This window comes from Solanum lycopersicum, chromosome 10 (assembly GCF_036512215.1).
Source record: "Solanum lycopersicum chromosome 10, SLM_r2.1".
In the NCBI taxonomy this organism is placed as follows: Eukaryota; Viridiplantae; Streptophyta; class Magnoliopsida; order Solanales; family Solanaceae; genus Solanum; species Solanum lycopersicum.
Window position 1 is genome coordinate 39015689 of NC_090809.1, and position 144179 is coordinate 39159867.

General features: G+C 35.5%; 7 protein-coding genes and 1 long non-coding RNA gene across 8 annotated transcripts; 2 read left to right on the top strand and 6 right to left on the bottom strand.

The window, feature by feature from the left end:
• Window positions 1-49431: 49431 nt before the first annotated feature.
• Window positions 49432-51175, bottom strand: LOC138338827 (uncharacterized). Its single transcript, XM_069289911.1, has 4 exons — window positions 50780-51175; window positions 50142-50333; window positions 49925-50030; window positions 49432-49775 (listed from the first exon to the last, which is right to left on the bottom strand). Exons 1-4 carry the CDS (start codon window positions 51173-51175, stop codon window positions 49432-49434), a joined length of 1038 nt encoding a protein of 345 aa, XP_069146012.1.
• A 7117-nt stretch (window positions 51176-58292) lies between these two features.
• On the bottom strand, window positions 58293-62458 carry LOC101243750 (NRC2). Its single transcript, XM_004248750.5, has 3 exons — window positions 61744-62458; window positions 59043-61285; window positions 58293-58512 (listed from the first exon to the last, which is right to left on the bottom strand). Exons 1-2 carry the CDS (start codon window positions 62179-62181, stop codon window positions 59066-59068), a joined length of 2658 nt encoding a protein of 885 aa, XP_004248798.1. The 5' UTR covers window positions 62182-62458; the 3' UTR covers window positions 58293-58512; window positions 59043-59065.
• A 15501-nt stretch (window positions 62459-77959) lies between these two features.
• On the top strand, window positions 77960-82111 carry LOC101268726 (uncharacterized). Its single transcript, XM_004248749.5, has 4 exons — window positions 77960-78638; window positions 78717-78809; window positions 78892-78959; window positions 79033-82111. The coding sequence occupies exons 1-4, from the start codon at window positions 78015-78017 to the stop codon at window positions 79145-79147; spliced, it is 900 nt and encodes a 299-aa protein (XP_004248797.1). The 5' UTR covers window positions 77960-78014; the 3' UTR covers window positions 79148-82111.
• Window positions 79430-82094, bottom strand: LOC104649682 (lysine-specific histone demethylase 1 homolog 1). Its single transcript, XM_010329192.4, has one exon. The coding sequence runs from the start codon at window positions 82092-82094 to the stop codon at window positions 79656-79658; it is 2439 nt and encodes an 812-aa protein (XP_010327494.1). The 3' UTR covers window positions 79430-79655.
• A 1031-nt stretch (window positions 82112-83142) lies between the features above and the next one.
• LOC112940196 (uncharacterized) lies at window positions 83143-83908 on the bottom strand. The gene is made up of 2 exons (XR_003244149.2): window positions 83560-83908; window positions 83143-83485 (listed from the first exon to the last, which is right to left on the bottom strand). It is a non-coding gene; the product is annotated as an uncharacterized lncRNA (long non-coding RNA).
• A 6630-nt stretch (window positions 83909-90538) lies between these two features.
• LOC138338828 (uncharacterized) lies at window positions 90539-97154 on the top strand. The gene is made up of 11 exons (XM_069289912.1): window positions 90539-91086; window positions 91182-91488; window positions 92150-92343; window positions 92448-92523; window positions 93647-94024; window positions 94223-94314; window positions 94720-94726; window positions 95756-96064; window positions 96134-96378; window positions 96482-96564; window positions 96673-97154. Exons 1-11 carry the CDS (start codon window positions 90539-90541, stop codon window positions 97152-97154), a joined length of 2721 nt encoding a protein of 906 aa, XP_069146013.1.
• Window positions 97155-115183: 18029 nt separating this feature from the next.
• On the bottom strand, window positions 115184-120129 carry LOC101268437 (polyadenylate-binding protein 2). Its single transcript, XM_004248748.5, has 6 exons — window positions 119767-120129; window positions 119547-119649; window positions 119071-119141; window positions 115876-116067; window positions 115629-115759; window positions 115184-115503 (listed from the first exon to the last, which is right to left on the bottom strand). Exons 1-6 carry the CDS (start codon window positions 119809-119811, stop codon window positions 115455-115457), a joined length of 591 nt encoding a protein of 196 aa, XP_004248796.1. The 5' UTR covers window positions 119812-120129; the 3' UTR covers window positions 115184-115454.
• Window positions 120130-128971: 8842 nt separating this feature from the next.
• LOC101268150 (pentatricopeptide repeat-containing protein At5g09450, mitochondrial) lies at window positions 128972-136089 on the bottom strand. Its single transcript, XM_004248747.4, has 4 exons — window positions 135960-136089; window positions 133616-133734; window positions 133246-133513; window positions 128972-130373 (listed from the first exon to the last, which is right to left on the bottom strand). Exons 1-4 carry the CDS (start codon window positions 135987-135989, stop codon window positions 129477-129479), a joined length of 1314 nt encoding a protein of 437 aa, XP_004248795.1. The 5' UTR covers window positions 135990-136089; the 3' UTR covers window positions 128972-129476.
• Window positions 136090-144179: the final 8090 nt, after the last annotated feature.

Genomic DNA, 144179 nt, shown 5'->3' on the forward strand with positions numbered 1-144179 from the left:
TATACTTATAGAGGAAATACATTTTTGACCCAACAAAAACAAAAAAGTATATTTTTGGACCAAACTATTGACATATATGACATATTTAGACCAAACTATTATATTAACTGTTAACAAATTTGTTGAATTTCACATGTACATTTTTTCCCCTTTTTTCGAGTCCCCTCCTATGAACTTTGTTGAGAGTGGTTAGACAGTTAGTAATAACTGTTAGTTTGTTAGAGAAGTTAGTTACGTAGTTGATCAGTTAGGTAACAGGTTATACCTAAATTAAAGTCTAAACTAGTTATGTATGTATATAAACACTATTGTACGATCAAGATTATATAAGATGAGAATATCTTCTTCTCAATAACTTTGATTCTTCCTTTCCTCTGGTCATTAATTCTACAAACTTGCTATGTCTCAATAGTTAATTTAGTAGATTTGTGTGGTTGTCATGTATTTTTTTTTGTTACTGTCTGGTAACAGTGTTATTTGGTCATGTAATTCAAAAGGGCATGAGATAGCTTCCAAAAATAACCAGAAGAGTCATAGTTTCTACCAGATTGAAGAAACATGATGTACCTTGCAGCAGTCACAAGCAATATGTCCAAAGAATGCTTGTAATGTCATTCGATACTCACGAATTATGCGCTGGTCAAGAGTTCGATTTGTATCCTTCACGGAAGCACAACCTTGTAGTGTCATCCAAGAATGAAGGGGGGATCATGTTGCAGGGTTGGAAAGGAACTTACATTACCTTTCAAGCTCAACGGGGACACCTCTCTATTAGTCTCTTCAGTGTTGAAATGCACCAGGCATCTGCTGTTTCACTTTCCTAAATTCTTTATGAATTAATGATCAGATGTATGCTTAAAAAATATTTAGAGAACAAGTGAAGAAATTCTCATGCTTTAAAGTTGTCAGAAAAAAATTCATCAGAAATAGTTTGATATCTTTTCAAGAGAAAGATTACATTCTTACCAATGATGTATTAAGTATTTCAAACCTACACAAAACAGATTTAACACAAACATCAGGTATATGCTGGTATTTTCAAGCAGAAACCATACAGACGGCCGGACAATAACCAAAAAGTTTTGAAAACTACAATTAGAATGTAGGAGAAAGCATGAAGCATGAACCAAAATCGTACTAGGCAAATCGACCAACTTTTAAGCATCGGAACTTAAGGCACGCAATGTGTAAGGTTGGACAGCAGGTGATACTGGATTACGGATGCAGGATAATGCTAACATAATGTGGAGTACTAAATCAAAAGAATGCAAAACAATTTATTTTTGAATAGTCAGATTGCGTGGGGTGCTATCCAATAGAAGGAGCTCACTTCGCTTCTAGAGTAGTGCGTAGCAACACCACAGAACATCATTTCCGCTCCACTGAGCTTGTCTCCTGTTAGGGATCGGACAGGTACTCTCTTGCAAAATGCAGGAATAGTCAGCTCCTTAGAAACTAATTAAATATTGCCGGTTGCAACAAACCCTGAAACAGGGTGAGCAAAATGATCACATTGCGTGGTGTTATCATGTATATGAGTTTCTTTAGTAAAGAAATAATATTCATGATGTTATGGAGTATGTATCTGAATATTGTTATGTAGCCTTAATAAATCCAAAGAGGAAATGCTAGCTGCAGTTTCTTGTTTTAGATTTCCTATCCAAAGATACGCCATCCAAAACTAAGGCATGCTCATAACCAACTCATGAAGTCTGTATGCAATTTTTACTCAAAGGCACTACAACATGAGGCAACAATGCAAATAAACCATCTCTAACAAGACCTAAGCATTTTCATGAACATGCATATGAGGAAACCATGGCAACACATAAAGCACACAATGACCCCACTAAATAGGCACACTATCCCCCACTTGGGAGTAAGCATACACAACTTCTCTAAACATCATGCATACTAAGAACAACTTTAAATCCCATCAGAACAAGTCACAAAAGTCAAGAAATCCGAAAATTTACTACAACATGAAACACATACCGGTAGGACATGAGGGGATCACTCTTGATCTTCTCTAGTATGGAGAACTTAGGACCTCGGCATTGGGATCCGGGCTCTTAAGAGAATCTTGCTTGGCCTCTCTCCCTTAAGCCCTAAGGATTGGGCTATCTCTCTTCTTGTGACCCTAATCACCACAACCATAGCACCTTTCCTTTCCGGCTAGACACTCACCATAATGCTTTCTCCCACACTTGGGCAAGTGACGTGCCGTGATTTCACGACATTTCTAATGCATTTCACTTAAGATTTGTGTGTGTCTAAAGCCTTTTTGTAGTTATTTTAATAAGTTTTGTGTTTTGTTTTGTAGGAAAGATGTTCAGGTGGCAAGGGAAGAAAACAACTGAAAAATAGTGCAGAACCAGACTACGAATGCAGTCGATGGACCGTAGGTGTGATCTTAGATGAGCAACTCAGGACATTGAAGGAAAATCATGGAAGTCTGACTAAGTGTGGAACCAAGAGAGGCAACGACGATCCGTCGATCAATTAATGGACCGTCCTAGTGAACCATCATTTGGTTCAGTGAAGGTTCCAGTACCTGATTTTTGAAGATTCTAAGTATTGAGCTACCGAGGAGCATTGGTGGACCGTAGGTGATTCGACGGATCGTGTTGTTGGTCTGTTGTTTGATTCAGAGAGTGCCATCCGATAGAGAAAAATATTCTTAATCTTGACTGATGGAGGCAGTCTAAGGACCCTCGACTGATCGACGGTTCGTTTGTTGGTTCGTCGATTGATGTCACATTTTTGAACAAAACTTTCGTTATTTTAATTCCTTTTCTTTAGGACTATGTTTTCTATATATAGGGTATTAAAACCTCATTTCGAGGTTAGCTACTATTGTTTTTGTTCTACTTTGTTTTGGAGATCGATTTTTGCAAACTTTAGCAATTAATTGATTTTCGGAGTTAGTTTGAAGAATTTTTCATGCAAATTCAAGTTGGATTTCTGGGTTTATTCTTCTTGTTAAGTAAGTTCATGATTTTTTCATCTAAAACTATGAATTGTGATCTTACTAGCATGGGTAACTAAATCCACAACTAGGGTTGTGGGAACCACGGGTAATTAACAAAGTAATCCTAGTAATTAAGCAATTCTTGAATAGTGTTTTGCATGCATTGATAATTTTTTCATTTAGAAGTCCTTTTAACGAGTTCGCGCATTAGAACTCGCCTTGTTGCTACTTGCCGGACCAAGGAGGTAGTTAATAAGAAAACAATTATCTACATAGATATAGTGTGATACTATCTAATATACTAGTGTTGATTGGTGAGAAGTAATAACTAAGACATATATCGATTATAATGTCTAATATGAGGTAATGGTAAGGTTTAGTAAATTATACACACGTAGCGGGACCAAGCTGTGGGGTGAAATTTTCTAGATGCTGGACCAAAGATTTAGAGATATAGTAAAACCTCTATAAATTAATATAGCTAGGACCATGACATTTTATTATTTTATAGAGATATTATTTAATCGATAAATTAATATTAATATTTATTAATTTAAAGAAGGGAAACTTTCACATATAGCAAATAAAAAATTTATATTTGTATGTTATAGCAAAGTTTGCATAATTGTGCTCCATAGCAAACATAGGAACTGTATAATTCACTATACATATACAGTTGAAGTAAATTGTATAAAATGAATGTATAAAACAAGAAAGAGAAAGACACTTGGGCAGAGAACTTTATAAAAACGAAGTGTATGAAACGAATGTATTATTATAAGTGTATAGAACGATTATATATAATTTGAATTTGTATAAAATGAGAAAGACAAAAGAGACTTGACAAGGAATATACAATTGAATCTAATTGTATAAAACGAGAAAAAGAGAAATTAGATACAATTTGAAAATTGTATAAAATGAAAAAGAGAGAAATGCAAAAGAAACTGGGTAGGGGAGTATTTTTATTGTATAATTATAAGTGTATAGGACGAAAATATATGTACTTGCATGTGTATATACAATTTTCTCACGCTTTATACAAACAAAAAACACAGTTTATACATTTCGCTTTTGTTTGTATAAGTCAGAAAGACGAGGGTGGCTAGCGAGATTTGGGAGAGTGGCAAGCGAGATATGGAAGAGGGGAGAGAGAGAGAAACAAAAATATATGTATTTATTCAATTTTCTCTACTTTATACAATTAGAAATAATTTTTATACACTTGTGTTTGTATAAAAAGTAAGGAAGCGAGTGAGAGATTGGAGGAGAGTGGCGAGCGAGATATTTGGGAGAGAGGCGCCTGACAATTTTTTGCAAACTTTTGCTATGGAGCACAATTAAATCAAACCCTAGCTACTCCATTTATTTTAGGTCATTAGTTTGCTATTATATACAATTTTCCCTTTAAAGAATAGTTTGAAATTTGATGAAATCAAAATCATTGTATCTTAGTAATTTATGTATCATATTTATTGATTTCACATAAAAAAATATCATACATAAAGTACAACGAATACATCAAAATCATTGTTCTTATTAATTTCAACGTTGTGATGCTGTGATAATAAGAACTTTCAAGATGTATTATCGAACATAATTTATCGTAGGATATTAGAAGGCTATGGTGTAGGACAAAATGATCCAACAAACATCAATGTTTTGGATGCTATCAATTATGAAATTCTTGTTTGAACAACAAATGTTCAACAAGAGACAATAGCAAATTTCTTTCGATGCCGTAAAAAACGTTGGGGAGATGCAATCTCAGAGAATCTGAATGAACCTACTTGTGAAAACGTTAATCATGAACTTGAAGTCATGATTAATGGTCTTAGTTACCATAGTAAAATGGATGTGAATAACGTGTTGGATTATCGAGTGAATGTGATACTTGTTCAGAGGTCTAGAGTATAGAAGAAATTGTGGATACCTTCGAAATAAACATTGTTGATGACGAAGTTGAAGATGATATTGTACCTTTGAAACCGGATACGCGTAAGGAAACACTTATCGCATCTAGAAATCTTCACAATTTTATAGTGCATTTCGAAAAGACAACACCAGAGCTCTTGGATGCAATAAGAAAAATTAGAGATGAGCTTCAACTATATTTAAATTATAAGAAAAATTAGAAACAATATAATCATATTTCACTAAATTGTCTTAGATATATTTTTACTTAAAAAAATTATTAATTTATGATACTTGTGGACCATATATTTTATATAAGGGCCTTCTGAAAATATATTATCTTATTATCTTATCAAAATTGGTAATTTTTTCCATTGGCCCAAGTGGGGATCAGAGGAAAATATTATCTTAAAGAGATTACTAATTTATCGAGTATTAATTTATAGAGGTTTTACTGTACCTAACTTATCACTTTGCATGTAATACACTAGGAAAGGATTGCTGTTGCTATGAATACTATGTTATGAACCTGTGGGAACACATATACCCTAGTTACTCTCTCATCTTGATAAAACCAAAGTTTATTTTTGTTCAACTGCTAATTACACCGTTAAGAGAATTTGTTTCACAAACCCCCCCCCCCCCTTTACTTGCTTGCTTTGGAAAGACATTGACTAAATAGATATAATCGTGAGTTAAAGTTAAGTCTAAAACCAGCTCCCTCGTGGGATTGACCTCAACCTACTAGTTGGGTTCTCTACTTGATAACGATCGCTTATGCTTCTTTAGGGAGGTATATTTTGAGCATATCAAATTTTGGCGCCGCTGTCGGAGAATCTGGCTTTTAGATTAATTTTAATTACATTATTGATATTTAGTCAACTATTTCCTTATTATACTTTTTCCTTTTTGTTTTTTGTTCCTCTTAGGTTTAGCTCTAGTGTATGCCAAGTACATGAAGCCGAGGGGAACCACTCACTCCATACAATCCCGAACTAATCGAACATTGAGAATAATGGACAACCAAGGGGTTTTAGTTAACCTAATAGAGGGAATGTAGGTGATGGAGCAGGCCATCAGCCTCCATTACCAGTTGGGCACACAACTAAGCACACGTTGAAAATCAGTTAGGTGATACCTTGAGGGTGCAACCTCTACCAGCCCCACGACTTCAGGATTATTATAGGGGTAAAATGAATATTGTAGACTCCGATGGACCTCTTGTCCTACCCCCACTGCCCTGCGGGCACACTTTCGTGGTGATGAGTAGCTTGATGCAGATGCTCACCATAAGGGGCTTATTTTTGATACTGCTATCGGAAGACCCACATGCTCATATATCTAATCTAAGGTATGTGTGCAAAAGTTGTGTGGATTGACCAAACTTGGATATGAACGTCATCGGGTTGCGAGTGTTTTCTTTATCACTAACAGGAAATGCCGCTATATGGTTTACTCAGCTACCCTACAACTCTATCTATACTTGGGATCAATTGAGAGATGTGTTCCAAGCGAGGTTCTATCCAATGCCCAAGAAGCTCAACCACAAGGATAAGGTGAACAACTTTGTGGCATTACCTGGAATGTCGGTGAGTATCTCTTAGGACAGATTTACTGCGTTTGTGAGAGGCATCTCAAACCACCGAATCAATGATGAGTCACTAAAATAGTACTTATACAGAGGTCAAGATTATAACAATAAAGTCGTGCTCAATACTATTGTGGGTGGCTCCTCTAGGGAATGCACATATGCTAAGATTGCAAAGAAGTTGGAAAAGATATCTCGCAACAATAAAGCTTGGAGCACTAGAAAGTCAGACACTAGGCGAAACACCTTCGTGGTACATGCTACAAACAACTCAACTGCATATGAGATTCATGAAGAGATGACACATAGAATGTGAATGCAGTGAACTATTTGGCTAAACCACCACCACCAACAGATGAGTACTACTATTAAGAGGATACATATGCAATTATTGATCAAATGGGGGGTTTCCAACCAAATTCCGAAGGTTCTAATCAGGATAATTGACGCCAAGGTCAAGGATACCAAGGTCGGAGCTATGGTAATTACAACCGAGAGGGTCAATATGCCCGAGATGGGAACTACAATCGCAACAAAAACTTCAACCAGAACAACTATGGTAACAGGAATGAATGAGGTGGGCCATATGTTCCACTTCAAAATAGGAAAGATGCACCTACGGATAGTGGAGGTAGTATGGCGTGGATTAAGGATATGCTGCAGAAGATGACGATGAGATTTTATGCGACTGATGAGAATGTCAAGGATATGATTGGTGAACTATCAGGCATTGGACAAAAGGTGGATGCACATGTGGTCCTGATAAAGCACATTGAGCTATAGAAAAATCAGTTGTCTAGTACTGTGAACCCACACCAACCTGGCACTCTCTCAAGCAACACTATCCAAAATCCAAAGATTAATTGCATAGCAGTCACTACTCGAGGAGGTAAGCAGACCATTGATCCATCTATGTCGTCTGTAGTAGATTGTGATATTAGAAATGAAGATGAGTTGTTAGAATCTAGTGGAGAGTTAGGTGATGCACCGTTGTAAGAAGTAGAGTTATCTCAGAAACTCGTCCCCATCCCTAGACCTCCACCACTCCCACAGAGATTAGTGAAGAAAATGGAAGATGGTAAATATCGGCGATTTATCACTATGTTGAAACAATTTTCAATCAATGTCCCATTAATAGAGGTTTTGGAGTGAATACCCAATTATGTTAACTTTATTAAGGATATGGTGACAAAAAAGAGGTCGGTGAGTTTTGAAGATAACGACAGAATGCAGCATTGTAGTGCTATTTCTGTGAGGTCTCTTGTGCAAATAGAGGATCTGGGTGCTTTCACTATTCCATGTATTATAGATTGCTCCACTTTTCTAAGGTGTTGTGTTTGGGAGACCCAAAGCCTACTACGATGCGATTACTGATAGTCGATCAAACTGTGAAGAGGCCCATAGGTATACTCCATGATGTGCTTGTGAAAGTGGAGTTGTTCATCATTTCGGCCGATTTTTTGATTCTTGATAGTGAGGTTAACTTTGAGGTCCTATCATTCTAGGAAGACCATTCCTTGACACTAGGTGTGCACTAGTCGATATGGGAAAAGGGCAAATAAAGTTTAGTTTAAGCAATGAGGAAGACACTTTCAATATCTGTAGGTCCATGAAGTAGAGTGATGACCTCCAAATAGTATCTGCTATATCCTACAAAATTGAGAGTATATCTAAGGTGCGAATTGAAGAGCGACTAGGCGTTGAGGCACTAGCAGTGGTCATCATGAATTTCGATAGTGATGGTATTGAAGAGTATAATTCTTTGGTCGCTGCACTTGAACAAAATGAATATCTGTCAAAGCGAAAGAAATTGGATTTAGATATGAAGCATCGAGAGTCTCTACCTGAGATACTATCTATTGTGGAGGCCCCAAAATGAGATCTTAAAGCTCTACCACCTCATCTGAGGTATGTGTTTTTGGGAAGAGATGTCACTTTGCCGGTAATAATTGCATTAGAGTTGAATGGGCAACAAGTAGTGTGCTTTGTGGCAGTGTTGAAGAGGTTCAAGCGAGCCTTTGGTTGGACTATTACGGATATTATTAGGATCCCTCCCTGTATTTGTTCCCACAAAATCCAACTTATGCCAGATAATAAAGAGAGTGTTGAGAACCAAAGAAGGTTGAATACACCTATGCAAAAAGTAGTGAAAAAGAAGATCATCAAGTGGTTCGATGCTAGGGTCATTTATCCTATTGCGACAACAGTTAGGTATGTCATGTTTTGTGTGTGCCTAAAAAGGGTGGGATGATTGTGGTACCTAATGAAAGGAACAAGCTTGTTCTGATGCGATCAATGACCGATTAGAGAGTTTGCATGGACTGCTAGAAGTTGAATACTTTGATTGAGAAGGACTATTTCCCATGCCCTTCATGAATCAGATGTTAGACAAACTTGCAGGCAAGGGTTGATATAGATTTCTTGATGTCTATTCGGGCTACAATTAGATCTATATCGCTCCTAAAGATCAATAAAAGACCACCTTCACTTGTCCCTATGGGACTTTTGAATTCAAAAGGATGCCGTTTGGGTTACGTAATGCACGGACTACCTTCCAGTGTTGTATGACATCGATATTTTCTGATACAGTGGAGGACACTATTGAGGTGTTCGTGGATGATTTTTTGTAGTGGCGACTCCTTTGATAGGTGCTTCAATAATTTGGCTAAGGTGCTCAAGAGATGCGAGGATTGTAATTTGGTGCTAAATTGGGAGAAATGTCACTTTATGGTAAAATAAGGCATAGTGTTGGTCCATCACATCTTAGAGAAGGGGATAAAGGTTGGTTGAGAAAAAATGAAGGTGATAGAGAAGCTTTCTTCACACATCTCTGTCAAGGGTGTGAGATATTTTCTTGGGCATGTTGGCTTTTATCAGAGGTTTATTAATGATTTTTTAAAAATTGCACATCCTTTGTGCAAACTGCTCAAGAAGGGATATAAGTTCTATTTCGATGAATCCTGTCTGAAAGCATTTGGAGAGTTAAAAGAAAAGTTGGTGTCCGCACCCATTATTATTTTACCAGATTGGAGTGAGCCATTGAGGTGATGTGTGATGAGAGTGGGGTTTCACTTGGTATGGTATTGGGACAGTGAAGGGATAAATCTTTCACCCCATCTACAATGCGAGTAAAGCCCTGAATGAAGCACAAAAAAATCACACAGTAATTGAACAAGAACTTCTTATGGTGACGTTTGCATTTGAAAAATTTCTCTCCTATTTTCTTGGCAAAAGGGTCATAGTGCATACCGATCATTCTTTTTTGAGGTACTTAATGACGAAGAATGATGAAAATCCAAGGTTGATCAGATGGGTATGTTGCTGCAAGAGTTTGATTTTGAAATGAAATATAGAAAGATGACTGACAATCAAGTAGCTGACCACTTGTTTAGATTGGAGGATGAAGCTATGTGTGAATTGGGAGAAGAGACTGAAATTGATGATGCATTCCCATATAAAAATGTATTGGCCGCTTCTCACGATTCAATCCCATGGCAACCTAAGGTGTACTCTCTAGCCGACTATAGGTTTTGTTTTCCATGTATATTTAGTCGTAGTCTTCTTTAGTTGTTCTCATTACTTCATTTATGTTTGTGTGCTAGTGTTGGCTAGAGATTAATATAGGATCCGTGTCTCAAAAGTGTCCAGAAAAATACAAAATGAATGGCTTAATTGGTGTTACATGTGCAGGAAGCAAAAGCATAAATCTGCAAAAAATGATCTGGTGTAGAGGTCTATAGACCCCATCGACGGACCATCAATGGTTTTCGTAGATCCCAGGTATGTTTTGAATTTTCTCTAAGTCAAAAGTGATCGACGGGCTATCGATCGATCCACGGTCCCAATCGAAGGACCGTTGATCGATCCACGACCCGTCAATGGGGTTTCATGGATCCAAGATTGCCAGTGATCCGACCCGCCTGGACGATAATATTAAAAGACACCCCTTTCAAATTCCTTCCCTATTTCCATTTTCTTTCAAATTTCCTTCCTTCACTGTTTCAACCCATCATTTCCTCCATATTTCACTTCCTAAATAAACTCCCTATCTCTCCAATTTGTCCCATTAGTTTCCCAAAATTCCCATACACTCTCTTCCCCAAATTATCTTTTCCTCCATTTTTAGGAGGCTAGTGATCGAGTTCAAATGCGTAGGTACTTCTTTAAAGTTCATAAGGGCACACAACCACACCACTACTACGAAAGGTACTTCAATTTCCATTAACTTTGAATTCTCGTTCATAGTTGTATATAGAATTTCGGGAGTGGGTCTTGACCTTAGAGCTGAATTAAGTAAATTTGGATGTGAAAAGTTGTGTAGTTACTTCCCTTGGAATGATAGACCGTGTTTGTGTAGAAAATTGGTTTGTCTAAAATGATGAGTGTCTTAATGTGTCTGAAAGTTCTCATTTAGGGTTACGTGTTTTTACTGAACTGGTTCGATTGTTGCACGAAATAGGAACTCAAGGAATCAAGAACTAGTATTGGTGTATTAAAATGCATGGTTAAACTTGATTGTGTGAAAATGAGTCACTTTACAAACTAAAAAATGGAACTTGACAAAGGCCTGAATTCTGTCCCAAGCCAACAGTATAAGACCCCGTCTATGGACAGTCGATCAATTGACGGGCCATCGATGGGGTTCATCGATTAAAAAGCCCAGAAAAATGCTTAAATTCAAAACGACGGAAATGAACTACGGTCCATCAATTGCAAATTTGTCGTTTCCATCAGGGATGTTTGATTTTACCCCATTCTTGAATAATTCTAAGTTTCAGGTGACGGACAGGATCTTTGGACCATCGATCGGTCTCGTCGATCTAACTCTGCAGCAATGACATGTGTTTTGATTTCCAAGTTTCTTCTTTCCATTGTTTTTCTAGTGTGTAGTTATGTTGTTATGATACTAACTACTTCACAGGTATCGATGGCTCCAAAGAAGGAAAATGCCTACGCCAAGAGGGACAAATCGAAATCTGTCGCCTCGTCTCTTCAGTTGATCAATAAAGACACCGATAATGAGAGATACCCAGCCTATGTCTCTCCAGGTTCTAAAACACCGACAACATCCGCACGAGTCACTAGGGGAACCGCCCCGGAAGGTAACTTCTTACGTAGTCACTACCTCCCAGTCTTATGAGGAGCGCACACTGATCGGTTCACCGATCGGGGTTATTTTTGGTTTGAAAGGTAGCTCCGCATCCGGCTTCGAGGATGCCACAGGTTCAAAGTCGACCCAGTCTTCAAGGTCCAAGGCAACCACTGCTTCTAGCTCCAACTTTCAGGGAGCTACCACATCTGGGAATGCAGACTACCAAGCCTCGTCTAATGAGGATACTGGTTCAGAGTTTGCACCCACACCCCGAACGAATGACCCTACTTTGGTTGCAGATGAACTAAACCGGTGGTGCGTAGAGGGACAATGACAGGTGTATCGGGATGCGAAGCTGCTGAATGAGAAGGGGGTGATGACCTGGTTGGTCACTGAGGAGCATCCAATCCTCACAGGGAGTTTTCCCACAGTCCCCGAGATGCACAAACTTTTTGATCTTCACAAATGCGACTGTATGGCTCGGGATATGGATAACTATTGCGACGAGATTGTTCGGGAGTTTTATGCATCCTACGTAGCCACTATCCACGTGTCCATCAATAAGTGAGCAAGACCCTCTCACTTCTACACTGGTTCGAAGGTGCTGGGTGGACAAATATGAAACCACCATCTGTCGCTTTCTATACGGCCCACTACTGGTTCATAGTGGTCCTGCAATACCTCAGAGTTTGATTACAGGTGGGAGATTGTTTAGAGTGGTACTTTTTAGAGGAATGCAGAGCAGCATGAGGTAGTTAAAAAATGATTAGCTCGGTAAATTTTGACAGACGGTGAGAGGGATGATTGGGTTATAGATCCCCCAATGCTCATCAAGAAAGCCACTCTCACTATTGTGGCCATGTTTTTCTCGCTATTGGTTCGGCACCGATTATCACCCATAAAAAGTCGACAATGTACTTATATGGGATAGGTAGAGTGATGGTGGCGGCACTGCTAGTGGGACTGGAAATAGAATTTGCTCAGATGATCATAGCAGAGATTCACGAGAGGGCCTTCAATACTTCTACCAGTTACCCCTTTCCATTTCTTATCTTCTAGTTGTGTAGGGACGCCAGAGTGCTATTTTGTACTATGACAGACTCTATAAGTCAACATGAACTTTGGATATAGGTTTTATCAGAGATGAGACCAATGTGGTTGCACCCCGCAGAGGGCCCCAGATTGAAGTTCCTCCATTGAGCGAGAATTTGACAGACACGGTGGAGCTAGCCTAAGGGGCTGACCCTGCCATACCAGAGCATGCAGATTCCACTCCAGCCTCATCCTCACATGCAGCTAGCAGGGCCCCAACTCTTCTAGATCCACGCCACCATCTGGAGCATTATTCTCTTTAGCTTGAGTCCAGAAGTTAGAGGCACAAATGGCCACTCTGCTCTATCACATTTAGCCATGGATGCAAAATTCCATTGCAGAGGTAGAGGACTGCATAGAGAAGCGGGTAGCCAAGAAGGTGGAGCAACAAATTAGGCGGTTCACAAACGCCTTGATGCCCTTGATTTGCGTGTTCTAGCACGGCCAACTTCTGCCACTGACCTCATTATTATTTAGGCTGTGATTGCCAGCCTGTGAGTCGATGTTGATTCCATCTTGGAGGTGCGAGGGACTGAGCCGGAGAGCGCTCCCACTGAGGTAGTAGTGGACACAGTGCTATAGTCCTTGTTCAAGGTCCCTGCTGAGCCACATACAAGCATTGAGGTCGTAGCATGAGACACAGATCCACCCACACTATTGAGGCCGATGATGAGGCCCGTCCAAGCAAGAGAGAGCAGATGGAGTTGGAGTAGTCTAGGAGGGCGTCTTTAGATGATAAGGAGATATGACAGACGAGAGCACTAGAGATGGATACTGGAGCATCCAGTTCTGTGCCGATAAGTGGTAGAGGAGAACTACTGATGGTGCGTAGGTTAATCTGGGCACTACTAATGGTGTCCTAAGTGATGATCCTTCGGGTTCCAAAAAACTGGACCCACCCGCTTGTTGAGAGTTCTTCGGCGCTATGCGCCACAGGTTTGCTTTAGATATCACCCTGTGTCTTTAATTTCTTATTGCATTGGGTATAATTGCAAGTTTTTTTGTTGGGGGTGGGGTAAACGGAACGTGAGTTATAGGTGAAGTTTGAGCAACATAAATCACAATCCTCTCTTGGGGTTTTCTTGCATGTGTTCTTTTTCCCCAAGAGACTGTTCAAATTTCTGTTGAACCAGCATGTCTTAATGAGTACAGGTATAAAAGCATGAAAACAAAGCATGATGGCTAATAAAAATGATACCCCCGTCCATTTTTGTGCATGCATGTATAGGTTAAGATAAGTTGAATGTGTTGGCTCTAAATATGACATAAATAGGCTTCCACTACATGACCTTCAACTAAAACGTGAACTGGGAAATCTAATACTGCAATAATGTGACAAGAGAGTGTGAGGAGATTCAAGTGTTCAAACAGTTGGTGCCTAGCCAGAACTTGCCAGTTAGTCTTGCTAAGAGAGTCAACTCTAGAAGCTAGAAAGCGATCATATGCCCTTGTTCAAAATAGTCAATGTCTAGCCTAAAAGAAAGTTGAATAAATAAAATAATTGCCCCTTTTGATCAAAATATGTAAAGCCTGTAATAGACCAATTTTTTTCATTCACCAACTCACCTTCTCAGGATCTAATGTTTCGACCCCAGTCCCTACTTGGACATGTACACCTTGACTTAGGTCAAAAGCCTAAGTTGAGGGTGTCTAATGCAAAAAGTGACCTCGTCTTGGCCCTGACCCAACTACGGGTATTGTGTACCTCAACCCATGGAAAAACCATGAGTTGAGGGTGGCTACTATAAAAAAAGACTCAAAAATGGGTATGAAAAGAGTTGGACTTGTTCCTGAGTGCGAGTGTTTAAATAAAGATCCTTGTACCCAAAACTCATAATCATTGTGTGAAAAATGAGGATTTCTTTTGATGTGAGGGCACTAGTTGCATTATGAGAAAGTAGGTACCTTGGTGGGAGGAAAAACAGTAGAAGTGCCTGTTACATGGTGAATTTGTGTCATGATAGCATGAGTTAGCTTGTCGAGCCTGAGAGCGTAAGCCTGTACTCAATCAAGAAAGAGTCAGGATTGATAGTCATGTAATTGCTAGAACTTAAAAATGTATACTTTTATACAATTGTCGTTTAGGTTCATAGTGCGTCGCTTAAGGACAAACAACGATTTTAAGTTGAGGGTGTTGATGTGTCTTGATTTTACGAAATTTATAATGCATCACTTAATAGTTGTGTGTGTCTAAATACTTTTCGTAGTTATTTTAATAAGTTTTGTGTTTTGTTTTGCAGGAAAGATGTTCAGGTGGCATGGGAAGAAAACAACTGAAAAGTAGTGCAGAACCAGACTACAGATGCAATCAAAGTCCGTCATTCAATTGACGGACCGTAGGTGTGATCACAAATGAAAACTCAAAATATTGAAGGAAAATTAGGGAAGTCTGATTAAGTGTGGAACCACGAGAGACAACGACAATCGACGGACCATACTGGTGAACCATCATTTGGTTCAGAGAAGGTTCCAGTACCTAATTTTTTGAAGATTCTAAGTATGGAGCTACAGAGGAGCATCAACGACCCATAGGTTGTTGGTCCGTTGTTTGATTCAGAGAGGGTGCCATCCGAGTAAAGAAAAATATTCTAAGTCTATGGACTGTCGATTTATTGACGGTCCATTAGTTGGTTCGTCGATTGATGTCACGTCCCTGAACAAAACTTTTCTTATTTTAAGTTATTTTTCTTTAGGACTATGTTTTCTATATATATGGTATTGAAACCTCATTTTTGGGGTTAGCTACCATTGTTTTTGTTCTACTTCGTTTTGGATATTGATTTTTGCAAACTTTAGCAATTAATTAATTTTTTGAGTTTGTTGAAGAATTTTTCATGCAAATTCAAGTTGGATTTTGGGTTTATTCTTCTTGTTGAGTAAGTTCATGTTTTCTTCATCTAAAACTATGAATTGTGATCTTGCTAGAATGGGTAACTAAATCCACAGCTAGGTTTGTGAGAACCATGGGTAATTAATAAAGTAATCCTAGTAATTAAGCAATTCTTGAGTAGTGTTTTGCATGCTTTGATAATTCTTTCGTTTAGAAGTCTTTTTAATGAGTGCGCACGTTAGATTTCGCCATGTTGCTACTTTTTGGACCAAGGCGGTAGTTAAAAAGAAAAGAGTTATCAACATAGATTTAGTGTGATACTATCTGATAGGCTAGTATCGATTGGTGCAAAGTAATAACTAAGCCAAACATCGATTATGATGTCTAAAATGAGGTAATGGTAAGGGTTAGTAAATTATACACACGTAGCGGGACCAAGGTGCGGAGTAAAATTCTCTAGATATCGGACCAAGGATTTAAAGATACCTAACTTATAACTTTGCATAAAATATACTAGGAAAGGATTGCTATTGCTAGGAATACTACGTTATCAACCTGTGGGTAACACACATACCCTATTTACTCTCTCATCTTGATAAAAACAAAGTTTATTTTTGTTCAAATGCTAATTACACTATTAAAAGAATCTGTTTCACAAAAGAACCCCTTTACTTACTTGCTTTGGAAAGACATTGACTAAATATATATAATCAACAGTTAAAAGTTAAGTCTAAACCATTTTCCTCATGGGATTGACCCTAACATACTAGTTGGGTTTTCTACTTGATAACGATCGCTTATGCTTCTTTAGGGAGATCTAATTTGAGTGTATCAGCATGTATTCTTAAGTAATACAAATTCATGTTACTCCCTCTAAGAGGCTTAGGTTTAGACATCCTCTCTTGGTTGGAAAGTTCTTGTTGGGTCCTAGGTTGACCATGTCCATCAGATATAGCATTGGAGAAATCCTCATCATTGGTTCTAATACTTTTTACCTCTCTATTCCCTTGATTGAGCTTTTGCTTCTCAATTTGTTTGTCATAAACCATAAGTCGTGAAATATTCATACTTGGTATGAGCATTTCCGAACGACATTCATCAACTACCAAGCCAGATACCCTCATAACAAATTTGTTCATCTTTGCCCTAGAGTCCGCCACTAAGGTTGGAGCAAAGTTAGACAATTGGGTGAACTTAAGGCTATTCTCCTTTACACTCAAACCCCTTTGATTAAGGTTTGTGAACTCTTGCATCTTTCTTTCCCTCAACTCTAAGGGGAAGAACCTATCAAGGAAGGCCCATTTGAATGATCCCCAATCGACAAGGCCCACTCTTATAGGTATTTCCTTCTTCCATTGCTCATACCACATTTGAGTTACATTTTTTAGTTGATAGGCGACTAGTTCTGCCTTTTCTTTTAGAGACACTCCCATATAATCAAACAACTTAAACACTTCATCAATGAACCCTTGTGGGTCTTCATCCACTTGGGAGCCAAAGAGTGTAGGGGAATTCATTATTGTGAAATCCTTAATTCTAGAAGTGGTTGTACATTCATTAAGATCTTCTTTGAACTGTAGAATCCCTAGTGATCTGAGCCGTTAAATATGAGTTAATGTTTGGAGAGTTGTCATTATCTCCACATTCATCATATCCCCCTCATCACAAGAACTTGAGGAGGATCTAGGGGTGGAACATGGAGAGGAACCTCTTGCTCCTCATTACCTTCCTCATTTCTCCTAGCATTAGCCCTAGTATTTGCCATAACCTGAAAAATCAAAGGCAAAAATTAGAAGAAGGACTTACTAGAGCTAAACTTCTATGGCACGACTTAGAGAATGAATAAGTAAAGCTTCCTAAGAACCCAATAGTATTCTATCAATTAAATGTGGCACGCTTCACATTTATTAATAAGACTCTACTAGATGTGATTTGATACATCCTAAAATTATCCCAAAACCTTATGCTCTGATACCATTGCCGCCCTGAGAGCACCCCTTAGAAGTGACACGACATACTTAATCCTGAACGGTTCTCATACAAGTTCTTAGCATAATCAAAACATAAGATAATAGAAAAATACGGGAAAATTTTAAAACTTTTAAGATATAAAATTGAAGTCATTTTCATAAATTGCAAACGGAAGTCTTTTTTAACTCTTTCTCAAACCAACTTGACTTGAATATAAACCTTTGGGACACAGTCCATACAAAGTCATCTATACCATAATCACACCATTCTCAAGAAACCTCAAAAGCATAAAGTGGAAAGCAAGAATAACATCCCATAATACTACCCAAGCCATGTATCCCTTATTGGTCATTTTAATCACAGTCTACATGCATGATATAAGTATTTAAGCTATTCTACCATAAGGGCACCATACTCCTCAAAGCACACTTGTGCAATGCATGAAAGACATCCCATATTTCCCCTTCACACTAAGTATGACCTTGAACTCATCCTAGTCGTATTCACCCTACTTTGATACCACTATTACTTTACTTCATGTAGACAATAGAACTATCACCTTAGTCAATCATATGATGACAATGAAGGAAATTATAACACAATAATATCTAAGCATACATCCTCTAAGACAACACTCATAAGGTAAATTTTAGTCATACTTGTGCAATGCATGAGTAGCATTCCATAATACTACTCATGCTAAGTACTCCCTTGGGTCATCATACTCATGTTTCTTAAATAGGGACTAGCCCACTTTTAAAAGCATGGGAACTCTAGGATACACTTCTCTAAGTCTATCGTAGTTCCTTCTTATTTTGAACCCTAAGAGATATTATACTATGTATATCTTAGTTCATCATGCTTGAACCCTTGGAAATGTTACTTAAAACATATTCTTAGTTCATTACACTTGAACTCTTGGAGATGCTACTTAAAAGATAGTATTAGTTCATTATAAGGTGGGACCTATGAGATATTCCTTTTATCATCTTTAGGTTCACTATTCTTATTATGTACCTTATGAGGCACTATCTTAAACATGTCTACTTTACTAACTTATCTTAGTTCCTCAATACTTAGAATCCTAGGAGGTACTTCATTGATTATATCTTGGTTCATCATGTTGAACTCTAAGAGATGCTACATTGAGCACAATCTTTGTTCTGTAAGTTGGGTCTCTAGGAGATGCTTCTTCAAGCACAATCTTAGACCATTACTTGCATTAGTCTCTAGGAGATGCTAATTTATGCACAATCTTAGCCCATGAGGTTTGAACTCTAGGAGATGCTTCATTGTGCATAATCTTAGTTTATCATTAATCTTGTTTAGTTAGGATATAACCTTAACCGACATGAGAACATATGAACTATCACATGAACTGTCATGGTGTTACCCATACCATCAAGGATTGGTCTACTTGCCTATGGTAAGACCGGTTTGTTAGCTTAGTTAGATCCACTGAACAACTTTCCTACAGGGCATGTAGTTGTGGGATACAGAGATTGCTACTAGAAACCCAAACTCCATTACTTCAGGCTTCCATCTCATGAGACAAACTTGAAGAAATCCGAAATCTTCTAGGTTAGAAATCCCATGTGGGAATCCCAAAGTAAACTAGGTGGGAACCTCCATGAAAGAACTAGGTGGGAACCTCCATCTTATTTAAATATCCCCCCAGTTCTAGGCATAAATCTCACAAGATAATTATTAAGTCTCTACTTTAACTCAAGTTTATGGAAAAATGTTCTCGACAACCAATCCATGCTAATACCTCAATTAGACCATGTGTCAGTACCTATCACCATCCATGGTCTAGGTGTAAAGGCTCTCTATACTTGAATTCAATTAGGTAGGAGAGGTCCTTGAACCCTAGAACCATTACTATGTGAAAATTATTTCATATTAAGTTCATTTTCATACTTAGTATCATGTCTAGAACCCTACATTAGACAATGATATCTTTATGACCTAAGTGATTCTATCACTTCCTACCATCTATTATTCATAAGGTGATCTAGGTAGGTATAGGTCTCTCAACACAATCCTATTTATTAGCCTTTGATTCATATGTAGATTTTACTTTTAAAGCCTTAGAATACATAGTTAATCATATTGCTTCATTTTTAAGTCTTAGTGATCAACACTAACAACTATGATAATTCATTCTCAATTATTTTACATCATAGAACCATATTATGAACTTAGATTATAATACATAAAATTACATTCTTTGATACTTGGCGATTTTAATCATACTTGATCATAAAGGTTCAATTCTAACATTACAAGTCAAGATACTTCGTATTCAATCGATTCTAGTTAAATTCATGATTATATGATCCTAACTAATATCAATTAGTATTCAATACATTGAAATAGGAATATCACTTTAGAACCTTCAACTTTGCCTCAACGACATAAACCCACAAAGATCACATCATCAATTATAGAAATCACATGAATTCATAATAATTTCACTAAAAAAATTCAAATCAATCATAATTGGGTGATATCCACTAGATTGGATTCACGACCAAGTCCTACCTACCCATAATGCAAGCTCAACCCAAGCTAGAATTGAGTTTTTGATTTAACAAGTAGGGCAAACTATGGGGGCTCCATGGGTGGAAGAACCCATGGATGATTAAGATTCACATACATTAAATCAAAGTCCTTAAAAAAAATCTTGAATCAATGGTGAAAATCACCGTAAGCTCCTGCCCTCTTCTCTTCTCTTATTCCCCTTCTTTTTGAATTCTATAGATGATTTTTGGAGAGATTCTTGGGGTCTTTAGATGAATGGGTTAAAGTGATTAGTTTAGGGGTGTATTATACTTATATATTTAGTTAAATAAACTATTAACCGATCTACATTAACCCCTATTTCATAACTAACTTAACCCCTAAACACTCAACTAAAAACTAAAAGTTAAAAAATTGCCATGACTCATGCCCTGCCATCCATGGACCCTGGATAGGATTACTGTCCATGGTCTTGGTCCGTAGTTTGGACTTGAGGCTCATATTTTGCAGGCTAAATCAAGCCTGACCTATGACCATTACCTACGGGGACGTGAATTCCAACTGTAGGTCACAAAAATCAACTTTTTGTGGACTATTTTGGGGTCGTTCTCAAGGACCCCTTTGGTTGTCCATGGGGGGCTGTACCAGGATGTTTAACTCCTAAACATGTCATTCTAAATACTGGAATCATTTTTACAAGTTTTATCCCTCATACAACTCCCAAACCTCAACTACAAGGCTCTATAACTCACTAGTTAAACTTACGAGTTTTTGGGATGTTACAAAAAAAATTTATTACTACTTGTAATTAAAAGTAATTTTGAGAAAACTCGGATAAAAACTGATAAAACATGCATATAACTATATAAATTTATTGAATGAACTAGAATTGAAATTCAAGGTCCAAGACCATAAATAATGGATATTTTTATATAATATAAATGTTTATTTTGTTAAAAGTTTCTAAATAATAGAAATATACTAATTTTTTTTAATACTTTGAAATTTGGATTATTGCCCAAATATTGTCAAATAATGACAAGTTGTATGATCAATTTGGACGGATTGTAAATATACTATTCCATTCGACAATATTAATGGGTTATGGGTTGGTTGTGTACCAAATTGGTAATAAATGAAACGGTTATTGTGTGGTGTATTGCCTCAATTATTTCATGCTGCATTCTTTTAATTTCACTTTTGCTCATCCATATATTAAACCAGAGAAAATGATAAAAATGATACTTAATGTATGGGGTCGAAGTATTTTGGTCCTTTATATATACCACTTAATAGATATAGTCCTTCATGTATATAAAACGTGATCATTTTGGTCCCAATCCTAAATTTTTTTAAAAAAATATGTGCTAATGTATTGACAGAGACACCCAAATCTTCATGTATATTCTCTTCTCCTTTCTTCCTCCCTGCAATCACCAGAAAATAATTTAACAATTTAAGAAACTCCCACATATTCCTACGAAAAACATTGATGATGAAGAAGATTTAAAGAGGAGGAGAAAAGAACTATTGGGTTAACTTACAATATAACTCAAGTTTAACATCACAATTTAAAACCAGAATGATAAGACTCGACGATCCAAATGGGTGTAATCTAATAAAACTTTAGGAGAAAATTGTGAAGACTAAGGGAAGAAATGCTACCACTGAAGCACACAGTGAGGCTTGAAGAATTTTCAAAATCTATTTAAAGTATATGTTGATTATAAATAAAAGTAAATAAACTTTCATTTGGAACAAACTGTGTAACGATCTTTTTTAAGAAAAAGAAAAAAGAGAAGAATGTGAATCCAGTTGCAGGAGCAGCCGAGGAAGAAAGGAGGAGAGAGAGAGCAAAGGTGGAGGATGCTTTTTGAGTTTTCCGTTAAAGTTAACGGATACTATGTTAAGTTTTATGGTTAGGACCAAATGATCACATTTTGTATACATTAAAGACTATATCTATTAAGTGGTATATATAAAGGACAAAAACACTTCAACCCCTATATATTAAGGATCATTTTCTCTATTAAACCAACTCTACTTAAGCTTATGTAATTTAAATTATAGTGAGAAATATATAGAAGTCTTAATCATAGTAAATTACAAAAAGGATTTTAACAAATATACTTACCATAAAAATGTAACTTAGAGTAATCCACCCCTGAGAAGTTGTTAATTTAAAATTATAAATCTTCACCAAAGAGAAAATGACATAAATAGATTCTTAATTATAGGAGAAGGTCTAAAATGATCTCTTACCTATGCTTTTGTTAAATTTAGTCCTTCAATTATTCAAAAACATATCATATTTGATCCATTAATTACATTTACCGGTTTTAGTCGTTTAAGTATCTGAACACTTATCATGTTTGGCTTATGTCCATTTTTTATACAAATAACTTAGGTTTATATTGATGAAATTCATATCTCGAGGAATAAAATATTTTGATTTTTTTGGTTGTTTGTCTCTCCAACTACTTATACTTTTCAAATCAAATCTTTTATTTTTCTTTTATTGCACTGAGTATAAACCATTGACCGTCAAAAAAGGGAACACAACTATCCAAATCATTAGCAACAGTTATATGCTTCATTTTATCCTCTATTGAATAAACTTACGATTTATGTCTTCTTTCCTCATCATTTTTATCATAAATCGTATTGTTGATATTATTGTTCTTTTCATAAGAGAGATTTGAGGTAAAAGTTGTAGGGATAGAGAAGCAACTTAAAAAATGGGTTAAAATTTTAATTTTATGAAGAGTTCCGTTAATATAAACTTAAACTGTATGTATTAAAAAATGGACAAAGAGAAAATCTGATAAGTTTTTAATTATTTTAAAAGGACTAAAACAAGAAGTGTATAGTTAAGAGACAAAAACTGATACTCCCTCCGTCGCATTTGATGTGACACCATCTCCTTTTTTGTCATTCCTAAGAAGAATGTCACATTTCCTTATATGGTAAGTATTTAAAGGTACAATTCTCTTTTTATCCTTGTTGGTCCCACTTAATTTTAAAGATAGTACCTAATACATTTATGAGATAAAAGTTGTAGGGATAGAGAAACAACTTCAAAAAATAGGTCAAAATTTTAATTTTATGAAGAGTTTCGTTAATATAAACTTAAACTATTTGTATTAAAAATGGACAAAGAGCAAATCTAATAAGTTTTTAATTATTTAAAAAGGACTAAAACTAAAAGTGTATAGTTAAGAGACCAAAATTGATACTCCCTCCGTCCCATTTTATGTGACATCATTCCTTTTGGTCAGTCCAAAAAGAATGTCACATTTTCTTATATGGTAAGTATTTAAAAGTACAATTCTCTTTTTATCCTTGTTGGTCCTATTTAATTTTAATGATAGTATCTAATACATTTATGAGAAGAGAGAAAACTGAGATTATTTTTGTGGAAGGACAATTTGATAAATATTTCAAAGTCTTCATTATTTCTTAAATTTCATCACTGGTCAAATGTTATCACAAAAAATGCGGCTAAGGGAGTAAGTTTTTTAATAGATTAGAGCCGACAATTATATAATCAATGAACCAAAAATGATGAATTTTTAACTAGTCAAAGAACTAAATCCAAAAAAATATTAACAATGATTTTAGAGTTTAGACCTACTTGTATATTGACTATTTGTGACATTTTCTCGTTCATCAAGCATTAGTCCGATAATCCAATTTTGCGTTGAACCATTCAAATTTGAAGGGAAAAAGTTGTTTGATTATGCAACATAAGGTGGAAATAAGTGGTTAGGTTTCCAATTAGGATTTTAATAGTGTGGAGATGGGAGATGACAAAGTGAAGATGGAGGCGATGGAGCTATTGGGAATGTTCCAAGTGCTTCTTTGTCTTGTCGTCTTCGATCTCGATTACACTATATGGCCTTTTTACTGGTATACTTATCCTTTTCTCTTTTATTTTTTCACTATTTATCTACCTAGTAGTTTTTCCATAGATTCTGTACTTATATTAAAGAATTAAATAAATATATAATATCAACTTGAGAACCCTAAACAAAACTGATTCACGGATCAATGGTAAGGAAGGGCATGTGGGAATGCTTTCCACACTAGATTTGTTCGTTCAAACCCCACTATCAACAAAACTCCTAATCCTGGCTCTGCATCTGAACCGCCATTGAATACCATGATTGAGAAGACTCATTTTACATATGCTAATATCGAATTCCTTTACGAGGATGAAACCTTTGATATGAAGAGAAGTCAATTATATAAACATTTGAATGCCAAAAAATATGATGGTGTAGATAAAATGTTTTAGTGCAGTAATGTCCTCTCTCTTTTGTTTGGAAGCTTGTTAGAGACCTTGGTCCATAGAAATCTTAGTGCAGTTTTGGCATCTCTATTTTGTTTATACACTAGTTACATAGCTTGGTCAATAAAATATTGATTAACGGTGAGCATATTTACCATTCTATGGGGTACTTCTTGGTTTCAATTATCCGAGGTCATTATAATTCTTCAAATAAATACATGTAATAGTTGATAGAAGGATCAAAGTTTTATTACTAATAAGGTTTGATTACTAGTGAAAGACGATTCTCTAATATAAATAATCAAATACCAATGATAGATTAAGGAAACTTTAGTTAATAAAAGATAGTGGTTTAGTAAACTTAATAGACTAAAGGATATCAAAGACCACAGTGGCTTGTGCTTCCATTGGTCAAAGAGAGAAGGGAGATTATCCATCTGTTCCATGTTAAAATATGGGGATTTGAGAAGTAAGAGATGTTTGAATGAGAATTTCGTTTATCTTGAGGTTTGCTTCGAGTTGGGTGATGTATAATGATATTATACGATACTTTGACTTTGTAAGTGGTTGCTTCGGGATCTTCTCATTGTTGATTACAAAAGTGGATTCTTGGAACGTATTTCTTAGCTTTCTATACTTGTGCTTTCGAGAACAAAATTATATGAACACTTATCGAGCTCTTTGTCACTAAAAATATTTGAAGTGAAAGTTGTTGTCCATAGTATCTCTATGTCCTTACTTGAATAGTTTCCTTACCTCCGCTTTCTTCCTTAAAACGTTACGCCATTGTGTCTACTATCAACATTGGTTTTTTTTTGGTTAAATTTTTTCTTAGAGTTTGTTGTCTTACATTTTTTATATCTGTTATCATTTAGTGAATGTCTTTCAAAACAGCAAATGTCATCTTTATATCCTCATGGAAAAGATAAATTATATGCCATGAAGGACAAAGGAGTTAATATTGCTATTGCCTCAAGATCACCATCTCCTGATATAGCAAACACTTTTCTTGATAAGTTGGGGCTATCATCATTGTTTGTAGCGAAGGCGAAATGGTGGTTTTTATAGTAATTTTCACCTTACGTTCTTTGGTTCAATTGTATGGCAACTATATTATTTTGGTTATTCAATTTCTCTTTTACAACAAACATCTACTTCCTTTTGTAATGTTAATTGACTTTTGTCAACTCCTCTCTGTTGTTTTAGAAAGCATAATACAGAATGAGCAAAAATGTAGAGAAACAAAGTTACTCCCTTTGTTTCACTTTATGCATCTTAGTGTATCTAGATATGAAGTTTATAACGAAGACTTTTGAATATTGTGATTTTAAATTAAGGCTATGTATAACGTATGGAAAGAACCTATTGTTACTTATGATTGTAAACATGTTGTATCATTCTAGAAAGACAGGTCATTGAGGGCACAATGAGAATGTTGGAGTTGAAAACATACTAAATATAATAATGTGATACTCTTTTTAAACAATCCACGGAAAAGGGAAAAAACTACCCTCCAACTATGTGAAATAGATCAAATATACCCTTTCACTATTTTTGGGCTGAAAAGTCAAAACTACCCCTCTCGTCTAACTATCGGATCACAATATAAATAAGTAGAAGTTAGAGGATTTATTATTGAAAAATTTAGTTAGATTAGTTACAATATAGCTGTGTATTTTACTGTTGTATATATGCATGTACATATCCATTTTTATTGAATTAAGTTCATAATTTGTTAACTCTCTACACTCTTCTGTGCATCTAGAACATTTTTACTAATAGGAATTGTTCACCGGTAATCTTCTTCAAGGTAATCGAACATGGTATCAGAGTTGTCGGTAACATTGTAGAGCTTCAAGATTCTCAGCTAAAAGTATGACGACTGTTGATAATGAGTTACCAGAGAAGCCGAGTCACAATCATCCTTTATTTCTACATACTATTGATAATTCTGGTGTCATACTCAACTCGATTTAACTAACAGGAGCTGATAATTTTTGGTATGGAGTCGAGCAATGAAGATTTCTATTCTAGGTCGAAATAAGCTTGGAATCATTGATGGATCTTGAAAAAAGGAATCCTATGGTTCTAATTTGAAGAATTTATGGGAACGCAACAATGCCATAGTCCTTTCATGGATTATGAATTGTGTTTTGAAGGAATTACTTAGAGGCATCGCCTACTCCACAAATGTAGCTGTTGTGTGGAATGATCTATGTGAGAGGTATGATAAAGTTGATGGACCTCGTATCTTTCAGTTACACTAAAAGATTGCTATAACCTCTCAAGGTACCAGCTTTGTTTTAATCTATTTCTCTAAACTGCGTAAATTGTGGGTAGAATATGATAGCTTAGCACCTGTTTCTAGCTGTGAGTGTGTAAATTCGAGAGAATTGTCAATGTTCATGCACAACCAGAAATTACTTCAGTTTCTCATGAGACTTAATGATTCATATGAGCAAGCTAGGAGTCAGATCCTCATGATGGTACCATTACCCACACTGAATAAGGCTTATTCATTGTTAATTGAGAGAGAAAGACAGTGTAGTATGACTCAAACGTCTAGTTCTAATTCATCTGAGTTGAATGGTGTATTCTCTACTGGTTTAAATTCAAAACCATCAACAGCTAAACCCAGGCCTCATTTTAGCTCTAGCTATGATCCCAATGCAATCTGTGACTACTGCAACAGAACATGTCATACTAAGGCTATTTGTTATCAACTTCATGGTTATCTACCTGGATATGAAAGGAGAAAGAGAGGTTCACCCAACACCTACCAAGGAAGAGGAAGATCTAACAATGATAGGAGAACATATCATGCTGCTCATACTGCTATTAGTAAATCTGATCAGTTTAATTATAGTAGGGTGTGGATCAAAGGAATCAAAGTTATGGTAGAGTCTCCTAACAACATGATCAAGTTGATTATCATAAAAGCATGAATATGCTGCAAGAACAGTATAATCACATATTACATATGTTTGGCCAAAATAATCTACAGGGCATTGCTGAAGGAAGTTCATCTTCAACCTCAACACCACGTTCTAGTACATCACATCCCAGTGCAAATCTAGCCCAAGATACCTACTCTTCAACAGGTAATAATGCTACTGCTCTCACAATTAGTACCACTAATTCAGGATGGATTATAGACTCGGGTGCAACCAATCATATGACCCCTCACTCAGATTTGTTGGTTAATTACATCCTATATCAACTAAGACACCTAGAAGTGTACAATTTCCTAATGGGCATACTACATTAATTACTCATATAGGATCTTTTAATATGACTTAACATGAAACTCTAAATAATGTCCTTATTATTCCGGATTATAAATTTAATCTGTTATCAGTTACTAAACTAACTAAAGAGCTACAATGTGTTGTCTATTTCTTTCCTAATTTTGTTACAATTCAGGACCTCTCTAATGGGCAAGTGAAGGTGATTGGTAAGGAACATGCTAGCCTATATATTCTACCTACTCACTCTTCTAAGATACTCTCCCTAAAGCTTATTCTCTTCTATCTCAAGATGGTATTCATTCATCAAATTCTCAGATTACTCTATGGCATAAAAGACTAGGACACACTTCTTCCAATGTTCTAGCCAGTGGTCTTGACCTGTCTCCTACACAGTGCACCAAGGAAGTACACAACTGCACTGTGTGTCCTCTTGCTAATCAACCTAGATTACCTTTTCCACATAGTGTTACAGTGTGCACTTGTCCATTTCATTTACTTCATATAGATGTTTGGGGTCCATTTCATACTCCTACTTATGATGGTAATAGATTTTTCGTTACCATTGTTGATGATTGTACTAGAATGTTATGGTTGTTTCTAATAAAATTGAAGAGTACTGTTTGTGTAGTGCTGAAAAATTTCTTCACTCTTGTCAAAACACAATTCAATGCCATGGTTAAGATCATTTGAACTGACAATGGCTCTGAATTTGTCAATACTGAGTGTATACTTTATATACAAAGTGGGGCATCATCCATCATAGAACCTATATTCATACTCAACAGAATGGCATTGCTGAGAGGAAACATAGGCACATTCTTGAGGTTGCTAGGGCCATCCGGTTTCAAGGACATACTCCCATTAGATTTTGGGGACATTGCATTATCATTGCTGCTTATATTATTAACAGGTTAACTACACCTGTTTTACTTGGCAAATCTCCTTATGAAGCCTTTCACAAATGTCAACCTTCTCTGCATCATATGAGGGTCCTAGGTTGTTTATGATTTGCCAAGAACATGTATTGTCATGATAAATTTCAGCCACGGAGTGTTGTTACTATTCATATGGGGTATAGTGATCATACAAGGGGATACATTCTATAAAATGTTCAAGACAAATCCTTCTTATCAGCAGGGATGTGTTGTTTAGAGAAACAATATTACCCTTTAATACTACATACTCCACTAACTGGAACTTGTTTCCTTCCATGGCTGCTTCTTCAGATTCTTCACCTCTATTTCTTGCTCCTTCTACTGACTCAGTTATACCCACAGACTTAATTTCTCAGCCTTCAGAGTCTACTCCTTCTGTTCCTCTTATAGGAAGGTCACAAAGAAGTAGTAAACCTCCACTTTGGTTACAAGATTATGTGGCTTCTGCTCAACTTACTTCTACAAGGCCACTATATTCCATTGATCAATACATTGGTTATGACCAATTTTCCCCCTCTAATCAGGCTTTTCTTTCTTCATTTGGCTCTGAGGTTGAACCAAACTCCTTTGAGGAAGCCTGTAAAGATCCAAGTTGGGTTGAGGCTATGCAAACTGAAATTTCAGCTTTAGAATCCAATCAAACCTTGCAGGTGGTTTATTTAACCTCTAACAAGAGAGCTATTGGTTGTAAGTGGATTATTAATATCAAGTATCATGCCTCTGGTGAGATTGACAGATTCAAGGCACGACTTGTGGCTAAAGGGTTTAATTAGAAAGAGGGGCTGGATTATCATGAAACCTTTTCTCCTGTGGTTAAAATGGTACTGTATGAAATGTACTGCTCTAGCTGCTAAGGAACATTGGCATGTTCACCAAATGGATGTATCCAATGCCTTCCTTCAAGGTGACTTATTTGATGAAGTTTATATGACTCTTCCTCTTGGTTTTCGGCCTCCTAAAGGTTTTAGTGTGCAGGGGGAGAAACCAGTGTGCAGGATCAATAAATCCCTTTATAGCTTAAAACAAGTACCTAGACAATGGAATATAAAACTCATTGAGGTTCTTATAAAGTTGGGCTTTGTGCAAAGTCATCTTGATTATTCACTTTTCATCAAGAAAACAAATACATCATTGGTGATAATTCTAGTTTATGTGAATGATATGATGATTACAGGCAATAATTTCAATCTCATTCAACAGACCAAAAGAACTCTACATGATAAATTTAAGATGAAAGATTTAGGAAATCTCAGATATTTCCTTGGGATTGAATTTGCTAGATCACAAGAAGGAATTGTAATGCATCAAAGAAAATACACACTGGAAATCATATCTGAGGCTGGACTTGGGGCTGCTAAACCAACAACTACTCCTCTTGATCCCTATGTGCATCTAACTACCAGAGAGTATGATGAACTGAATGGAACAGGCTAGGATGATAAACTGTTAAAAGATCCAACAGTGTGCAGAAGACTAGTGGGAAAATTGTTATATCTGAATGTCAGTAGACCAGACATTTCCTTTTCTACACATACTTTGAGTCAATTTCTACATCAACCTAAACAGTCACATCTAAATACAGCTCTCAAGGTGGTAAGATATATAAAAAATCAAGCAAGTTTAGGTGTGTTGTTTTCTAGCTCAAACACCAAACAATTGCAAGTCTATCGTGATTCAGACTGGGGTGCTTGTTTGCATAAAAGAAGGTCAGTTACAAGTTTTATGGTGAAATTGGGAGGTTCATTAATTTCATGGAAATCTAATAAAAAAGCAACTATTTCCAAAAGTTTAGCCGAAGCTGAATATAGGAGTATGGCTAGTGCAGTAGCTGAAGTAGTATGGTCAGTGAAACTATTCAGAAAACTTGGAGTTGTAGTTCCTACTCCAGTAACCATCTATTGTGACAGTAAGTCAGCTATTCAAATAGCTATCAATCTTGTGTTGCATGAAAGAACAAAGCACATTGATTTGGATTCTCACTTTATTAGAGAGAAAATTCAAAATGGTCTAGTTCAAACAGAGTATGTGCATACCAAAGAGAAAGAGGCTGACATTCTAACTTAAGGCTTAGGGAAATCAAAACATGAGTACTTCCTATCCAATTTTGGAGTATTGAATCTGTTCATACCTACAAACTTGAGGGGAAGTATCAAAGAAGGTGTTACATAGAGTAAGGATCACAATATAAATAAGTAGAAGTTGGAGGATTAGTTATTGAAAAAGTTAGTTAGATTAGTTTCAATATAGATGTGTATTTTACTGTTGTATATACACATGTACAGATCCATTTTTACTGAATGAAGTTCATAATTTGTTAACCCTCTATACTCTTCACTGCATCTAGAACATTCTTACTAACAGGAATTGTTACCCAACATCTAAATAATAACGCCACATGGACGTACACCTAAGCACACCAATGTGGCTAATCCACCGACCCATTAAAAGACCCTACCTCCCTTTATAATCCTAATTTTATTAACTCCGTTGTAAGTTATTTTGGGTGTTAATGTTTGTTAAAATAGTTAAAATGTTTTTAGGTCTTAATGTCAGCCATAAGTAATCATTTTGGGTTCCATAATTCAGTTTCATTCTGTCAATTAGCAATTGAGAAGTGTCTCCCATTCATAGATAGAGCTAACCCATCTGTAAACTGCAAATGGAAAACTATAATTTTCCCTTTTCTTTACCACGTCGTCAAGCTTGATTTTTGGAAATTAACATTTGGACAGGAACATACAAATTTTTTCCCTTGATTCAACATAGTCAGGACCTTATACACTCAAAAGGAGGGTGTGGGGGGAAGAAATGGAGTAAGAATGAAATTAGGACTATAAGGGGAGGTCGGGGTTCTTAATAGGTGGGTGGATTAGTCAAATTGTTGTGCTTAGATGGACATCCGTGTGGCTTTATTATTTACACGTTGGGGTGTCAAGTATTGGTCCATTAAAAGGGAGGATAGAAGTGATCCAACAGTTAGACGGGAGGGGTAGTTTTGACTTTTGAGCCTAAAAATAGTTAAAGGGCATATTCGATCTATTTCAAATAGTCGGAGGGTAGTTTTGGCCCTTTTTGAACAATCTAAAATGCAAGTAGGATAGTAAATTGAAATGGAGGAAGTATATTACCATGTCTTCATATGGTAAACTGAAGTTGAGTTTTGCCCCATTTAATTAAGAGTTGTAGTATCGTATGATGCATGTACTCGTGTGCAATACATTTCTAATAGATGGTTTCAACCTTTAGTGGTTTTTTAAAAAAATCTGCATGAAGTTCACACCCTTATTGTCCCAAGTTATTTGGTTTAGTGGGAAGAGTGCAACGTTTAATGTGTGGGTTAGTCATATCTCACGTGTTGGAACTTCTTCGCAGCCAAAGGTCTGGTATTTAAGTGGAGAACGGTAGAGGGATAGGCCCATTCATTATCCAGCCAGTTTCAAACCAAGTGCTTATCAAAAAAAGAAATAACTCATACCCTTCCGTTTGACATTGACACCAAACAATATGAAGGATCTATGTAACATAGATAGCACCCAGTTTTGTGGTAAAGTATGTTGCCACAAATGCTAGAAGACTTGGTGGCTCATGAAGTAGGTTTACAAGAATGGACGCTCCAGTGGCTGGGAAATAGAATGTGCAAAGCTGGAAAAAAGCCATGAACTGAGATTTTGAAATCTGTAGAAGTAAGAAGATTTTGAAAAGGAAATAAAAAGTATGACATAATGTTCCTACAACAAAAAGTATAACATAATGCTCCTTCAGCTACTATGGCTAAAGTATAATAATTCTTGCACTAATCGGTTTAAATTGCGTGGTGAACCAAGTCCTTGTGACAAAAAGAGAGGAGCAAAAGTAAAAGAGATGAATGGCAAATGATATTAGATTAATGCGTTATGTGGAGTACAATAGATAAGTTTTGAAGGCAAATCCCAGAAAATCTCCTACTTCTACAGCGAGTACTTTTATTATGCCAAAGAGCCCTCAAGAGGAAAAAAACTAATGGATCATTAATTAGGTAATAATACTTCTGAGTATATATCTAATTAATTTATAGGATAATTTTGTCTGAAGTCTGAAACATTTGTTGTCAACTAAAGGATCTCTTTTCAAGCAAAGAATAAACAATGAGTCCGGATCATAGTGGACAACTAATTAATGTAAGAAATATAGAAGGAAAAATAATATCTTTAGAAAATTCTCAAGTTTATTATAGGCTACTTAAGGCCACTTGAGATGATTACAATCATCAACTACATTACTATTTAAACTACTCAAAATAGAAAATAAAAAGTCTTGCACAAATAACTAAATACATGTATCACAATTTACTAGATATATGTACTACGAAATTCTAAAGAGACTTCTTGAAAAACTAAAATACAATTTTGAAAGACTAAACATTGATGCATTAATTTCAACACTCCCCCTTAATGCATTTGCTTGATAACTCCAATGCGTTCTCGAAGATAGCAAAATTTTTCTCTTGAAAGTTTTTTGGTGAAGATGTCAGCAAGTTGTTCTCCTGTCTGACAATAATGCAACTGAATTTCGCCTTTCTCTTATGCTTCTCGGATAAAATGGTACTTGGTGGAAATATGCTTTGATGTTTCATGGCTGACTAGATTCTTGGCAATTGCTATTGCTAAATTGTTATCACAATACAGAACAGTCCCTTTTTTTTGTTTTCCATCAATGTCTCCAAATATTCTACTAAGCCAAATAGCTTGAGAAGTAGCCTTGGATGCTGAAACATATTCTGCTTCTGCAGTGGATTGAGCAATAACAATTTGCTTTTTTGATAACCAAGAACAAATGCTTGATCTAAATAAGAAAGCATAACCAGAAGTACTCTTCATGTCATTTATACTTCCAGCCCAATCACTATCAGAATAACCAATTATTTTCAAATCTCCACCAAATTTGTACATTATCCCATAATCCATTGTTCACTATAGTAGCGTAGAACACGCTTTTCAGCTCCAAAATGCACTTGTCTTGGTTCTTGCATGAATCTGGATAATAAACTAGCAGCAAATATAATATCTTGCCTTGTTGAAGTAAGATATAGCAAACTTCCAATCAAACTCCTAAAAAGTGAGCTATTAACTTTCTTTTCTCCATCATCTTTTCCAAACTTCTCATTTGCTGCTGATGGTATGACCATAGACCTGCAATCCATTATTTTGAATTTTTGAAGAATAATTTTAGTATACTTCTTTTGAGAAATGAAAATTCCTTCTTTCACTTGAGAAACTTCGATGCTCAAGAAATAATTTAGAAACCCAAGATCACTCATTTCATAAGCTTGCATGATATCTTGTTTAAAATTTTGCATCATCTTTACATCATTTCCTGTAAAGAGCAAATCACCCACATAGAGACAAACAATGATAATGTTGTTATGTTGTTTCTTCACATACAAAGTGGCTTCACTTTTACTTCAATAAAAATTATTTTTAAAAGTATGTATCGATTTCATTATACCAGGCTCTTAGAGCTTGCTTCAGCCCGTAAAGAGATTTTTTTTAGCCTATACACCTTTTATTCTCCCCCTTGAACAAAAAATCCTTGAGGTTGCTCAACATAATCTCTTCATCAAGTTTTCCATTCAGAAATGCTGACTTAACATCAAGTTGAAATATCTTCGTTTCTTTTGTGCAGCAACAACAATTACAGTTCTAATTGTCTCAAGATGAGAAACTGGAGAGAAAGTTTAATAAAAATCAATACCTGATTTTTGCGTAAAGCCTCTAACAACCACCTTGCTTATTCTTTTGAATATCTCCTTCGTGATTGAGTTTGATTTTGTAAATCTATTTTAGACTTCTCTTTCTCTAGGAATAGCCACTAGCTCCCAAGTATTACTTTTTTCAATCATTCGAATTTCTTCTTCCATGGCTTTCTTCCAAACATCATGCTTTATTGCTTCTTCATAATTTTCTAGCACAACACCAGCAAAATTACATCTTTGATAAATGTTACTCAACATTTTTGTTCCTCTTGGAGGCGGTTCTTCATTTTGAATCTGGGATTTCTCCCCCTTGGGAGACATCTTCATCTTTCTCATCCTCTTCTTGATTTGAAGATATGATAGCAGTATTATCTATCTTTTTATCCTCCCAATTCCATGTTTTTTTTCATCAAAAATGATATCTTTACTAACAACAAGTTTGTTAGTTTTGACATCGAGAAACCTATATCCTTTTGTCACATCACTATAACCAAGAAAGACACATTTTTTACTTTTTTCATCCAATTTTGTTTTTTTCTCAACAGGTACATGAGCATAACAAATACACCCAAAATTTTTAAAATGACTTACAGAAGGTTGAATTCCACTCCAAGCTTTAACTGGTGTCTTGTCCTTTAGCGCCTTTGTTGGACACCTGTTAAGGATGTGAACTGTTGTATGCAGTGCTTCTGCTTAAAAATATTTTGGCAGCCCTTTCTCATTCATCATAATTCTGACCATTTCAACAATTGTTCTATTTCTTCTTTGAGATACACCATTTTGTTGAAGAGTATACCCTGTTGTAAGTTGCTTTTGAATGCCTTCATTTTTGCAATATTCTTTAAATTCTCGACTTGTGTACTCACCTGCTCGATCACTGCGAATGGTCTTGATGCTGCAACCTTTTTGCTTCTCAACAAGAGCTTTAAATTTCTTGAATGTAGCAAATGCTTCTGACTTTTTTTTCAAGAAATAAACCCGTCATTCTTGAGAAATCATCAATAAAGATTAGAAAATACCTTTGACTTCCAAGAGATTGAGTCTCATTGGTCTACAAATGTCGGTATGAATTAGTTCCTAAAGTACACTTGCTCTCCAAGACACCCCTTTTGAAAAAGACTTCATGTGTTGCTTTCCCATTATACAACTTTCACATGTATCCACCTCAGTATGTATCTCAGGAAGGCGTTGCACCATGTCCTTTGAGAAGCTTTAAACCATGAAAATCCAAGTGACAAATCTTTTGTGTCAAAGCCATGAATCATCTACAATTTCATTTTTCAATGCATTGTAATGAAATTGCAAAGGGAAGTTTCTTTTTATCATCTTTACTTCAACAATGACTTGATTTGACTCAATTTTATCATAAATCCTGCAATAATTATCTCTAAAGACAAGAGAATAACAATTTTCATGAGTTGACCAACACTAAGCAAATATTCTTCCAAGTCAGGAACATAAAGAACATCATGAATTTGCTTACCGCATCCTTTCATGTTGATCGAAATAGTACTTTTACCTTTCGCATCAACTAAGTCTCCATTTCCCATCTTTACTTTAGTAGTGATGCTATTATTAATTGAGAGGAAAGCCTTCTCAAGTCCAGTCATATGATTACTACAACCACTATCAACATACCATTCATTAATTTTTGTTGAAGCATCAGATTTAGAATCAAACAAAAGGTTTTCTTCCCTTTCTTCCTCCTGTTTTTCACAAATATTTGCTTGCTCCCGTTTCTTGTGCCAAAAAGTTACATTGGGGCTTGCCTTTGTGCCAACATTTTTTCTGCATTGTGATTAGTCTTTTGGCAAACTTTACAAAAAAGACTAGAGTTTTTCTCACTTTTTTCTTCAACCTTCTTGGAAGAACCATCATGATGCTACTTCTTTTTTGGCTTGTGATTTTTCTTCTGATGATTTTTTGAGAAATTTTGAGAATTCTCATTTGTTTTAGACTAGAAAGTCGTCTCTTTGGGTTGATCTTCACGAAAAAATCTTCACTTCTCGTGTGCACGAAATGATCCAACTAGCTCTTTGATGGAAAGCTTAGAAATATCTTTCGTCTCCTCAGTGATAGCAACGATGTACTCATACTTTTCTGTGGCACTAATTAGAATCTTTTCCACAACTTGTTGGTAAAAAATTGTATCACTATGATTTCTCATTTCATTAACAATATTCATGACTCTTGTGCAATATTCATCAATTTTTTTAGATTCAAATCATCTTTAAATTTTGAAAACCTCTTCTAAGAGTTTGAAGATTTATAATGCTTACCATTTCGTCACCATACACCTCAGTTTCCAGAAAATCCTAAGCTTCCTTTGCAGTCTCACAAGTAGCAGTTTTTGCAAAATATGCTCTTGAGACTCTATTTGGATTTTGATCAAGGCTTTTGCATCTTGACGATACTTACCCTCAAGATTTTTCATCTCTGTTGTTGTAAGATCACCATCGTTATCTGGATATTCAAAGTCATTTGTAACAATAGTCCACAAACTTTCAACTTTCAAATGTGTTCTCATTCTTATCTTCCAGTATTCAAAATCAGTTCCATCAAAAAAAGAGTTAGAACAACTGAAGAATTAGCACCTTCATTTGTTTTGGATGCCATATTTTTTTCCTCTCCTAACCCCAGATTAAGAACGAAAATCTGCTCTTGATCCCAATTTGTAGGAAATATGGAAGGAAAAATAACATCTTAAAAAATCCTCAAGTTTATTATAGGCTACTTAAGGCCACTTGAGATTATTACAATTATCAACTACATCACTATTTATACTACTCAAAATAGAAAACAAAAAGTCTTACACAAATAATTAAATACATGTATCACAATTTACTAGATACATGTACTACGAAATTGTAAAGAGACTTCTTGAAAAACTAAGAGACAATTTCGAAAGACTAGACATTGATGCACTAATTCCAACATTTTGATGATGAGGATCGGCGGTAAAATATCTTCATTGTGGATTATGCTCCTAAAAAAAGAGAAAAACCATATCACTCGTGTTATTATTTGACCTTTTGATCTATTATTTCCTACCTGTAGCCTGAAATATTTTTTGTAGTATTGTCATGCAATTCAGAGACTCACATGGTTGTTTTATTCTTGGTAGGTTTCAAAGATGGGTGTAACTACTAGCATTGTTGAATGCCTTGAATCGGACCCGTTACAACAGAAAGAACGGGGGTCTCGCTGTCAATTCTGTTGTATTGGGCCCTTAATTATCTGTCAATTATGTATTTTGGGCCCAAGCCTGTTAGGGCGTAGCTTAGCACTATATATAGACGCTATGGCAAACCCTATTCTGTATTTTGTTCTTGCCTCTCCATAATAAAACTGCTCCCCCTCTTCTTGGTGGGTTATGCACTGCAGGTTGCTGAAGAGGTAGATACATCTGAGCCGTCTACTTACAAAGAAGCCATTTTAAGTCCTGATTCTGAAAAATGGTTTGATACTATGGGAGATGAGATGGAGTCCCTACACAAGAATCAGACATGGGATCTGGTCATACAGCCTTCGGAGAGAGAGATTATTACTTGCAAATGGGTTTTCAAGAAGAAGGAAGGGATATCACCAGCAGAAGGAGTCAAGTATAAAGCCAGGGTTGTTGCCAGAGGTGTCAACCAAAGAGAGGGAGTGGACTACAATGAGATCTTCTCACCAGTGGTCAGACATACTTACATCCGAGTGTTACTAGCGATAGTTACACATCAGAATCTGGAGCTTGAACAACTTGATGTGAAGACAGCGTTTCTACATGGAGAGTTGGAGGGAGATATACATGACGCAGCCGGATGGTTTCCAAGTTCCAGGGAAAGAAAATCACGTCTGCAAGTTGAAGAAGTCCTTATATGGACTTAAGCAGTCTCCAAGGCAGTGGTACAAAAGGTTTGACAGCTATATGGTGAAGTTGGGCTATACTCGGAGCTCATATGATTGTTGTGTCTACTACAATAGGCTCAAGGATGATTCATTCATCTATTTGGTGCTTTATGTAGATGATATGCTGATAGCTGCAAAGAAGAAGTATGACATTCAGAAGCTGAAGGGTTTACTTAGTGCTGAGTTTGAGATGAAGGATCTGGGAGCCGCTCGGAAGATTATAGGGATGGAGATCATTAGAGACAGAGAGAGAAGGAAATTTTTCTTGTCATAGAGAAGCTACATTCAGAAGGTCTTGGCGAGGTTTGGCATGTCTTCATCTAAGCCTATTGATACCCCCAGTGCTGCCAATATCCATCTCACTGCCATGTTCGCTCCACAGTCAGAAGAAGAGAAGGAGTATATGTCACGAGTCCCTTATGCCAGTGCCGTAGGAAGTTTGATGTATGCTATGGTCTGTACAAGGCCAGATTTAGCACATGCAGTCAGTGTAGTGAGCAGATTCTTGGAAAACCAGGGAGAGAACATTGGTAGGCTGTGAAGAGAATTTTCCGGTACCTTAGAGGTATATCTGACGTTGGTCTCATTTATGGAGGTGATACTCAGTGCTTGGTTACTGGCTATTCTGATTCTGACTATGCTGGAGATGTTGACACAAGAAGATCGATGACTAGCTATGTGTTTACCCTTGGAGGATCTGTCATCAGTTGGAAGGCAACTTTGCAACCTACAGTGACTTTGTCTACTACGGAAGCAGAGTACATGGCCTTGACAGAGGCTGCAAAAGAAGGGATTTTGCTGAAAGGGCTGGTTAGTGATCTTGGTCTGCATCAATGATCAGGCTACGATGTATTGTGACAGTTTGAGCGCAATTTGTCTAGCCAAGGATCAAGTCCATCATGAGAGAACCAAGCATATTGACGTGAGGTATCATTTTCTGAGAAGTGAGAACAGAATCAAGGTGAAGAAAGTAGGAACTGCTGATAATCCTGCTGATATGTTCACAAAGCCGGTTCCACAGAGCAAGTTTCAACACTGTTTGGACTTGCTCAACATCAAATGCTGTTAATTGCCCTGCGGGGCAATTCTGAGGAAGAGGGGGAGGCCTGGCACTATCATAGTGCGTTTGAAGAATTTGTTTGGAGAATTCAAGTCAAGGTGGAGATTTGTTGAATGCCTTGAATCGGACCCGTTACAACAGAAAGAACGGGGGTCTCGCTGTATTGGACCCTTAATTATCTGTCAATTCTGTATTTTGAGCCCAAGCCTGTTAGGGCGTAGCTTAGCACTATATATAGACGCTATGGCAAACCCTATTCTGTATTCTGTTCTTGCCTCTCCATAATAAAACTGCTCCCCCTCTTCCCCGTAGACGTAGCCAATTTATTGGTGAACCACGTAAATCTGTTGTCTTGTTTTTCGCGTTTATATTTTCTCGTATTATCTCAAATTTCGCATAACAAGCATATTGGTGGACGATGGAGTAAATCTTGAGGCTTTGCGTCAAGGGCTCTCAAAGTTTGCTCAGAATTCGTCTTCAGGCAATACTAACAAAGAAAAATGATTATCAGATTCATCACAAAGTGTACAAAGTGAGTGTTATTTAGCGGCAATTAAACTCTTTTCGTGTGAGTTACCGTAATCCAACTGTCACAAGATCCCCTGGCAGTTCAAAATTTGCAGTTCTCTACATTTATATAATTCTTTTATGCCAATAATGAATTGTTTGAATCTCAACACCCATAACTTAATAAAGTAAGGGTAATTGAGACAATTTAAAACCTCCGTTGATAATATGTAATATCAGTACATGATTATATAAGCATTGTTTGGTTTGTGGGATAATATACAGGATTATTTCATTTGACACTTTCTATTTCAGGCTTACAATCCCAATATTATTTATACCACAATTGTGGTGTTGTTTTCATATTATAACCATAGTATGTTTGGTCGATCGTTTATTTTGGAGTATTTTGGCCAAATTTTTCAAAAAGATCTTTTTGAAAAGAAAAAAAACTATATTTTTAGCTTTTGAAATACAGTTTTTTGTTACTCTCTTAAAAGACTCCAAATTTTATTTTAAAAAAATAAACACCTATACAAATAAAAGATAAAAGGGTCTTGTAGATAGCTGTACAGACAACAAAAAATGGTTGTATGTATGTGTAATTAATCTATATTGTATAAATAGTGTATATTGCATATATAGTCTATAACAGTGTATCACATATGTATATACATATGCATTTGCTCGGACTCCCCATCTCCCAGAAAAAGAAAAAAGAAAATCTCGATCAACACATATCCCTTCTAACAATTCCAAATTTTAGATATGAGTTCCTTGCGATGTTTCGAGTCTTTTGATGAAACGATTCATGTTTGAGGGATATGGAGTTGTAAAATTAAAATTTGAAGAAGCTTTTATTTAATGGATGAATATGGAGTTTTTCAATTCCGACCTCTCTAAACAATCTCAAATTTTAAGTATGAACTCTCGATGTTTCGATATCAAATGACTACACTTGTGCTTATAGGCCTTCATTGATTGCATGATTAATATTCTGTCCCAGGAAAACAGGTATAAAGTCAACCTGTTTTAAATCATCAACATACAATTATGTCTTTTCATGGTCCTGTAAATTTGAATAGTTCCAACAAGGAAATTGTAATTCATTTGCAAGTAAAGGTGGACGAATGGTCATTTATCACAAGTTGATGATTGGGTTATATTAGGTAAGAAATTTTGACTCAACATATACTTCGCCTAATTTAAAATACAATAGTTGATGATTGAATTTTGTCACAATAGAAATTCAGCTCTTAGCTTTTTTCTCGGTCAAAAGATATGTTAAAATTGTGTTTACGGAATAATAATAATAATGACAATAGGTATTTATATCTAAAATTGTGTTTATGGAATAATAATAATGACAATTGGTATATGAAAAAGTCCGAAACAAAATAATTAAGTCCAAAATTAGATGAAAACTTGCAAGTTGCAATGCCAAATGCAGCTCTTCTTAATTCTTCTTCTTCCATTTTACTTCAAAATTTTCCACGTAGCCAAATTGCCAATTACATAGTGGATTCTAAGTGTTTTTAAAGCCGTTTCGGGAAAAGTTTCGGGGGTGGAGCGTATGAAAAATATTTCAGAATGAAAAGTGAAGATGCAAATTCTAGAATTTAGGTTGTAAGTCTCATACGTAAGACGGTAAAAACATAGGTCCGATCCTAGAGGTAAAAAAACATACCTTTGGCGTTTATTTTGATTGTTATTTTTTTAAAATATTTTTTTCTATTTATTATTATTATTATTATTATTATTATTATGATTATTATTATTATTATTGATGTAATGATTTTTATATGCTATATTTTTCAGGTGATTTCTTATAAATAATATACAAATGAAGCAACTTTCATAGAAAATGACACCACCGTAAATAACTTGTTAGATAATCATGCCTAAGACTAATATGATAGAGATTTTATAGCATTATGTTATCGATTTTTCGCTGAGAGTCGTATACCTCTTATCGTTTCCTTCTTTGAAATATATAAAGAACAGACAATGTAAATATTAGTTGAAAAATGAGAATGACTAGTGATGTGTTGATAAATGATATATTAATTTAAAGATTATCTTGGTTATTATCATTTTTTCTGTTATCAGCTTTCTCAAATAATAATTATAGCAAATTTTTGAAAAAATATTATTAATGATTTGAATTTATCTTTGGAATTAATGAAAGTTTTAATTTTGTTTAAATAAACAATAATAAAATTATTGTAAATTTATAACACCTCAGAATTTAGAAAAAAGAGAAAATAAATTTTTGGGTTACATGTTGTGTATACGGTTTCCATCTATGATAGTAGAAGCTTCTGCAGATTGTCGGTGACAATCAAAGGAATGGAGAAATTAATTTCTTAAAACGGTTCACTAGGACGACCCGTCATCCCATCTACGAGTTGTAGATAGGTCTCGTAAGTGACCCTAAGACTTAGTGAAGTTTTAAAACTTAAAGTTAATTTCTACGGTTGACATTTACGGACCGTAGGAAGACCTACGATTCGTGCATGGGTTCCGTCTAAAGTTGGTCTAAATTAATAGACTCTGATCATTTCTATGGTTGACCAGGACAATGTGTTGAAAGACCTACAGATCGTAGGTTCAAATGTAGGATGGGTCTATTGTTATTTTCAAGGGCTTTTAAGTCTTCCTAATTGATTAATGCCTAAAATAGGTACTTTGATCCTAATTCTAAGTCTGATATAAGTCTTTTAAGCCTAAAAACTAGTCATTCTAAATCATTCTTCTAAAATCTCTAAATTTCCTCCAAGATCACTTCCCTCATGAACTAAGGAAGGAGAACGACAGGGTTTGGCTTGCAGAGCTCCAATTCACTTTTGATTGCTAAGGTATGATAGTGTTCACCTATGGAGTCCTTTCCTCCATAGAGTTCCTAAATTATCCAATTTTATAACTTAGAATCTCCAATCAAAATTAGGATTTTATTCAATATTCATGAGTTCTTTTCAATTATGATTTAATTGATTGTTTTCGATCTTTTTGTGCATGAATTGAAGTAATCACATGTTTTAAAGTTAGATCCACAAGAACCGATGCATGATCCATCAATTCTAGATTATGATCATCTAATGAAACTTATGAACTATAAAAAATGAATTTATAAAGATATGCATGTTGTTTTATGAAATTAATAGGGATAAGGGTCTGAAAAATACCTCAACTTTGATCGAGTTTGTTGTTGTGATACTAAACTTTTATGAAGATCGATTACCTCCTTAACTATTAATAATGTATTTTTTACCTCTTGAACTATTTGATTGTGTATTTTAGAGGTATATATGTGTCCACATGGAAACATTACTATTTATAATTTTGCATTAGTTTTATGTCCACGTGGGCAAATATATATATTCAAAATACGATATTAAATAGTCTAGGGAGGTAATAGATACTCATGAAAGTTTATTATCCTCACAACAAATTCGACCAAAGTTGAAATATTTTCCGACTTTTTCCCCAAATTAATATAAATGATTTAAGGTTACATTGAGAGTAAAGTATCAATGTTGTTGTTGCGAAATGATTTCTCACACATTACTCAAATCATTTTTATGAAAGAGTTTTTCTCACAAAAAAGGATTCATAAGTGTCACGACCCGAGCCTACGCCCTGAACGTGGTCGACACTCGAGAATCATTGTTGGTCCCCAAGCGAACCATCATCATGGCTGACTACAAGTGGAAGACTAACTTAAGCATACAAAGCTTAAAACAAAATAAATTTTATGAAAGTTACAAATTTTTAACTCAAATGAGTAGCTTTGAATAAAAAAGAATACTCAAGTAATCAACAATAAGCAACTCAAGTCTTTCATACATTTAATAAGATAAATTAAACAAACTTCTCAAACTTTACTTTCTATCTATGAAGCCTCTAAATGACAAAGATGGAAGTCCCGACAAAACTCGATGACATCTTGACAAAACAGAAAAGTAAATGAAGGAGGCTCACCATAGCTAACTCGAACTCCATGTGATATCAACGAATCTCCTATTAATGATCTTAATCATCTAAATATGCATCATGAAAGGATGGAGGTCAAATGGCTCAGTACATGGAATGTACGAGCATGTTAGGGGAATTCTAAAACACAAACATAAGCTTGAACTTAATAAAAAAAAACATACTTGCCTATTTTCAAACTTACTCAACTAAAAAAATACTCAACGATACTCAATACTTAAACTTACTCACCTATGAAGTACTTAAGGATAAGATACTCAACATAGTTAAGGGTGTACATAGGTCAGTTCGTTTTATTTTTTCATTAAAAAAATCTAAACCAATTATGTCGATTTCTTAAATCTAAAAATAAAATAAAATCATATAAAGTCATTTTTTTTTTCAATTTTTCAATTTTTTTTATTTTTTACTACTATATTGTAGTTGAAAAATCGATCAAATGTTATTTTACTTTCTTGTATGATAAACTAAACTTAAAAAATGTTAAGTGAATAGAATTTTTTGAAAAGATTGTAAAATTCACACGAGTACAAAATATTTTTTTTGAAATCGTTCATTATGTTAAATTAATAAGATTGAAGGCTAGAGACAAACTGAATACAAAAAATATTTACAAAGTATATTATAACCTTCGAATTTGAAAAATTATAACAAATAAATGTAACTTCGGATCTTAATACAAAATAAAATATTTATAATTTTTACAAGTCCAAATTTAAAATAAAATATATAAACATTGAAAACTATAAACAAATTAAAAATATATTAACAAACCAGAACATAAATAATACTCCCTCCGTTTCAAAAAAAAATGTCCCTATTTTTTTTAGTTTGTTTAAAAAAGAATGACCCTTTCCTTTTTTAACAACACTTTAACTTTAACTTTCCACGTGACATGTTTAAGACCACAAGATTAAAGGGCATTTTGATACATTTGATATAACTTTAATTTAGAACCACAAGATTAAAAAGTCTTCTTTCTTTTCTTTAACTCTGTTCCGAGTCAAACTAGATCATTCTTTTTTGAACGGAAGGAGTATTTTTAAAATATATATATATATATATATATATATATATATATATATATATATATATATATATATATATATATATATATATATAATAGTTTTTATACTAACTAACAATGTATATTAAGATTAAAAATAATAGTTTTTATCTATAAATAAAATTATATTATATATATAATATTTACAAAATTTTACAAGCCCAAATTTGAAATAAAATATATAAAATTGAAAATTTTAAACTAAGAATATATCAACAAAGTAGATTACATGTAAATAATATCTTTTATCTATAAATAAAATTTTAATTGTGTGTGTGTGGGGTTTAGGTGCGCTTTGATTTTTTTTCTTCTAATACCAAACTAAACCAAGAGTGGTTGATCTTTTTTTTCAACCACCAAACCAATAAAACCAAACCACAAGTCAATTTTTTTCTGATTTGATTTGGTTCATCAGTTCGGTTTGACTTTACGATTTGACTTGTTCACCCCTAAACACAGTTATAAGGTTCTCAACTCAGTGAAACTCAACATAAAGGTACCCGACACAATGAAACATAGATCAACTCAAGATACTCAACTCGAAATGTTGAACTCATGATACTCAAGGATAAAACAATAGTAAAAATTGCAATATATATGGAAAGATGTCAAATTGTAGATAGTAACTCAATGTATTGAAGAATACAATTGTAGACACTAAAATTCGCGTCGAGAAAACAATAATCAAGAACGGAAAATTATAGCAACAATCAATTTTATTATTTCAAATGCGAGTGTTACAATCTCTATAATTCCTCTGAATTCGCCTTTACAAATATAAATTCAAGGGCTTTAAAGCTTATTCTTGAATCTATGATGAACTTGAACTTGAACTTTATCTTGATCTTGACTTTTATTTGAATTCAAGGGCTTCGAGCTTGTTCTTGAATTCAGTGGTCTTGATCTTGATCGTTCTTGAACTTGAATGTTTGAATTCTTAAACTTGTAGCTTTGTAGAGAATTAAATGGCATTTGTACTACGGAGTTTCTCTAACTTCTTGTTTAGAATTTTTGTCTTCTGAATTATGAGGACCCCTATTTATAGTTTTAGAATAGAGGAGTTGCTATTGGGATAGGATTCCGTTCTGCCAATCATATATAAGTGACATGGCATTTGGGTTTTATGGAGAGGGCTTGTCATCTTTGACACATGTCATGATTTTATTGATTTTCTTATTTGACTTGGCATGCCACATCATCTGCACACGTTGCGCCAAGATGGGATCTAGAATGAGATGGGATTGGGTTTAACAAATTGGGTTCATCCAATGTAGCCCAAATCAATTAATTTATACTTAATTAAATCCATATTTATTGGACTTAAATATTTAACTCAATTATATCAATCCACAATATTTATTTGGATTAATATATTTATGAATTCAATATAATCTGAATCATTTTATAAATTTATATTTCATAAATTTTGAATGATTACAAATGTCCCCTGCTTCAAGTCTTGTCTAGATTATCTTTTAGAGACTAGGCTTGAAGCATTAACCGGTTACTAAATTCACCTTAGTTAAAAATGAATTATAATTAAATTAACAATTATAATCCTACTCAATTTCATATTTCAATATATGGTTTATTGCCCAAACAAAAAAGAAATTACATTTCAATTAGGAATTGTAATCCTACTCAATTTCATATTCATATATATGTTTTATTGTCCAAGCCAAAAAGAAATTGTAATTGAACTAGGAGAAGGATTTTATCCCACCACATGACATATATAAATAGATACATTGTCTCCACAATTTTATCTTCAATTACAGATTGTGAGCCTACGACGAAAAGGGCATACTCAAGGTAATTTTTCTTATTTATTTTCGTCACTTTTTTACAGCTTGACATGTCTGTCGTAAAAAAATCATATCTCATTGTAGAAAAATCAAAATCATAAACCATTTGATTTTTTATAATATAGACTATTCGCACTCTAACATACCCAAAATTCAAAATTTAATACCCTCAGAATATTTCTAGATGATTTTTTGAAGTTAGCTCTAGATTCTGTCATGCTAAAAATTCGTCGCTTTTTTTACAACCTGAAATGTTCCTCGTAGAAAATTCATATCTCATTGTAGAAAAATCAAAATTATGAAGCGTTTAATTTTTCAGAAACTATACTTTTCGATATCTAGCATATCCAAAATTCAAAATTTAATACCTTCAGAATCTTTCTAGATGATTTTTTGAAGTTAACTCTAGATTCTGTCATGCTAAAAATTCATCACTTTTTTTACAGCCTGACATGTTAGTCATATAAAATTCATATCTCATTGTAGAAAAATCAAAATCATGAACTGTTTGATTTTTCAGAAACTAAACTTTTCGATCTCTAACATATACAAAATTTAAAATTTAATACCTTCAGAATCTTTCTATATGATATTTTGAAGTTAACTCTAGATTCCGCCATGCCAAAAATTTTCAGATTTGTGCGACTTACTAAAAATCTAGTGACTTGACGTAGGAACAACGATATCACAATCCGCTTGATGATTCCAAATCTAGACATAAAGGTATACAACACATAGAAGATTCAAGATTTAATACCTTCCGGGTCTTAAACATCATTACGGGTAATAATCTCTCCTTCACTTGTATTTCCTTTTTTTTTTCTTTTTTTGTAGATCAGCAAAAGAAATTTTATATTTTATGGAGGCTACATAATTGAAGGATTTATCACATAAAAATGTGCTTAAAATCGTCAATGCCGAAATAAATAAATAATACTCTCAAGGTGTTCCATGGCCCTGAATGCTTAACCAATTTGAAATTTTACTAGAATGCCGTGTAACGCTCCCGCCTTGAAAACAAACTCAAGGTATTACAAGGTCCCAAGTTTTTAACCATGAAGCTTTACTAGAATACCGTGTAACACTTCCGCCTTGAAAAATAAACTCAAGTTGTTACAAGGTCCCGAATGATAAATCAACTTGAAGATTTTCTAGAATACCATGTAACGCTCCCGCCTTGAAAATAAACTCAAGGTGTTACAAGATCTCGAATGCTTATCAAACTTGAAGCTTTACTAGAATACCGTGTAACGATCCTGCCTTGTAAATAAACTCAAGATGTTACAAAGTTCGGAATTCTTAACCAACTTGAAGCTTTACTAGAATACCATCTAACACTCCCGCCTTAAAAATAAATTCAAGGTGTTACAAGATCCTGAATGCTTAACCAACTTGAAGCTTTACTAGAATACTGTGTAACACTCCCCCCTTGAAAATAAACTCAAGGTGTTACAAGGTTCCGAATGTTTAACCAACTTGAAGCTTTAATATAATATCGTGTAACGCTCCGGCCTTGAAAATAAATTCAAGGTGTTACAAGGTCCTGAATGCTTAACCAACTTGAAGCTTTAATGGGATACCGTGTAACGCTCCCGCCTTGAAAATAAACTCAAGGTGTTACAAGGTCCTGAATGCTTAACCAACTTGAATCTTTAATAGGATACCGTGTAATGTTCCCGCCTTCAAAATAAACTCAAGGGTTACAAGGTCCCGAATGTTTAACCAACTTGAAGCTTACTAGAATATCGTGTAACGCTCCCGCGTTGAAAATAAACTCAAGGTGTTACAAGTTACCGAATGCTTGACCAACTTGAAACTTTAATAAGATACCGTGTAACGCTCCCGCCTTGAAAATAAACTCAAGGTGTTACAAGGTCCTGAATGCTTAACCAACTTGAGACAGGATAAAGCCGTGAAAAGACCAGCTTAAGGTGCAAAGGGACAAATATTGTCCACCTTAAGACATGAAAATTTAAGGATCCTTTTAAAGATAAATCCGTGGGAACTCTAGCTTAAGGTGCAAAGGGGCAAGTTTGTCCACCTTAAGGCATAGAAATTTAATCCGTTGAAGGATAAATTCGCAACAAAGCTAGATTAAGGTGTAAAGGGACAAAATTGTCCATCTTAAGGCATGAAAAATTTAAAGATCCTTTTAAATATACACCAGTAAAAAGGTCAACTCAAGGTGAAATGGGACAAATATTGTCCACCGTAAGACATGAAAATTTACAAAGATTCTTTTAAGTATACACCCGTGAAAAGGCCTAGCTTAAGGTGCAAAGAGACAAGTTTTTAAACCTTAAAAAATAGAAATTTAAAGATCTATTGAGGGATAATCCGCAACAAAGCTATCTTAAGGTGCAAAGGGACAAACGTCACGCACCTTTAGGCATGAAATTCAATTACATACGCATTTGGAGACTTCTACGTACATACTTGAATTCTTAAATTCATACTTAGAGGATTTGAATACTTCAACCTGTATACTTAGAGAATTTGGACACTTCAAATAATAAAGTGAAAGAATATAAAGACTTTAATTTGCATACTTGATGTAATTTAAAGACTTCCACCGTACTAATAAGAGATTCATATTTTATAAGGGTTTCCCCTTTTCATAGATCCGTCAATACTTCGTACAAGTCTAAAGTTTGATGAGACAAAACATAAATACATATCGCTTTGACTTCTCTTTGAATTTAAGTGGGAACATTTTTATTTTTTGACACTCATGCAACAGAACATAGAATATGGTTCTAAGCGCCTACGTACCTCAATAAAGAGGATCAAGTCACAACGTAATTCTGGGGATTTGAGTGATTATTCTTTTTTTTGTGGTTGTGTCGTATACATTTTATACTCTTGCGGTCCAGGAGTGACATGCAATTTAGGCCCGTACCTTAAGGAGCATCATCTTACTTCAAGGATAGTATCTCTTTAGGAATTTGGCATTAATAAGACCGATCCTTAAGCCATCAGCATCAACAAACTTGTAAGCACCATTTGAATATGCTTCTTGTGAGACATATGGTCCATCCAACTTTGAGGTAAATTTGCCCCCAGACTTGTGCGATGTAATGATTGGTCTTCTTACTGCGACAACTTGATCTCCAACTTGAAAGCACCTCAAGCGAACCTTCTTATTAAAAGAACGATATAGACGAGCTTGATAAAATTCAAGGTTTTGTTGGGCTTCTAACCTCTTTTCATCAAGTGCTTCTAACTCAGCAAGACGCAATCGGGCATTATCTTCCTTAGTGAGTCCTTATTGAATAGCAAGTCTTAAGGAGGGTATTTAATGCTCGAGTGGCAGGACTGCTTCAACTCCAAAAGCAAGTGAATATGGTGTTGCTTGAGTTGGTGTGCGATATGTTGTCCTATATGCCCACAAAGCTTCTTCCATTCTTTCATGCCAATCCCATTTGGATTTGGAGACAACTTTCTTGAGTAGGTTGCATAAAGTCTTATTGAATGCTTCAGCAAGACCATTAGGGCAGCATGGTACATAGAAGATTTACGCTGCTTAAAGTCAAAAAGATCACAAATCTTGTTCATTAACTTGTTATCAAATGGTTTTCCATTGTATGTTATTATATAGTGAGGGATGCCAAAGCGTTAGATAATATTTACTCGGATAAAATTTGCATCATTCTCTTTCTTCACCTCTTTAAGAGCGACAACTTCAGCCCATTTTGAAAAGTAATCAGTTGCAGCCAAGATGTACAAGTGTCCACCAGAAGACTTTGGTAATGGTCCTACAATATCCAGTCCCCAAGCGTCAAATAGCCAAGATGCGATGGTTGGGTGCAATACTTCGGATGGCTGATGAATGAAATTCGCATGAAATTGACAAGCATCGCATTTTCTGGCGTAATATGAGCAATCTTTCACCATGGTTGGCTAGTAATACCCCATCCTCTTTATGTGCAAATAAATTTTCGTACAGATTGATGTGATCCACATACTCCTGAGTGTGCTTCTTGCAGAGCTTGAATCGCTTCTTCCTCTCTTAAACATCATAATAACATACCCTCAAATGATCTTCTATATAATGTATCCTTGTAGTAAAGGAAACGAGGTGCACGACAACGTATGTCAGTTCTTCTTCTTGGATTTTCTGAAAGTATCTCATAACATATGTAGTCAATGATGGATTGTCTCCAATCTTCCTTCGCAGCTTCAACAATGGCGACGATATGATCAAGCTTATTTTCAATATATTCTTCCTCATTTGACGGTGGTACTATTTATTTTTGACAGACAGTTACTTGCGTTTGATCAGGAAGGGTTAGTGTTGAAGCTAGAGTAGCCAATGCATGAGCTTTCTTATTCTCTGTTCGACGCACATGTTGAAGGGCTACATCCCCAAGCCATCTTATCAACTTTTGAGTAAAATCATGATAAGGTCGCAATTCAGGCTTTTTTACCTCATAACTTCCTAAGAGTTGATTAATCACCAATTGAGAGTCACCAAAGACCTGTAAATATAATTGTTTCATGTCAACGTCCATATCAAGTTCAAATATCAGTGTTTGATATTCAGCGACATTATTGGAGCAACATTGTTTTAGAGTAAAAAAGAATGGTAGAATCTCTTTTTGTGAAGTGATGAACACCACGCCAGCACCAGCTCCGTCGCGATGTGCAGCCCCATCAAAGTACATTTTCCAAGGAGGTTGAACTTCAATTAACATCACATCTTCATCAGGAAACTCATCAGTTAACTCCTAATCATTTGGTATAGGATGGTCTGCTAAGAAATCCGCTAGTGCTTGTCCCTTCACGGATTTTTTAGGGATGTACACAATCTCAAATTGTTGAAATTGGAGGTACCATCTTGCTAGTCGGTCACTAAGGACAGGTTTTGACATAACAAACTTGATAGGATTTGCTCTAGAAATAATGCGGACAACATGAGCTTGAAATAATGCTTCATATTTTGAATTGAGAAGACCAGTGCCAAGCATAACTTTTCAATTGGCGAATAATTTAGCTCATTTGGCGTCATCATTCTACTTAAGTAATAAAGAGCATTTTCTTTGCCTTCACTATTCTCTTGAGCTAATAGGGCTCCTACAGACCTTTCTTGTGCTGCAATGTAGAGTATCAATGGTTTTCCAAGTATAGGGGCTGCCAAAATCGGAGGTTTCGCTAGATACGATTTGATACTTTTAAAGACTTAGCTACATGTTTGGTCCCAATTAAAAGGAGCACCTTTCTTCATGAGATGACTAAATGGTTGACATCTCCCCGCTAGATTTGAGATGAACCTTCTCAAGTAGGCTAACTTTCCTTGGAGACTTTTTAACTCATGAATATCTCGAGGTTCAGGCATCTTTGATATTGTATCGACTTTGGCTTGATCAATTTCAATTCCTCGATGTCTAACAATAAAGGCAAGGAACTTGTCAGAAGTAACTCCGAAGGCACATTTCAATGAATTCATCCTTAATTAATATCTTCGGAGTAACTCAAACACCATCCTTAAGTCTTTCAAATGATCACCCCTCTTACTCGACTTTACTATCAAATCATCAACATAACATTCAATATTTTTATGGAGCAAGTCGTCAAAGATATTTTCCATAGCCCTTTGATATGTGGCGCCAACATTCTTTAAACAAAATGGCATAACTTTGTAGCAATAAATACCTTTTGGCATGCAAAATGAAGTGAGTTCTTCATCTTTTGGTGACATGCGGGTTTGATTATATCCAGAAGAACCATCCATGAACGACATTGCCTCATAACCAGTGGTGGCATCAGTCATCAACTCTGGAATGGAAAGAGGAAACTCATCTTTAGGGCATGCATTATTGAGATCTCTAAAGTCAACGCAAACTCGAATTTGACCATTATGCTTCCTCATAGGAACAATACTTGAAATCCATGTAGGATATTTGACCACGAATAAATCCTGCATCAATGAGTTTGTTAACTTCATTTTCTATCAACGGAATCAAGTCTGTTCTAAAATGTCTTTGATCTTGTTTAACTGAACGAGAACCATTTTTGACTGCCAATTGATGGACCGCTACTCTAGGATTCAATCCAGGTATTTCTTTATAACTCCAAGTAAATACATCTCTATATTCTTTGAGTATATTCATGTAAGTGACTTCTTCATCAATTTCTAGAAACGCACTCAAGTAAGTTGGCTTCGGATCTTCATCAGTGTCAAGGTTAACTTCCTTCAAAGGATCTATTGTGATCTTTACTCCTTCTTCAAGTTCTGGTGGAGAATCTTTAGCATCTTCCTCTTCCACATGATATTGTCATTGACTGATATATGACAACACGAGACAATATCTTCTACCTCTTCCTCAATCTTCTTTTGAGGCAAAGAAACATACTCATTTTGGATTGTAACATGATTTGAGGAACCTAAACTTTCTTCATCTTCCTCGCTCTCTTTGGTGTAAACCACAGTATGAACCTTTGCCTTGAGTTCCTCTTTACAGGAAACTATAAGTTCCACTCGTCGCCTCATACTAGAAGGAATCAAACTTAAGAAATCCTTTTGAATCAAATGTGAAGTAGGCGTTGTAACTTTTAAATAACTTCTCATGTTATTGTCATTCTTCTTCAGAGGAGCTACCTCTCAAACACAGAAATTCTTGTTGTCGCTTCACCAAGTTGATCAAAGACGGAAGGCCTTTTATTGGGAGCAGTGACATCATCTTCAAAAGTTTTATGATTATTACTGGCCCTTCTTATGGAAATGTGAATTGGCGGCGGTTTTCTATAACCTAGGCCTTCACGCGCTTTCCAAGTTGTATCTTTTGATGGGAGTTTCCCTAGCGCTGATGGCTCACTAGGGTTGTATCCTGCCTTCACAAATAACTTGTAGGCATTGGGATCAAAACCTTCTCTTGTGCGTTTTGTAGAGAGAGTCATATCTAGCACTTGATCTTAAGCGACTGACTTTTCTAGAAACTTAGAAGACAATTTTATTGCATCAATCCGTCTGATAGGAAGTGTTATCCCTCTTAATGCATTTTCTTCAAGGTTAGATGGTTGACCTTGTTTTTTGTCGCTTTTGGAACATAGCAAAACTTAGAAGTATGCTTCTTCTTTGAAGACAGGATCTTTCCTTCATTAAGAATGGGACAAGAGTCTTTAGAATCAATTTTCACCTTTTCGATAGCCGCATCAATTCTTTTTCTTATGATCTTACCAATCTTGATTGATTTGACGTCATTGGATTTGACCCCTTTAACAACATAACTTCTCAAATAGAATTTCGCATCCGTAAAGTTTGTCTCCACTTCGGTGAAAGGATTATCATCTGCAACTATCTTTCTTTTAATTCCACCTTCAAGATATTTCAAACATTGATAGTAAGAAGATGAGACAATTCTATTCTCATGTACCCAAGTCCTGCCAAGTAATATGTTGTATGATGTCTTTACGTCAATCACATGCATCCATGCGCTTGATCGCAAATCCCCCATGTGGATCTCTAATTTAATAGAGCCTATGGACCTCTGCCCGCCGTGATTAAATCCTTGTATCAACAGACGACTTTCACTAAGTTCCCCAGTCGTGATGTCAAGTTCCTTCAATGTGTGGATAGGCAAAATGTTGACTCCAGATTCTTCATCTATTAAGATTTTATTTATCTTCTTCTCTAGCACATGACCCACCATATACAAAGGACGATTGTGTAGTGTTTCACCAAATAGAAGATCGTTATATGTAAATGTGATTTTAGTATCACAGACATGTGCTTCTTGGGAAGAAAGTTCAATAGATTTTTCAGAAGATGAAAGAGACATCATTTCTGAGATTTCCCTTGTTTCTTTTTCTTCTTCCCTAGGAGACACTTTTGGTGAGGATTTACTCGTTGTTCCTTCTTTTACAGTAGGAGGCACCTTCATTGTTTGTTCTTTATCCACATCGAAACATGATGCCTCTACATTGCCTTGAGTAGACTTTGTGTCGAACGAGTTTGGCAAGAATTCCTCTAGAGTCACAAGACGTCGAGGTTTTTGGTAGTGATGCAGTTCAACCTTTGCCCTTTTAGGACGCTTGCTTGATTTTTACTTCTCTGATTTCTTCATCATTTTTCATCTAACCGGTTGCTCGGATAATTCTTTTCGTAAGCTTGACTTGTTGCGTCTTCGCGTAGTTACAAGAATCCAACCCTAATCACCATCTAATGACCCAAATGTGATAGAGATCTGGTTAGAACTAGCCTTCTCATCATCAAGGATAATTTTATTTTCGTTAACCAATCGCATCACTCTATCCTTAAAGACAAAACATTTTTCAAGAGGATGACTCACAAGTCCGTGATACTTGCAATAATTTGGGTCATCAGTTTTTCCAGCTTCATCGGGTCGCTTCATCTCTGGCAAGTCAATGATCTTTAACTCAAGCAATTCATCAAAAATTTCAGAAACGTCAGAATCCAAGAAAAGATACTTTTTTCCTTGCATCTCCTTTAGCGTCGACTTTTGATTTGAACGAGCTTGGAAAGTCATTCTCACATTTTGTTTTACGCCCTCATTCGTGGTGAACTTTGCAGGTGACACATTTACACTCATGGATTCTTTGTTGTCATTTCTGGGTAGAAACTTGCTCCATCTCTTGGGTTCCTGTTTGTCCCTTCCTTTGCGAGGATCATGGACAATAGTCATATATTTTCCGGCGGATGACATGCTCAACTCCATATCATGAGCGCGAGTAGCTAAATCCTCGAAAGATTTTGGTTTTATTCCTTGCAAGATGTAAAGAAGCTCCCAGTGCATTCCTTGAATACACATTTCAATTGCAAAAGCTTCACTGAGCCTATCCTTGCAATTTAGGCTCGCGTTCCTCCATCGATTTATGAAATCTATGATCGATTGATCCTTCTTTTGGTGAGTATTCGTGAGTTCTACCATTCTCATTGTGCGCCTTGTGCTATAGAAGCGATTGAGAAACTCATATTCTAGTTGCTCCCAACTATCAATAGAGTTAGATTCGAGATCCGTGTACCAATCAAAGGCATTTCCTTTTAGAGAGCAGACAAATTGTTTGACAAGATAGTCTCCATATGTTCCAGCATTATTACATGTCTCCACGAAGTGCGCGATATGTTGTTTTAGATTTCCTTTTCCCTCAAATTGTTGAAATTTGGGAGGTTGATAACCAACGGGCATATTAAAGTTATCAATCCTAGCAGTGTATGGGTTAGCATACATATGAGAAGACTTGGTGGAGACTTCATACTTATCTTTGATAGTGCCTTCAATAAATTCCTTCAAGCAATCGAGTGGGATCATTCCTTCAGAAGAAACTGGCATCTGTTTAACAAACGAGGCTTTCTTAGCAGGATCTTTGATTTCTTGAACTTCAATGCCCTTTCCAGGTGCATGGTTCGCATCACCATCTAAAAGTCCTTCTATCCTGTCCATCAACTTGTCAATTCGAGACTCTTGGTGTTGTACATGCTTCGTCAATCCTTCAACCAACTTCGTCAGATTTACGAATTGTTTCTCAGGAGAGAAAGCAGCACTCACCATCGTTTGTATGATCATCGGAGATGCGGGAGAGGAACATGGATTTTCATGTAAGTTAATTTTCAGTGGACTCACGTTACGCGATATACATGGAGATAATTCACAAGTTGAGTCACACTTCTCCCTTGTGGTAGAGTTCTTGGACCAGATTGCTCAAGTAGAGTCAATGTCTTCTTGATCTTTTCAGCAACACTACTTTCTCATTCTAGAGCATTTGTGGAGGAACTTGCTCCTTTTGGAGTCGAAGACCCAAAAACAGGGGTTGATGCAGACGACACTTGAAGCGTTTGTTGCCCTAGTGTAGCAGTCTTGCTTCTTGCAACAACTCCAAAACTTCCAAAGGTAACTCCAAGGATGTCTTCAACTTCAGTAGAGAACTTGGAGCTAGTGACCTTAGAGGAGGTTGATCGAGAGTTGTTGTTCATGGAAGTCATCTCGATATTCTTTGATGTTTGAAAAGTTGAGATGAGAGGTATAGATTGTCCCACTTGGCGTGCCAGAATTTGTAGACAATAACATTCGCGTCGAGAAAACAATAATCAAGAACGGAAAATTATAGCAACAATCAATTTTATTATTTCAAATGCGAGTGTTACAATCTCTATAATTCCTCTGAATTCGCCTTTTCAAATATAAATTCAAGGGCTTTAAATCTTGTTCTTGAATCTATGATGAACTTGAACTTGAACTTTATCTTGATCTTGACTTTTATTTGAATTCAAGGGCTTCGACTTGTTCTTGAATTCAGTGGTCTTGATCTTGATCGTTCTTGAACTTGAATGCTTGAATTCTTAAACTTGTAGCTTTGTAGAGAATTAAATGACAGTGTAGAGAATTAAATGACATTTGTACCACGGAGTTTCTCTAGCTTCTTGTTTAGAATTTTTTGTCTTCTGAATTATGAGGACCCCTATTTATAGTTTTAGAATAGAGGAGTTGCTATTGGGATAGGATTCCGTTCTGTCAATCAGATTTAAGTGACATGGCATTTGGGCTTTATGGAGCGGGCTTGTCATCTTTGACACATGTCCTGATTTTATTGGTTTTCTTATTTGACTTGGCATGCCACATCATCTGCACACGTGGCGCCAAGATGGGCTCTGGAATGAGATGAGATTGGGTTTAACAAATTGGGTTCACCAATGTAGCCCAAATCAATTAATTTATACTTAATTAAATCCATATTTATTGGACTTAAATATTTAACTCAATTATATCAATCCACAATATTTATTTGGATTAATATATTTATGAATTCAATATAATCTGAATCATTTTATAAATTTATATTTAATAAATTTTGAATGATTACAACAATATACTCAGTGTATTACAAGGATATAAAATAAACTCTGTTTGTATATGAAAATACAAAATATTGTTGTGGAGTTTCTCTAATGGACAACCATCACTATGAGCCTAAGTGATGATAGAACGTCTTGTCCACGCTGGTAGAACTGTCATATACTTTGTCGTCATATAGAACACCTTAACTAAGTAGATCCACTAGTCTATGCTAAAAAGCACTAAGGAATCATCTAAAAAGTATGATCCTTTCTACCCATGATGACTACATGGTTTATGGAGACTTGAGATATCTGAACTCGTTTCATATCAGTGCTCAATACTACTCCCAAAATATACTCAGCTCATATATTTTTGAAACAAAACCTTTTCTTTAATTTGAGATGATTACTCAAAACTTAGCTTAAAAGTTTTCTTGGAAATCAATGTTTCCATTCTTACTTAAATGTGAACATTTTAACTCTTGGAAATACTTAGTTCCCGTATAATTTTTTAACAAATAAATTTTGTTCTTACTCTTTACTCAACTCGAAGTTTAAGTCTTAAAGAAAAATTAAAAAATATTTGTATAAAGACTTCTTAAAATATGATTCATGCTAAATTATGATCGTGAATGACTTAATGCAAGATTTTCAATAACCATAGACAGAACTCAATACTTGGAACTCAAGAACTTCAATGATTCGGTTCGCGGTTTAGTATAGTTAAAAATGAATAAGCTGAATTTTTTAGCACAAATATTTTACCAATAGCCCGATAAACACCTCAATAAGAACGCACAAGCGTAATCTTGGATCCACCTCTGCTTAGAGTTAAGAGTACCGTCCAATTTGACCGGGTGAAGGTATAGGAGAAAGTATTTTCATAATACTACCTCCAAACTTCCAAACGAAACAATATCCAAGCCTAGTTACTCCATGGATATAATTTTTTACAATATTACACAAGTGACAGCTCTGAAGCCAAAGACTACACAATAGATCAACTCTTATTGTAAGTACAAAATACATTGTTCATACAGATTAACATACCACAAAATCAAGAACATACAGGCTATGGCCACAATCAAGAAGACAACAACCATGAAAAACTGACATTGACTCAAGAATTATGAAACACTAGATAGATATAGGCTGTTTCTTTATCCAAGCTAGGGTACCAGCCCTCATGCAATGTGATTCATTGAGGACCTGCACCAATAAGAAAAAATCAGCTTTCATTTTCTAAATATAATACATTGTTGTATGAAACTCTGCCAAGAAAGGTGTGATCTAATACATGTTTATTGCAAGCCGCAGGTTCAGCAACAAATGTGGAACGAACCAAAGGGGAAATACATAATTGCAAAAGAAGAAAAACATAAAGAGTAGGTAATTTTTAAACATCTGTGTCACATTACTAATTGATAAAGCTTGTCAAAGGAAGGGCTATGCAACATCCGATGATGACTAATACTTCCTCTGTCCAACAATAATTGTCCACTATTGGCTTGATACAGAGATTAAAAAGCAATAAATAATATGAGTATTGAAAAATACATAGTATTTAATAGCAAGGGTAAAATAGCCATAAACATTCATTGCTTTTGTAAATTTGACAAGTATTGTTGGATCCGGAAATAATATAATGGACAAGTAAAGATGGACGGAGGGAGTACTACTTTGAATGTCAAAAAAGATTGTGATTTGTCAGTTCTGCTATCTAATTATATGAAACTGACCTGTGAAGGAGAAGTGCACACAATCAGAGATCAGGAGGGAATATGGAAAGCTTGAAGGCAATGTTTTTAGTCCCTTGTTGAGTTTGATTGTCTTTTTTGGCTTGTATTTGACGTGCAGATATTGCTGCTGTTTTGGTGGAATTTTGCAACATCATGACTTGGAAACTGCGTATATCAGCTAGGGCGATGGGGACTTCCTTAAGATTATCACAGCAGATGAGAACGAGATGCTTAAGTCTTGGAAAATCATCAGCTGATGCTTTCCATGAAACTAAGTTTGTCCTTTCAATCCACAACACCAGTAGGGAACAAAAACCACCAGTAGACTCCCAGGACTCTCCCGAAAACCCATTTTCTTTCATCTTCAGGACTTCAAGGTGTTCCAACTGACCCAATATAGACATATCTTTCCACTCCAACCACGTGTCTAATAAAGTCAGCTTCCTCAACTTTGTTGGAAATATGTATGCAGGTGGAAGGCGTAACTTACTTGTTTGAATGCTACTATCATTTATCAGCTTCAAGTTTTCAAGGTATTCTAGCCTCTTCACATTTTTTAACGACGCAGCAGACTTATTATCAAGAAGCACTGATATTTTCCCACGGATGCCCAGCTTTTTCAGGTTTGGAGTCCTCGCAAACACTTCCTCGGTGCAGCTTTCGGGAGCTATGGTGGAGAGAGTTTGCAGGCTTTGATTTACCAATGTAACCTTACTATTTTTTGGAGCAACAGGGACAGGCAACTTAGCGGAAGAGTTAGTGTGCAGATGCCTTAGTCGTTCCATATTCCATATGTTTGCTTGAATATCAAGAGTGCGTTGTTGCGTGTTAATTATGATGGTTTGGATGTTCCAAAGTTCTCCCATGAGTTTAGGAAGAATCTTGATTGAGTCAGATGAAAAAGCAACATACCTCAAATGATATAACTGGTAAAACTCCCTGGAAAAGCGACTGAAGTTGATTGATTCTACATCCAAAACCCTTAGCAACGGAAAGCCTTTGGGTATGGTTGGGATGTCAGCAGATGGCATCTCAATCTTTTTCGAAGAAAAAGATAAGAATGACCTGACATGTTCAGCTGAAGGTTTCGTAGAGAAAAAATCCAAAACTGAGGAATGGATGCATAAGCGACGGTAGGTGGATAGTTCTCGTTTTCCAGGAAAATATTGCTCAGATCCTAACTTTATTTCTTGGAAAAGATTTTCTTCCTTCATAGCTTCTTGCCTGCAAAACTCGTGCAACATGTCATGAAGACGACATGTTTTGATTTGACCATCAGAAGTTCTTTCCATTACCATCACTAGATTCCTATTGATGAGATCATTCAAGTTGTCCTCTCCTTTACACTCAAGAGATAAATGGCCTTTATACTGTATGAATCCTTCCGCAATCCACAAACGGATTAACTTCCAAGCAGGGATTTGAAAGCCTCCAGGAAATGCACTACAATATAAAAAGCATGCTTTCAAGTCGTAAGGTAAACGATCATAACTCATTTGCACCAGTTTGTTACAATTCTCAGGGTGGTCTCTATTTATGAGGTGTTCACTAACACTATCATCCACTTGTTTCCACTCTCTTGGTGTCTTGCCTTTCCCTATTAGTGCTCCTGCAATAACAACAATCGCAAGTGGTAGTCCCTTGCATTTTTTTGCTATGCTCTTTCCAGATAGTACCAATTCAGGAGGACATTTGTCCTTGTGAAAAACCTTCTTCTCCAGTAATATCCAACTTTCATCTTCAGTCAGAAATTTTAGATCATGAGGTATGGGATTGCATTGTTTAGCCACTTTGGAATCTCGAGTGGTCAACAATACTCGATTCGGTTTGTTGTTATTTGGGAATGCTATCTTGATACGTTCCCAAGCTTCATCCGACCATACGTCATCCAACACAACCAAGTATTTTCCTCCCTTTCCCAAGAATTCTTGTATTTCATCAGCCAAATCCTCCTCACACATCCCATGATATTGTTTTGTATTTCGAGTGAATTTGCTGATGATGTTGAGAAATAATTCTCTTCTCCTGTATGATTGAGACACATAAACCCAAATACGAGTAAAAAACTCATACCCGATTTTAGGATGCTTGTAAATCTTATTTGCTAGGGTCGTTTTGCCGAGACCAGGCATACCAACAACTGGAACAACTTCTAGATGATTCGATTCTCCAAGAAGGCGGTTGATTACAATATCTGCTTCTTCGTCAAATCCAACCACGTCATCTTCCTCTACCACTGGAGGCTTTAGATTAATATAGCCAAGATAAATATTAGATATCTAAACAAGTCAATATAATATAATAGACAGATAGAAGAGTTACATTTATCAAGAGTGACACATACATACATACATACATGTACTCTGATTAAAGGCACTATACATCAACATATCCTATAACTTGGATTCAGATGACAACTAGCAGATTAATCAACTTATATAAAGTCGATTGATGCATATTACATGACGTCTATCCTATATGGCGTTGTACATGTATTTTGACCACATAGGACGAGTGTGTCTACTAATTCAATTTTAAACTAGTTTAAGTGTCTAGTAATGCACATTCAAAGTCGAAGTCATAAATACGAGATGAAATCAAGTTAATAGGACACGATTTTATTGATCTTTGTAACTAGATTGCTCACTAATTTATTTCCCCAATTTTTTTTCAAAAAAAAAAAGTGTTTAGGATGTGATACCTTTCTTTCTTCGGAACCTCTAGCAGATAAATCATCATCTTGAAGGGCCTGAAGTCCAATGGCATCAGTCTGTCGGATCTCTCTGACTTTGTTTCGTATAGCTTTGATCTCACCAGCTACCTCTTTGACTCTTTTATAATGGGGAAGATCTAATACTCTGGTGACACCCTTATCCTTGTGTAGCTTAGCTTCAATAACAAATTTATCAATAGCATCTTCAGCAGAGTTAACGACTGTTCTTATTTTCTTAACAAGTTCTCTGAGGACTTCGTTCTCGTTGATGTGACACTTGGCAGCTTGCTTAAGAAAAGCATTGAAATCATTTAGATCTTGAAGTAGACTCTCAGCAGCCTCTTTAACTCCACTAATTAGCTCTACGTTGTCCCGCAGCAACTGCATCAAGTTCTCAACCAGAAATTCCACTGCTACGTTCGCCATTTTTTCTGATTCTTCTTCCAACAAACAACAGACTTCAATTGCTAAATATGAAATGCATAGTGATGGGTGTTGACTCCACTCAAGTCTTCCTCTTTATGAGTGCCTTTTGAATGGTCTCTTGCCTCAATTGCAGTGTTCTTTTTAATATTTATTTTTTGTGTTTGTATTGACCGGAATCTTTTATCCTTAAATAAAAAATTAAAAAGTCACATCTTGCCGAGCGGGATCTAGATTTAGTTGATGTTTCAATGTAGGTTTCCAACACATGATAGGTAATAAAAAAAATCAATGTTCCACTTTCTCTTTATATTTGTATATTTTTCGCTTGTACACCTATTAAGAAAATAATATTCTAATTTACTTGATGAATTTATCATTTTATCTATGTATTAATTTTCAAAAAAAAACTACTCAATTTTCTTTTTAATCTATTAAAAAATATCATTTTTCTTTTTGGCAATATTTAACTGAAGTTTTTCACATGGTATGTTTAGACCACAAATTAAATGATATTTTGGTACATTTTACATAACTTTAATTTAGAACCATAAGATTAAAAAATCTTTTTTTTTTAAATTTTGTTTTAAGTCAAACTAGTTCATTCTTTTTTAAACGGAGAAAGTAATAAAATTTCAAAAAAAATAATTTATCACTTTTCTAGTCTCCGTCATATTATACTATTTCGTCTTATATTAAATAGACATATTTATTAAAAGTATTTGTTATATATTATTATTTAATCACTTAATATAATTAAGATAGAATTAATTAAAAAATTCATTTTATTCATATAATTAATACGATTCTAAAAATATTTTTAAAAGAGGCTAATAATATTAACAAAGAATAGTAAAATTATTCAATTTATTAATAAATTTTTATTACCACGTAAAATAGAAACTGTCTACTCCGTCAGTTTCTCTCTCTTTATATATATATATATATATATATATATATATATATATTACCTTTAAGAGTTACTAATCTTAAAAGTAAGAATTTAATCAACATATGAAACTAAATGGTTAATTAATATTCGTTGATCAACTTGATTAGTCAAAATAAATTGATTATATTCATTTATTGAAAGCTTGACTTCAAGCGATTATTAAATAAATATACAATAAAAAATTAGCATAAATTTTTAAAAACATAAAATTTATAATTATAATAATAATATATAATTAAGAAGATATGAAATTTTTAATATGAAATGTAAAGAATAACTCGGAAAAAAAAAAGACCCGACAGTGGAATAATTGCAAGTTGATGTCTTTTGAATGGTGACTTGCAAGTTGCAAGCATAATTGCCTTTTTAAAAGCAAGTACGAAATATTTAAAAAATTTAAAAAAAGTATAGCGTATAGGTATAATTTAACGATATTATTATTAGTTGGACTATTCTATATTCTCCGCTGCTACTAACTTTAATACTCATTTTTTATTTAATTAAATTAGTATTACAAAAGGATAATAGGGATACCAATTATAGAATTGGTAATTTTGAAAGAATAAATCAACTAAATAAATGGATAATTTCAGTAAACTGCAATTATCTAGCTGAATTTCAAAAAATTTAGTTCAAAACTTAACTTACAAATTTTTAGTTCACGATATAATTCAGCATATAAATATATAAAGTCAGTATCGAAAAGTATCAAAATTTCATAAAATTGTATTGGTTGATTTCTCTCAAATGTCGAGATGGAATCTTCTAAAAATTTATATAAAGGTAAATATAGTGATAGAATATTGATTTCTCTCAAATATCAAGATGAAATCTTTTGAAATTTTATAAAAAGGTAAATCTAGAAATGACTTATCATTCCTGATAAGTGAGATATCATCAAATCACAATAGAATTTGATTGAAAAATATTTTTAAATTATTGTAAGCTACAATAATCACATCTATAATGTGTGATTTTTAAATTTCTAGATAAAATTTTGAGACAATTCTTATCGGATTGAATTTGTCTCATTAAGATCATTTAGCTCAGAGTTTGGGTTGATTTGAAGGGAGTTGGGGCCATGACAGCCCTCTAGAGCCCTTAACTTCTGGGAAAATTAGCAAAATAATTAAAAATTTTAATTTAATTAGTAAAAATTTCATACTTTAGAAATATTAGTAAAAATATCAAAATTTCATTATTTTAAAAAAGATTGTACTTTCTATTTTATCTCAACTTAATTATGCATTTTTCAATTAATTCTTTCTCTTATGTTTAAAAAAAGAAATATTCTTTTTCTCTCTCTCTTATTTTCATATTTCAATTCTTCTCCATTTCAAAGTCCACTTCTATGTGGTCCTTCTTTGTGGTCTTTTTCTTTGAAGAATTGGATAATATATTTTAAAAAAGATAATCACACAATTTCTTTTATTAAGATATGTATTTTTATCCGTTTTTTAAGATTTATTTTATGATGTTATTTTTGTTTAAATCATTCACAATTATTGTATGTAATTGAAATCACATTTAGGGTTTGATAAACTCTAAATCACTCTTCAATTATAAAATCTAAGAGAATTGCTAGAGATATCCAACTTGATCAACAATTTTCTAGCGATTTTTCATCATTGAATCTACGTATTACTCAAGAAATAACGGATAATATAAGATCTGTTGTTAAAATGATGGAAGAGAGACTATTGAAATATTTACAAGACCCAATTAATGTGCGAAATCTTCTTCTTCTTTTTTTAAACAAACCAAAATCATTTCATTCATAAGTAATCAGAAAAGGGAAAAAATATATCATTCAGCCATTCATTCGTATAACTGTTTGGCATTTTTAGTTCTCTCTATCTTGCTTTCACTCCTAGTGATTCTTTCCTCCAATTTCTCACTTTTTGAAATAGCCTTTGCCATGGCCTTCTTTTTCCTGACATTCTTCGTCATTTTCATTTGTACTCCCTTCGTCTTTCTAAGTGATCCACCTGAATGTGGTTTTGGAGCAGCTGATTCTAAAGTATCCATCGCTTGGGCATCCATGACCGTCTGGTCAGTGGAGACATCCATGGCAGCTAGGCCGTTTTTCTTCTTGTTTCTGTTCTTCGCCATAGCTACGTGAACACAAAATCGGAAGGATTTAGGGTTCTGCAAAATCTTCTTCAAATTCATAAAAGAGTTGTTTATTATATTCTCACTTTTATTCTATTTTTGTATTTATAGGTATATTATTAGTTTGGATAAAATACCACAAATTTGAAATCATCCTTTTCTAGGTATCTACTATTTTAGAGTATGGAGTAGATGATGCTTGAAGATAAACAAATTATAAGCACTCGTACTCTATTGATGCAGAAATATGCTAAGTAAGTACTTAAAAGTTATATTGGAGAACACTTTCATAGGTGATATATGCATTTTACATACTCAAAATAAAAAACAGAAATAGTGCCTAATTAAACTAGCAGACAATTTTTTTCCCTTCGTCTTGAAAGTAAAAGAACCTTGAGTGGTGTTTGTAGACTTCGTGCAACACTACACAAGGTCTGAGACCTGCACAATCAGAATTCCAACATTTTACATTTAGAAACGTAGGCAATTGACGTTTGATTTTCAAGTGCGAAATCTAAATAAGCGAATACATTTTATGAATTATCACCACAGTTTGATGTAGCAAATATGCAAATCAAATATATCTCTATAAACTTGGAAGAGAGGTCTTATATGATGCATATTATTTGCCATTGGAGAAAGAAGACTTCAGTGAAGTAATTGTACTTAAAATGAAGAATGAAAAGACATTTTGAACAGCTAGAAAATGTACAACCTCGTTGCATAGATAATCTAAGATACAAATACATTTCATCAGTAATCATTTAAATGCAAATACCTTCTAGCCGATATATGTCAAATTAATATCTTCATCAATTTAAAATGACAGGTAAAAGTTAGTATATTATTTGATTCATAAGTACTGTTCCGTGCAGATAGTAAAGCTAGCGTTACAGACACCAAGAGTTGATAAATGAAGCTCATAGGCCATAGCACTGCACATGTTAGAAAGTTTATACTTCTGTGTCTGTATTAGACTCGTTTTAACTGTACCCAAAAATATAAAATACACTTTAAAATCACCAATTATAAATCCGAAAATGGTGATAGCTATCAGAGGGAAAGTTAGTTTCACAGAAGATGTGTATGCCTGTATTAGGAAGCAACTCCAAGTCGAAACTATTATAGAACTTCTAACTCTGCTTGACAGGGTACCTAAAAAATGCAAATAAGAACTAAGTTAACTAATCATGTGTGTCGGCAGATCCCTCTTTCAAGGTGGTTTGGATTTAATTAAAAGCTAAAACAGATACGATATTCACATGTCAAAGGTTTAGAAGGCATTGGCCATTTTTTTAATCTGCAGGCTGTGTTGAAATAGATAGTAAGAGGCTGAAATTAAAGGATCAAGTATATGTTACCAAATCCAATTTAAAGGAGCATATCTGATGTAATAACAGATAGTATTAAATAAATAGTATTAAATAATATTAGTATTTACTGTGTATTAATCCTAGTCCTATTAGGATTAGTATTCCTTAATCCTAGTCCTATTAGGATTAGTACTCCTTCCTATATCCCCTATATATATCTCCCATGTATTTCCTTATTAGGTTAACACTTCAATACAATCAATATTTTTTCATGGTATCAGAGCCAGAAAACCTAGATCTTCTTTTCTCTAGTTTTTTCTTTTTTCTCTCTTTAGGGCACCGATCGTTCCCTTTCTTCTCTTGGGCGGCGGCAGCCATGACAACCGAGGTGGATCCTCTCGATTCACTTCCTTCTGGCGTTAAACTCCTTCTCAGACATCTTCATGCCCTGATTCTCGAAAAATTATCAGACATAAATTACCCTACATGGAGAATCACCGTTCTTACAGCCCTTGAGGCCAATTACCTTCTCAAATACGTTGATGGAAGCACAGAACCGCCGCCGGCAGTCATCACCGCCACGGACAAATCAGAAAAAACCAATCCGGCCCATGCCGCCTGGAAAGCAGTGGATGGCCAAATCCGATCATGTTTGATTGCGGCCATCTCTCCCACGGTTCAGAAACATGTCCGATCCTACACAACTGCTTCAGCCCTGTGGACGGCCCTTGCAACACGCTATGCATCAATTTCCCACTCTCATATTTTTCAATTGCGTAATCGTCTCCACACAATTACCAAAGGCACGAAAACTATGGCGGAGTATTTAGACGAGGTCTCCACCATCATCACAGCCCTCGACACCGTGAATGAAATCATTCCCGAAAAATATCTTGTCATGTGCGTTGTTCGGGGGCTCCCATCAGCTTACTCCTTCATTAAACAGGCGGTTCGCATCAGTCCAACGCCCGTTGACCTGGCTACTCTCTCCTCGTGGCTAAAAAGTGAAGAAATCAACGTGGATTTGGAGAGCAAACTTCTTCTCCGAGAAGCCGCTGTTATGGAGCCGGCCACCGCCCTCACCGCAAGCCAGAACTATCGCGGGGGGCGTGGTGGCGGCTGGCAGGGGAGCCACGGCGACTACGACAGAAACAGCGGAGGCCGCAGGCGCGGCGGTCGGCAGGGCAGTCGTCCGCCGTACGACGGTCAGCAGCACGACAGCAACAACAGCCTGCACTCCTTCGGCAGCGGCGGACAGTCATCTTTCAGTGGCGGGCAGGGCACTTACGAGCGGGATCGTCCAACTTGTCAAATCTGTCATAAAACAGGACACACATCTGTTCGTTGTTGGTTTCGATATGAGGAGAGCCGAAATAGTGATAACCGTGCCAATTATGCATCTCGAGCTGGCCCTTCCTCTGAATGACTGTTGGATACTGGGGCCAACATGCACGTTACTTCTGATCTATCCAAGCTTAACGCTCCAAATCCATATCATGGCTCCAATGGTATTACTGTTGGCAACGGTGAGTCCCTTAATATTTCTCACACTGGCACGGGTACCATTAAAACCCCCATCGCTATCTTTCACCTAGGTAACCTTACCCACGTCCCTTCTATTAAAACCAATCTCCTTTCAGTTCACCAATTCACAAAAGACAATAATTTCTCACTCTTGTTCACCTCTAATGATTTTCAGATCCTAGACAATACTACCCAGAGGGTGATTTTTCAGGGCCCCTGTGATCATGGTCTGTACGTTCTTCCTGGCACAAGTTCGTCTGCCCACCAAGTTTCAGAAAGTGTTCCTGTGGCTTCGGTGGCTCTTTCGGCTGATGGCCACAGTCTGTTGTGGCACAGTCGTCTGGGTCACCCGTCTACTCAAATAATAAATTATTTAATGTCTCAATTAGGTTTTTCTTCCATTCATGTAAACAATTGTGATTCTTGTTCAATTGCTAAATCTCATAAATTACCTTTTACTTTATGTGAGAAGCGTACAACTACACCTTTTCTACTTATTCATTCTGACCTATGGGGTCCTACTGTTGTTCCTTCATTTGTTGGTTTTCGCTATTATATTTGTTTTGTGGATGATTTTACAAAATACACTTGGTTGTACCCACTAAAACACAAATCACAGGCATACACCACCTTTGTCACTTTTGAAAAAATGGTCAAAACACAATTCAATTCTCATATTAAACTTTTTCGAAGTGACAATGGAAAGGAATATGTAAATAACATCTTTGGCCAGTTTCTGCAATCCCTGGGAATTATACATCAAACCTCCTTTCCATACACTCCCGAACAGAATGGGGTGGCTGAGCGTAAGCATCGCCATCTCATTGAAACGGTGGTTACTCTTCTACATCAATCTCATCTCCCTGTCTCCTTCTGGGTAGAAGCTCTAGCCACCACAAACTACCTCATTAACAGAATGCCCAGTCACACTCTCTCCAACAAATCACCCTATCAACTCCTTTACCAAGAACTTCCCAATTATACCAACCTCCGCGTCTTTGGGTGTCTTGCCTACCCTTGGCTACGCCCTCATATTACTCACAAATTACAACCCCGATCCCATCCTTGTATTTTTTTGGGCTATCATCCTACCTCCAAGGGTTATCGCTGTCTTGACCCACAAACTCATAAAGTCTACATATCTCGTCATGTCAAATTTGTCGAAAATGAGTTTCCCTACGAGTCTATTTCCTCCTCCACAAATACATCATTCATTGACGTCCTTCCCCTTTTTCCAACATACTCACAGGCTCCCTCACCACCTTCCCCCACACCTCCACCCACTACCCAACCACCCCTCATAACCCCTTCGACCGTCACCCACAATACACCCGCAACCATCACCCACACTAACAACCAACTCGAACCACCCCATACCCACAACATCTCCAGCCCGATCCATTTTGGGTCCTTCCCGGCCACCCCCGAATCACCACCGCCGGTGCCACCCCCCAATACTCATCCCATGTTAACCCGTGGCAAAGCCGGTATCTTTAAACCCAAAACCTTTCAGGCTACCATACTACCAAATACACCCCTTTCCCGATAGTGAACCAACAACCTACTCTGTTGCCTCAAAAATGCTTATTGGCGTCATGCTATGGATGGCGATTTTAAGGCTTTGACTGATCAGAAAACTTGGGTTCTTGTACCTAAGCCCCATGGGCGGCACCTTGTGGGATGTAAATAGGTGTACAAAATTAAACACAATGCAGATGGCAGTATTTCCAGGTACAAGGCTCGTTTGATTGCTAAAGGCTACAATCAGGAGTATGGGCTTGATTACTCCGAGACATTTAGTCCTGTTATTCGGCAGGAAACCATTCACCTGGTACTGTCACTCGCTGTGCGCAACAATTGGCTCATTAATCAGTTGGATGTTTCCAATGCTTTTCTTCATGGCATGCTTGATGAAACTATCTACATGACGCAACCACCGGGATATGTTGATCCCCGCTTCCCTCAACATGTTTGCAAACTCCAGAAGTCTCTGTATGGGCTCAAGCAAGCCCCCCGTTCTTGGTACACACGTCTGAAAATGTTCCTCCAGGGACTCGGCTTCACGTGTTGCGTACACGACACGAGTCTGTTTACTCGACATTCATCACACGGTACAGTCATTCTTCTTGTCTATGTAGATGATATCATTATTACAGGCTCTACTGCAGCTCTCATTCAGGATGTCACTCGAGATATGCATACTACCTTCAAAATGAAGGACCTTGGCCCGTTACATTATTTTCTGGGAATGGAGGTTTCTCGGACAGGCAGCGGCTTGTTTCTTCATCAGTCAAAATATGTTCGAGATCTGTTGCAGAAAGCTGGACTGGAAAAATGCACCAGTCAACCAACACCGATGGCAGTCTCTTCGTCTACGAATGGAGCCGACACCCCCTTTGCCGATATCACCCACTTCCGCAGCCTCGTTGGGGCTCTACAGTATCTGGCCATTACCCCTCCTGACATCCAGTTTGCTGTCAACCGAGTTGCTCAGCGCATGCATCAACCAAGTGAATATGATTACCATTGTCTAAAACACATTCTCAGGTACATTTTTGGCACTCTTGGTCGTGGTTTACTCATTCGACCTGGGGACTTGGAGCTTCGGGGTTTCTCAGATTCAGATTGGGCGAATGATAAAAGTGACAGAAAATCTACATCGGGGTTTCTCGTTTTTTTGGGGCCGAACTTGATCTCCTGGTGTACAAAAAAACAACCCAAGGTCTCTCGGTCCTCGACTGAAGCTGAATACCGCGCCCTTGCTCTTTTTGCTGCTGAGACCATGTGGGTCACATATATTCTTCGCGAACTCCGTGCCACTCACACTGTTCCTGCTCTCTATTGTGACAACAAATCAACCATCTGTGTGGCCAAGAATTCCGTCCTACACACCAGAATGAAGCATGTTGATACCGATTGTCTCTTTGTTCGCGATGAAGTTCAGGCCGGCACCATGACTGTGTAGTATATACCCACTGAAGAACAACCGGCTGATATTCTCACCAAGCCTCTCCCGAGCCGACATCACGATTACCTCAGTTCCAAGCTTCCGTTCGCTTCCGCTCAGTTCAGCTTGAGGGGGGGGATAATAACAGATAGTATTAAATAAATAGTATTAAATAATATTAGTATTTACTGTGTACTAATCCTAGTCCTATTAGGATTAGTACTCCTTAATCCTAGTCCTATTAGGATTAGTACTCCTTCCTATATCCCCTATATATATCTCACATGTATTCCCTTATTAGGTTAACACTTCAATACAATCAATATTCTTTCATCATGGATCGAGCACAAAATAGTCTAATAGAAGACACATCTACCCCACCAACTTATGGGAGAAAGCATAAAAATATAGTCAAAATAATGTATAGAAGGATCATGTATTTACTTCAAATCTTAAAATGTCTATTTGGAGAAGTATAAAAAAGTACAAAATAGAAGCAGAACATGCAACAAAGAGTAGATTTTATATGAATTTTTTTTCTCCGAAATAGATTCTCTTTTATTATTGCATCAACGAGATACATAGTTTAAACATATCCCTTGCATCCTGGATGATCCAACTTGGAAAGAACTTCTCCCAAGAGATTTCCTTAGAGTATCTAGCTAACCTATCTAGAAATATATATAAATTCTACATGATTGAACATGCTTGAAAGCTTCCAAATATCTTCACACAACACTTCTATCTCCCAAGTAGTCGTTGCTCGTTTTTGAATCATATCAACAACATTTTTAGCATGATAAAATCTTCACTCTCTTCCATCCTTTACTAATAGCATATTCAAGAGTTTTCCTAATAGCAATCGCTTCAGCAGTCATGACTTTCCCAACAAACTGGATTGGGGCTCCATGGGCATGAAGCAAGTGACAAGGCTATCCAAAGCCGCAATACAAATACGTGCCCTTCCATCATCATTCTGCAATCCTGCATCTGTAAACAATAAAATGTCACCTTACAAAGTTGTTAATTTAATCACAGGATAATTTCTAGAGGAACATGACGAAAGACTTTTTGTTAGTAATTCTTTATATTCTTCATACTCAAACATTAATCTAAAGACCATAGACCATATTTTCTGATTCTAACCTTTCCTGATTAAACAACAAACTATTCCTACCTTTCCAAATTTGCCACATAATGTTAGCACTCAAGTTTAACACGTCAATAGATTCAGGAAAAGATTTGGTATTTAAGAATTAATCATACCACCATGTAGAAAAATCATTAATATATCCTATATCAGGCCAAACGTTTGAGCACCTTTTTTGTGATCGGGTACTAACATAGAAACTCGATCAAGACATCATGACATTATAACGTGTGAGTCATCTCAAACGGAAGCCCGTATTAGTCAAATAGATAATGACAATGATACTTTTGAATATCTTTCTGATACTTCTGAATATCTTTCTAATTCATTTGGCTTATTTACTAACCTTTCAACGATGCTCACTACAATGCCTCAATCCAATAACTAATGATTTTCACTAACAAACATGTTTATCTAAACTTAATTGTTAGAAAATTCTTCTCGATGCATAGTTAGGTTAATAAATAAATGGCTTCTATGTATAACATAGAAAATGAGCATCCTAGAAGGCTAAGAACACTATATAAGATTAGCAAGCTAAGAACATACCTAAACATATTGTTTATAAATAGGACATGAATCTAAAAAAAAACAGGAAATGCCTCTTTAATGGTTATACAGAAAGGTGTTTAATGTACTTCTAACTTTAGTTATAATTACACAAATTTAAGAATTCAAAAATTAAATTTACCTTTTTTAAACTAATGCAAGTCTCAAACAATAATACATCTAGCTAAAAGGTAAAACACTATACCACTCGTGTAAAACACAACATATCATGGGTATATTTGTGGACCTATTGACCCACCTAGTGGCTCATTTATATACTTTATGGTTCTAATAGATGCTTCTTCTAGATGGTCTCATGTGTGCCTTTTGTCATCTCGTAACTTGGTCTTTGTGCCTTTTGTCATCTCGTAACTTGGCCTTTGTAAAGTTATTGGCACGAATAATAAGGTTAAGGGAACATTTCCTTGATAATCAGATTAAGTCCATTCGTCTTGATAGTGTTGCAGAGTTTTTATCCCAATCATTTAATGATTATTGTTTAGCATTTGGGATAAGAGTTGAACACACCGTTGCTCATGTTCATACTCAGAATGGTCTTGCTGAGTTATTAATTAAACGTCTGCAATTAATAGCAAAATCATTGCTTATGAAAATTAGGTTGCCCACTTTTGTGTGGGGACATGCAATTTTGCATGCTGCAACACTTATTCTCAGAACGATAAATTATCATAAGATTTCTCCATTGTAATTGGTTATGGGTAAAGAACCTAATATATCCCATCTAAAAATTTTGAAATGTGTTGTACATAGTCCTGTGGCACCACCAAATCGCACTAAGATGGGTCCTCAAAGAAGGTTAGGAATATATGTTGGGTTTGAGTCACCCTCTATTATTCGTTATCTTGAACCATTGACTGGAGAGATGTTTACTGCTCCATTTGCAGATTGTCGGTTTGATAAGACAGTTTTTTCAAAATTAGTGGGAGACAATACTGAAATAAAATGAAAAATTTTGTGGAAAATGTTATTATTGTCTCATCTTGATCTATATTCTTCAATTTGTTAACAAAATCACAAAAGATTATTCATCTGCATAAAATTGCAAATTAAATTTTAGAACCATTTAAAGACTTGAAAAGAATTACTTAATCACAAATTCTTGCAGAGAATGTTTCAATTCGAATTGATGTCCCTGTAGGACCATCCACTAGTGGCATAGCTAATGAGTCAAAAACACTCCTAAAGTGTGGTAGACCATTGAGTTCTAAGGATCAAAATTCTAGAAAAAGAAAGATAAAATGCCAAGATGACACTATGAAAGAATATCATATGGAAGCATTCATGAAAGAATCAATGAATTGAAACTCAAGGAAATAATGAACTATCCATAAATTTAAGAGATGTTGAAACTAATCTGGATCGATCAGAAATAGTGATTGTTTATGTCTTTGCATATAATGTTGCAACAAATATGATCCAAGATAATGAGGATCTTGAACCTCAATCTGTTATAGAATTTCGACAAAGAAATGATTGGCCAAAAAGGCAAGAAGCAATTCAATCAGAGTTGAATTCACTTGCCAACCGTGACGTTTTTGGACCTATAGTTCAAACACCTAATGGTATTAAACCTTTTGGTTGCAAATGAATTTTTGTGCGGAAAAGAAATAAGAAGAATGAAATACAAATGTATAAAGCACGTCTTGTGGTACAAGGATTTTCTCAAAGGTCTGGCGTCAATTATGATGAGACATACTCATCCATTATGGATACAATAACATTGCTGTTATCTCATTAATTTCATAGTCCATGAGAAACTTGAAATGCATTTGAAAGATGTGGTTACAATCTACCTTTATGGATCACTTGATAATGAGATATACATGAAAATTCCCGAAGGATTTGAGATGGCTAAATCATGTAATTCAAAATCTCGAGAAATGTGTTCAATTAAATTGTAAAGATAATTATATGGTTTTAAGCAATCTAGACGCGTGTGGTATAACCGTCTTAGTGAATATTTAATTAATGAAGGTTGTACAAATGATGCAATTTGTCCTTGTGTCTTTATAAAGAAAATAATATCAGACTTTGTTGTACTTGTTGTTTATGGTGATGACATAAATCTTATTGGAACTCCAATAGAGCTTCAAAAGACAATTGATTATTTAAATAACGAATTTGAGATGAAAGATCTAGGATAAACAAAATTATGTCTTGATTTTCAAATTGAGCAATAAACAAAATTATGTCTTGATTTGCAAATTGAGCATTTGACAAATGATATTTTTATTCATCAATCTGCCTACACAGAAAAAGTGTTGAAAATATTTTCTATGGATGAATCACATCCATTAAGTACTCCGGTGGTTGTTCGTTCACTTGATGTGAATAAGGATCCATTCCAACCTCAAGAAAAGAATGAGAAAATTCTTGGTTCTGAAGTACCATATCTTAGTGCAATTGATGCACTAATGTATCTTGTTAATACTACAAGGCATGATATACCTTTTGTTTTTAATTTGTTAGAAAGGTATAGTTCTGCTCCTCCTAGGAGACATTGGAATGAGATCAAACACATTTTGCGATTTCTTAAAGGACAACTGATATGAACTTATTTTATTCTAATAATTGTAGTCCCAATCTTGTTGGTTATGCTGATGCATAATATTTTTCTGATCCACATAAAGCTCGACCCCAAACATGCTATATGTTTATATGTGGGGGGACAACCATACCTTTGAGATCTACAAAACAGTCCATCGTAGCCACTTCATCTAATCATGCTGAGATAATAGTTATTAATGAAGCAAGTAGAGAATGTGTATGGTTAAGGTCTATGATACATCTCATTCGAGAGAAATGTGATTTGGAATGTGAGAAAGTACCCACCACATTATATGAAGATAATGTAGCATGCATAGCACAACTTAAGGGAGGATTCATAAAAGGAGATAGAACAAAACACATTTCATCAAAGCTTTTCTATAAACATGAACTTCAAAAGAATGGTGATATAAATGTGCTAACAGATTTGTTCAAGTGACAATGTGGTTGATCTATTCACCAAGTCTCTATCAACTGCAACTTTCAAGAAGATGGTGCACAAGATTGGAATGCGAAGATTCAAATCTCTGGATTAATGTTCTCATTTGGGGGAGTTTATACGCGCTCTACTCTTTTCCTTACAAGGTTTTGTCCCACTGGGTTTTCCTTGTAAGGTTCTTAATGAGGCAACATAGATGCGTATTAATAAATATGTGTACTATTTTCCTTTACTTGAGTTTTTCTTTTCTTAAAGTTGTTTTAGTAAGGTTTTTGACGAGGCACATTATGTATGAATTAGACATTCGGGGGAAGTGTGATAAAGTATTTCTATTATAGTGAAAGTCTATGATGTGGAGTCCTTTTAGGATATGGTTAAGAGTCCTACTTGGGGACCAAGTTTGACTTCCCCTATAAATAGAGGACTTCTCTTCATTGTAAAATCATCCCTCAAGAAAATAATAAGTCTTCTATTCTCTCTATTTTCTTCTCCTTATTCTATAGTTTCATAACACATTGTTCCTTTTTAAAATTATTCTCTTCCCTAAATTTCTCCTTCTATTACTTAACAATTTTAGTCTTTCTATTAAAACAAATAATAAAATTTTAAATAAGATACATAATGAACTATTTTTTTTGACATTTTTACTAAATATTAAAAGTGTTGACAATAAATCCTATTAAATATTAAATTATTAACATTTTAAAAAATTTCCCAAAACTTTTCCTTTGAGCCAATTTAGTTAAGCATCGAAAACTTTGACTAAATTATGTAGGGCTCTAATTATGTATGCTAACTTTTATGGACTCCATTAGAATGAAATTATTTGTTCCTTGTCTCACACTGTAAAAGTGCACCCAACCACTACTATTAACACCATTGGAGTGAAGCATGATGTTGGGTCACGAAGGGGTGATTAGGGCGTCATGCTAGTTACAATTGCATATTATAGGTTAATAAATTAGATGACAAAAATTTATATTAAAAACATAAATTATTATAAGAAAATTAATATAAAAAAATATGAAACTATAGAGAGATTAAATCTCCCCTTGAACAAAAAAAATTTGAACGACTACATTGTGAATTTTATTGTGTTCTTTTATGAGAATAGGTATCTTCAATTTATAGTTCTCCGAATTTTTTTTATAAAAAAGGAATAAACCAAATATGAAAGAAAAATATATATTTCTTTCAGAATATTAAAAACATTTATGCTAATGATATGTTTTTTCTTTTAAGAAAAAATAAAATTCAAATAAGATAAGAAAATTAGGGTAGAACTCTAACACATGATTGTGCGTGAACTCAAAATCCCCCCCTTAACTCATTCATGTAAGTAAATTTATCAACATTTGGACAGATAAAAAGAAATCACTCTAGAGTTATTTGGTTGTTGGTTTAAAAAGGATTTATCCATATATATATATATATATACTATTGTTATTATCACGCCTCATTTTTCTCGCAAAAGACGAGTCTTCAACATACATGTTAAACCTCTTTTACGATTTAAACAAGAAGAGTCGTCCCCTGACAAGTTAAGGTGTGTTAGGACACCATCCTATACTAATTTTCAAATAACTTAGTTTATCATTCTAAGTCGCCAGAAATCAGACAAGGTCTATAAATATAGGTCTTTGCTGAATTCATTTATTATGTTGGGATTACTCAATGATATTGTAGAGTTCATAAGATTTTCATGTAATTGTATGTTACTATGGTTATAAAATATCAAAACTTCTTTTCATTCTTAATCAAAAAGATAAGGGGTTGCAAGCATTATTAACTGAAATGACAAACTTTATTAAAAACTTCCTTTAATTTTTGAAAGAAACAAAAATTGAAAAATGCAAATCATCTTAGCTCTATTTCTTTTAAGAAATATATATTATTGTGTTTCATCCCTATACACAAATAGATTTTTTTTATGGATGCGAATGGAAAATTTTACTACCTCTTCTCTCTCAACTATATTTATAAATAAAAAAAACATATTTCTAAATCAATAAATTATCATTCACTAATCATTAATAATAAAATTAAATTACACTTTACATGAGTTGTGTTCCAACTCTTTTTTCATAAACTTGAATAAATAGAGTAGACATGGTCAAATTAATTATGGTGACAGGTGATGAAATATGTTCCAAAAAATAAAACCGAAATTCATGGTAGACCTCTAAATTTTGGTAGACTAATAGTCATCACAATTCATAATAGTCATGAAGGGAAGAATAAGAATTTTGAATATTTGTTGTGAGATTGAATAAAAATAGAGAATGGCGAAATGCCTTAGCTTCACAGCTTCAAGAGATCGTTTTTATCGATATTTCTTTTCGTTTTCTGGGCTTCGTTCTGTAACAACAGATCTTGAAGATGGAACGACAATGCATTGTTGGATACCTAAAGTTGATGAACCAACAAAACCTAACCTCTTTCTTGTTCATGGATTTGGTGCCAATGCAATGTGGCAATATAGTGATCTTCTACGACATTTTACTCCTCATTTTAATGTCTACCTTCCTGATCTCCTCTTCTTTGGTGCCTCCTCCACCAAACGCCCTGAAAGGACCGAGAGTTTTCAAGCAACATGTGTTAAGAAATTGATGGAGGTTCATGGTGTTGTTAGGACGAGCCTTGTAGGTATTAGTTATGGAGGGTTTGTTGGTTATAGCCTTGCAGCTCAATATCCAGAGGCAGTCGAGAGATTGGTCTTGTGTTGTGCAGGTGTTTGTTTAGAGGAAAAAGATATGAAAGATGGATTGTTTCAGGTTTCTGATTTGGATGAAGCTGCTAGCATTTTATTGCCACAAACACCTGAGAAACTAAGAGAATTGATGCGTTTTTCATTTTTTAAGCCTGTTAAAGTCATGCCTTCCTACTTCCTTTCTGATTTTATAGACGTAAGTGTGTGTATACATATCAATGATATAGGCTATACGTACAATATATGTTATCACACAAGTGTTTACATTATACAGGTGATGTGCAACGATTATGTAAACGAGAAAAGAGAGCTCATACAAAATTTACTAAGAGATAGACAACTTTCCAATCTACCTAAGATTTCCCAGGTTTGCATTTTCCTAACTTTTTCTCATATGTACTAGTCTTTATTTTCACTATTTCTTTTGGTTTCTTTCTTATTCCCAATAGTCGACGTTGATTATTTGGGGAGAACAAGACAGGATATTCCCATTAGAACTGGGGTACAGACTGCAGAGGTAACAAAAACATACTCATGTTTTGTTTTCATAGACTTTATTTCGTTGCTGATGTTATAACACTAAATGATAGGCATATAGAAGGGAATGCTGAGTTAGTAGTTATCAGAAATGCGGGGCATGCAGTCAACTTGGAGAAACCAAAGGAGTTTACTAAACAATTGAAGGCATTTCTTGTTGATAATTGATAATTTGGACAACCATTCTGCAGCTAGTGACGAATTTAGTATTCAAATTTAAAATGTTTAACTGCTTTGATAACTGTCAGAATTTTTCAAAGACAAGTAGAAAAGAAAAAGATTATAAGATGATGTAAAATTGAACTGTACATTTGTGCCATAAAATTCATTGCCTGGTGTCAGCATTGGTGTTTCTGATAATTGCTTCAGAACATAATAAACCTACAAAAGAAAGAGTTAAAACATTGATGTCACCTGATAAGTGATAAGCTTATTTGAAAAGCTCTAAAATCCCGCAACTGCAATTTTTCAGTATTATTGACCAGATAACAACCAAAGGTTGCTCAGGACAGTACGTACAATATGCTCATAGTAACATCGAAGCAGTTCAATTTGACAGGGATTCTGTCCCTGAATCTACAACAGTCATATTCAAACTAATTAACTTTGAATTGAAGTCCTAAACTACTAATGTATCTCATCTTATCTGCATCAACCATAACCAGTAGCTTCAAATTCAAACTGATCTAGCCGATTCAATGGAGGTGAGTAGAGATCCTACAGTAACGGATACATTATTCCAACCAACCAATTTCACCCCAAAGTCACGTGTTAGCATTTCTATCCTGCTCAGATCCCCTTCTAATTTGCTTAGCTCCAGCACTAGTCTTCGGGAGAGCAGGCTATATAAATGTAAAGATCTCTCCCCTTGCAATTCAACTCGTATTAAGCAATTAGACTCCAGGTCAGTTGACATAGGATCATACAACACAGAGAAATTCCCAAATTTAAGGTCTGGGGTATCAAAGAACTTATCAACAACACTAGTGTTCTCTTGACTGCAAGTGTTTGATGTATCAGCTGGAGATATCCTTCTATCAGTAACTCTCAGTATGTGGGCAGCCTCTCTCATCCCACTAAGAAACGCCCCGTGCATGGTTGCAGGATACTGTTTACTAGTTGCTTCACCTGCAAAGAAAAGTCGGTCTCCTACACTCTCAGCAAGGATGTCATAATCATCCCCTGAGGCTCCGATTGCAACATAGGAATAAGAACCATAACTTAACTGATCCTGTCCCCAACGCGTACAAACTGCTTGAAGTGGATCTGGAACAGCAATTCCTTTAGGACTGTATATGCCCTTCAGAATTTCCAGAACCCTCACAACAGATTCAAGAGGAGATATCTTTTCAAATTTGACTGCTGCTTCTCCGGCTACAAGAGCAATTAGAAGTGGTCCACCTGAAACTGAAGAATAACTATAGAACAGGAAAAACTCACCCCTCATATTCGGGTCATCAGTCAAGTGTCCAAAAGTATCAATCTCCCCACCCCAAAAGTCATAGGGAAAAAGAATTGCAACTTTATTCAACAATCCAAATCCTAATCTTTCAATTGCATCTTTCTTGCGCTGAGGAAGCTCTGGTACAAACTCAATGTTACCCTTCTTAAGCACTCCCAGGGGAACTGTACATAGAACCATATCCCCATGATATTCCTGCCCACCAGCATACACCAAAACCCCCTCAGTACCATATCTTACACTTTCAACCGTCCGATCATAAAAAATAGGAATATCCTCTGCCAAAGCCCGAATTAACCTCTCATTTCCTCCAGGGATGAAACAATGATCACCCCCCATTTCATAAGGATCATCCTGGTCCCAAAACGCCATAGACAAATTAGACATTAACGAAGCATTAGCATACTCCAAGTTGGCTAAATGCCAATCCAGAAGCATTTGCTCTTGGGGATCCTCTGCCACTCTATACACATGCCTAAAAGCCTCTAATGCAGTACCTAACGAAACATCTACACTCTTAACCTCATCCAACATTGCCTGCCTAAGTTTACACACCCTATCTAATAATTTATTAAAAGATGCTTCAACTTTGGAATCCATATCAGGATTGACAGTTCTACCGTTTGGCAAATACAAAGGGCATATATCTCTCACCTTATGAAGTGGAACACCTAGCTGCCTTGCGAGAACACCCAACGGATTACCATTTATTCCAGTTAACACACTTCCACCTAAATCTGCAGCAGCAACAACCCCATTTTGTCTACCTGTCATTTTCTTGGATCGCACTCTACCACCAGGTCTACCCCTTCCTTCAAGAACCACAACTTTAAGTCCTAAAGAAATCAATTGCCTCGCAGCAACTAAACCCGATAGCCCCGCACCAATAACGATCACATTCCCCTTTGAGGCCCCTTCAGGTGGCTTAAATTTCACTTCTTTTATCGCTGGAGCTACACCAAAATTGATATATCCGTGATGTAGCAGAAAGGAGAAAGCAGAATGCACAAGATTTTTATGTTCAGCTCGTATGGATTCCAAAGCATGTTCTTTTGTGAGCCAAACAGTTACATTAGACCGCCAACGTGCCAGAATGTGGTTACGCACGACAATGTAATTGGCTTGTTCAATGCCCCCAATTTGAGAAACTACATTAGCTTCAATTTCTTCCTCTGTAAGAGAATCGACGGGGAACCCAACAGAAATAGCAATTAAGGCCTCAACATCGACTTCTTTAGCAAGATCAGACATCCTTCTCCGGCGATTGTGATTCTTAGAGGGGTCATCTCCGGTGGCTAATTCCGTCTCGGAATATGAATAAGCAGTGGAGGGTTTAGGGTTAGGGCGGAGAACACGAAGGCCGTTCACGGCGGCGGCGGAAACTGAAGGCGGAATCAAGTCAGTGAAGAATCGTTTTCTACGACGTCGTCTTTTCACTTGGGGTGGGGTGACTCCGGTGGGAGGCGGCAAGTCGGAGGATATTTTCGTTTCGGATGATTTTGGGAGGTCGTCAAGCTGAGAGTCTGAAACGGCAGCTTCGGGTGTCGTTTGGGGAGGGGATGAATTAGCATTGTGGTGGTTGTCTTGACGGAGATTTTCGTCGGAGTTGACAGTGTGGGATGTTTCCGACGGGTGTCCGGCGGGTGTTTCCATTGAGGAATAGAGAAGTTGAGTAGAGGTTAAAATTAGGGTATAAAATAAATGAAAAATCAATAAAACGAACGAATTAAATCAAATACTTAAAAATCGATAAATACAAATAATTAAATAGAGGATTTTGATGTTTTCTATTTTGTCCTTTTATTCAATTTTGAGTTAATTTTTTTTGTAAAAATTATGTAAATCACATAGTGTAAAACATAAATTACCTTCTATCCCTACTTTTTTTCAATTTAAAACAGTCGGATACATTCTATATTATGCTATTTTATCCGTTTGTTGAGTGATTTGGGGGATTAAAAACTGAAATTTGAATTAATTCCTACTTTTAATATGCTACAGTTATTAATCCCAAAAAAAAAAGCATTAACTTGTGTGTTTCAAGATCAGTTTTATCCAATATAAAACTCTAAATTAAATTATAATTTTTTATTAGTGATCTTCCCTTTTTTTTTGGTAGACTAATTCTTTTTTTTTGTTAAACACTATTTAAATTTTATATTATATTTATATATCAAATACTTTATTTTATAATATTTGTTCAAACTTACTTTAATCAATATTAATTGCGGATATTTCACCCAAATTATTGTCAGTTCTAATTTAATTTAATTTAGTAATATAGTATCATGTGTGTAGATACTTAAAAAAATTTCATATTTTGAAGGACAAATAATTGTTCGTAATATATATAAATCATAGTACTGAATATATCTTATTTGTACAAAAGATATTAATTTTTTTTAAAAAAAAAACTGGCGTGTATCTAGTGTAATAACTAGTATCACTGTTTGTGATATTATATATTTTGATATTTCATGTATCATATACAAAATATAATTACGTATATAATTTTCTTTTTTTGTATCATGCAATATATTTACGTATATATAATAAGTGTTTTTTTATGACAATAATTACATTAATGTAATTATTATTATAGTTTTGATACAATAATGGCATTCATGTCCCAATAACAGTATACATAATTCCTGAATTCATAACGGTAATAAAAATAAAATAAAAGTAATAGAATAAATAATTTTAAAAATCAAAACACTTTCATAATTTAACAATATGTGTTGTTATGTTAATAAATACTTCAAACATCTTGTTTAACTCCAAAAAACAAAAAAAAATCAAACATTGAAAACTAACTAGCCTACATTAACAATTTCATCTTCAGATGATGGGTTTAATACATTCTTCATTCTTGAAGGGTCATCACTGTTGCTAACATATCCAACATTCATCTTGTCGAGACCATACTTCAATAAAAGAATCACATATCTTTTGCGAAGATAGCTACTCTTAAAACTATTATATGACATGTTGATTTTGTCACTCAGAATTCTGCATATACAACTACGAATAGTCCGCAATCACTACAAAAACAATAAGAATAATTATAAGGATGAATAGATACAAAAAATAAAATAAAATAATAAACAATACTCACAGGCTATCACTTATTTGTTGCATGTTGTCTTGAGCAAACTCCACATTAAACGAATGTTGTGGACCCAAAAGTTCTCCAGTTTTCTTGTCTTTATATGCATCCAATGCTGCCCAATCTGTTCTAACAACATATCATAAGTCAGTCAAAATGATACTTAACAGACACTTTATAGCCTAACATGATACAAAAAATGCAAAGTTGTACTTGATACATAAAGGTAACTACAATTATAAGTCTGTCTACTTGATACTAACATGATACAAAAAATGCAAAGTTGTTAATATGATACATAAAATGCAAAAATAAACTTGATACATAATTCTAACAACATATCATACGTCAGTCAAAATGATACTTAACAGACACTTTATAGCTTAACATGATACAAAAAATGCAAAGTTGTACTTGATACATAAGTGTAACTACAGTTATAAGTCTGTCTACTTGATACTAACATGATACAAAAAATGCAAAGTTGTACTTGATACATACGTGTAACTATAGTTATAAGTCTGTCTACTTGATACTTTATATAAACGACAAACTTTAACATGATACATGAAACATAAATTGTGCTTGATACATAATTGTAACAACACAATGCAAACCAATTATGCAAGCTCTTAGACTTGTTTTCAACCAATTTCGAATCTTCAAAAATATAGATTTGTTTAGAGTTTGAAGTGATTATTTAAGTAATCCCAATACTAAATGACAGATGATCCATGAAATATTAGAAAAATAGAATAATGAAAAGAGAGAATCGAAGAAGAACACAATATCTTTCAAGAATATTGGACGAAAATGGCGGACAGAGTAGACGAAATTGGCGATTTGATTTTTTAAGGCGGACAGAGTAGACAAAAATGGCGGACAGATTAGACGAAGACGCACGGACGGAGAGCACAATTTTGATTTTCAAAGGCTGACAAAGTAGACAAAAATGGCGGACAGATTAGACGAAGGCTGACGGATGGAGAGCACAAATTTTGATTTTCAAAATTGAGAAGATGAACCGTTGAGAAATTGATGCATTAATTTTGGGAGTGGTGTAAATGGGTTCTTTATTTGGGGAAAATAAAGAGTAAAATTAGGGATAAGATTTAATTGGTTAGGATTTATTAGGATTCTAATTTAATAATGTATCTGTTAAATTAGACTTATTAAAAAATAGGGATTTTAGTATTTTTTAAAAAAATAAGGGAAATATGGAGAATATGTAAACTTAAGTTGTATATTCAGGTAATTAATCCATTTTTTTTAATCGAGTAGTATTATAGTGTGTTAATATAATGTAAAATAGAGTGTATTAATAATGTTTATATTAATAAAGTATGTATTAGTTATGTTTTCATTAATTATACATAAATTATATTTATGTATTTTTTGATTTGATGCATTAAAAAAAAGCATTACATTAAAAAAATTATTTATAACCTCTTGAATTATTTTAATTAAGTGTTTTATTTATTTTCTTGATTTTATGGTTTATATTTGTACTAGTAAATTTATTTAAATAAATTAGCTTACAAATTATTTAGAGAAAGTTCTTTGTTACTGAATAAACTCAATACAAATTTGAAATGTGAGTATATGACCTTTGTGATATATATATATATATATATATATATATATATATATATATATATATATATATATATATATATATATATATATATATATATATATTTGTGTAGTTTTCTAATTATTTGTATTTTGAACAATTTAAAACATACATGCATATTATAACTGCAACTTGTAATTTTTATGTGTAAATGTAGATCGTTTATTCAATTTTATCATTATTGACCGTCTTTTTAATTTTAAATGTAGATGATTTATTTTTTTTAAATTGAAAAATGACATTTTATTAGTGATCAATTTATTAAGATGACAATTATTTATTCTCAAATAATTCAAGTGAAAAAATAGCAAACATGATAACAAAATTGTTCCTCTCAGAAGGTAGTTAGAAGGCCATAAAAAAGAATTTTTTCCTGGAATTATCTACCTTGACACAATTACCTAATAATTCAAGGGTATAATTGGAAAGAAAAGATTTTATAGAGTTTTAATTCAAACACAAGATGAGGTGAGAAATAATGAATCAAACACTTGATAGAAATAAACTCTGCATTACTAATCCTTACACTACTAATCCTACATTACTAATCTTTGGTACAAGTATTAATAACGCATGGATTAGTGATGAGGGAATTAGTAACACAGAGATTAGTAATGCAGGATTTATTTTTTATCAAGTGTTTGGTTCATTTTTTCACACCTCATCTTGTGTTGGATTATACCTTTATAAAAGCTTATTTTCAATTATACCCTTGAATTATATAATTGTCGGACAATATTTTTTTTTTATAATCTTCTAACTAGTTACGGGAAGAACAATTTAGTTGTCTTGTTTGTTATTTTTCACTTGAATTATTTAAGAATAAATAATTGTCATCTTAATAAATTGATCACTCACAAAATGTCATTTTTCAATTAAAAAAAAATAAACCATCTACTTTTGAAATAGAAAAAACGGACAATAATGGTAAAATTGAATAAATCATCTACATGCACATGTGTGTGTGTGTATACATACACACACACACACACACACACACACACACACACACACACACACACACACATACACACACACACACACACACACACACACACATATATATTCAAACTTCATATACAGATATACAATTCACATACATTCAAATTTGTATTGATTTTTATTGGATTTATTAGTAACAAACGAATCTCTCTAAATAATTTGTAAGCTACTTTATTTAAATAAATTTACTAATACAAATATAAATCATAAATCAAGAAAATACACAAAATAATTAAAATAATTTGAGTATTTTTGTCTTTACAGAGGCTTATCCCATTGATATTATATCTTCTGTATTACTAATACCTCCAAATGGAAAACATTAGTAATATATCCTATAATACCATGTATGAGGTATAACTAATCTATGGATTAGTTATACATAGGCTCAAATTCCTACCAAACATGGTACTAATAATACCTTACATAATCCATGAACTATTTCTTCAAATGCAACCTACCAAACGACTCCTTAGGGGCAGTTTGATCATTGGTTAGAGTTGTGCAGGTATTAGCTATGCAGGATTTAGTTATGTAGGTATTAGTTATACAATGATTAGTTATGCATGTATTATTTATGTAGGGTTTAGTCATGTTGAATTTAATTATTCGAGTATTAGCTGATGTATTGTGGTTTCACGGTACTTTCAAAGCTTTTTCCTTAAGTTTAGTGTGTATCTAAGGCCTTTTTGGATTGGTTTTAATGTAGTTTTCTCTTTGTTTGCAGGAAATCTGTCCAGAAGGAGAACGTGGGAGAATTGTGCTAAAAATTGCAGAAGTAATGACCTACGGAGCCATCGACGGTCCATCGTGACCTCGACGGTTAGTAGGTGGACACCTTCGTATGGAGAAAAAGGCTGCTAAAGTAAGTTGGAGAATTCTGACCAAATGTGGGGTTACGGAGGCTCTCGACGGACCGTCATAGCTATGACGGACCATCCTGCACATCCGTCAATGTTAACAGAAAGTAGCCCTAGTTAACCATTTTCAAAGGATTCTGCATGCAACGAACCATCATCCATGTCCGTTGATGGTAACAGAAAGTTGGTGAAGAAAGCAGCAGAAAAGAAAGTTAAGTATGGAATGACGGAGGGTCTCAATGGTCCGTCATGACCTCGACGGTTCGTCGCTCCAGTCGTCGACTCAGATGCATTTTTTGGGCAGATTTTCCTTAAATAGATTTCTCTTTTGTTAGGACTCTATTATTATAAATACTTATAAAAACCTCGTTTTGGGGGTTAGACTCTGAGATTTTTGCTAGTTTTATTGTTCTAAAGTATTGAAGTTTGGAATTTTGTGAAAATTACTTTATTTTTCAGAACCGTTTGTTGCAAGTTTTTGATTAATTGAAGTAATCTTCTGGATTTTCTACAATCTCATCAAAGTAAGTGCATGAATTCTTATCTAATTAATATGAATTGTGTGATTATTAACATGGGTAACTAAACTCCATAACTAGGGTTGTGGGAACCATGGGTAAATAATAAGGTAAAACCTAGCTAAAATAACAATTCTCGAATAGTGTCTTGCATGTATTGATAATTCTTTCATTTAGAGGTCTTTTTAACGAGTGCACGCATTAGAACTCGCCTTGTTGCTACTTGCCGGACCAAGGAGGTAGATAATAAGAAAAGAATTATCGTTGTAGATTTAGTATACGCTATCTAATAGGCTAGTGTCGATTGGTGCGAAGTAACAACTAAGCCAAACATCGATTATGATGCTTAATATGAGGTAAAGGTAAGGTTTAGTAAAACATACACACGTAGCCGGACCAAGGTACAAAGTTAAATTTCCTAGTTGCCGGACCAATGAATTAGGGATACATAACTTACCACTTTGCATGTAAGATACTAGGAAATGATTGTTATAGCTAAAATTACCGCGTTATGAACCTGTGGGGAACACTTAACCCCTAGTTACTCTCATTATTTGATAAAAAATCAAATCTTTGAACCTGTTACTTATTTACTTAGAAATAGTTAATTACAGTTATTGCTTAAAAACCCCCTTTTGTTATTTGTTTCTTGGAAAGGACTTGACTAAATAAAAGTAATAATAGATTAAAGTTAAGTCTAAATCATTTTCCTCGTGGGATCGACCCAACCTCATAGTTGGATTCTTTACTTGATACAACCACTTATACTTCTTTTCGAGTAATAAATTTGAGTGTATCAAATTTTGGTGCCGCTGCAGGGGAAAGTGTGTTTTAGATTAACTTTAAGCTTATTACCAAAGTTTAGTCAATATTTTCCTAATTTTACTTATTGTTTTTGTTTTTGTCTCTGGCAGATCTAACTTCCATGTATGACAAATACGTGGAGTAGAGGAGAACTCATACTCTCACCCGACCCCGAATTAGAGAGTACACTGCACATAATGAATTGAAATTTGCTCATGATAAACTATTACCTGAATATCGTCGGGAAGGTGAAGTACGTAGGCAACCTCTCGCTCCACTCCCTCAAGAGTATTATAGGGGACATGATAAAATTAATGACTCTGACGGGCCACTTGTCTTGCCTCCCCTACCATATGGTCATACATTCGTGGTAACTAGTAGTCTGATGCAAATGCTCATCGCTAGAGGTTTGTTTTCTGGTCTACCTTCTGAGGATCCACATGCTCACATCGCCAAGGTGAGGTCAGTGTGTAAGAGTTGTGTAGGGAGGCCTGATTTGAATATGAACGTAACTGGGTTGAGAGTGTTTCCTCTCTCACTGACGAGAGGGGCCGCTATATGGTTTACCAAAATCCCCTATAACTCAATCTACACTTGACACCAATTGAGGGATGTGTTCTTAGCACGTTACTACCCGGTGTCTAAGAAGCTAAACAACAAAGATAGGGTGAACAACTTTGTGGCACTACCGGGAGAATTAGTCAGTAGTTCTTGGGATAGGTTCACCTTGTTCTTGAGAAGTGTCTCCAGTACCGCATCGATGATGAGTCACTAAAAGAATACTTCTATCGAGGATAGGATGATAATAATAAAGCAAAATTGGATTCGATAGCAAGTGGTTCTTATGGGGAGTGTCCTTATACCGAGATTGCTGAGAAGTTGGAGAAAATCTCCCAAAATAATAAAGCTTAGAAGCACTAGGAAGTCAGATACTGGGATAAACACTTTTGCAGTGCAATTCGCACACAACCTAGCCACAGATGAAATTAGTAAGGAAATGACTCAAATGAAAAGTGAACTTGGGTTGGTGTTAAGCATGTTACTGGGTTGAGAAAAGGTAAATGCGATAAACTACTTGTCTAAACAACCACCGCCAACCGATGAATATTACTATGAGGAGGACTCTTAAGCGGTAAATGATCAGACGGGGGTTTACGACCAAACGCTCAAGGCTCCAATCAGGAAAATCGGTGCCAAGGTCAAGGAAACCAAGGACGGAACTATGGTAATTACAACCAAAAAGGTCATTATGTCCGAGATGGGAATTACAACCACGACAACAACTTCAACCAGGGTAACTATTATAACAGAATTGATAGGAATGGGTCCTATGTTACACCTCAAAATCGTGAAGTTGCTCCTAGGGATGGTGGAGGTAGTATGGCGCAAGTTGAGGATATGTTGCAGAAAATGATGAGGAGGTTTGATGCTAGTGATGAACACACTAAAGAGTTGAGGAATGACTTAGCAAGTATTGGGCAAAAAGTTGATGCACATGCAATCTCGATCAAGCATCTTGAGTTGCAAATGGCCCAATTGTCTTCGACTGTGAACCCACGCCAACCGGGCACTCTTCATAGCAATATTGTTCAAAATTCTAAAAATGATGGACATTGTATGACAGTCACAACTCGAGGTGGTAAGCAAACTATTGACCCACCGATGTCGTATGGTGTAGAGAATATGATAAAAGGCGATGATGAGGTAGTGGAGGTTAGTGGTGAGTTAGAATACAACGGGGAAAGAAGTTGAGGTACCCCAAAAGGTGACCCCCATGCCTAGACCACCACCTCCATTCCACAGAGGTTAGTGAAAAAGATCGAAGATGGTAAATACCGGCATTTTATTACTATGTTGAAACAACTTTCCATCAATGTCCCTTTGATAGATTCTCTTGAACAAATGCCTGGTTATGCCAAGTTCATGAAGGATATGGTTACTAAGAAAAAGATTGGTCAATTTTGAGGATGATGATAGAATGCAACATTGTAGTGCTATTGCTACGAGGTCTCTAGTGCAAAAAAAAAAGAAGATTTGGGTGCTTTAACTATTCCATATACAGTCGGGTTATTACACTTTGCAAAAACATTATGTGACCTTGGGGAAAGCATAAATCTTATGTTTCTGTCTATTTATAAGAAGTTGGGTTCGGGTGACCCAAGCCCACTGCGATGCGGCTATTGATGGCCGATCGAACGGTGAAGAGGCCTATTGGGATACTCCATGATGTGTTAGTAAAGGTGGAGTCATTCATATTTATGGCCAATTTTGTGATTCTGGATTGTGAGGTTGATTTTGAGGTGCCTATTATCCTTAGGAGGCCATTCCTTGCTACGGGTAGAGCCTTGGTTGATATGGGAAAAGAGCAAATGAAATTTTGGTTGAACAATGAAGAAGTGACTTTCAACTTTTGTAGGTCCATGAGGCAGAGTGGTGAGATCCAATCGGTATCTGCCATATCTTACAGAGTTGAAAAGTCATCTAAGATACAAATAGATGAGCGTCTGGGTGTAGAAGCACTAGAGGCAGTGATCATATTTTTTGATAGTGAGTGTATTAAAGAGTATAAGTCATTGGTCGCGACACTTGATCGAGGTGATGTTCGGTTTAAACCAAAAAAGTTTGAGTTAGATATGAAGCATCGCGAGTCTTCACCCGCGAAACCATCTATAGAGAAGGCTCTAAAAGTAGAACTTAAGGCTCTACCACCTCATCTGAGGTATGTATTCTTAGGAAAATGTGACATTTTCCGATAATTATTGCATCAAATTTGAATGTGCATCAAGTTGAGAGTTTGGTGGAGGTGTTAAAAAGGTTCAGAAGATCTATTGGGTGGACTATTGCAGATATTATTGGGATCCCTACCGATATTTATTCAGATAAAATCCAACTCATGCCTGCTCATAAGCCAAGTATTGATCACCAGAGACGTTTAAATCCACTTATGCAAGAGGTGGTAAAGAGAGAAATCATTAAGTGGTTGGATGCTGGAGTGATATATCCAATCGCCGATAGTAGTTGGGTATGCCCTGTTCAGTGTGTACCTAAGAAAGGGGGAATGAATGTGGTCCCAAAAGAGAAAAATAAGCTTGTTCCGATGAGGCCGGTGACAGGATGGAGGGTATGTATGGATTACAGGAAATTAAATGCATTGATCGAGAATGACCATTTTCCTATACCCTTCATGGATCGGATGTTAGATAGACTTGTAGAAAAGGGGTGGTATTGTTTTCTTGATGGCTATTCAGTTATAATTATATTTCTATTGCACTGAAAGATCAAGAGAAAACCACCTTTACTTGTCCTTATGGAACCTTCGCGTTCAAGAGAATGTCGTTTGGGTTATGTAATGTAGCAGCTACATTTCAGAGATGTATGATGTCAATATTCTCCGATATGGTAGAGGACACTATTGAGCTGTTTGTGGATGATTTTTTAGTGGTTGGTGATTCCTTTTAGCGGTATTTGAGTCAATTGTCCGAGGTTCTTAAGAGGTGTAAAGATTGCAACCTTTTTCTAAATTAGGAAAAATGTCACTTCATGGTGAATAAGGTATTGTATTAGGTCATCGCATTTCAGAGAAGGGTATATATGTTGATCGAGCTAAAGTTGAGGTGATAGAGCGACTTCCTCCACCTATCTCTGTAAAAGGTGTGAGAAGTTTTCTAGGTCATGCAGGCTTTTACCGGAGGTTCATCAAGGATTTTTCAAAGATTTTACATCCTTTGTGCAAGTTTCTTGAAAAATAGTGTAAGTTTCATTTTGATGAATCTTGTCTTAAGGCATTTGGTGAGTTGAAGGAAAAGTTGGTGTCTGCACCTATCATTATTTCTCCGGATTGGAGCAAGCCCTTTGAGGTGATGTATGATACGAGTGGGGTTGCTCTTGGTGTGGTATTGGGACAAAGAAGGGACAAAATCCTTCATCCCATTTACTATGCTAGTAAATCTTTTATGAAGCCCAAAAGAACTACACTGTGACTGAACAAAAGTTCCTTGCAGTAGTCTTTGCTTTTGAGAAATATTGCTCTTATTTGCTTGTCACTAGATTTGTAGTGCTTACTTATCATTCTGCTTTTAGATATTTGATGGCAAAGAAGGATGTGAAACCGAGGTTGATTCATTGGGTATTACTATTGCAAGAATTTGAGTTCGAGGTAAAATAAAGAAAAGGGACCGAAAATCAAGTTATTGATCACTTGTCATGATTAGAAGATGAAGCAATGAGAGAGTTGGGTGAAAAGGCTGATATTAATGATACCTTCCCTAATGAGAATGTATTGGCTGCCTCCCAAGACTTGATTCCATGGTTCGCAGATTTTGCAAATTATCTGGCTAGTGATATCATCCCACCAAACTTGTCCTTTCATCAAAGGAAAAAGTTCATGCATGATGTGCAAAAATTCTTTTGAGATGAGCCATACTTATATAGGAGTTGTGCTTATGGGCTTGTTTTGGCATTGTGTGCCGGAAGTTGAGATGTTGAGTGTTTTGGAGGCATGTCATTCTTCGCTTGTAGGTGGGCATCATAGTGGTATTCAAACTGCTCACAAGATCTTTCAATGTGTCTATTATTGGCCAACCATCCACCAAGATGCTCATGAGTTCGCCAAGGCATGTGATAGATGCCAAAGAGACGGGGGCATTTCACGAAAGCAAGAACTCCCTCTAAATCCCATTTTGGGGATTGAGTTTATGTTATGTGGGGAATTGACTTTATGGGCCCTTTTGTGAGTTCTCATGGGATGAAGTACATTCTTGTGGCAGCCGATTATGTGTCTAAATGGGTGAAAGCTATTGCACTCGCGAATAATGAAGAGAAGAGTGTCACGTGTTCTTGAAAAATAACATATTTTCAAATTTGGCACCCCAAGGGCTATTATTAGTGATAGGGGATCTCACTTTTGCAACAAGTTGTTTAAGGGATTATTGGAAAAATATGGGGTTCGCCATAATGTGGCCACTCCTTACCATCCTCAAACTAGTGCGCAAGTTAAGGTGTCAAACAGAGAGCTTAAACAAATTTTGGCAAAAATGGTGAATGCTAGTAGAACGAATTGGTAAATGAGGCTTGATAACGCTCTTTGGGCCTATCGGACAACATACAAGACTCCCATAGGTATGTCCCCATACCAACTTGTATATGTGAAGGCTTGTCACTTACCGATTGAATTAGAGCATACGTCCATGTGGGCAATGAAGAAGTTGAAAATGGATTGGAATGAGGCTGCAGAATAGAGGTTAAACGGGTTGAATGAGCTTGATGAATTTCGCTTGAAGGCATATGGAAGTTCATCCCTCTACAAAGAAAAGATGAAGAAGTACCATGACCAAAATATTGAGAAGCGCAATTTTTTGGTCAGGGATTTGGTGCTTTTATTCAATTCTAGGTTGCGTTTGTTTCCGAGCAAGCTTAAGTCCAAATGGACTGGTCCCTACTCGATCACCCAACTATTACCTCATGCTGCAGTTGAGTTGGAGAACAAGGAGGGTGTGAGTTTCAAAGTGAACGAGCAGCGAATCAAATTATATCTAGGGCATGCTGAAACGGCAAAGGAAGTGATCGAGACATACCATCTTGATGAAGTCTGTGTAATCAAGAGCCCTCCGTCATGCCGCGACGTTAAATCAAGCGCTGATTGGGAGGCAACCCAATATGTATCCTCTATCTAACTATAGTTTTTTTAATAATTCTCTAGGCGTAGTTGCATTATTTTGCTTTTATTTATTTAATGTTCCGTCTGACTGCTCTTTTCTTTTTCGTTAGTAGTGTTGGCTAGAGCATAGATTAGGGTCCGTGTCAAAAAATGTCCAGAAAATACAAAAAGAGTAGTTTAATGGGTGTTAAATGTGCAGGTATCAAATTGCCAGAGTTCTGCAGAAAATTGGTTTGTTGCACCCATCGACAGAACCATCGACAGACCATCGGGGGGATCCGTCATGCTCAGGTATGTCATTCAAATTTTCCAAGTTAGGGAACCCTTGACAGACCCCGTGATGGATCTTCGACCCTGTTACGATCCATCGACGGGGAATCATCGCGTCTTTACCCACCAACCCAGCCTGACCCGTCCAGCTAAATATTAAAAGTTTGAAACTTATAAAATTCCCACCTCTTCACATAACCCCTCATAAACGTTTCTCTCCTCATTTCCTACCATTTCTCCCCACTTCATCACCATTAACTCCCATTCCCTCTTCATCTTCTGATTTCCCACATTAACCCAAAATTCCCACAGTCCCTTTCTCTCCTAAATTCTCCCAGTTTCTTCAGTCCATTGCCAATCGGTGTTCGTGGTGGTTTTTGCCGTTGTTCAACTCCTAGAGTTCATACTCTTATTCCTCTACTACAGTTGTAAGGTATGTTTTGATCCGCTCAAACTAGCTTTTGTTAAATATCCTGATTACTATGATGTCTAACTTTTTGGGTACTTACTTTTGGATCATGTTGCATGCTAAAAGTTCCACACAAATGTCCTAAGTCCCTTATAACACTGAAATTAAAAGGTATGGGGGTGTATTGTTAAAAAAATAGAGTGTATTTGCATGATTGTGTTCCTGACCTAGGGTTTTAAATGCTGTAAAAAATGCATTCTAAAAATAGGAAAATTTATGCCCTACGGATGATGGGATGCTAGGTAAATGTTTAGTAAACTTAGGCTTATAGGAATACTTAAAATTAGTATGATAGGGTATCAAAGTTTGGTTGCATAAATTTTTTCCCTGAAGGTCAGTACGAGACCCCATCGACAGACCGTCGTTGGGGTCCGTCAACCATACCTTCCCTAGTTTACTCTAAGTATCCCTCGGCGGACCACTTTGACGGACCGTCGTTCCTTCGAAGGTCCGTCCTTCATAACCATTGACACTTCAGAACTTTTGTTTCTGATGTTTTAAGAATTTATTCTAAATGTCTTTCGACGGACCCTTATGACAGAGCGTCGTCCCTTCGATGGTCCATCTTGCACAACAATCGACATTATTAGAACCTTTTGTTTCTGATGCTTTTAAAATTAATTCTAATTGTTGTTCGACAGACCCCCATGACGGACCGTCATGCCTACGACGAACCGTCGATGGGTCCGTCCTACACTCTGTACTTTTGTACTTTCATTTCTTTTCTATGTTTTGTTGTCCATCGATGGGTCCGTCCTGCACTCTGTACTTCTGTACTGTCATTTATTTTTTATGCTTTGCTGCTTCCTTTGGTACTAACCACTTCTCTTTGCAGGAATAAATGGCACCTAAACATTACCGTGTCTAATCACAAGGGCGTTCCGAGTCAGTCGCCCCGTCGAACCGGCTTATCATAGGCTCAGATGATGAGCGTGACCAAGAGAAAATGCCACTAGGCACCCACATACCTACCTCTGCTGCCCGCTCAACTAGAGCCACGCCACGAGGGTGGCGCCCAACGTAGTCACTGCCTCCAAGTCTGAAGAGGAGCGCATACTGACCGACACACCTTCTGGGTCTGCTGCAAAGTCAGAGGGAGCATCTGACTCCGAGGATGCTTCTGGTTCTGAGGAAGTGTTCGGTTCTGAGGAGGTCTCCGGGTCTGAGGAGGCCTCTTTCTCTACTCCTGCCACCTCATCTGATGAGGCTGTTAGTGCTGACTCTACTCCAGCACCTCAGATTGGCGTCCTTGCCCCAGTTGCTGATCATCCCAACCGGTGGTGTGTTGAGGGGCAATATCAGGTACACACCGACGCCAAGCTGCCAAATAACAAGGGGGTTATGACCTGAACCCTGTCACTAGAGCGGCAGATCCTTACGGGGAGTCTCCCCACCATGCCGGCTATTCATGAATTATTCACCAGGCATCGGCTGGAGTGGACGGCTCGGGATGTAGGCTTCTACAGTGAGGAGATGGTCCGTGAGTTCTACGCCTCCTATGTGGCAACTCTCCGATCTCATCTTGACAGGCGGGCATCCCTCGCCAAACATGATCCTTTGGATCACGTCCGAGTCCGCGGCAAGCAGGTTGACATTTTCTTGCCGTCCATCCGCAGGTAACTCTATTCCGCGTACATTGATGCCACCCGGACATCTCTCGTTGCCAAGTTCGACTATGGTGGAATTTGATTGAATATGGTCGATTCCAGTGTGAGCCAGAGTTGAGAGAGACCATCAAACGGTGGGTGGCACAGTACCTTTAGATGGTGAAGTTGTCGATTGGGTGATGGAGCCCAAGGGAAGTATCAAGAAGGCTAACCTCAACTTCACAACCAAGTTTTTGTGGCTACTAGTTTGAAACTGCCTTTCCCCCACTGCTGATGATAATATTGTCACCTGGGATCATGCAGTATTGATGGCGGTGATGATTGCGGGGTTCAGGGTGGACTTCGCATGGCTACTACATGCGGTGATGCAGGAGAGGGCCTTCAAGGTCACTACTACTTACCCTTTACCGTGCATGGTTTTTGATATATGCATATTAGCAGGAGTGCCCGTGTGGCACATTGATGTGCTCAAGATCCCGTCTGGAATATTAGATATTGGCCTCATTCGGGATGAGTCCAATGAGTTGGCTCCCAACAGAGGGCCCTGTATAGAGGTGCAGCCGCTAGGTGAGAACCAAACAGCCACGGTAGAGCAGGCCCAAGGGGCGAATCCGGATACATCTGAGCGTACCGACACCACTCTGGTTGAGGCTATCTTGAGTGTCAGCACTACTCCGAGCTCTTCCCACTCTATCCCATCTGCTACACTGGTACCTCTAGCTAGGGTCCAGAAACTTGAGTCCCAAATGGCCGAACTTCTGCACCACATCCAGCCTTGGATATAGAGGTCTATTGTTGAGGTAGAGGAGTGCTTAGAGAGTAAGATGGACCAACACACTGAGAGGAAGGTCATGGAGGTCCACCAGCACTTGGACGCTTTTGAGATGCGGGTTCTTGCCCGATCAGCCACTACCGTGGATGTGACAACTCTCTAGGTTGCTATGGAGAGTCTTAGAGCAGATTTAGATACTATACTAGAGGCTCGGGTGCCGGAGTGTCAGGCCTCTTCTGTAGAGCCCGCTGAGGACACAATGTTGGCTGCCTTGTTCTTCACTACAACAATGCCACCACCTCCACCTCGAGAGCGTGCCAAGAGGCATCAAACTAGAGATGAGGAGGATTCCTGGACTCGAAAGAAGGAACACCATGAGTTGGAAGTTGCGAGGAGCCTCACTTTTTAATGAGGAGACCCACCAGTTGAGAGCTATACAGTTGGCTGTTGGGGCGTCTAGATCCAGAGTTGATGAGGCTGAGAGGAGCACTATTGTTGTTGCTGTTATTGCTGAGGACATTACTGAAGGTGTCTCGACTACACAAGGAGCGGTTCCAAGCAACCAGACCCGCCTGCTTGTTGATCGCCGGCGCTTTACACCTCAGGTTTGCTTAACTTACCACCTTATTTTATGTACTTTTATGCATTACAGACAATTTCATGTATTTTTGTTGGGGTTGGGGTAAATGGAAAGTGAGTGCTAGGGTGAAGTCTGAGTAGCCCAACTCACGATCCTCTCTTGGGGTTTTCTTGCCTGTGTTATTTTTCCCCCAAGAGACTGGTTATTTTTATTGCTGAACCGGCATGTTGGTATATTTGGTACATATTATAGAAATGGAATCTGAAGCATGATGGCTAAACAATATGATACCTGATTAAAAGAAAATGTTGCATGACTAGGCATAATAACTGATAAATGTGTGGCTCTAAACATGACATAGAGATACACCACTGCATGATCCTAAATCTAAGACTCGAACTAGGTGTTGATAATCTGGTAGAGTAATGAGATCTCAAGTGAGTTTGAGGAAAATTTGAATAGTCCACTATTTGTACTGAGCTACAACTTTCCTGGTTTGTCCTGCTAGAAGTAAGTCGTAATAGACAATTAGGAAAGTATCATAGGCCCTTGTTCAATATAGCCAATCTTTAGCCTAAATAACAGAAAACCCGAATGAAAGTAATCTCTTCTTTATCCAAATGTTTTGAGCTTAAAATAGACCTTTATTTTTCACTCCAACTGATCTTTTCTGGGAACAATGTGTTGGCTCTGGTCCCTCCTTGCACATGTGCACCTGAGCTAATGCCAAAAGCATAAGTTGAGGGTGGCTAATGCAGAAAATAACAGTGTCGTGGCCCTGACCCAACTTTGGGTATTGTGTACCTTAACTCATGGAAAAGCCATGAGTTGAGGGTGGCTATTATGAGGAATACTCCGGAAAGTGGGGTTGAAAGAATAAAGAGAGAGAAAGAACAAAAGAAAAGTGATTCAAGAAAAGTTGAAAGCAAAGTAAAAAAAAATTTTGAAAATTTTAAAAAATATATATATACAATAAAAGAGAAGAGTCACTTATACAAAAGGAAAAAGAAGGGAGAATAGCAAGGTTAAAGAAAATTGAGAAAAGGGTGGATAAAACGATCAAAAGGTAGGATGCTTAGCCGTTTTGTCAAGGAAGGAAACAAGTCACTAAAATATATCTAAATGTACCCTACCTGACCCTGAGCCTAAGTTACAAGATAAAAAAGTCCTATCATGATGCTAAGAGTGCATTATGGTAAACTTAAAGTAGTGAAAATAAGGGCAAGCCTATGACAACAAGTATAAATGAGGTGAGAAGTTTTTTTGAGAGTGAGTGTTGAAAAATAATCATTATACTCAAACTGAAATCATTGTGTGAAAAATGAGGATTTTCTTTAAAGTGAGGACACTATTTGCAATATCGAAAAACTGGTACCTTAGTGAGAGATCAAAGAAGATAGGTGTTGGTGTGTGGTCAGTCTGTGTCATGGACTGATCCACATGACCAATCCAAATAGTGATAGCATGCATAAATCAATGTGAAAATAATCGAGATTGATAGCCAGATGATTGCAAAAGGCTAAAATAAGGATACTTTTGTACAAAGATTTTGTGGTGAGTCATAGTGCGTCGCTTGAGGACAAACAACGAATTTAAGTTGAGGGTGTTGATGTATTGTGGTTTCACGGTACTTTCAATGCTTTTTCCTTAAGTTTAGTGTGTGTCTAAGGCCTTTTTGTGTTGGTTTTAATGTAGTTTTCTCTTTGTTTGTAGGAAATCTGTCAAGAAAGAGAACGTGGGATAATTGTGCTGAAAATTGCAGAAGTGACGACTACGGAGCCATCAACAGTCCATCGTGACCTCGATGGTCTGTAGGTGGCCACCTCATATGGAGAAAAAGACTGTTAAAGGAAGTTGGGGAATTCTGACCAAGTGTGAGTTATGGAGGCTCTCAACGGACCATCATAGCCATGACGGACAACCCTGCACATCCGTCAATGTTAATAGAAAGTAGCAGTACCCATCTTCAATGGATTCTAAGTATGAAAGAATAGAAGCCACTGACGGACCGTCGTGCATGCAACGGACCGTCATCCATGTCCATTGATGGTAACAGAAAGTTGGTGAAGAAAGCAGCAGAAAAATTTTTTTGAGTATGGAACGACGGAGGGTCTCGACAGAGGGTCATGACCTCGACGGTACGCCGCTCCAGTCGTCAACTCAGACGCGATTTTTGGGAAGATTTTCCTTAAATAGATTTTCCTCTTTTGTTAGGATTCAATTATTATAAATACTTGTAAAAACCTCATTTTTGGGGTTAGACTATGGGATTTTTGCTAGTTTTATTGTTCTAACTGTTAAAGTTTTGGATTTTGTGAAAAATACTTTATTTTCCGGAATCGTTTGTTGCAAGTTTTTGATTAATTCAAGTAATCTTCTGAATTTTCTTCAAACTCATCAAAGTAAGTGCATGAATTCTTATCTAATTAATGTGAATTGTGTGATTATTAACATGGGTAACCAAACTCCATAACTAGGGTTGTGGGAACCATGAGTAAATAACAAGGTAAAACCTAGCTAAAATAACAATTCTCGAATAGTGTCTTGCATGTATTGATAATTCTTTCATTTAGAAGTCTTTTTGACGAGTTCACGCGTTAGAACTTGCCTTGTTGCTACTTTCCAGATCAAGGAGGTAGATAATAAGAAAAGAATTATCAACGTAGATTTAGTATACACTATCTATTATGCTAGTATCGATTGGTGTGAAGTAACAACTAAGTCAAACATTGATTATGATGATTAATATGAGGTAAAGGTAAGGTTTAGTAAAGGATACACACGTAGCCGGACCAAGGTGCGCAGTGAAATTTCCTAGTTGTCGGACCAAGGAATTAGGGATACATAACTTGTCACTTTGCATGTAAGATACTAGGAAAGGATTGTTATAGCTAGAATTACCGCATTATGAACCTGTGGGGAACACTTAAGCCCTAATTACTCTCATTACTTGATAAAAATTAAATCTTTGAACCTGTTACTTATTTACTTAGAAATAGTTAATACACTTATTGCTTAAAACCTCCCTTTTGTTACTTGTTTCTTGGAAAGGACATAACTAAATAAAAGTAATAGTAGGTTAAAGTTAAGTCTAAATCATTTTCCTCATAGGATCGACTCCAACCTCATAGTTGGACTTTTTACTTGATACAATCGCTTTTACTTGTTTTCGAGAAGTAAATTTGAGCATATCATTAGCTATGTATAACTAATATTCACATAACTTATTCCACATTCTATCTTGCATAACTTTATACATAGATTCTTTCATAAGTTATGGTGGTATTAATTATGTAGGACTACAAAAAGGCAACCAAACATGATATAAGTTATGTTGACTTTTATAACTAATACAAAACTTTTACCAAACATAATAAAACCAATACAACTTTTTATACATGAATAAGATGTCTCTTATACAGTAACCAAACGACCCCTTAGTGTTTTAACTATATATGTACAAGTGTATATATACATTATACCAAAAATTTCAATTGTATAATAGTTAATTTTGAATATATAACATGGCTTAAATAAAACATATAGATATTAACCTTATATATATATATATATATATATATGTTAGCGAAATGCCATGCAATTTCAACATATCAGTAGCTATATCCTTTGGAGTGTATACTGTAGATGGATCAATATACTTCTCCATTATCAAGACAGGTACAACTTCAGTTATCCCCTGACGTCTTGCATACACTCTATCTCTAATAGAACAAGTTTGTTGAGCATTATATTTCCTAACTTTGAATAAATTTATTTTATTCAAACTAGATGTCCTCATCATCCAAGAACAAGTATCAGAAATATAATTCAGGTGATAACTATTTCAAAAATAAGAAAATATACATTTATATTTTATATAGAAAAACAAATCAAATTACAACGCGCTACATGAAAATTGATTTTTTCAACAAATCCAACATGCCTCATAATTTCCTTAAGTGTTTCGCTATTATTGTAAATCTGATTCTCAGCTACAAATAGGTTGGAATGGTCACATATTACATTATTATCTCCTTCACTATTCTCATTAACAACTCACTCTAAATTCATTCCGACCAAACTGATAGGATTGTTGGTGTATAAATCAACGTAAGTCTGTGTTAAACTAACCTCTGAATTTATTCTATCAGTAATAACTCCATGACCTTCTGATATACCATGGTTTCACGGTATTATTAATACTTTTCCCTTAAGTTTAGTGTGTCCAAAAGCCTTTTTGTGCTAATTTTTATATAATTTTCTCCTTATTTGCAAGAAATCTGTCCAAAGATGAATGCGGAGGTTTTTTGAGGGAAGTAATGCAGAAGAGACCACCTACGGAGCTTGTGACGGTCCGTAGGTGGTAGCGTAGTGTAGCTGCTCAAGGAAGATGGGGAAGTCTGACCAAGTGTGGGGTTACGGAGTCCATGACGGTCCATCGTGTCTATGACGGTCCGTCCTGCAGGTTCGTCATGAAGTTCAGAGAAGTAGTTTCAGTACCCATATTCCAAGAGTTTAAGTGTTTTGGAACGAAGACCCTCGACGGACCGTTGTGCCTGTAAAGATCCGTCATACTTGTCGTCGAGGGTAATGAAGAGAGAAGCAGAAGAAATTGCACAAGTATGGGACGACAGAGTCCGTGACAGTCCGTTGTGACCACGATGATCCGTCGTGAGGTCCGTCGACCCAGTTGCGTTTTGACAGATTTCCAGCAAATAGAATCTTTGTTTACTTAGGTTTTTTATTTTCTATAAATAGTTCGAAAAACCTCGTTTTTAAGGTTAGACTCTGTATTATTAGGTGAGACTCTGATTAGTTTGTTAGGCCTTTGATTATCATTAGACTTTTTGTGAGATTCTTGGTTACTTTGAGATTCTTGTAAGTGATTGTTGGTGATTTTTGTTGATTAATCAAGCAAACTTTTGGATTTTACTCTTTCTCATTGAAGTAAGTACATGAATTCTTATATCATATATTTGAATATTGTGATTATGACTATGGGTAACTAAACTCCATAACTAGGGTTGTGGGAACCATAAGGCAAATAATGAGGTAAAACATAACTAAAATAACAATTTTAGAATAGTGTCTTGCATGTATTAATAATTCTTTCACTTAGAAGTCTTTTTAACGAATGGCCAACGTTAGAACTCGCCTTAATGCTACTTGTCGTACCAAGGAGGTAGATAATAGGAAAGAATTATCAACATAGATTTAGTGTACACTATCTAATAGGCTAGTATTCATTGGTATGAGGTAATAACTTTGTCAAAATCGAATACAATGCTTAATATGAGGTAAAGATAAGGGTTAGGATAGCAACACACGTAGCCGGACCAAGGTGCGGAGTGAAATTTTCTCGATGCCAGACCAAGGATTTAGAAATACATAATTTATCACTTTGCATGCAAGATACTAGGAAAGAATTGTTATAGTTAGAATTATCAAGTTATGAACTTGTGGGGAACACGTAAACCCTAGTTACTTTGATTAATTGATTAAAATCCAACATTCGAAGATGTTAAGTGTCTCTTTCAATTGCGCTAGTTAGTTTCATTTATTTAGAAATAGAAAACCCCCCTTTTATTGTTTTTGCTTTCAAAGGAAGTAATTGACCGAACAATAGTAATAATAGATTGAAGTTAATTCTAAACTATTTTCCTCGGTGGAACGATCCCAACCTCACTAGTTGGGCTATTTACTTGACACGACCGCTTTACTTCTTATTTGAGAAGTAAGTTTGAGCGTATCAAATTTTGGCGCCGTTGCCGGGGAAAGTAGCTTTTAGATTAACTTAAACTTATTACTATAGTTTAGTTGATATTTTCTTGATTTTACTTTGCTTTATTGTTTTTGATTTGTGCAGAACCAACCTCCTTGTATGCCAAATACACGGAGAGGAAGAGAACCCTTGTTTCCCTACGATCACGAATTAGAGCGTACACTACGCAACATGAATTGAAACTTGGGCATCAATGATGATGATCCAAACCAGAACATCTCAGCTCCGGTTGATGTTCGTGGTCAGTTGTTACCCGATGCTCTGGGTGAACACCAACGGAGGGACAAAATCCCGCTCCATGGCCCCAAGCATACTACAGAGGCTATGACAACATAGCATACTCTAATGGGCCACTTGTCTTGCCTCCTTTACCACCAGGCCATACTTTTGTGGTAACTAGTAGCCTGATGCAAATGCTCACTTCCCAAGGTTTGTTTTCAGGGCTACCTTCTGAGGATTCACATGCCCATATAGCTAAGGTAAGGGCAGTGTGTAAAAGCTGTGTAGGGAGGCCTGACTTGGACTTAGATGTAATAGGGCTTAGAGTGTTTCCTCTCTCATTGACGGGAGAGGCTACTATATTGTTCACTAAGCTCCCTTAAAACTCAATTTTCACTTGGGACCAACTAAGGGATGTCTTCTTAGCACGCTACTATCCGGTCTCCAAGAAACTAAACCACAAAGACAGAGTGAACAACTTTGTGGCACTACCAGGAGAGTCAGTAAGTAGTTCTTGGGATAGATTCACCTCGTTCTTGAGAAGTGTCCCAAATCACCGTATAGATGATCAGTCACTGAAGGAATACTTCTATCAGGGACAGGATGATAACAATAAAGCGGTGTTGGACACTATAGTAGGTGGATCTTATGGGGAGGGCCTTATGCTGAGATTGCTGAAAAATTAGAGAAAATCTCCCAGAATAATAAAGCTTGGAGTACTAGGAAAACAGATACCGGGAGAAATATCTTCGCAGTACAGTCCACTCACAACCCAGCCACAGATGAGATTCGTGAAGAAATGACTCAGATGAAAAGTGAGCTTGGGTTAGTACTAAAACATGTCACTGGGGGTGTAGAAAAGATAAATGCAGTCAACTGCTTGTCAAAACCACCGCCACCTAATGACAAATGTTATTATGCGGAGGACACCTATGCAGTAAATGAGCAGACGGGGGGTTTTCGACCGAGCGCACAAGGCTCAAATCAGGATAATTGGCGCCAAGGTCAAGGGAACCAAGGTCGGATCTATCGTAACTACAACTGTGAGGGTCATTATGTCCGAGATGGAAATTACAACCGCGACAACAACTTCAACAAAGGTAACTACGGTAACAAAAATGATAGGAATGGGCCCTATGTCCCTTCTCAAAATCGTGAAATTAATGCTAGGGATGGTGAAGATAGTATGGCATGAGTTGAAGATATGTTGCACAAAATGATGAGGAGGTTCGATGCTAGTGATGAGCACATTAAAGAGTTAAGGTGTGATTTAGCAGGTATTGGGCAAAAAATTGATACACATGCAATATCGATTAAGCGAATCGAGTTGCAAATGTCCCAATTATCTGAGACTGTGACCACACGGCAATCGGGCACTCTTCCTAACAACACTGTCCAAAATCCGAAAAATGACGCACACTGTATGGCAATCACCACTCATGGTGGCAAGCAAACCATTGACCCACCTATGCCGTCTAATGAGGAAAACGTGAGAAAGGACGATGATAAGATGGTAAAGGGTAGTGGTGAAGCAGAAGAGAGCACTGGAAAAGATGCAGAAGTCCCTATGAAGGTAATTCCCATGCCTAAACCACCACCACCCTTCCCTCAGATATTAGTGAAAAAGACCGAGAATTGTAAATATCGGCGTTTTATAACAATGCTGAAGCAGCTTTCTATCAATGTCCCTTTGGTAAAATCTCTTGAACAAATGCCCGGTTATGCCAAGTTTATGAAAGATCTGGTTACAAAAAAAAGATCGGTCACTTTCGATGATGATGATAGACTGCAGCATTGTAGTGCTATTGATACAAGATCTCTCGTACAAAAGAAAGAAGATCCGGGTGCGTTCACTATTCCTTGTACAGTCGGGTCATTACATTTTGTGAAAGCATTATGTGATCTGGGGCAAGCATAAATCTCATGCCCCTCTCGATTTACAAGAAGTTGGGTTTGGGTGACCCAAAACCCACTGCGATGCGGCTACTGATGGCTGATCGAATAGTGAAAAGGCCTATAGGGATACTCCATGATGTGCTAGTAAAAGTGGAGTCATTCATATTTCTGGCAGATTTTGTTATTCTTGATTATGAAGTTTATTTTGAAGTGCCTATTATTCTTGGGAGGTCATTCCTTGCTACAGGTAGAGTCGTTTTGATATGGAAAAAGGGCAGATGAAATTTCGGTTGAACAATGAAGAAGCGACCTTCAACGTTTGAAGGACCATGAGGCAGAGCGGTGAGCTCCAATTGGTATCAGTCATATCCCACAAAGAAAAGATGAAGAAGGAGAATGAAGAAAAAAGTGAAAAACAAGAGTTTATGGTTGGGGAATTTGTACTTTTAGATAGATCTGGGCTGCCTTGTCTTCCGGGCAAGCTCAAGTCCAAACAGACTGGCCCTTATTTTATCGCCCAAGTATTCCCTCATGGAGAAGTTGAGTTAAAAACCAAGGAGGGAGTGCGGTTTAAGGTGAATAGAGAACGAATAAAACTCTATTTTGGGCATACTGCATCGGTGAATGAAGTGACAGAGGTATACGATCTTGATGAAGGCTGAGTAATCAAGTGTCCTCAGTCGTGCCGCGATGTTAAATAGGCGCTTGTTGGGAGGCAACCCAATACTTATAGTTTTTATTTCTAGTAATGGTAGCATTTTCTACTAATGGATTTTTTATTTGCAGGCACATCACTAGGAAATTCTGCAGAAAATTACTCTGCAGCAGTCACTGACGGATAGAACGATGGACCGTTTCAACTGTGATGGACCGTCGCATGAATCCATCGTGCCAGGTACGTCTTTTCATTACTTTCAAACTAGGGCACACGCGACAGAACCAACGACGAACCGTCACATATGAGACGGACCGTCGTTGTGGAATCGTCGCGTCTTTAATGAGGCATACCCGACCCGACTGGAGGTTTTTTATAAAAATTCAACATTTAAAACCCCCAACCCTTTATTTCACCCCATTCTCTTCCTCCTATTTCCCTCCCTTTTCAACTTCCAAAATCATCTCTCTCTTCAACCGATCATTTTCCCCATATTTTCCAAAATTCTAAAAGCCATCATCTACTAGTAGGAGAGCTGCTGCTGTGGGTGTCTACTTTATCATCAAGTACCTTTCCCTCTCATTTTTCTCAAATTCTCAGGTATGTGTCTCAAATTTGTACTCATTTATATTGCATTTTTGTTTATCAATTAGTACTAGCGTAGTTCTTCTTGAGATGTTCATTTCTTTTATATAAAATTCTGTCTAACCTAGGTTAAAAATCTTCAAAATAGCCGTGTTTAAAACCCTAGAAATAGGTGCTTTAGCATTGCTAGTTTACTAGTTATTTGGGTTAGAAAAATGTAGGTTTAAACACTATCAATTCAATATAGTCATAGGGATGAACGGGGCACCCCCAGTTCTATCACTGATTTACAGAATGAGACCCCGATGATGGATCGTCGTACCCACGACGGACCGTCGTAGGGTCCATTCCAAAAGCCCTAACACCCCACTGTCCAATTTTATGCAAGTGTCCTCCAACAGACACATGCGACGGACCGTCATACCCACGACGGTCCATCCTGCACAACCGTTCTTGTTGTTAGAGACCCTATCTCTGAGGGTCTCTCCCTTTTTCTAAGTGTCCTCCAACGGACACATGTGACGGCCTGTCATACCTACGACGGCCCGTCCTGCACAACCGTTTTGGTTGTCAGAGACCCTGTTCCTAAGGGTCTCTCTCTATTTTCTTAAGTGTCCTCAAACGGACAAGTACGACGGACCGTCATACCCATGACGGTCCGTCCTGCATGACCGTTATGATGGTCAAAGACCCCTCTTCTAAGGGTCTCCATATTTTTTAACTGTCCTCTGACGGACACCTACGACGGATCGTCGTACTTGTGACGGTCCCTCCTGAACATATCGTCATACTTATCAGAGACTCTCCTTCATGGTTCTCCATATAAACAAAGTCTAAGTAAGATATGACGGACCCTATGACGGTCCGTCATAGTCACGACGAGTCGTCACCTGGCCCGTCGTGTTTCACTTTTACTATAGAAATGTCGTTTTGGTTTAATTTTTTTGTATGGTTTTGCTTGTCTTGTTAGCTACTTCTAGTGCTAATATTGATCCTTTACAGGTACTATCTACTATGGCACCAAAACAAGATCGAGTCTATGCACGCGGGCGATCAAAGTCTGTCGCCCCGTCTACCCGCCTTATCATTGGCTCTGATGATGAGCGTGACCCCGAGAACGTGCCCCCAGGCACTTCCACCCCTTCCCATGTTGCACGTGCGTCCATAGCCACACCCAAAAAAGTGGCGTCCGGCGTAGTCACTGCCTCCCAGTCTGATGAGGAGCGCACACTGACCGGCATACCTTCTGGGTCAGCCACCAATGAAGAAGCAGTGTCGGCTCCTTAGGAGTTTCGTGGTTGGAGGAAGCCTCCGGCTCAACTGAGGTTCTCGCACCCGCCACAGCTGCAGCGTCGGCCTCGTCTGATGAGGCTGATAGTTCGAAATCCACACCCGGTTCACCAGCTCATGCCCTTACCCCGGCTACTGACCAGCCCAACCGGTGGTGTGTCGACGGGCAATTTCAAGTCTACTCCGATGCAAAGTTCCTGAATGACAAATGAGTTATGACTCGAACACTCACATTGGAGCGGCGGGTCCTTACAGGGAGTCTCACGACGATGCCTGAGATCCACAATCTCTTCACAAGACATCGACTGGAGTGGACAGCACGTTTGTTGGGATGTTATAGTGAAGAGTTGGTCCGAGAGTTCTATGCATCCTACATAACGACTCTCCGATCATAGATTGATAGGCGGGCTGCCCCCGCCAAATAGGCCCCACTGGGGCGTTCAGGTCGATATTTCCCTACTTGCTATCCGCCAGTTTCTATATGGAGAGGGTGTTAATGCTAATCGGACCCCTCTCACTGCCGAGTTTGACTACCGATGGCAGATTGTTAAAGATGGCCAATCCTGCGTGAGCCATCACTGAGAGAGACCACCAAGAGGTAGATGGCCCTGCACTTGTCCATTGATGGAGAGGGTGCCGACTGGGTGACCAAGCCGAAGGGGGCCATCAAGAAGGCCAACCTGACTTTCATGGCAAAGTTTTTGTGGTTGATTGTCTGCCACTGCCTTTCCCCCACAGCTGTCGATAATATCGTCACATGGGATCAAGCAGTACTGATGGCGGCGATGATAGCCGGGTTCGAGGTGGATTTTGCGTGGCTTCTACAGGCATTCATGCATGAGAGGGATTTTAAGGTCACAACTACTTACCCTTTCCCGTGCATAATCTTTTCTCTCTGCAGGTCCGCAGGTGTGTCTATATAGCACGTTGATCAGCTCAAGACCCCTCTGGACACTATTGATGTCGGCCTCATCAGAGATGAGGCCAATGAGTTGGCTCGATGCAGAGGGCCCCGTCAAGAGATGCCCCCACTTGCTGACGATCTGGCTGATACGGTAGACCAGGCCCGCATGGCTACGTAGGAGGCTTCCACTGACACTACCCCGGTCGAGTCTATCCCGGGTAGTAGCACTGTCCCGAGCTCCTCTCGCGCAGCCTCTTTACCCGCTCTGGTACTGCTTGTTAGGGTCCAAAAATTAGAGGCGCAAATGGCTATACTTCTGCATCATATTTAGTCGTGGATGCAGAGGTCTATTACCGAGGCAAAAGAGCGCTTGGAGCGGTAAATGGTCCAGCACACATAGCGGAAGATTGCTGAGGTTCACCTGCGCTTGGACGCTTTTGAGTTGCGGGTGCTAGCCCGGCCAGCTCCTCCGGTGGATGTGTCAACCCTTCAGGCTGCGGCCGATAGTCTTCGCGCATATATTGACATGATCTTAGAGGCTAGGGTGCCTGAGTCTGAGGCCCCTTCTGTCGAGCCTGCTGAAGACACAGTATTGGCGGCCCTATTCGCCACCTCAGAGATTCCACCACCTCCCCCTCGAGATCATTCCAAGAGGCGTAGGGGTCGAGCGGAGGATGAGGCGCGAGCACGGAAGAAGGAGCGCCGTGAGATGGAGGCTGCGAGGAGAGCCTCGCTTGCTGAGGAGGAGGCGCGCCAAATGAGAGCAGGAGCGTTAGCGATTGGGGCATCTTGCTCCCGAACTGTGGAGATAGTGGAAGGCACTACTGATAGTGTTGTTGTTGCTGAGGACACCACTAAGGGTGTCCAGATTACAGAGGAAGTGGGTTCCGGGGAACCGGACCCACCAACTTGCTGATCGTCGGCGCTTCGCGCCCCAGGTTTGCTTCACCTACCACTCTAGTATTTCAATTTTTATGCATTGGGGACAATTGCATGTCTTTTTATTGCAGGTGGGGTAAATGGAAAGTGAGTGCTAGGATGAAGTCTGAGTAGCCTAATTCACTGTCCTCTTTTGGGGTTTTCTTGCCTGTGTTCTTTTTCCCCAAGAGACTGTCATACTTTTTCTGTTGAATCGGCATGCCTATATCTTGTGTACATAGTTAAATTCTGGAGCATGATGGCTAAAATGATATCCTGATAAATTGGAAAATGATGCATGACTAGGCATAGTAATTGATAAATGTGTGGCTCTAATCATGACATAAAGGTACACCACTGCATTACCCTAAATCTAAAATTCAAACTAGGTGTCTGATAATGGTTGAACGATGGGATGTCAAGTGAGTGTGAGGAAGATTTGAATAGTCCACTATTTGTACTGAGCTAGAACTTGTATGGTTAGTCCTGCTAAAAGTAAGTTGTAATAGACAATTAGGAAAGGATCATAGGCCCTTATTCAATATAGCTCATTTTTAGCCTAAATAAAAGAAAACCAAATGAAATTTATCCTTCTTTGATCCAAATGATCTGAGCTTAAATTAGACCTTTCTTTTTCACCGTAACTGATCTTTTCTGGGAGCAATGTGTTGGCCCTAGTCCCTCCTTGGACATGTGCACCTCAACTTATGCCAAAAGCATAAGTTGAGGGTGGCTAATGAAGTAAACAACCTTCATTATGGCCCTGACCCAACTTTGAGTATTGTGTACTTTGACTCATGGAAAAGCCATGAGTTGAGGGTGGCTATTATGAGGAATGCTGTAGAAAGTGGGGTTGAAAGAACAAAGAGAGAGAAAGAACAAAAGTAAAGTGACTCAAGAATTAGTTGAAAGAATAGTAAATAAAAAAAATATACAAGAAATACAAGCAAGAAAAGAAGAGAGTCACTTATATAAATGAAAAAAGAAGAGAAAATAGCAAGGTGACAGATTATGAGAAACTGGGCGAGATAAAATGATTGAAAATGGTATGTTTAGCCGATATGTCAAGGAGGGCAAAAAGTCACTAAAGTATACTTAAATATACCCTACCTGACCCTGAGCCTATGTTACAAGCTAAGAAAGTCCTATCATGATCCTAAGGGTTGTATAGCGAACTTAAAGCAGTGAAAATAAGGGCAAGCTTATGGCAATAGGTATGAATGAGTGTGAATTTGTTCCGAGAGTGAGTGTTGAAAAGTAATCCTTATACTCAAACTGAAATCATTGTGTGAAAAAATGAGGATTTTGTTTTGAAGTGAGGACACTAGTTGCATTACCAAAAATATTAGCACCTCGGTGAGAAATTGAAGAGGATAGGTGTTAGTGCATGGTGAGTCTGTGTCATGTTCTGATTCCACATAATTCAAGCCTAATAGTGATAGCATGTATAAATATGATGGGATTAATCGGGCTTGATAGTCAAATGATTGCAAAGGATAAAACATGGATACTATTGTACAAAGATTGTGTATTGAGTCATAGTGCGTCGCTTGAGGACAAACAATGAATTTAAGTTGAGGGTGGTTATATACCGTGGTTTCACGGTATTATTAATACTTTTTCCTTAAGTTTTGTGTGTCCAAAAGACTTTTTGTGCTAATTTTTATATAAGTTTCTCCTTATTTGCAGGAAATCTGTTCAAAGATGAATGCAGAGGTTTTTTGAGCGAAGAAATGCAGAAGAGACCACCTACGGAGCTTGTGACGGTCCGTAGGTGGCAGCGTAGTGCAGCTGCTGAAGGAAGATGGGGAAGTCTGACCAAGTGTGGGGTTACGGATTCCATGACGGCCCATCCTGCAGGTTCGTCATGAAGTTCAGAGAAGTAGTCTCAGTACCCATATTCCAAGAGTTTAAGTGTTTTGGAACGAAGACCCTCGACGGACCGTTGTGCCTGTGACAATCCGTCATACTTGCCGTCGAGGGTAATGAAGAGAGCAACAGAAGAAATTGCACAAGCATGGGACGACGGAGTCCGTGACGGTCCGTCGTGACCACGACGATCCGTGGCGAGGTCCGTCGACCCAGCCGCGTTTTGACAGATTTCCAGAAAATAGAATCCTTGTTTACTTAGGTTTTTTATTTTCTATAAATAGTTCGAAAAACCTCGTTTTTGAGGCTAGACTCTGTATTATTAGGTGAGACTCTGGATTAGTTGGTTAGGCCTTTGATTATCATTAGACTTTTTGTGAGATTCTTGTAAGTGATTGTTGGTGATTTTTGTTGATTAATCAAGCAAACTTTTGGATTTTACTCTTTCTCATTGAAGTAAGTACATGAATTCTTATATCATATATTTGAATATTGTGATTATGACTATGGGTAACTAAACTCCATAACTAGGGTTGTGGGAACCATAAGGCAAATAATGAGGTAAAACATAACTAAAATAACAATTCTAGAATAGTGTCTTGCGTGTATTAATAATTCTTTCGCTTAAAAGTCTTTTTAACGGATGACCAACGTTAGAACTCGCCTTAATGCTACTTGCCGGACCAAGGAGGTAGATAATAGGAAAAGAATTATCAACATAGATTTAGTGTACACTATCTAATAGGCTAGTATTTATTAGTACGAGGTAATAACTTTGTCAAATATCGAATACGATGCTTAATATGAGGTAAAGATAAGGGTTAGGATAGCAACACGTAGCCGGACCAAGGTGCGGAGTGAAATTTTCTAAATGCCGGACCAAGGATTTAGAAATACATAACTTATCACTTTGCATGCAAGATACTAGGAAAGAATTGTTATAGTTAGAATTATCAAGTTATGAACCTGTGGGGAACACGTAAACCCTAGTTACTTTGATTAATTGATTAAACTCCAACATTCGAAGCTGTTAAGTGTCTCTTTCAATTACGCTAGTTAGTTTCATTTATTTAGAAATAGAAAACCCCTCTTTTATTGTTTTTGCTTTCAAAGGAAGTAATTGACCGAACAATAGTAATAATAGATTGAAGTTAAGTCTAAACTATTTTCTTCGTGGGAACGATCTCAACCTCACTAGTTGGGTTATTTACTTGACACGACCGCTTTACTTCTTATTTGAGAAGTAAGTTTGAGCGTATCACCTTCATTATAAATCTCACAATCTTTCAAAGAGATGCACAATGGATCTTTTGTAAAGAAATCCAACTTCACCTTCTTTTGATCTAGAAAAATCTACACCCCAACATCATTATAAATATTAATAGGTGGACACATATCGCTAACAATATATTTTATCTCAAAAGAATTTATATTTTATTCTCTATTAAGTTGAGATATTATAGCATTAACTGAACCACTATAAAGAGTAGACAAATTATATATGATGCCCTCCATTTGAAAATCGACATATTTACTTGTTTCATAACATTAAAATAACATTCAGTGCAACATAATAAATATACTTGCAAAATAATTTATACGCACTTCATACACATTTAATATACAATTCAATGACACATAAACTACTTAAATTAAACAAAAAGAATACAGTCTTCATACAAAATTCATTCAGAAACATATATTCTAAGTTCAACAAAAAACGAAACTTCATACACAATTCATACAATTATTAATACAATTTTCATACTTCACCGCTCCACAACATTATATCTACTAACTTTTTGACTAGTTACTAAACAGACTGTACCATCAAATTCATTTTTTTTATTTTTTCATAAATCAAGTATTACGCGAATCTTCAATTTTATTAAAACTCAAACGCATATACATTTACGTACTGTTTTTCAAATATGGTATACATATCAAAACAACGTTTCATCCAACCAAAAAAGGAATCAATCTATATTTCAAATAGGGGTGGGCATAAACATCGGAAAACCGAAACACCAAATCGAACCAAATTTTTTCAGAATTTCAGTTTCGATATTTCGGTTTTCGATTCGGTGTTCAATTTACTTTTTTGTATTTTTTGGTATGTTGATTCGATTTTCAGTACGCATTATTTTGGTTTTCGATATTTCGGTTTAAATCGAAATATTATACTATAATTTATATTATATTAATTAATAATTATTAATATTAAATAATTTTTAAAAAAAATATATGTGAAAACTTATTCCACTTCTTCCTCTTCCTCTATCATCGTCCTCTTCTTCCTCTTCCTCTTTTAGGCAGTAGCAGCAGCCGCCGCTCGCCAGGAGCCAGCAGCAGCCCGCCAAGCTCCAGCAGCAGGGACTTCGTCTTCAACCAGCGACCCATTAAAAATCGAAATAAAAAACAAACCGAATTAATAAAAATTGAACCAAAATTACAAAAATCGAACCGAATCAAAATATTTCGATTCGGTATTCGATTTACAATTTACAAGAAACCGAAAACCGAAAAATAAAAAAAAATCAAAAACCGAACCAAAATACGAATGCCCACCCCTAATTTCAGATCTTACAATAATCAAAAAAATCGAACAATGTTCTCCATGTTAAAATCAACAATTCATAATTAAATCCAAATCTTAATTAAAATCAACCTGATTAATTTCACTTTTCACCATGTTTAATTTATATCGACACAATGTTCTCCATCACAGCAAATCAATTTGTTTCCAACACCAAAATTTATTCAATTACTAAAGAAAACGAAATGAAATATTCTGCAACTCTAAAATAATCGTTAAAATTGGAGGAAAAACAGCTTGTATGTTCCTTGTCAATTTGTTAAATCTTTTTAAGGAATTAAATCAAAATTTAATCTCATTTAAACTAATTTGAGAGATTTAAGGCAACTAACTAATCTGAATACTTTTTAAAATTTCTTAAAACGTGCTAATCAATTAAAATCAATCAATAATTATATTTTATTTAATTAATAAAGAATGCCATTTTTCATTTATATGTTGTCCGTTTTTTTTTCTTTAATTTTTTTTTAACAAATCTTTTTAATAATTTAAAATTAACATTATATTTTTTTAATAATATGCTATAACTTGAGATATTAAATGTTATACATTGAAAAACAAACTCTAATATTATAACTTGAGAATATCTATATACCTAATTTACACTTGAAAATATTAGTTTGCATAATAATACCAAAATTAATAAATTGGAGGGAAAAAGAGAAGTCTTTCCTTCACCAGATTGGTGCGACCGGAAACCTACAAATATCACAAAATCCAATAAAAGCTCTACACAACCACACAATAATGGCTCAAACGGCTTTATCCTTCTTTTCTGCAGTGGAATGCAACATTACAGTAGAAATTCCAAACATGCATATGTTCTCAACAACTCTAAAGACACAAAACCAAAAGGATTCATCATCACACTATTTGCCACAAAGCTCACCAGAAAACTCAACTTGGGGATTAATAAGATATGTAAAGGCAATCAACCATACAGGGGATAAGAGCTACTGCTTTTAATGAAATGTCCCACCATCCAGAGGTATGTACGTCTACGGAAAAACAAAACAGTCTCAGAAGTAGGGGCTGTAACGCATCGGCGCCCTAGCCCTTGGAATCTTTCTGCAGCATAAATTAATGAAGCCATATCACAAATTTAATTATATACAGAAAGGGAGGCTAGCAAACACAAAATTGTTTATGACTAATGATACTTTCATAAATGGAATTAGAACAAATTGAGTTACCCATATCCAAAAGGAGGGAAAAAATATGGAGCAGGCATGAATGGCGCCCGGCCTCGGAATCCCATATACAGGTTAGGACGCCTAGCACGGTATGGCTTCATACCAGGAACATTAGTCCTCTTTGCAGATACCTACACAAACAATAGCAATCACAGATGACAAAGGGTATGAAGACATAAATGAAAGGTTTTATGTTCAAATGTATCGACCATATAAATAAAGTTGATCTAGGGACGAAAGAGTTGACCTTAAGTTGGCGGCCATGAAGTTCAGATTCATTCAGAAGAAGAGCTTCTTGGACAGCTTCAGATTCAACAAACTCAACGTAAGCATATCCTTTAGGTTGCCCAAACTTGTTTGTGCGGATTGTAACTCTATTCACCATCCCACATGCCTGAAAATGCTGCTGCACTTCCTCTGGAGTGCATGAATAATCCACCTATAAAACACGTTTAGCATCTCAAACTGTTCGCCCCAAATGAACACACAAGAGATGGTCTCAGACTGGATCTGAAGGTCAAGATAACAGTGAAAAAACCAAATGGAACAACCACCTGGCTGACATGCTTAGTAACAAGAACCAAAGAAAATGAAGTCATGTTTAATTTTACTGTTAAAACCAAGGTTTTGATCACAGTATAAGCATAAACGTTGGTAATTTCTTCCCATCAGACTAAATTTGAATTAACCAGTGCCTATGACTAAATTTGAATTAACCAGTGCCTATAATACTGGGAGGATGTAACTACCCAGTAAAGTAGTTGAAGTCTCTACAAAGTACAAACTGATCCACACACCACTGCTATTAAAATAATGACTTTCTCCCAATACAATTAATCAGGAGCATCGCAATATCGATAACCATCAAACATCCCCTAGTTTTGGCAATTGGTGGGGCTGATATCTGATTCATTATTTGTCTTCGAAGCATGTTTCAAAATTCTGATGACATCCAGTTATACTAACCAAAACATATGAAGCTCCCTGGTATATTGGTCAAGATTCACCACCAATAATTTAATCTACAAGTGAACTGTGTCTTTTAAGGCAAACTCATTATATTCAGTACTATATCAATTCACATAATATCTTGAACTATTGAGAAGAAGAAAAAGGTATCACACAATCGCTTGAAAAAACCTTTTTTTTTTGGTTCAACTATTAGTAATTTCTATTAGGTTCCACATTTTCTCTTTCCATACTGTCCCATCTGTATAACCAATATAATATCATATACAAGCTCTAATTCATCTTTAGTATATCTAAAGGCAAATTAAAATTGAGCCAATGCTGATTCAGATTTATAAAAAAAATAAAAAAGTTGGAACAAGTATCAGATACATGGGAAATGGGATCAGAGAGCAAGAGCAGAATTAAAAAAAAATAACTACTCACTCAAAAATGGCTTACCTTTTTACCCTACCTAATAGGAATAAAAAGAACTAAGCGTTACACCAAAACCATTTCAATCTCAATTAGTTGTAATTAATACCCTTTTTCGGTAATTAGTTGTCATTATACATTGGGAACACCTAATAACAAACAATTTTTCCATTTAAAAGAAAAAGAAACTAATTTTACCTAAATCCTTACATTGCTTATAGTAGAACAAAAAATTGAATATGTTTTCTGTTATGTGTAATTCCTGTACCTGTAGTGTGCCATATTCATCTGGTTTATTGTAATTGAGGTTGACATACAAAACATTTAACATGTTTTTTTCTTTATAAAGCATTTTGTACAAATGTTCTTTTTTCTTCCTTACCTGTTTAAGAAAGTAAGTTTCTCTCTCTTCTTCTAAATAAAATTGTGACTTGTTTATAGTGGAAGTCAAAATAATTCAATCCAGATCAACTTAAAACATGCCACAGATAACACTGTAATAAACAAATATAAAAACTAAGAAGAGGATTTGTAAGAACATATTAGAAACTGTTAAGAAATGGCTCCTGTACTATGTTGAAGTGTAGGACCATCTCATCTAAATCCCACACTTCAACATGGTTTCAGAGCATGGGGAGGTCGTGGGTTTGACCTCACTGTTACCTATTATCGAAAAGAATCACCACGTATTTTGCCCATGAAAAAGAATCAGATTTGCATGAGAAGAGGCGAGTAGAAGGCATAATTAAGTAAATAAAATGCTCTCTCAAACAAGTTAAGCTTTTCCATGAGATGGTCACACATTTCAACGTTCTTCTTGTTTCATCTTTCTTTAGGACCATCCTTCTAATAAGAGGATAGTTTATCCAAACACGAGCTAACTGCAACCTTTACAAACTAAACCAAAGTACACCTATAGCAAAGCTACTTTCCTACACATCCACCAATTTCTCTCCTTGTAACCTTCACATGTCAGTTCATCCAATTACTTTTCTCCAAATTAGTTTAATATTTGTTAAGGTAGATTGTGATACCAATAAAAATATTAGTTCATGAATGTGTAAAGATGAGAAAAGAAGTCGGACTAGAAACATGTTAACGCCCCAAGGTTTGGTCTAGGGGTAAGAGTGTATCTTTTAATGTTGGGATAGGGTACGTAAGGAGCTTGAATCAGTCATACATAAAACCTTGTTTTTGATGTAAAGAAGGATAAAGGGGAACGGGTCCATTATCCACAAAGTTTTGAACCATACATCATTGGCTCTCAGGGATTTCTCCATTACAAAAATATGCTATCACACTCCTTTTCTCTTGTTTCTATTAACATTTTGTTTACTTTACGTAGGCCTTTCATTCCTTAGTTCAACTGTTAGCTATTTTTCCTTGGAACTTTGCTTCTCCCCCCACTCCCTTTCCTAGAATTCTGCTCCTTGAAAGCACCGAGTGCTAAATATATAAGACTATATAGCTTCACACATCTCCATAGGCATCAAAAAATCAGGTGCGTTCATTCTGTTCCTTATTTGTAATTCTATTTTTGATATGTTTTACCTACTTAAATTCTTCAATAGGCATAAACTACAGATAATTACACAGATGAAACCAAATACCAGTCAAGAAAGGCAAAATAGCTTATGCAAGCAAAATACATGAGCAAATTTTGGAAAATTGATAAAAAAGAGTTTTTTTAAAAAAACGGTAAATACTACAGAAAGGGCAGTTCTCCAATTTTGAGGATATCATGAAAAGTGAGAGTAGTGGATCCACTTTTGCATAATTTCTCTCCCACAATTTCATACACCACTATATTTAGGCCATAGAATAAGTAGTTGGATTAGCCTCCATTATAAAGGAAATAGAAAGGAAAAGGAAGATATAGATATTGTACACAGGTTTTCACAAAGATGTCAATAAGCTAGAGGATAAACTCCAAAGTATAATTTATCATTTGCAATTGAATTTTGTGCTTCAGGGGAAAACACAAAAGTTCAGCTATGTAGAAAAGGTTAATATGAGATGATACTTAAAATCATAAGTTTTAGGAAGGCAGAAGTCTCACATTTCCAACAAAGACGGATCGAGAATCCACTTCTTCCTTGTTTGCCTGGTTTGCAGCAGCAGCAGCAGGGTCTGCCTTCAATTGAGGTAAACAAATAAATAAAATGCAATAAATGGAGAAACAGAGGTATGAGTAAACTTTAAGCTTTCTTCATAATTAAATCAAATATAAACAAATGCGAAAAGAATTTAGAAACAATTATTGCACATCCCCCATGATATACAAACATAAACACTATCTTTGCAAAAATGTAGGTTAAAACTTCAATCTGTAAAGGAAAAGATAGATACTTAAGTAATTTCAACTTATCAATAAGATTCAAAGGTAATACAAACCATGCAATAAGATCAAATAAGTTATCTCGTCATTACATTAAAAACATTCTACAATTGTCTACTAGAAAAATGAAAATAGCAGCATAAATAAACATTTCAGTAATAAGTCAAATTCCAGCACACAGAAAAACAGAGGGAGACCTTGAACAGAGCCCATTTCTTTCTCGACCTTGGCCTGCATTTCACGGAGAGCAACTGCTTCATCTTCCATCTCCTTCAACCTCTTCTTCATGTCATCCAATTCCTTATTATTATAAATGCGAATATCATGAATTAGGGTTTGAGGAAACAAGTAAACAGCATATGAACTGAAGAATTAGAGAAAAGCGAAAGAATAAAAAGAGGAAGAGAGAAGAATCACCCCGGCGCCGTTTTCCCCCGCTGCCATCTCAACGTCGTCCTCCATCGCTGCTCCTCTCGCCTCTTTCTCAGCAGCGCCACATACAGCGACTTCTTTCTCTCACCAAAATTTATTCCACATATGGAAACTAAACAAAAATACCCAAATAGCATGAATTTTGTTTTTTTGTTTTTTTAATTATTATTATTAATTAATTAATAATAATAAGTATTACTTATTTAGACAAATTACAATTAATTGATATCCCTAACTTCTTTATTTGTTAAAAATATGGTTATGAAACTATATAAACAACGAGAAAGAAGAAAATAGGGAAAGGAGACGAGATTTATAATTTTCCTTGAAAGGGTATTCAGGATTCACAATTTTGATTTAAGACGAAGGAAACCTCCTAACTTGGTTTTCAAATAGGAGTCCTAACTACTCGAACTTCTAGACATTCACTATAATATAAATATGTTTATAATACTCTCTTTAAATGTAGGTAGATTTCGTGATTCGTTAAAATCTTACTAGATAAAACTCAGTGTGAAAAGCTCCAGTGAAGGAAAAGAGTGCACATATCTAATAATACACATTATGGCTTACTCATTAAAAATATTACAAGAAAAATTTGAAGGGACAAAACCTTGTGAGAAAAAAAGAATACATTGCGTATTAACTCTCCCTAATGTGAACATCAATCAGAAACTTAAATTTTCTCATTCTAAGCTTGTGCAGAATCTTCTAGAAGTTATTGTTGGTAGAGACTTGATGAATAAATTAACTATAGTATTTCTTGATTTGACATATTGCATGTCGATATCACCATTATTAGGAGTTTATGTGTGTAGAACAATTTTGACGAAATGTGATTTCTTTAATCTGATTTTATGAATCTTCCTAAACCAAAGAATTCGAAGAGTTCATCACTTCAATTTCTTTAAGCAAATAATATATTGTCTTTTGAAATTTTTTAAGAGTTCAATTCAAGTTATTAACTTTCGTAACAATACAAAAAATCTTAATTAACTTAATCCATATAAGAATTATAAATAAGAATTTCAAAAACTTTAATATACTTCCTGCATTTGAAGTCATCAGAAATTTCATATCAATTTTCTCTAGTGAAAACATTCATATTAAATATATGATATCTTCTAGTTTCTAGATTGCAAGTCAAATAAGTTTTACGCTTATCAAGATGCATCATTCCACTTTTACTTGATAATCGTCAGCATGCTCTAATAGTCATAGAATTCGTTTCATTCACTACAAAAAAATCTCAAAACAGCCAACATATTTTACTAAAAACATAAGTTGGTTAGTATTCTACTAACAAATTACCAACATATTTCTAATAGAATAATATTTTAAACTTAACAGCGAAATTCTAACAGATTACCAACATAAATCTTACTAAGTATTTTAGCTGGTAAATACGGCGGGAAAAAAAGACGCCAAATTTAGCAACATTCTATCAATGGATTACCAATAGAAATATTACTAACGCACAACTTTTATTGGTAATATTACCAATGAAGTATATATCGATTGATAAATATGATAAAAAATTATTCATATAATTTATTGACATATTACCAATGAATTACTAACCAAACATTTACCAACGACAAGATTGTGTTGCTAAATTTACCAATCAAATATAAATGTGTTGGTAAATTAGTCACGAATAGTAATTTGTTGGTAAATTTGCCAACCAATGTCAAATTAGTTGAAAAATTTGCCGATGAATAAAGATTGTAGTTAGTAAATTACTAACATCATTAAAATAGTTGGTAATATACCAACCGATTGCTAATCTATTGGTAAAATTTACTAACATATTAATTATTAGTTAGTAATATTACATATGAATGTTTAGTTGAAAATATCTATTACCAACTCAGATAATATTTATCGGTAAGTTATTAATTACTAACTTATATTTTAATAGTTAATAAATTTACCAATTGAAGTTAATTTTTTTGGTAAATCAATGTCTATTGTTGAGGCTTTCATATTAGTGTCATTAGACGTTTTAACTTTTGACTTTTAAGCAAAACTTGACTTTGTTCAATATTTTTGGTAAATTTGCTCAGATTAGAACAACGTCAGTGTCGTTAGCTTCAAAATGTCATTTTCATCTAATGGGAAGGTTGATTCGTGTTTGGAGGCCTTCGTTTTTTGTTTGTGTCGTTATGTGTTTTAAGTTTTATGTTTAGGCCAATATTTGACTTTGATCGATATTTTTGTGAACGTGCTCATATGAGAATTTCGTCAGCGTAATTAGCTCCAAAGGTCATTTTTATCTAGTAGGATGGTTGGTGGTTCCTGTGTGCCGTTAGGTGTTTTAACATATAAATTTTGGCAAAAATTTAATTTTGATCAATATATTTGATAACGTGCTCAAATAAGAATTTTGTCAGTACAGTTAAATGGAAAAAATCATTTTTGATGTAATAAGAAAAAGGGTCCGGGTATTGAGACTTCCGTTTTTAGTTTATGTCCTTAGGCATTTTAGCTTTTAAGTTTTGGCCAAAATTTCACTTAGTTAATATTTTAGATAATCGTGCTCGAATTGAAATTTTGCCATCGCAGTTAGCTATATAAGTTCAAGTTTAATCTCATAGGATGATTTTTCGGGTTTAGAGACTTTTATTTTCAATTTGTGTCTTTAAGAGTTTAACTTTTAACTTTTGGCTAAAAATTGAATTTGATAAATTTTTTGGGGAAACATGCTCAAATTTGAATTTCGCCAGCGCGGTTAGCTCCTGAAGGTCATTTTTCGCTTTATAAGATGGCTGGTTCGGATTTTGAGTTTTTCATATTCCTTTTGTACCGTTAGGCGATTCAACTTTAACTTTTGTCAAAAATTTGATTTTGCTTAGTATTTTTTGTAAATGTGCTCTGATGAAAATTCTATTAGCGCGATTAGCTTCGAAAGATCATTTTTATATCTAATAAGATGGTTGTTTAAGGTTTTGAGGATTCCATTTTCAAATTGTGTTGTTAGGCGTTTTAACTTTTAAGTTTTTGCCTAAATTTAGATTTGATCAATATTTTTGATAAACGTGCTCAAATTAAATTTTATGATATAATGATATGTGTTATATTGAGACTAATTTGACTTGTTATCATAGATTTTTCATTGTTTCATTCAAATATGATTTATAAAATTTATTAATATTTTTGAATTTATATTCATGTTTTTAGATTTTTAAATGCAATAAATTAATAAATATTTTACTATTGAATAATCATTCAGTTAATAATATTTTGAACATATTGTCAATCAATTACTAACCTAACATTGAATTTGAATGATATATTACCAATAAATTAACAATAAATTAATAACTTTATTAGAAAAATAAATAGTCATACTAACGTATTTAAAATTTATTACCAACAAGGATTGTAGTAAAGTGGTAAGTACTCCTACAGGCTGCATCCTTAACCAATAAGTCTCAGGTTCGATTTCCCTTGGGTACATAATTATATTTGTTAGGGAGTGTTTTACCACCCAATATGCGACTTTCCGGCGTGAATCCAGATTTAGTCGGGCTCCAATGTGGGTACCGAACACTGGATGGAAAACCAAAAAAAATAAATTAAAAAAACATTTAAAATTTATTGGTAAATTACCAACACAATTTTTTGTTACTAAAATTACCAATCAATTACCAATGTATGAATTGAAAAATGAAAAAAATTTACCAACTTCTTTTCAATTCGTTAGTAAATGTACTAACGATATACTAACAAAAATTAGTTGGTAAATTTACCAACGAAAATTTCAGGGTCATGTTTCAAAATTTTGTAACAACATGGTGTTTACCAACTGATTTTTGATTGGTAAGTTTACCACAAATTAAAATTGGTTGGTAATATTTAGCGATGAGCTTTTTAGCAACGGATTAATATAAGTTGACATTTGGTAACTCAATTTGCCAATCAATTTACCGACAAATTTTTTTGTTGGTGATTAAGGTTTTTTTGTAGTGATTATCATCCTTTATAATATTGCGTGCTATTGTATCAAAGACATCGTCAATGATATATCATTTTGCATCGATTCACAGTATGACATAACTTATTGAGATCTCATCACTACATTATTTTTAGGTACGTACCCTCTCATGAGGTTTCATGAAGTGGTATATCGTAAGCTCTTCAAGAGCACATTGTGTCCTTATTATGATCATTTTGATTCTTTGATCCGCCTCTTTTTCAAAAAAATTACTTAGATTCAATTAGTCTGTCATGCTTCATGGATCTCGTAGATTCTATCCTTTAGAAGCATTCAATAGAAGCATTTACAATTCTTGTGTTGCTTTTAGCCCCCAACCCCACCTCACCCTTATGTTAGAGAAACTAACATATATCTCAATCTATTTTGGATAATTCATCTTTGTGCACCATAGTATATTCAATAATCATAGACAGCACATTAAAATTGTCAGCTGAAATATATTTGGTCCCTGACCATAAATTAATTAAGAGAAAAATTGACCCAAGAAAAATTAAGGTGCGGTATAGATCATAATTTATTAATCTGATGTATACAATTAGTGTTGTATGCAATATCTATTTTAGATCAATACATGAAGATTTATTTTCCATAAGCAATGATTTCACCATCTGAAACATTTAATGTCACATCATCTTGAATATTTATCAATATTATCAAGATAAATTGTCTTGATTACATATTCTGAAAGTTATGCTCTTAACTCAATTATCTTGTACAACAATTTTGCAAATTGACAATAAATACACATGTAATTATTTTATGAATACATCTCTTTATCATATCACATTATATGTGAATGGACACATATTCACCTTTTATACTTTTCAGAATTCAGGATTTTAGTCCTAACATTAGTTGATCCAATCAACTTATCATTAGAACAAATAACACAAAGAATTCTTGAAGAATTAATCTTCTAGTTCTTCAACGTATGTCTATTACGCAGTATACACATCTTTGGGATGACCAAATTATCATGTCAACTAATAAAATTATTAGTACTTGTAAACTCCAAGTTCACAATGTCATATGCCTTCTGCTTTAGTAAATTTCTAATTTACTATTCTATGAGTAAATTTTAAATTTACTACTCCCAGAGAAATTTTAATGTATTCATTTCTTCTCAATTACTCTACCTCTTTGGAAGGTGAATTGTGATCCCACCAAGATAAATATATCTTCGTATTGAAAAGTTTTGTATTATACTGTCACATTCACTTTAGTATTGAATTATTAAATCCCAATCGATTAGACATTAATCATATGCTTGGGATGATAACTCTACATTATTATCAAGGCGATATTATTCGTGCCAATAATTTAGCAAATCCCAAGTTACGAGATGACAATAAGTATACATTTGAGACCATATAGAAGGATCATCTATTAGGACCATGAAGTATCTAGACAACCCATTGGATGAGTGAATAGGTCTACAAATATTTCTATGTATACGTTCCAAGAACGTAGAAAATTCAATCTCAATTTTCATTGATGATGGTATCACAATTAACTTGTCTTGATAACAAACAATACAAGAAAATTCACCATTTTAAAAAATCATTAAGTTCTTTAATGGGTGTTCATTTTAGTTTCTATAATTCATCTCATCATTATAGGTCCATGATGTCCTAGACGATCATGCCAAAGTACTGAAATTAGTAAAGTTTTTATTTACCATAAAATGTGCCTCACTTTTCTAATTCTTGTCCAATGCAAATCACAAGATAAGGTAGAGAATTTTTTCTATGAAACATGTTTCCGTAAAGACATTCTTGTTGATACCGCGTCCACTATCAAGGGTGGGGACTTTTCCCACGCCTAGCATGGTGGACACTAGCATACATCTCATTCATTTCAGAGAATGAATTTGTATGTATTGAACATCAATCAAAAGTTTTCATTCTTTATGATTGGAACACAATCATGAGAGTATATCATCTTATGATAGTTATAGTACCTCATTCCATATTCATACGCATTATACAATAACTTGTCTTCTTTTCATACATAATATGCACGACTATCACATTCATTTTAGAGAATGGATCTGCTTCAACGAGATATATTTCATGAATAATTTTTATCCAAAAACTCATTATTTTGTCTTAGTCATCATTATATCATTAATATAGTGTATTGGGATTCAAATTGAACGTCTTATGCCATAAATCAACGAGGGACTTGAACCCAACATCTTTCATCACGATGCATAAAAGACTCCTCATATCTTATCATATTGGTGCGTTTGAACATAAATTTATCATCTTATCCTTTAGATGCATAGAACTTAAATCTATCGTCTTATCCTTAAACAATGACATAATATGCCTAAGTACAATAGCAATCTATGGTAAAAGTGATTATCAAAATTAAAATAATTCATTGATCACAATATTTTAATAACAAAACAAATCATACCTTTGAAACTATCCAATCTCTCAAGTAGTAGAATATTTAAGTAGCAAGTGCATCGCATTTGCAACTTGCACGTGGACCAAAAATAATGAGACCTCTAACCTTGATGATTAAATTATGTTCCTGCTAACCTAGAAAAGTCAGTAAGAAGTTTGATACCTAGTGAAGCAACAATATCCGTCAATAATCTCACCAACGATAGTACTATTAAAACTCATATAAAATTCAAATAAGAAAGTTAGAGACTTGTGCTGATAACGTTTGATGAAACTATATAAAATAATTAGAAGAAAAAATTAGGGAGAAGAGAGAAGACTTAAATTTTTTCTTGAAAGGGTATTCAAGATTCACATATCAGAATTACGATGAAGAAAACCACTTTATTTATAGGAGAAACCTAACTTGGTTCCCAAGTGGGATTTCTAACTACTCACTAAAAGGAATCCACATAATAGACATTTATTACAATATAAATATTTTTATAACAAATACAAATATATTCATTGCGTCATAGTAAATGTCTACTTTATTTTTTTGAGAAAAGTTAGAAATTATAAGATCAAGTTTGATTTTTCTATAAAAAATACGGACTTTTACACAAATTCATCAAATGAGTGGATTGTCCATTAAATTAATACATGAACTATTTATTTAGATTGTATGAACCTTTTTGATAAGAACGTATCTACTTATTATGACACTTAATATGATGACTTTTTGGAGTGATTTATCAACTTGTAAATAGGATTGTTCTTTTATCACTGTGATACACATACATGAGATATGAAGACAATGAATAAGATGATCTCTACACACCCCCATTTTGTCTATATTTCTTGTAGTATATTTTTTTGTGTTTTACAATACGTTATCAGCACAAGACTATATTGAGATTTGAGTTTTTGTTTTTGTTTCTCTATTGTTCTAGTTGATCTCGTTATGAGAATTAAGAAGGAAAAATGATAACTACCACAATCAAGGTATTATATGCATAAAATCATGTATGTTTTTTTAGAATCTTTTTATGATTTAGAATACAATAGTGTTCTGTAACTAAAATTGACCAAGAATCAAAGACATATACTACTACTGGTTGAATATGACATGTTCTTCCAAATTCCTTAAATGGAAGAAGGTATAAAGTTTTAATAGCATGAGTTTGAATATTATTTTGATTATACTGAAAGACTCAAAGGGTGAGTCATGTTGTACTTCGATTTATTGTATCGTTAATTAAGGGTAAGACCGTGGATCCAAGTTCATCACACCAAAAGGATAAGGCATCAGAATAAAGTCCGAATGCATAAAATAAAAAATGTTTAAGGGTGAGACAGTACATTTCATGTTCTATTGCACCAAAAGGGTAAGACATCAATTTGAGTTTTGATGCACCATGATGATAATGATTGAGTTCGAGTCCCTTAAAATTATGGCCTAACACACTTTGTATTGGTAAAACATTGAGATTGAGTCTCAATGCACTATAGTGATGATTAATTACGATTAAAGCTTTGATGAAAAGTCATGAAATTTATCCCACTGAATTTGCTTCATTCCCTAAAGAGAATATGGTAGCAGTACATGATATGTTTGAAATATGTCAAATTGTTCAATTCTATCATATGAATATGATAGTGATAATAAGTCTGAAAGATCACAAGTGATCGAATGTATGTATTCAGGCGGGGTAGTCATCATTGTGGTAATTATGAAAAGAAGAACATTGTGGGTTCTCCAAATAGACCTTCATAATGTAAAAGTAATTTTTATCATCATAATGGTATGAAAAGTCATTGGACCCGTGGTTGTTGTGCGACCTAATAACATAAAAATCTTCCATTAATAGAAAGGAAGATAAAATGATGCTACACTTGACCTTTCAAAGTGATGTTAAGGTGGGTCATGCAAAAATGATGAATTTCAAAGGTATGACAATGTGCTTATAATGAAAATTTATGAAGCACATACATATGATTAGTCCCATTGTAGAAAATGTGACTTGTGATAAGCATCGTGAATGCTCGATCATTCTGAAGAATGAGTCAAGATGTGATAAAGTCATTATGGGTTAGATATATGTCACAACTCACCTTTACATAAGGTTTGAGAAAAATAAAGATCTAATTGACACTTCCGATTTAAATGCGATGCAAATGTAATTGAGAATTTATGTGACTTATATGATGAAACAGAATATTTTTCAAGAATTCTCCTATGTTGCTAGTTCTCATGATAAAATCATTGTATCATTATACAAATTAAGGTTAAAACTGTAATCCATGAGATTTTGGAAACATATAAAAAGGAGAATATGACTCCGTTCAAGTGCCATGTGAACTTTTTGAAACTATATGATAGATGCATCTATGAGATGATCACACGTGCTTATCAATTTACAAATTGATTTTTGTAAGGTTGTTTGCTCAAACTTTTAAATTAAGAGCATAGTTCTAAATTATGAAATTATATTGATAATGCTGATTGAATTAATAGAAATTGTATGACTCAAGTTATAGCTAAACCATGAGTTTGAGAACAAAACTCTCAAATAAGATTTTACAAAAGACTAGTTTATTTAACATATAACAACACATATATGCATCAAACAACAAGGTTTCACCATTATGATTGGTTGTGGTTAGAAGCCAAATCATTTTCATCTAAAATTTGAATGTGTGACATCTGATTTGATTGCTCCATCACGCACAAAGATGAATCCTCAAATGAGGTTAGGTTGAACATTAAATTTTCAAACATTAGAGGGAGAGATGATTGACCTGAAACTTATGAGATAAATTATATAGATCATTGTTAAAAAAATATAAACTTGAAATTCAAAAAATAATTAATTTACATAATATTGCAAATTAATTGCCAGATAAATTTGATAAATTTACTGACCCTATACTATAATAAAATGGTAAATGCTCAAAATGAGAAGTCCATGAAGGACAAAGTCTAAGGTACAATTCAAATTACCGAGTGCCTTTCCAAATAGACCCTTATCGTCGAATAATTGGGAAAGGAAAGATGTCAATCAGTTATTCCAAATAATTAGTCATAAGGCTTGCTAAATAGAATATAAAGTCCTGAATAGCTGCACAACTTTTCTAATAGAGTCGCAGCAAACAAACAGAAAAGGACTTACTATGACCTGCCAATTTTACAGTAGCAAAATTCAGTACACATGAAATTACTACTTCATTGGCATTGTTTATTTCTTTCTCTATACTGCCACATGAAATGCTGGCAGGCGTTCGATCGCATGGTCCTGCTACTATGATTCCTCTATTTCATCACAACCTTTCTGAATTAGAAGCAGCCGGAAAGCTACTGCACTCTCTTCCAACCCAACTTCTTTATATGCTTTTAGAAGTCTATTGCAGCTGGAACGATCAAAAGCTGTCGCTGCAGAAAGCTTCCACTGATCGATAATTTCTCCAGCTTCCTTCATATGCCCAAGCATGAGATATGATGAAAGTATGCAGACATAATTTCTGCTCGTCATTTTTTGATTAGTCATCCGCAAGGATTTCCAAATTTGATCAAGCTTTTCATTATTTCCCAATGCACCATAGAGAATAATAAGGAAGTCATATGATATCCATTCTCTTTGTGTGATACCCTTCTCAGATTCAACTACAGAGTTCAACCCTGAGTTTACAAGGTTACCTGAGGTGATGTATATGTTAACAAGGTTCATGTATCTTATCCACTGTTCACCAGAGTCAGAGCCCCGACTTATTTCATCAAGAATCCGTCTAACCTCGTCAATGTTTAGAGCTGCAGCACATGAACTTACCCACAGATTGTAAGTAAATAGGTCTGGTGCAACCTTTTGAAGTTTCATCTCCTCAACAATAAGAGGTACTTTCTCGAGCTGTCCAACAGACATGTACAAAGTCATCATTTCATTATACGTGACAGTATTTAGAGAAAGATTTGCTTCTTTCATTCTCTCATAGAGGTCTTCAGCCTTCTCAGTTAGTCTCAAACTAGCATAGGAGTGGAGGAGAGCAGTACATGTTTCAGTGGTTTTTACAGTGGTAGGCAGTCCTTCAAAATACCGTTCAGCAGAATCAATTCCAAAAATTTTGGTCATCAAGTCAATGCGGATAGCATAATCTGAGTCCAATGCTTCATCCTGATTGTGGTAAACCAGCCATTCTGAGATCTGCAATGCTATAGGATGCAAATCAGTACTTATGCAACTTTTACAAAATTACATTTACATTAAGCCTTGGATTATTATTATTATTATTATTTTTTTCAGTGAAACAACATTTATATCAAATTAGCAATTCTCACTTAGTGTCTGGATTCTGCATGGGATAAAAAGCGGATTGAAAGTATGCATTTGTTTTTTTTCTTCTAGAGCATGGAACTGGCTGGTGAATTAGCGGGAGTATGATCAACTTGATGAAAATAAAAGTAAAGGGCACAGAGGTCTAAAACTTGGGATTGGATCGTTGAGGGGGCTATAGTCCTCTATGAATGAGATAAAAGTCATGTCATGCAGTAGTAACATGGTGATTTACCTCTTTGATCATTTCTCCACTTCCTCTTCAAAATAACACTACCAACCATCTCTTCCCCACCATCTAACCCCTTGTTGCTATCCACACGCTGTTGGATGCTCTACTATCCATTACCCAATATTCCCAACTTCAAAGAATAAAACTTGTAATGAAACTCAGGGTGGTGAGTTGATCAGTTGGAAAGAAATAATAAGGATTATAGTTAAGGAATGTGGTTTGGATAGAGGAAGAAAGTTTATCTCCCATATTCTTGAGTTTGGTTGGTTCAGCCAGCGAGAATATCAAGATGGTTTCAGATAACGATTCCGTCTGACCTAGTGAAGGAGGTGCAGTTGGGAGAAGGGTGTTTATTGTCAATTGTTATTCTACCACTTTTCTAAATTCTGTGTTTTAGGTTTATAAAGGAGCTAAAAGAAGCATACAAGACTTTAAGCAGATGTACAGTCATATCCCTCATCTCATAAGCCCAATACAAAATACCAAGTCAATGAATCTCATGTACAAGATTACTTCATATACTCCTCATGTAACAGTCCTCTCAAACCCAGTAACACTAAAAACTATTCCTGATTCACTCATAGTGCAGCCCTACCTAACACTACTAGAGGACCAAATGTCCCCTTCAGAATTATATATTTGTTGGAACTGGTTTAGCTTACATATGCGTCAAAGAGCACATCGAACATTAGGCAGAACCCAAGTCTGGGTAGTTTGTGCAGCCACAATGTGATTATACTGCCAGTAGGTATACAGTGAGTAGTTGCAAAGCACAACAACATTCTCCCACCAAGAAGTTTCATCAAAACTAAATGGCTAAACTGGGAATTTAAAAACATAATGGTCCTTTCTTCCAAAAATAATAACAAAATAAAACCTAATCTTCTCTATCTTGTGGCCAAATAGAAAGACGTTACCTGTAAATTTCAAGTTAACAAAATTGTATGATAAAACATTATTTGTCTGTATAACTAAATCTTCACACAACAGAGGTACTTGTAGGAGTTCATGAAGGAAAGGGAAAAGCCTCTGAACTAACATAGAATCCCTAACATTAGAACATAAGCAAAGACACTAAAGATTAATAAAGAAGAAGCTAAGAATATGGTATGCACATATCAAAATAGACAAATAAACAGAACAAAGTTCTGAGCTAGCTTTGACAGTTCTTAGTTAACCAGTTTTGACTCTGTTAATATCTGTTATTAAAATTGGACATGAACTCATAAAGAAGTATAACTCACTGATCGATCATTTTTATCCACAGGCTTATATTGAATTGTAATCTTTGCTGTCCACAGGCTTATAGATGAATCTGATTTTCGACTAAAACTAGCAAGGCAGTACCAGTTCTCGTCCAAAGTAGCTATTTCATAGCATTGATGCGTGCAATCGATCAATCAACTAATCTCTAATACCAAACTAGTGGAATCAGCTATATGATCCTCTTTATACATCCAGATAGAGATCCATTTCATCCGACTATAAAATAATTATCTTGGAAAATGCTGTAACTATGCAAGTGTTACAATAAAACTAAGCTTTAATCTCAATTAATTCATACAGCTTGCAAAGATCCGCTGCTTCCTTTGTTTCTTGTTCCTAGTTAAGTCTGTTGCTTTCAAGAGAACGTACATCTTTTGAGCAACTCCCCTTGCATTTTTTTAAAAATGTTTTGTGACAACTGTAGCATTGGTTAGCTTGCATGACAATTCAACTGATGTGCATATCCTTCCACACCTATTGGGTAATTCCTCATTAAGGCTTAGCCTGTTAAGCAGATGGAAGGTAACCACCAAACTTCATTTTTTGATTGTTAAGTAATGAACAAACTTTATCATCTTTACATGGATATGAGTGCTGGTCTCGATTGGCCTTTATTCCAATTTCATCGCCACAAGGATACACCTTCAGGTGTTTCGTTTCACATTATTATAGGTCTAATTTGCTCCCCACAATCACCTTAGATCAAGAAAACATTACACTAACAAGTCAGTGCATATTGAGGTCTACACAGAAATAACAAAATTATCACTGACGACATTCATTCAATTTTCCCTCTGTAAGTGCTACATGTCCCTTCCATCATATGTGTTTGTTTCTAATTTTTTCTAATTTTGTACGACCACAAATGATTTCAATATCCACACCTTTCTACATTCATCTTCCGAATAAGTTAGGCTTTATAAACTAAACATTATCAGCTAACTACAATAACAAACTTACTTTTCACTTTGTTAGGTATCTTCCTATTGTGTAGCACTCTCGGTGCCCTCTTCCATTTCAGTAACTATGATTCAATTCTGTGTCAGGTCTACATCAGCTTGAAAATTGTGGAATGAACATTGAGGATTCATATAGCCAACACCAACAAAATTTGGGACAGAGAAGTAGTTGATCAATTGATCATAGTACCATTTTAATGGGTGTTTTATGAAATCCATTCGATAAAAAAATCTTATTTACTCCACAGCAGATTGGGCAAAAAGAATAGATGGAGGAATAAAGAACCTCAAGGGCGTGCTTGAATCTGCGCGACTTTCGAAGCTCTTTGGAGATGTGACGGAGGTCGGAGATAGATATTACTCGGCCTTCACCGACCCATCTCTGAAGCACGTTGGTGGCGCTTCTTTTGGGTAGTCTTAGGCTGAATATTCTGCTCTTCAAATCATCTGGGATTTCGCCCCTTTCTTCCTCAGAAGAATTTGGGGAGTCTTCATAGACAACTTCAGTTGTAGTAAAGGATCTAAATAGACTCTTTTCTCTGCCACGGGCATTTCTGAATTCCCAGAAACAAAAATAGAGTTACTATGACAAGAATATCACAACAGTAGTGTACAGAAATGGAGACACAAAAAGCGAGGAGGTGGATAGTCAATACCTCGTGAGTTTGAGGAAGATACTGCGAGCAGCCATGGAAACTAGAGATGAATTGGGAAGAGAAACCCGAGAAACCCCTCCAAAGTCTTGTTTAATTTGGGGACCAAAGGACCTCAAAATCTTGATTTTAAAAAGACATACAAGTAGGGTGTTAAATTTGTATAAAATTTCACATATATTCTAAGTGACACAATCTATATAGGACGCACCATATAAGATATAAATATAAGTGTTTATTTATACACAACTAAAATTAAATATCATAATTATCATCTGAAATTACATATTTATATATTATGCTAAAATAAAATATCATAACCTATTCATGTTATAAAAAAGGCATAACTGTTATAAAATCAATACAAAACAAAAATCAAATGAAAATAGTAAAGTTAGAGGAAGAAAAAGATCAATTTTTGTCATAATTGTTATTTGGTCTAATCATTACGAACAAACTCGTTTTTTTGATATACTTTTGTCATTAGTATCTCTTTCCTTTTTATTTAATATCTGACAAAATACTTTGACATATAACTATACATAATCAGTGATAATTCTTTTGGTGACAAAAAAATAATTTTTTACTTTGTCTCTGACCTCAGTGAGTTGTGATATTTATTAAATCAAATCATACATGAGTATGTCCTTAGTTATAATTTTCATCATCTCTTGATATTTTCAGTTTCAAGAGTGGTTCACTTCTCATAATACTTCCCACAAGTCATATTCTTTTCAAGGAAGTGACCATAATAATATACATGCTTCATAATTATTCTTTTCATTAGAATTTCATTGTCATACTTTGAAATTTATAATATTCATATGGCATATCTTGACATCACTTTGGAAGTCAAGTGTATCACCACTTTTCTTCCTATTCTCTGATGGAGGATCTATAGACTTATCAAATTATTTCATAACAAACATGTTTCTAATGACCTCTCATATCAATTTGATGAAAAAAATTTCATATTTTGAAGAACTATTTGAAAAAATTACAGTGTTCTTTATTTTTTTTCACAATGATGACTATCATTATTTTGTCTTTTGTCACACCCACATTCATTATACAATCTCAATAGTCATCTTTTAGACTTGTCATGTACAGCTACCATATTCATTTATAAAAATGAAGCAAAATCATGTATTTTATAATTTTCATCAAGAGCACATATTAGTTTGCTCAGTCATCATTATGTCATCAACATATTGCATTGAGATTTTAACCCAATGTCTTATCTATACAAAGATATGTTAGGTAAAATACGAAGGAACTTGAACCCAAATTTTATCATCATAATGCATCAGGACTTTAATCAATGTTTTACCCTTACTCAACAATATAATAGGTCAAATCAACATAATTTTCAAATTTAATATCAAATATCATGAATAAGAAAAAGGAGAATATAATCATTTAGCATAAATTAAGAAAATAACTATGTAAATCAATTTAGTGAATAATTAAACTCCAAAAAGATAGTGTAGAGATTTACTTTATCATGAATTATGAAAGATATACAATCATATTGAATTCATATATCCATTAACTTTTTATGTAATACATTTCATAACTTTACATGATAACTTAATTTTTCAATTTCATTTTGTTACCAATAGCAACAAAAATGAAAGTTAAAAGACCGTGGCATAATAGATCAAAATATATTAGAATTCACACTCGAGTCCATAAATATCACCTCGGGATTATACATACGTATTAGTGAATTAATTAGTTTAAAAAAACATGAAATATAATTATTCTCGTGAGTTTTACTAAAATTCGTGTGAGTTACATTTATAATAATTAGTATTGAGATTATAATTTTATACGGAGATGTGGTGCAAAAAAGTAAATACCACACATACAATAATGGTGTATAGGTATTTAACGCACCACAAAGAAAAAAAACACAAAAGATTCATAGAATATAATTTTATTTTCAGGGTCATCGAACATGCTTCCATTTGTAAAATTTTTGTTTCAATTTTATAATTTACACACGTAATTTATTTATTTATTTTACAAAGAAAAAATTTCAAAACTCCCTCACAATTACCTAACCCCTTTTATTTTTTTTAATACTTTACTAATTTCAAATGCCTATCTCTACTATGAATTGAAATATATGTCGAACATGACCTTCGTGTAATAAATTATAACATGAAGAATATTTCACAGTATACATGTTAACTATATATGTTAACTATGATATTTCTTTCAAACTGTTAATCAAGTAACTTACAATTCAATTTCTTTTAATATATAAGTATCCAAATTGAAAGTTTGTAGTCCGTATTGCAAATAAGATATTAGAGGTAAGATAAGTAGAAATTTATCGTACCTTAACTCGTGTACATAAAATTAGAGTCATGCTAATAACGTGTTATAAGATCAACACAAAAGTAAAATCAAATGAAAACAGTAAGTAAGAGGAAGATAGAGAAATAGGAGATCAACTAATTTTTAGAATCACTTTATTGCTTTGTGAAAAGCCATTATATAGGCAAAATATAACTTGGAGAGGTGATATTCCTACAGTAACAAGGGCCTATACATGACATCCACCACTATTTACAACAATAATACATATATTAGACTCTAAACTTGCTTCAAATTTTAACTTTGACTTTCACCTTTCATTGTGCACAAACAAACACTTTAACTATTCAACTTTCAAATAAATAAACACACGATTTTTGCAGCAAAAGCGTGTAAAATGCAAATGCTCTCACGTGTATTAGTGAGTCACTCAATGAATGCCTATTAATTACATATTTTACACGTCGATTGTAGAACTTAGAAAAAAATTAAAATCAATTTCAATTAATATACAAGGGTAAAGGGTAAAACATTTTCATTTCACCCGATTGTGAATCAAAATCATTCATCTCAAAAGGTTAGAACCCTAGTTTATCTGGGGAACCAAAGAGAAAAATCGTTCAAGATTTTTGGTCAAAGTTGATGTTCATTTGTTCATCTTTCCCGATTTAGTTCAGGTATGTCTCAATTTTGCCCTTTTGAAATTTTATCTTTAATACAAGGTAGAATCGATTTTCACCATGAGTGTAAAATTATTATTTCACCATGAGTGTAAAATCATTATTTTCCTATAGCTTTATACATATGGGTCATATAAGAAGTCATTTGAACTAAATATGAGAAGAAATCGTTCTAAATAGTTGCTAAGGGTAAATTTGTCTTTTCAATATTTTTTTTACCGTTGTGGGCCTCAAAAATTACTCCTTACTCGCGCAGAATAAGTGCACTCCACACTTTTTATTATTTAGGACTCACATGTTTATTTATTTAAAGGTTGGATAGTTAAAATGCTTGTTTGTACATTATGAAAGTTGGAGTCAAAGTTAAAATTTGAAGCAAAGTTTAGGATCCAATATATGCATTATGACTATTAAATTAAGACTTTTTCTGGTTAAGCTATTTTTTTTTCTTTTTTTACATAATAGAAATTAATAGTGAGTTGATACAATACTTGATGGACATTTTCCATTGCCAAATGATGGGCTGTGGTATGGCCATTGATGTCAGTATTACAAATTGAATGCTCCAAACAAAAAAAGTACATCATCGATGTCTACTTGTAGTGCCTCTCTAGCACACACTCGGAAAACTTCCAGAAGAATATAAGCATTGTGTTTCCTCGTCCTTTTTTATCTAGCCCATCCGCTACCCTGTTCTGCTCCGTGTACACATGTGTCGGGGCTGAGATTCCTAGTTGTTGAATCAAGGACCTACATTCAAAAATTATAGTAGCATAAGGTAGTGTCTTTTGGGAGTATTGAAATTGCACTAATAATTATCATATGAAGTTCAACTTGTGTAGCGCTTATATGTGTTTGTTTCCTGCTGAAGACCTATAAATAGTGTCCATTATGATCCCTGATTAAACCTCCGAATGCCTCTTGAGCCAGTTCAATGTTTGTTAATCCATCCATATTGAGCTTAAAAAAACCTTTGGGTGGAGGAATCGTAAATCAATATTGTCACTTAAACTGGAAAAACCCTACCGTCATGGTCCAAAAACGGGTGTGACATCTATGACGACTCTGCTGGAGAATAACCATAATTCGAGTTTTGTTATATTGATTTTTACTTACTTTTATTATTGAATTTTTTTGAATATATTATGTATAAAGTCCTATGTGCTACTTGCTGCTCATTTATTGCTCTTTATATTATTAGACTATGTTTAATTGTTTTCTCTCTCGTACACCTTATGAGTCTTTGAAAATATTTAACACACATTCACAGTAATGTAGTTATGCATCCTACTTTCCCTTGAGATAAAATTTGGAGTGTCTTGACAAACAGTGATGGATTTTTAGTAACACATGTTAGGCGGGATCAAATTAGAAATGAAGTCGGATTAGCACTACTATCGATAAGTTCCTTTCCCTGACTCGAGTTGTCCACTCAGGTAAGCTAGTCTAGATACCTATCTTATTCAGGTTTGAACCTGGTAAAGCTAAAAGATAAATTTGGTTATCCTAGAAGACTCTGCTTATTTGCATCATTTGTATGTAACTTAGTGTAATACTCCGAAAGTCTAAGACGTATTCTAGAGCATAACATAGGTGTCAAAAGGTTTAGGCTTTGTTTTAAGGTCATAAACAATGAATATAAGTCATTTAAGATTGGAAATCAAAACGCAAAGAATGTCCATGACGTCCCAAAACTAGTTCAAAGAGGTGTCAGTGTGCCTTAGCCTATTTGACTAAGTTTTAGGAGTAAAAAATTGATGAATTTTGGTGAAAGGGTGTATATATAATGTATTAGAGTTAATTCATAGTCGAAACATCTGGGTATGACTCTCCAAGGACCAACCAAGGGCCCTTGAGGAGGACCCTTGCATTTGTGTTGAAGGCTGACTAAGGTATTGTCCACAAATGACTTTCCACCAACGAATCATGGTCCAATAGATGGCGCGTCGATTGCCTTTGTCAATGGACTCCTAAAATATTTGGAAAAGACTGGATTTTAACCAATCTCTGACCAAAAACGACTAACCAACAGGACGGAGGGTCCTGTGGTCGTCGTTTAACAAATGGACCGTCTGTCGTGGTGTCGTATGTGAGGGAACTGTTTTGCTGCACGTTTTTAGTTTGGCTAATTTAATTAATTAGGTGGTTATTTAATTAGTTAGGGGTTTAGGGAGTTCTAATTAAGTTTGTTAATGACCTATATAAAGTCCCTAACTTAATTAAACTAACCTAAGCCCTCGTAAATTCCAAAACACAAATTTTCTTCCTTCTCTCTTCTTTCTCTCTCCCAAGAGGAACACCATAGAAGTTCAAATTCAAGAAGGTTCTAGGGCTGCAAAAATCAAAGTTTCTCCATCAATATTCATCAAATATCAAGGTATTAGATTCGTTTCACCTTTGGGACTTCTTTCTCCCAAGGGTTCTATCAAATTGATTTCAAAAACATGAAATTCAAGTGGGTTTTCTTCCAATACGAAATTGATCTTGTGAATTGCTTTGTTTATGATTTATTTTGGATATTATGAGTAGATTAACATTTATAACTCAATTATGTTACTTCTTTGATATATTGGTCTCAATTGTAGAAGGTGACCTATTCCCTTAACCCTAGGTTGTTATCTGGAATTGAATTGTATAGTATTGAATCAATTGGCTTGGTTAGTGTGTGAATTACTATCCTATGTTGTTATTATGCAAGAAATGAGTAGATTTTGATACATTGTAATCCAACTATGCTAGTTCTTGAGTAATTGACCTAGATTTTGAAGTAGACTATGAAATTGATCTAAGTCTCTAATTCTAGGCTATGAACTAGTGATGAATTGTTGTATAATGATTCAATTGGCCTTCTTATTATGTTGGCTACTACTTTGTGATGATATTACACTCTTATTGGTTGAGTTGAGGGATGATGGTAAGACCTTGATGCTGGCATTGTGAAGGATATTGAGTAAGTCTTGTGATCCCTATTCTTTACTTCAATTCTGGTTACTTGTGATTGAGTGATGATGTCGTATTGAAGTATACCTTACATTAAGATTTATAGGTTTGATATGATGTTTAATTTAAATGCATTTAACTATGGATTGTGAGTTGTTGGCTAAGATGTAAATGTTATAATGATGGTGAAAACTTACCAATGTGCCTTATTATGATGTGACTATGTAAATGTGCTAACCTCTCTTGTATGAGTTGTAATGAGAGGACAATACTCATGCAATTTTTATTTAGCTACGATGATGATGATTATATAAGGGATATATCCTATGACCTAAACTAAGTTTTGATAATAACGGATGACTTAAAGACATTTAAAAAAGGAACGTTAGCTTAGCACCGAGAGAACTTGACAATGGTAGGTGTTGACTTCCCGTAGAGGAAGATTAACCTTATAATTCCACATGAGGTATTCACTTACCTACCCTATGGATTCTCATAAGACGAGACTCCAAGTGCCAAATGACATGTAGAGAGTTCATACCTATCTCCTAGTTCCTTAACTATGTTGCCACCATAGGAAGACTAGCTAGTGGATCCACCTACAAAGCTACATTTATGTTGGTTCTATTTTGATCGGTAGACCACCTTCCATCGGTGTAAGGTTACAACACCAAATTCAACATTTAGCTCTTGTGGTCTATGGAAGTTAAGACAAGTGTTCCCTAAACTAAAATGAAGTAATGAAGTACAAACCAACTAGGGTGACTTAAGAGGTTTGACTTAGCTTAGGTAGGGGTACGAGACTCTACATATGCCTTGCACTAGTTTACCTTAAGGAAAGCCTTAGAAAGTTGTTCTTATGTATGTATATGCTTATAATTGTACATGATATGTATATGATGATTGGTTTCATTTATTAACATGTGATTGGTCTCTATTGCTAAAGTATGATGATATGTATTGTTGATGATATGCTATGTGAAGTTGAACATTCGTTATGGATCTTGTTGCGTTTACTTGATTGAGTAAGGTTATGTGGCTTTGTTTAGTCATTGCACTAGTTGACTTAATGAGGGTTCATGGGTAATTATCTTGCTTTGGTTATGTTGTAATGAACGTTTGTCCATGCTTGTTGCTATTATAACTTGATGGTAGATTTGTGTTGATTATGTGCTCAATTATGTGATATGCATGTTGGTTTGACTAGACTTAGTATTATTGGTCTTGTGATGTACATGATCTTGGGCAGGTCCTCACTTTCCGAGGGCAATGCTATTATCAAGCTTTTGATGTTGTTCCAGTTATAAGACTTCTAGTTCTTTCCTTTTCATTTGAGCACTAAACATTTTATAGCCTATATATGACTTTATTACATTAATGTATGGGATATGCCCAATTGATATGCTCTTATTTTAGATGGTTATGAGATGAGACATTCGGTTTCAAGACTACGTTATATCTTATATATGTATGTGCAACAAAAGTAGAAGACTAAGTAATCTTCTTATACGAAGAGTCTATGTATACTCGATATGACTATATTACGTGTATGCGAGAGGTCTATGTAAAATTAAGATAGGTATAAAAAAGTTTTAAATTTTCCGCATTTTGACTTAATTAATGTAATGATGTAAGCTAAGAAGCTAGTCTTAGTCCTCAAAGAGGATGAAGACGCTGGTTACGTCTAGGGGGTGCTCCCCCGTTGTGAAACTTAGTGAGCCTCAAAATAAGAGTTGGGTCCATTCAGGATAAATATCCGTCTCTTACTTGACCACTTAGATCTTATGTGCTACATAGAAATACATTTATTTAGAGAGGCTCTATAAGTTGACTCATTTTGGTGTGATTAGTGTAATGAAAAAAATGTTATCTTTTGATTTTTACAAGAAAAAAAAAGAAGAAGAAAGAGAAAATATAAAAAAATTTCTTCTTTTAGAAGTTATTATACCCTTTTAAAAAATGAAATGAAAGATTTTCACTATCAAGTAAAATAAAAAATCAGTTTCTTTTGTATAATTAATTTTTTTTTAAACAAAATAATTTAATATTTTAATGCTCTGAGAAATATTGTATTTGTCAAGTAAAGTGTTAGCATTTAAAACATAAAAATAAAATTGAATCATTCAATCTGAACGAACTACGTACACCTGATTCTCAACCCAATGAGATACGTAGGCAACCCTCTTTGGATTCAGTGATCTTTAGTCAAAAATAAAAATAAAAATCCTTTTTCAAAAATTCAAAAAAACAAAACAAAAAATAATAATAAAAAAATTTAAATTTTTTTGGAAACAAATTTTTCTTAATTTTCTTTTAATAATTAAAGAAAAACCTAAAGGATTTTATTTAGAGCTCTTAAAAAACGTAGTTATTTTCAGAAAAAATATGCAGTGATCTTATTTATTTTTCCAATCATATTACGGATTTGATCAATGCATCATCAATTTTTTTAGTTTTTTTTAAAAAAACTAATAATTTAGTAATGGCTAACCCTTAAAAACTTTATCGTCCATACAGACAGTTAACTTAAGGTGGTTGATTTGTGGTTAAGCTGACATCATATCCCTACACTACAAGATCAAAAGGGAAAAAGAAAATGACCCACAAAGACGTAAATGAGTCGGACAATGACGAGGTCCGAAATTGTATGACCTCACAAGAAATAGTGTCAACATAAGAGGCAAAGGTGGTAAGACAACGAATGACGAAGATGTACGAAGCTTGGATAAGTGGACGAGCTCACCATCTTCAACCCGTGACTATCTAAATACAAATATGTCACCCCTATCCAAGTGCCGACAAATGATCCAATTTATCCATCTAGATTCGGTCCTTATGCTAACTCATTCAACGTAGTTGGAATTTCTACAGTGTGCCCTTCGAGTACACCAATGTCGAGTAATCCACTCTTTGTGATGACTTTGCCGACTAATAGTGTATCGCAACCTATAGTGGAGCCAAAATCAAACGGTGATCCTCCACCTAATGTTCCATATGATCGAGATTATACCCTTGAATTGACTTTAAAAATTCCAGGCTTTTACCCTCACACTCATCAGTATAGTTCACTTGTTGAAGCTGAAAATGCTATTAAGAGCGAGGAACAAGAAGAAATTGCTAGAAAAATGAAGAGTTTGGAACAAAGTGTAAGAGATATGCAAGGATTGGAGGATCAAAAAAGTGTCTCACTCAATAATTTGTGCCTATTTCCCCAAGTTCATCTACGCATTAAAACTCCAAAGTTTGATAAATATGATGGACATGGAGATCTTGTAGCGCATTTAATATATTGTAATCAACTGAGAGGGGCTGGAGATAAGAAGAATTGCTCATGGCTTATTTTGGGGAAAGTTTGATGGGAATTGCCTCAGAATGGTTCATAGATCAAGATATTTCTAACTGGCATACATGAGATGATTTGACTCGATATTTTGTTCAACAATTTCAATATAACATTGACATAGTGCCAGATTGTACTTCATTCGCCAACATGAGGAAAAAGACCATCGAAATGTTTTGTGAATATGCTATTAGGTGGAGAGAGCAAGCTTACACGGTTAAGCTACCGATGAAAGAGTCTTATATGATTGATGTTTCCTTCAAGCGCAAGAACCTGATTACTTTCATTATTTATTTATGTTGTTAGAAAAACATTCACCGAAGATACTAAGATTGGTGAAATGGTCGAAAATGACATCAAGTCTGGAAAAATTGCAAGTCAAGTTGGCTTGAAATCCACCAAACAAGTGATTAAAAATGGATTAAGAAATCTTGGTGGAAATAAATGAAAGAGGATGTAGTAAATGTTGTTTTTGACACACAAAAAGGTCTAAGGGGTCTAGTTTATCAATATGCACCACCTTTAGTTCATCAATATTTCCCCATGCAAGAAACACTATACTTTATGGTCCCACATCAATATGCAGTCTATGGTGCAAAACCATATGCATATCCATCAAACTATCCTCCATGGTGAGCACCAACACATCAAAATATGTGTCCTTCTTCTCTAAATATTCGAGCACCTTATAATTCCTGTCCAAGATAGGGATTTGAATGAGATCAAAGACCTCTGAACAAATTCACACCAATTATAGAGTCTAACACGAGTTTATTTGAGAAATTGAAATTTCTGAATATGATAGAGTTGATTTCTCAAAATTTTACAGACCCAAGTTCAAAAGATTTCTATCCTTTAGCACGATATACATACCATTCCGATCACCTAAGGCACAGTACTGAAGATTTTCAAACTTTGAAAAGTGAGGTGAAAAAGTTCCAAGCAAAGATGATTGTAGTCCAAATTGATAATCCCCCAAATGTTACTTAGAATCCTCTACCAGCACCTAATGATGTACACTTCATTGAGATGATATGTGATGACAAGTTTCTCAAATCTGAAGAAAAGACAACTGAAACTGGTGGAGCTTTTACGATGGCTAATTTGCAAAGCAGTGGCTAAGAAGTCGAGCTTGGTGATTGGGAGACACCCTTTTTTTTCTCTAAAAAGAGTGTATGAATAGTTTATTTTGTCATCATTTCTTCTATGCAATTCTTTATTATATATTTTAGTAAGTCATACCTTCCTATCATTTCTTTATGTAATTATTTGTTGAGTCTTG

Coding starts and splice junctions, on each gene's coding strand:
- LOC101268437 (XM_004248748.5), bottom strand. CDS start 119,811: ATGGAGGACGACGTTGAGATGGCAGCGGGGGAAAACGGCGCCGGG. Junction 116,068..119,070: donor GATCCGTCTTTGTTGGAAAT/GTGAGACTTCTG, acceptor CGTGTTTTATAG/GTGGATTATTCATGCACTCC. Junction 115,760..115,875: donor TTCATGGCCGCCAACTTAAG/GTCAACTCTTTC, acceptor TTGTTTGTGTAG/GTATCTGCAAAGAGGACTAA.
- LOC101268726 (XM_004248749.5), top strand. CDS start 78,015: ATGGCGAAATGCCTTAGCTTCACAGCTTCAAGAGATCGTTTTTATCGA. Junction 78,810..78,891: donor ATCTACCTAAGATTTCCCAG/GTTTGCATTTTC, acceptor TATTCCCAATAG/TCGACGTTGATTATTTGGGG. Junction 78,960..79,032: donor CTGGGGTACAGACTGCAGAG/GTAACAAAAACA, acceptor ACTAAATGATAG/GCATATAGAAGGGAATGCTG.
- LOC101268150 (XM_004248747.4), bottom strand. CDS start 135,989: ATGACTCTAATTTTATGTACACGAGTTAAG. Junction 133,735..135,959: donor TTTTATGTACACGAGTTAAG/GTACGATAAATT, acceptor TTTAAAATCAAG/ATTTTGAGGTCCTTTGGTCC. Junction 133,514..133,615: donor ATCTTCCTCAAACTCACGAG/GTATTGACTATC, acceptor CTGGGAATTCAG/AAATGCCCGTGGCAGAGAAA.
- LOC101243750 (XM_004248750.5), bottom strand. CDS start 62,181: ATGGCGAACGTAGCAGTGGAATTTCTGGTTGAGAACTTGATGCAGTTG. Junction 61,286..61,743: donor GAGGTTCCGAAGAAAGAAAG/GTATCACATCCT, acceptor ATTAATCTAAAG/CCTCCAGTGGTAGAGGAAGA.
- LOC138338827 (XM_069289911.1), bottom strand. CDS start 51,175: ATGTACTTTGATGGGGCTGCACATCGCGACGGAGCTGGTGCTGGCGTG. Junction 50,031..50,141: donor ATGATGCAAATTTTATCCGA/GTAAATATTATC, acceptor GACTTTAAGCAG/CGTAAATCTTCTATGTACCA. Junction 49,776..49,924: donor TCCAAATCCAAATGGGATTG/GCATGAAAGAAT, acceptor CTATTCAATAAG/GACTCACTAAGGAAGATAAT.
- LOC138338828 (XM_069289912.1), top strand. CDS start 90,539: ATGCGGCTATTGATGGCCGATCGAACGGTGAAGAGGCCTATTGGGATA. Junction 94,025..94,222: donor ATTGGGAGGCAACCCAATAT/GTATCCTCTATC, acceptor TTAAATGTGCAG/GTATCAAATTGCCAGAGTTC. Junction 96,065..96,133: donor GTGTTGAGGGGCAATATCAG/GTACACACCGAC, acceptor CTAGAGCGGCAG/ATCCTTACGGGGAGTCTCCC.
- LOC104649682 (XM_010329192.4), bottom strand. CDS start 82,094: ATGGAAACACCCGCCGGACACCCGTCGGAAACATCCCACACTGTCAAC.